This window comes from Tasmannia lanceolata, unplaced genomic scaffold (assembly GCF_043159265.1).
Source record: "Tasmannia lanceolata isolate RefF3 unplaced genomic scaffold, GAP_Taslan_0.1 ptg000037l, whole genome shotgun sequence".
NCBI lineage: Eukaryota > Viridiplantae > Streptophyta > Magnoliopsida > Canellales > Winteraceae > Tasmannia > Tasmannia lanceolata.
The window spans coordinates 15,713,992-15,840,694 of record NW_027518714.1 but is presented as its reverse complement, the minus strand read 5'-3'; the positions used below and the strand labels follow the sequence as shown (position 1 = coordinate 15,840,694).

The 126,703-nt window shown below is 38.8% G+C and overlaps 3 protein-coding genes and 1 long non-coding RNA gene across 6 annotated transcripts in view; 2 read left to right on the top strand and 2 right to left on the bottom strand.

The window, feature by feature from the left end:
• Positions 1-19,174: 19,174 nt before the first annotated feature.
• LOC143862076 (ethylene-insensitive protein 2.2-like) lies at positions 19,175-35,103 on the top strand. 3 transcript variants are annotated; one of them, XM_077373067.1, is made up of 8 exons: positions 19,175-19,288; positions 22,204-22,892; positions 23,467-23,553; positions 23,706-23,816; positions 23,902-24,114; positions 26,192-26,377; positions 30,844-33,135; positions 34,476-35,103. In XM_077373067.1, exons 2-8 carry the CDS (start codon positions 22,644-22,646, stop codon positions 34,845-34,847), a joined length of 3,510 nt encoding a protein of 1,169 aa, XP_077229182.1. In that variant the 5' UTR covers positions 19,175-19,288; positions 22,204-22,643; the 3' UTR covers positions 34,848-35,103. The 3 variants fall into 3 exon arrangements, with proteins under 3 accessions (XP_077229182.1, XP_077229184.1, XP_077229183.1); XM_077373068.1 differs by lacking the exon at positions 19,175-19,288 and adding an exon at positions 22,983-23,056 and having other exon boundaries at positions 22,769-22,892; XM_077373069.1 differs by lacking the exon at positions 22,204-22,892 and having other exon boundaries at positions 19,203-19,288.
• A 5,558-nt stretch (positions 35,104-40,661) lies between these two features.
• Positions 40,662-41,519, bottom strand: LOC143860170 (uncharacterized). Its single transcript, XR_013239623.1, has 4 exons — positions 41,468-41,519; positions 41,296-41,359; positions 41,147-41,194; positions 40,662-41,036 (listed from the first exon to the last, which is right to left on the bottom strand). It is a non-coding gene; the product is annotated as an uncharacterized LOC143860170 (long non-coding RNA).
• A 5,421-nt stretch (positions 41,520-46,940) lies between these two features.
• LOC143860127 (uncharacterized) lies at positions 46,941-116,338 on the bottom strand. The gene is made up of 22 exons (XM_077370661.1): positions 116,238-116,338; positions 112,196-112,760; positions 110,609-111,314; positions 108,670-108,751; positions 100,409-100,539; positions 100,192-100,255; positions 99,906-100,027; positions 99,128-99,321; positions 98,857-98,996; positions 98,466-98,729; positions 92,498-92,647; positions 80,907-81,161; positions 78,581-78,721; positions 78,174-78,494; positions 77,783-77,956; positions 75,438-76,482; positions 75,104-75,339; positions 53,717-53,821; positions 51,230-52,456; positions 49,201-49,764; positions 48,873-49,074; positions 46,941-48,022 (listed from the first exon to the last, which is right to left on the bottom strand). The coding sequence occupies exons 2-22, from the start codon at positions 112,749-112,751 to the stop codon at positions 47,217-47,219; spliced, it is 7,485 nt and encodes a 2,494-aa protein (XP_077226776.1). The 5' UTR covers positions 112,752-112,760; positions 116,238-116,338; the 3' UTR covers positions 46,941-47,216.
• Positions 116,339-125,360: 9,022 nt separating this feature from the next.
• Positions 125,361-126,703, top strand: part of LOC143860594 (adenosine kinase 2-like) — a 14,027-nt gene continuing 12,684 nt past the window's right edge. The window contains exon 1 of the mRNA XM_077371311.1: positions 125,361-125,519. Coding sequence (XP_077227426.1) covers positions 125,437-125,519 — 83 coding nt within the window. The 5' untranslated portion in view covers positions 125,361-125,436. The remainder of the gene's footprint in view (positions 125,520-126,703) is intronic.

The window sequence follows — 126,703 nt, the reverse complement described above, 5'->3', positions numbered from 1 at the left end:
TGAAATATTTTATAGTACATGCACATCGATGCTATTGTAATTTAAAAGGAAACAAATACGAGCTATGCACGTATATGGTTGAACAATCATAAAAAAAAAAAATTTACCTTGGGCCGTGCTGGGATTGCAAGAATTTTCTAGAAAAGTTTGGAGATGAAAAACATTTCTAAATTTTCCTACCTTTTTTTTTTTTTTTTTTACATAGAGGACCTTCAATTTATGATAATCTCCGTCTAAATTAACCATAATCGTATCATTTTCCTCTAAATCATGGGAAGAATAATTCTCCGTCAAAAAATATTTTATGTAAAAAAAATGATTTTCTTGGAATCCAAACAGGGCCTTAGTGAGTTAATTTTTTGTGAGCCGCAAATCGTGAACTTATGATTATATGCTTGCGTAGTGTGTGGGGGCTCAGTGCTATCTTTACTTATTTTCTTTGTTTTTTCTCCTTTTGTTTTGTTATTACAATTTTTATTTGTTGGGAGTAAGGCATGGGATAGTTAGGTATTTTCATTTTTCTTTTTATATAGCTATCATAAGGTGAAGCAATAAAAATTCCACTGTCAAGATTGAGGCGAGCAAAGAGGAGTACATAATCATCTCGATTGATGTTTTGTCATTAATGTTGATCGATGGTCCATAATCATCTGATGAGGGTTGGATTAAGAGGCAATAAAAATTAATACAATTATTTTAGGCCTAAGGAAATTGATGAGGTAAGTGCAAAGATCATTTCCTAATGACTGACCCCAGTAAACTCCTCCCTCAGTTCCTTGTATGCAAGAAAATAAAAGAAAAAATAGTTACCAATAAGAAATTAAAAACTATGTACTAATCCTCGAGCGCCTTAGTAACATGGGTCATGGGAGTCTGTAATGGTGATAGGCCACTAATCCCTAAGAGACAGCATGTGGACCGGTTATGATCACATCCAAATTTACGTCGTCCTGATTTTACCGCATGTAAAGAAACAGATACAAAAATTTAGGCAATGATTTTTTTTGCCCCCCTTAGGATAATGCACCCCCTTTTAAAGTGAATTGTGGATAGACTTTAAAGATTTTTGACGTCGAATCACATTTAAAAGGGTTGCATTATCATACAGGGGGCGAAAAATCATATCCCGAAATTTTACGGAAAAATTTGCCCATTTTACATTGTAAGAAACAGAGCTTAAAAATCTTACCCTCCTTCATTCAAAGAGATTTTCACATAATAATATATGAATTCCTTCTAATTGTTTGGTATGTGAGATGTTTAATGGATATAAAGAAATATACATTTTTAAGGTATTTGAATACATTTTATGCATTTAATTGCGTAAGATATTTAAAAGCAATAAATAAAGGGAAATGTTATCAGCACTACAGTATTTTGTATTTTTATGAGGGCACTCCTCACTTTATTAAAAATACGGTATGGCCCCCCACCATAGGATGATCCAAACCGTCCATTAGATAGGCCACAACCTAAATAGCTTGTGCCCTAAAAATCATTTTCATAGGTTGATCTAACCCTCCGATATATAGAGGGTTAGTATCAACTTTCTAACATTCAGATCGGAGGGTTTATGATCAACCTATGGAAATGATTTTTGGGGCACAACTTATTTAGGCTGTGGCCCATCTAATGGACGGTTTGAATCAACCTATGGAGCAGGCCATACAGTACTTCTAATAAAGTGAGGAGTGCCCTCGTCAAAATACAGTAGTGCTGATAACATTTCCCTAAATAAATTTCTCAAAGGTTTTAAATAGCCTTCGGGTTGTCTGTGGGCCATGGCAATATTGAAACAAATGGCAAAGCCTTGTATTTTTTGTGCGACTAACTCCATATGGCGATCAAAAAAATGGAGTATGTGTCTTCAATGATGTTAGATTATAAAAATCTTGACTTTTAATCAAACCTTAAGCCATAAGATGGTGACAATTTTGTAATATTTTTATAGCTTAGATGTTTTTGCTTAAACATTTGAAAGATGTGGTGGCATATTCTAGAATATAAGGAAGTTAAATATTACATATATTTCAATGGAGATATGAACTCCTCAGGTGAAAGCAGAATAAAATATGAATATCTCAAAATAATAATAAATAAATAAAAACCATTTCCATCTTAGTTGTTCCAACGGCATGTTTCCGCATTTTTTAGGAAGAAAACGTCTTCTCCGTAGTGGTTAAATTAACAACAACCGTGACGTTGTTATCTAAGCCATTATCTTGTTTTCCTTCACTGATAACTAAGGCCCTGTTTGGATTGCATGAATTTTCTAGGAAAAGTTTGGAAAGGAAAAATAGTTTGAGAATTCGCTACGTTTTTTCACACGCGGAAAAGATAATTTGAAGCAACCCTCTATTCAATTTTATTTAGAGGGACATTCAATTTATGATGATATCCCTCTAAATCAACATTGAATATATAATTTCCCTCTAATCATGGAAAGAAAAATAGGGGTTACTCTTTGGAGAGAGAGAGAGAGAGAGAAGACAAGGTTTACCCTTTGGAGGAGAATTTATATGGTGGACGGCCGTGCATGCACGGAAGGCCCAAAAAAAGTGGGGCTTACATTATCTGGGTGATCCAAAACATTCATTTGTTGGCCCGGACATAGATAGGATGTGCTTAGAAAATCTTTTCCATAGGATGAGCATATAATCCTTTGATCCATGGAGGATTCTATATTGTGCCGTTCAGTTTAAACCTCTGCAAATCAGTGAGTTAGGATCTTCCTATGAAGAGGATTCTCGGAGCACACCCTATCCATGTCAGGGCCCAAAAAATGATTGGTTTGGACCAACCAAATAATGTGGGCCTCATTTTCTTATAGGGCTGCATGTGCATGCACCGACCGTGAATTATCTTGGGAAAATTTTTCCTTCTGAAATTTTTTCTATGGATTTTTTTGAATTTTTTTCATTGAAATTTTCTTATTTGGAAAACCAATTTGTAAAATTTTCATTGATTGTGAACATTTTTTCTTTGAAAAAGTTTTTTTGTGAAAATATGTTTATTGAATATTTTTTATGGTATTTTTTCCTATGGATATTTTTTGTGAAATTTTTTCCATGGAAAATCTTTCCTTTGACTTTTGAAAATTTTATCTATGAGAAGTTTTTTTATTGAAACTATGTTGTTGAAATTTTTTCTTCAAAATTTTTTTTTCTATGGAAACTTTTTCTATGAAATTTTTTGAATATTTTTCTATGGAAATATTTCCTTTGAAAATCTTTCTATGCAAAACTTTTCATGGTATGGAAAATTTTCCATTGATTTTTTTTTTGGGATTTTTTTATTGTAACTTTCTATGTAGAAAAAAAAAATTCCATAGGAAAAATTTCTATGGAAAATTTTTCTATGGAGATTTTTTGGTTGAAACTTTTTCAATGGAATTTTTTTTCATGAATTTTTTTTCTTTGAAAAGTTTTCCCTCCAAATTTCAAGGGGAAATATTCCATCTGCTGTGAAATGCCTCTAGACATGCACACACTCCCCCTGCTGTACGCATTCACACCCCTCAGAACGCGAACAGTGGGCAACTTTAACGCTTTTTGACATCAAATCACATCAAAAGGGGAGCAGATGCGTACTGGGGGAGTGAAATTATCATTTTTTTAGACCCTGACTCAGGTCGAGTCGGATTCTGGGTTAATGCCTCGGGTACCGTGACCCGGCCCGACCCTAAGTTTTCTATTATAGAATTGAACCATCTATGTATGTTTCTTTTGCTAATGTTTTCTATTATCTTGGATTGGTGTTTCTTTAGATTATTATTATTAATTGTTTCTGTTGCCCGTCATGTTGTTGAATTCAAATTATCTTATTTTGTTCCCTTTCTCTATTTATTGATCATTTTGTTCTATATGATAAGTGGTTGCTTTATTTTTGGCACTCTTAACAAGTATTTGCACTAGGGTCAATTAGGGCCGGCCCTGCCCAATCAGGGCGGGCCAAGGCCAGCACTGAGCCCTGTAGGGCGGGCCATGGGTTGAGGTTTTTCTGCCTTGACTCAGGGTCAGGGCCGAGATAATGGGATCCAGGGTTGGGCTAGGGTTTTGAAAAACCCGACCCAACCCAACCCTGTTGCAGCCCTAAGTGCGATCATATATATTGACACCCATAAGTGGGCCTACCATCTCCACCCAAATCCGTGAATAGGGTGGGCCCCCACCATTTTACACCACGTTTTGATGGGGAGGGTCTCACCAACTCCTCCCAAACCCATGGTTCAGGTAGGGTCCACCATTTTACCTCATGTTTTCAAGGTGTGGATCCCACGATCTCCATGCAAGCCCATAAATAGGATGGGGCCCACAATTTCACACATCTTGGTTTTGATGGAGTGGGGCCATTATTTTACAGCCATGCAGCATGGGCCAAGAATTTCACAGTTCCTTGTACTTTCTTGATTGGTTTGGATAATTTTTTGGGAAGCGTAATGAAATCCCCTCATAGTATACAAACCTCTCTCACCAAAACGGTTTGTGGCCTAACAAATAATTTATTTAAATCCTTGAGCAAGGTAGGCCCCACCCATGTTTTTCAAAATGAACTGTACGGCCCACACCATAGGATGATCTAAACTGTCCATTTGATAGGCCACATCGTAAATATGTTGTGTCCTAAAAAAACTTGCGTTTTACTTGCAGATAGTAAAAACGCTGCTATAACCTTTATAGCAGCCCTCCCCAGCCCAGACCCCTCAATGGCGGGAGCCTCGTTCACCGGGGCCACCCATCATATGTTTCCTATCCTTGTTTGCATTAGCAAGGTGGTCAATCCCAGAGTTTTATTCTAGATAAAATTATCCAAACAGGGTAGCCAGTCCTAGGAAACAACTTATCCCAGGATTTCTATTCTCCTGGAGAACAACAAACCCCATAGAAATGCATCACATATGTTGGATTTAAATGTCAGCTAATTTGTTGTAGAATTGACTCAGAGTTTTTAAGCTGACTCGTCTTGTTTTAGTACCCCGATTATTTCTAACAAATGGAATTATATTTTGAGGAATGCTAAAATTAAGGGCACCCTTGCAAAAATCAACCTCGAGGGCGGGTGCCAGTATTGGATCCACGTCATCAAGGTGGATTCATAATAGGACTGAAAATGTAAGAATTAACGAATAATAAATGCAACTTGATCATGTGGATCTAATGGGTTCTCCCCTCCAAGGGCGCCCTTCAGTTTAGCATTCCTCTTGCTTTTTATTCTCTTGAACATTCCTCCGTATCCTAGGAAAGCTTTGTCCTTTTTGCTTTTTTTCTTGGCTGTTATGGAATGGGTAGAGAGAGAGAGTGAGAGAGAGAGCCGTGACCCTACATATTAATATTAGGTCACTTGATGGCGTCATTCCTTGCATGCTCACGTGACTTAGTCCACCGATGGAAATATGCCAGGTGACACTCATAGAAATCTCCTCAATGGTCCATTTATCGTTGGTGGCATTCTTCCATCACAATAATGGGCCTCATCCATCAAGACATTAATGATGGGCCCACTACCCTAGAGGTAAAATGGTGGCCCATCATACACGGTTTGAGTGGAGTTGGTGGAACATACCCTATCAATATATGTAAAATACCGGGCTTCAGTATATCCATGGATTTGGGTGGACATGGTGGGACCATCTGTGTGTAAAATTGTGGGTGCTACCGTATGCATGGGGTTAATTGGTGCAGTGTTATTATGTCAAGACATGAGGTGTAAATTGGTGAGCCCCACACATGCTGTGAAGTGGTGTAAAGTGATGAGCCTCATCTTACAAAAACATGTGTTGTAAACTGATGGGCCCACCAATGATATGCATGTGGGGTAAAAAATATCCACAATTGAAAAAATTAGAGTAATTTTTTCAATGGAAAAAGTCTTCCAGTAAAAAATTTGTATAGAAAAAGTTTTGGAATGATAATTTTCTAGAAAGAAAACAAATGACAAAGGAAAGAAACATGTTTAGCATATATTATAGGGGGTTTGCTAGCGTCCATCGCAAAAGGCATTTTGTGGATGGTCTGTTACATGTGAGAGCAGCCACCTCATGAATGAAGACAGAATCTGCTGAAAAGTGAGCCTTGGTGGCTGCTCTCACATGCAACAGACCATCCGTGAAATGCCTTCTTGGATGGACACTAGCAAATCCCCTATTATAAGAGGAATGCTAGACTCACAGGCGGCCATGCAAAAAAAGGGGCAAAGGGTGCCCTCCTTGTTCAAATTCCATTTAAGATGACACGGGAAATTACGATCTTAACTGTCTTTAATGGAATTTGACCAATAGGAGCGCCCTTTGCCCCTTTTTTGCAAAGGCTCCTGTGAACATTCCTCATATTACAGATATGGGAAGTGATATATTCACCCCTTTTTTCTCTCCTGGGGCAGCAACCTCCTCTAGTGTATTTATGACTACACTTTTACATTACAATCGGGTGCCCCGGGAAGGAAAATGAGAGAGTACATAATTTCCCTATAGATATTGTTGGGGTTCCACGCAAAAGCAAATAGTCCCACATCGGAGGAGTGAAATGGATGGGGACTGGTTATAAGGGAATGGACACCCTCCCTCTAATGGCTAGCTTTTAGAGGTGATACCTACCCGGTTAAATTCCCCACATATGGTATCAGAGCTCAAGGCATGGTAATCCCAGTTTGCCTTTGAGGGCGGATATCCTAAAATAATTGTGTAAATGAATAGAGCTCATCTCATGAGAAAAAACACAAGAAAACAAGTATGTATCGGGTATCTCGTGATTAAGCTACCATTTTCTCCTTATTCACATCTTGAATTTTTCGTAACACCCTCTAATCTTTTCTAAAAATGGGTTGGTGCTTAGGATATCCTAAGGCCCCGTTTGGATTGCAAGAAAAATAATTTTGACAATTTTTTTCTTGGAAAAATTTCTTTTCACGATTTAGAGGAAAATAATATAGTTATGGCTAATTTAAATGGATATAATCATAAATTGGAGGTCCGCTAATTAAAATTGAATACGTTGGTTCAAGTTATTTTTTCTCTCGGTGTAAAAAAAGTAGAAAATTTTAGAAATATTTTTCCTTTCCAAACTTTTTCATAAAATTCCTGCAATCCAAATAGAGCCCAACTGATACCCTAACCTTCGCAATGTAGCAAAATATCCTCCAAGAACAATGAAACTCTTTTCCCAAGTTTTTTTGTTCTTTTTGAAACATAATAAATTGAAAAATCAAAGGAAAACATATGCCACAGAGATTGTATGTTATAAAGCAAGTTCAAATGCTTGGATTTGAAGTTTTATAACTACGGCCAATCCATCAATATCAAGCTTATTTTCCTTATGAAAATAACAACACGAATAAAGAAACATCGCATTCTTTCAACTACATTATACAACAATCAAATGAGTCCTTTTCAGTCTACTTAAGAAATTAAAGAAGTCATTATGCATAATTCTATTATTCCATTTGCATAAAAGTAAACTATTATATATGATTGAATCCTTCCTTCTTGGTTCTGCCCCTGGGTGTAGTTGTGACCTCTCCACCCTTGAAGTGTTTCTTCTGCCTTAGAATTAGCATTTTGCACGGGTAGAGTACATTCAACGACGAAATCTGTACTTAGGCCTTTATTGCTGGCCTTGCCAAGTATCGGATATCGAACTCATTGAGTTCCATTGCCCACCTCACGAGTCGTCCTGAGGTATCCGTCTTGTGGAGGATTTGTCTGAGTGGTTGATCATTCATGACCTTGATCGTGTGTGCTCGATCGTGTCTAAGTAGCACTCTCTTCCCTCCTCTGAGGACTTTTTTCTTTCCTCGGAGGTTTGTCGTCCCTACGCTGCTTCGTAGGGTTTTTCTCTTCTTCTGAAGTTCCCCTCCGGGTTGAGTTCAGTGCGGCCAGTGTTTCTTCGACGGAGATGTACTCCTCAACACCAGCTATGAGATCTGCCAAGGAACGGGGATTTCGGCCGGTTACAGCTCGTCGAAATTCATTAGATTTGGCTCCTGCGAGGAGTGCATTTGTGGCGGCCGATGGATCTCGGTTCACGACTTGGAGAGCTTCCCTGTTGTATCGGCTCACAAACGACTTCAAAGGTTCATCATCTCCTTGTCTCATGGCCATCAACGAGGCCACAGTCTTCTGCGGTCTCTGGCTGCTCATGAAGTGCCGGACTAGGTCTTCCCCAAATTGCTTAAAGTTGTCTATAGAGTTCAACTTCAAACGTGAGCACTAGTTTCTGGCAGCCCCTGTTAGGGTAGTTGGAAAAGCTCTGCAAAGAAAACCATCTGCAGCGCAGTGGAGGAGCATCATAGTTCTGAACGTCTCTAAATGGTCCACGGGATCAGTGGTTCCATCGTATTGTGGAATTGGCGGCATTTTGAGCCCTTTAGGCACTGGTGCTTGTCACACACTATTCGTAAAGGGAGGTTTGCTTGAGAATGGCCTTAGAACGGGCCGGTTACGATCTTTTGCTAGTTCTTCAATTCGGTGATATATTTCTTCAAATCTCAGTAGCACTGGATCGGTTCTTTTCGCCGTCTGGCTAGCTGGCCTGTTCCTTCTTTCCATGGTGGGACTCGCTGCCAAGTCCGAATGTCTTTCTAGGCTTTTTCGATGGTTCTGAGATCTTGCCTGTTCTGCAAGATCCTCTCTAGCTCGGTGTCTATGCACTAAGCGAGATCGGGATCGGTGACGGTGATGAGGCTCTGTTCGTGCATGTCTTGTTCTGGAGTGATGGACCCACCTCAGAAAGGAGTGGTAGGTTTGATCATAGCGGAGAGGTACAGGCTCTTGCCTAGGGGGCTCAACCTTTCTTGTGCAGGTCGGGAGACTTCTGGAGGATGTTGCTCAGGCACTTGTTGGATCAGGTTCTTGTACTGATCGACAAGGGTTGTCATCCGTTGGAAAAGGATTTGGATTTGCTCAGGTGTAGGAGCTGAAGCAGAAGTTGGATGCTCTGAGCGGGCTGGACTTCGTTCTTCTGTTGTCGGGGGAACAACTACCTGCGAAGCGATCCGCCCGTTTTGAGCCATGCGACGTGATTCTGGCTGAACTGTTTGACCAGGGGGTACTCGATTACTCCTCCGTCCTGCCATTTGTAATGGGACTTGGAACAGCTTTTAGTTCGGGTCCCACGGATGGCGCCAATCTGTTACGCCCAAAATCGATAATAGATAAGGCAGTGACAAAAGAGCTGATCTAGCGAGTCCTAGTTGTCCAAACTGGTTAAGGAGCTGTGTCCTACACAAGGGAGCACAAGGTCAGAAGACCAACCCGGAGTCGTAGCTCCGGATGGTACCTTCGACACTCAAGTCAGTAATGAACACAAAAAAGGGGAAACCAAAGCTAGGAATGGTGATTTTTAGGGATTCGGTCCCTTACCTTTGAGCCTTAGGAGGCCTTTTATAGTGGCGTGTTGGGTATTGGATTACCCTTTTGCCCTTGGGCATAGGTGTCAGCCTATTAGTGGATCAAACTTTACCCTTTCATTCATGCCCTTGGACGGGTGCAAGATTATGGTTAGGCTGTGATGACCCTATTACCCCTTGTTGGGTAACGAGCATGTGCGCTTGCCTTGGTGCCACGGGTTGATCTATGAATGGGGGATCTTTTTGACCCCATCACGAATCAAACCTCCGTTCGTATCATCAATCGGGTTGTTTATATCAAACAACAATAACTACATCTATATCCCCTATATTATTACACTTTTCAAGTTCGAACATGCTACGCATTATTTAAGGCGTCGCCCGCCCGCCTCGGGTTCCTAGATAAATTCCGGGTTAAAAAAAAAAAGCTACCTATTATTGTCTTCCGATAACAAAAGCGATCGATCGATCAAAACAATCATTTGTAAGGAAATTTTGGAAATTTCAAAAATTAATTTGGAAATTTAAAAAATTAATAGAAAATTTTCTTTTTGCTCAACTTGAACAATTAGCAGGAAAAGAAATTAAAAAGAAGGGAATTGCTAGCGTCCATCGCAAAAGGCATTTCACGGCTGATTTGTCTTATTTCAGGGAGCCACCTCGTGAGGTGGCTGCTCTAACATGAAACAGACCAGGCACCAAAAGCCTTTTGCGATGGACCCTAGCAAATCCCTAAAAAGAAAAATAGAAAATAAGAGATAAGTATTGCCTAAAAAGGAAAAATATTAAAAAGATTATAAGAATCTGCACTAAGATAGGCGCTTGCCTCATGTGCCCCTAAAAAAAGTAAAAGACACCAAGAAAATCTATGAAATCTATGCATCCGCGTGAAGCAATCCATGTCGGAATTCATAAATAAGAGAGAGAGTGCGAGTGAGATAGAGACAACGAAGTTTTAAAGAAAGGCAAAAAAAGCTAGGCAATGATAAATTCGCACTCTTAGAAGGATAATACGCACCCTTTTAAGGTGAATTGAATTGACGTGAAAAAATCGGCCACATACCCTCCTTCTAAATGGTGCGAATTATCCTAAGGAGGTGCCAATTTATCATGGCCCAAAAGGCTGTGTTTTTTGCATGCTTTTTCTTCCCTTATATATTTTGACCATGTATAAATGTCCACTGCTTCTCTCCTGTCTCTTCAGTTTCAAGTTTCAACCTCTCTCTCTCTCTCTCTCTCTCTCTCAGATACCTGTTTCTACTTTCAGTAGAAACTACAGATAAAGGGTAGTTTTGAAGTAAAGGTGATTTTTCTTCTTCTTTTTTCCTGTCCTTTTGTTATATAACTCTATTTGGAATTGCGTGTGAAATCCATGCATGGAAAAAGAGGAAAATCTATTGACTTTCTGGTGTTTGATGATCCCTCTTACTCCTTTTTTATTTGTTTCGAGTAATCAGATCTTATGGAAATAGATATCCTTCATTTGTTTTCTGCTTTTTAGAGTGGTATTGATTTTTCGACATGTAATGCATTGTGGAGCTTTTCGTTTTCTGTTTTTTTAGGGTTTTTATTGTTTTTTTTTAGGAATTACGGTTTTATGATTTTGAATCTTTCCATTGGCATTTTGGATTGAGTGTATGGGAAGCTCTGATAGTGTGAATCTCTACATTTTTTTCTGGGTTTTACTGATATTGTTAGAATTCATTAGTTTTGTATTTTTTCAAATAATGATTCTATACTCTAAACTTTCTAAAGGATTCATTTCATAGAAAAGTGGCAAAGTTTACGGCCGGTTGCCAACCTGACGCCTACCCTCTTCCAGTCCTCCTTTATCCTGGCATGGGACAAGCTGTGAAAAACACATGCGGAGTTTTTCGCAGAGAACACGACATTGGATAGGATAGAATGGAAGAAAATGATCCATGTAGATGAACCCAACAAGTGTCGGGATTAGACTTAGTTAATTTGAGCCGGGTAGATCCTTTCACCTTCTTCATGAAAATTTTCTAAATGATTCATTAGCCGACCCCAACTAGTTTGGGACAAAGGCTTAGTTGAGTTCAGTAGATGGCAGTTAGTTACAAGTTCATGGTTAAGTGCATGGGATCTAGATTAGAATGTGAGTTCAGTTTTCACTTTTCACAGTGATGTCTTTTTTCAAGATTGTTGAATTTTTTTCATTGAAATTTTCTTATTTGGAAAACCAATTTGTAAAATTTTCATTGATTGTGAACATTTTTTCTTTGAAAAAGTTTTTTTGTGAAAATATGTTTATTGAAAATTTTTACTTTGAATATTTTTTATGGTATTTTTTCCTATGGATATTTTTTGTGAAATTTTTTCCATGGAAAATCTTTCCTTTGACTTTTGAAAATTTTATCTATGAGAAGTTTTTTTATTGAAACTATGTTGTTGAAATTTTTTCTTCAAATTTTTTTTTCTATGGAAACTTTTTCTATGAAATTTTTTGAATATTTTTCTATGGAAATATTTCCTTTGAAAATCTTTCTATGCAAAACTTTTCATGGTATGGAAAATTTTCCATTGATTTTTTTTTGGGATTTTTTTATTGTAACTTTCTATGTAAATTTCAAGAAAAAAAAAATTTCCATAGGGAAAATTTCTATGGAAATTTTTTCTATGGAGATTTTTTGGTTGAAACTTTTTCTATGGAATTTTTTTTCATGAATTTTTTCTATGGAAATTTTTTTCTTTGAAAAATTTTCCCTCCAAATTTCAAGGGGAAATATTCCATCTGCTGTGAAAAATGCCTCTAGACATGCACACACTCCCCCTGTTGTACGCATTCACACCCCTCGGGACGTGAACAGTGGGCAACTTTAACGCTTTTTGACATCAAATCACATCAAAAGGGGAGCAAATGCGTACTGGGGGGAGTGAAAATATCATTTTTTTAGACCCTGACTCAGGTCGGGTCAGATTCTGGGTTAATGCCTCGGGTACCCTGACCCGGCCCGACCCTAAGTTTTCTATTATAGAATTGAACCATCTATGTATGTTTCTTTTGCTAATGTTTTCTATTATCTTGGATTGGTGTTTCTTTAGATTATTATTATTAATTGTTTCTGTTGCCCGTCATGTTGTTGAACTCAAATTATCTTATTTTGTTCCCTTTCTCTATTTATTGATCATTTTGTTCTATATGATAAGTGGTTGCTTTATTTTTGGCACTCTTAACAAGTATTTGCACTAGGGTCAATTAGGGCCGGCCCTGCCCAATTAGGGCGGGCCAAGGCCAGCACTGAGCCCTGTAGGGCGGGCCATGGGTTGAGTTTTTTCGGCCTTGACTCAGGGTCAGGGCCGAGATAATGGGATCCAGGGTTGGGCTAGGGTTTTGAAAAACCCGACCCAACCCAACCCTGTTGCAGCCCTAAGTGCGATCATATTTACTGACACCCATAAGTGGGCCTACCATCTCCACCCAAATCTGTGAATAGGGTGGGCCCCCACCATTTTACACCACGTTTTGATGGGGAGGGTCTCACCAACTCCTCCCAAACCCATGCTTCAGGTAGGGTCCACCATTTTACCTCATGTTTTCATGGTGTGGATCCCACGATCTCCATGCAAGCCCATAAATAGGATGGGGCCCACAATTTCACACATCTTTGTTTTGATGGAGTGGGGCCCATTATTTTACACCCATGCAGCATGGGCCAAGAATTTCACAGTTCCTTGTACTTTCTTGATTGGTTTGGATAATTTTTTGGGAAGCATAATGAAATCCCCTCATAGTATACAAAATGGCCTAACAAATAATTTATTTAAATCCTTGAGCAAGGTAGGGCTCACCCATGTTTTTCAAAATGAACTGTACTGCCCACACCATAGGATGATCCAAACTGTCCAGTTGATAGGCCACATCGTAAATATGTTGTGTCCCAAAAAAATTTACGTTTTACTTGCAGAGAGAGAAAACGCTGCTATAACCTTTATAGCAGCCCTCCCCAGCCCAGACCCCTCAATGGCGGGAGCCTCGTTCACCGGGGCCACCCATCATATGTTTCCTATCCTTGTTTGCATTAGCAAGGTGGTCAATCCCAGAGTTTTATTCTAGATAAAATTATCCAAACAGGGTAGGCAGTCCTAGGAAACAACTTATCCCAGGATTTCTATTCTCCTGGAGAACAACAAACCCCATAGAAATGCATCACATATGTTGGATTTAAATGTCAGCTAATTTGTTGTAGAATTGACTAGAGTTTTTAAGCTGACTCGTCTTGTTTTAGTACCCCGATTATTTCTAACAAATGGAATTATATTTTGAGGAATGCTAAAATTAAGGGCACCCTTGCAAAAATCAACCTCGAGGGCGGGTGCCAGTATTGGATCCACGTCATCAAGGTGGATTCATAATAGGACTGAAAATGTAAGAATTAAGGAATAATAAATGCAACAATGGGTTCTCCCCTCCAAGGGCGCCCTTCAGTTTAGCATTCCTCTTGCTTTTTATTCTCTTGAACATTCCTCCAAATCCTAGGAAAGCTTTGTCCTTTTTGCTTTTTTTCTTGGCTGTTATGGAATGGGTAGAGAGAGAGAGAGAGCCGTGACCCTACATATTAATATTAGGTCACTTGATGGCGTCATTCCTTGCATGCTCACGTGACTTAGTCCACCGATGGAAATATGCCAGGTGGCACTCATAGAAATGTCCTCAATGGTCCATTCGTTGGTGGCATTCTTGGCCCATCACAATAATGGGCCTCATCCATCAAGACATTAATGATGGGCCCACTACCCTAGAGGTAAAATGGTGGCCCCATCCGATACACGGTTTGAGTGGAGTTGGTGGAACATACCCTATCAATATATGTAAAATACCGGGCTTCAGTATAGTATATGCATAGATTTGGGTGGACATGGTGGGACCATTTGTGCGTGTAAAATTGTGGGGGCTACCGTATGCATGGGGTTAATTGGTGCAGTGTTATTATGTCAAGACATGAGGTGTAAATTGATGAGCCCCACACATGCTGTGAAGTGGTGTAAAGTGATGAGCCTCATCTTACAAAAACATGTGTTGTAAACTGATGGGCCCACCAATGATATGCATGTGGGGTAAAAAATATCCACAATTGAAAATATTAGAGTAATTTTTTCTATGGAAAAAGTTTTCCAATAAAAAATTTGTATAGAAAAAATTTTGGAATGATAATTTTCTAGAAAGAAAACAAATGACAAAGGAAAGAAACATGTTTAGCATATATCATAGGGGGTTTGCTAGCGTCCATCGCAGAAGGCATTTCGTGCATGGTCTGTTACATGTGAGAGCAGCCACCTCATGAATGAAGACAGAATCTGCTGAAAAGTGAGCCTTGGTGGCTGCTCTCACATGCAACAGACCATCCGTGAAATGCCTTCTTGGATGGACACTAGCAAATCCCCTATTATAAGAAGAATGCTAGACTCACAGGCGGCCATGCAAAAAAAGGGGCAAAGGGCGCCCCCCTTGTTCAAATTCCATTTAAGATGACACGGAAAATTACGATCTTAACTGTCTTTAATGGAATTTGACCAATAGGAGTGCCCTTTGCCTCTTTTTTGCAAGGGCGCTTGTGAACATTCCTTATATTACAGATATGGGAAGTGATATATTCACCCCCTTTTTCTCTCCTGGGGCAGCAACCTCCTCTAGTGTATTTATGAGTACACTTTTACATTACAATCGGGTGCCCCAGGAAGGAAAATGAGAGAGTACATCATTTCCCTATAGATATTGTTGGGGTTTCACGCAAAAGCAAATAGTCCCACATCGGAGGAGTGAAATGGATGGGGATTGGTTATAAGGGAATGGGCACCCTCCCTCTAATGGCTAGCTTTTAGAGGTGAGTTCTACCCGGTTAAATTCCCCACATATGGTATCAAAGCTCAAGGCATGGTAATCCCAGTTTGCCTTCGAGGACGGATATCCTAAAATAATTGCGTAAATGAATAGAGCTCATCTCATGAGAAAAAACACAAGAAAAACAAGTATGTATCGGGTATCTCGTGATTAAGCTACCATTTTCTCCTTATCCACATCTTGAATTTTTCGTAACACCCTCTAATCTTTTCTAAAAATGGGTTGGTGCTTAGGATATCCTAAGGCCCCGTTTGGATTGCAAGAAAAATAATTTTGACAATTTTTTTCTTGGAAAAATTTCTTTTCACAATTTAGAGGAAAATAATATAGTTATGGCTAATTTAAATGGATATAATCATAAATTGGAGGTCACTAATTAAAATTGAATACGTTGGTTCAAGTTATTTTTTCTCTCGGTGTAAAAAAAGTAGAAAATTTTAGAAATATTTTTCCTTTCCAAACTTTTTTATAAAATTCCTGCAATACAAATAGAGCCCAACTGATACCCTAACCTTCGCGATGTAGCAAAATATCCTCCAAGAACAATGAAACTCTTTTCCCAAGTTTTTTTGTTCTTTTTGAAACATAATAAATTGAAAAATCAAAGGAAAACATATGCCCACAGAGATTGTATGTTATAAAGCAAGTTCAAATGCTTGGATTTGAAGTTTTATAACTACGGCCAATCCATCATTATCCAGCTTATTTTCCTTATGAAAATAACAACACGAATAAAGAAACATCGCATTCTATCAACTACATTATACAACAATCAAATGAGTCCTTTTCAGTCTACTTAAGAAATTAAAGAAGTCATTATGCATAATTCTATTATTCCATTTGCATAAAAGTAAACTATTATATATGATTGAATCCTTCCTTCTTGGTTCTGCCCCTGGGTGTAGTTGTGACCTCTCCACCCTTGAAGTGTTTCTTCTGCCTTAGAATTAGCATTTTGCACGGGTAGAGTACATTCAACGACGAAATCTGTACTTGGGCCTTTATTGCTGGCCTTGGCAAGTATCGGATATCAAACTCACTGAGTTCCATTGCCCACCACACGAGTCGTCCTGAGGTATCCGTCTTGTGGAGGATTTGTCTGAGTGGTTGATCAGTCATGACCTTGATCGTGTGTGCTCGATCGTGTCTGAGTAGCATTCTCTTCCCTCCTCTGAGGACTTTTTTCTTTCCTCGGAGGTTTGTCGTCCCTACGCTGCTTCGTAGGGTTTTTCTCTTCTTCTGAAGTTCCCCTCCGGTTTGAGTTCAGTGCGGCCAGTGTTTCTTCAACGGAGATGTACTCCTCAACACCAGCCATGAGATTTGCCAAGGAACGGGGATTTCGGCGGGTTACAGCTCGTCGAAATTCATTAGATTTGGCTCCTGCAAGGAGTGCATTTGTGGCGGCCAAGGGATCTCGGTTCACGACTTGGAAAGCTTCCCTGTTGTATCGGCTCACAAACGACTTCAAAGGTTCATCATCTCCTTGTCTCATGGCCATCAACGAGGCCGCAGTCTTCTGCGGTCTCTGGCTGCTCATGAAGTGCCGGACTAGGTCTTCCCCGAATTGCTCAAAGTTGTCTATAGAGTTCGACTTCAAAGGTGAGGACTAGTTTCTGGCAGCCCCTGTTAGGGTAGTTGGAAAAACTCTGCAAAGAAAACCATCTGAAGCGCAGTGGAGGAGCATCATAGTTCTGAACGTCTCTAAATGGTCCACGGGATCAGTGGTTCCATCGTATTGTGGAACTGGTGGCATTTTGAACCCTTTAGGCACTGGTGCTTGTCACACCCTATTCGTAAAGGGAGGTCTGCTTGAGAATGGCCTTAGAACGGGCCGGTTACGATCTTTTGCTAGTTCTTCAATTCGGTGATATATTTCTTCAAATCTCAGTAGCACTGGATCGGTTCTCTTCGCCGTCTGGCTAGCTGGCCTGTTCCTTCTTTCCACGGTGGGACTCGCTGCCGAGTTCGAATGGCTTTCTAGGCTTTTTCGATGGTGCTGAGATCTTGCCTGTTCTGCATGATCCTCTCTAGCTCGGTGTCTATGCACTGAGCGAGATCGGGATCGGTGACGGTGATGAGGCTCTGTTCGTGCATGTCTTGTTCTGGAGTGATGGACCCACCTCGAAAAAGGAGTGGTAGGTTTGATCATAGCGGAGAGGTACATGCTCTTGCCTAGGGGGCTCAACCTTTCTTGTGCAGGTCGGGAGACTTCTGGAGGATGTTGCTCAGGCACTTGTTGGATCAGGTTCTTTTACTGATTGACAAGGGTTGTCATCTGTTGGAAAAGGATTTGGATTTGCTCAGGTGTAAGAGCTGAAGCAGAAGTTGGATGCTTTGAGCGGGTTGGACTTCGTTCTTCTGTTGTTGGGGGGAACAACTACCTGCGAAGCGACCCGCCCGTTTTGAGCCATGCGACGTGATTCTGGCTGAACTGTTTGACCAGGGGGTACTCGATTACTCCTCCGTCCTGCCATTTGTAATGGGACTTGGAACAACTTTTAGTTCGGGTCCCACAGATGGCGCCAATCTATTACGCCCAAAATCGATAAAAGATAAGGCAGTGACAAAAGAGCTGATCTAGCGAGTCCTAATTGTCCAAACTGGTTAAGGAGCTGTGTCCTACACAAGGGAGCACAAGGTCAGAAGACCAACCCGGAGTCGTAGCTCCGGATGGTACCTTCGACACTCAAGTCAGTAATGAACACAAAAAAGGGGAAACCAAAGCTAGGAATGGTGATTTTTAGGGATTCGGTCCCTCACCTTTGAGCCTTAGGAGGCCTTTTATAGTGGCGTGTTGGGTATTGGATTACCCTTTTGCCCTTGGGCATAGGTGTCAGCCTATTAGTGGATCAAACTTTACCCTTTCATTCATGCCCTTGGACAGGTGCAAGATTGTGGTTGGGCAAGGTTTACACTTGATCTTTCATTTTTTAGGCTGTGATGACCCTATTATCCCTTGTTGGGTGATGAGCATGTGCGCTTGCCTTGGTGCCACGGGTTGATCTATGAATGGGGGATCTTTTTGACCCCATCACGAATCAAACCTCCGTTCGTATCATCAATCGGGTTGTTTATATCAAACAACAATAACTACATCTATATCCCCTATATTATTACACTTTTCAAGTTCGAACATGCTACGCATTATTTAAGGCGTCGCCCGCCCGCCTCGGGTTCCTAGATAAATTCCGGGTTAAAAAAAAAGCTACCTATTATTGTCTTCCGATAACAAAGCGATCGATCGATCAAAACAATCATTTGTAAGGAAATTTTGGAAATTTCAAAAATTAATTTGGAAATTTAAAAAATTAATAGAAAATTTTCTTTTTGCTCAACTTGAATAATTAGCAGGAAAAGAAATTAAAAAGAAGGGAATTGCTAGCGTCCATCGCAAAAGGCATTTCGCGGCTGATTTGTCTCATTTCAGGGCAGCCACCTCGTGAGGTGGCTGCTCTAACATGAAACAGACCAGGCACCAAAAAGCCTTTTGCGATGGACCCTAGCAAATCCCTAAAAAGAAAAATAGAAAATAAGAGATAAGTATTGCCTAAAAAGGGAAAATATTAAAAAGATTATAAGAATCTGCACTAAGATAGGCGCTTGCCTCATGTGCCCCTAAAAAAAGTAAAAGACACGAAGAAAATCTATGAAATCTATGCATCCGCGTGAAGCAATCCATGTCGGAATTCATAAATAAGAGAAAGAGAGTGTGAGTGAGATAGAGACAACGAAGTTTTAAAGAAAGGCAAAAAAAGCTAGGCAATGATAAATTCGCACTCTTAGAAGGATAATACGCACCCTTTTAAGGTGAATTGAATTGACGTGAAAAAATCGGCCACATACCCTCCTTCTAAATGGTGCGAATTATCCTAAGGGGGTGCCAATTTATCATGGCCCAAAAGGCTGTGTTTTTTGCATGCTTTTTCTTCCCTTATGTATTTTGACCATGTATAAATGTCCACTGCTTATCTCCTGTCTCTTCAGTTTCAAGTTTCAACCTCTCTCTCTCTCTCTCTCTCTCTCTCAGATACCTGTTTCTACTTTCAGTAGAAACTACAGATAAAGGGTAGTTTTGAAGTAAAGGTGATTTTTTTCTTCTTTTTTCCTGTCCTTTTGATATATAACTCTATTTGGAATTGCGTGTGAAATCCATGCATGGAAAAAGAGGAAAATCTATTGACTTTCTGGTGTTTGATGATCCCTCTTACTCCTTTTTTATTTGTTTCGAGTAATCAGATCTTATGGAAATAGATATCCTTCATTTGTTTTCTGCTTTTTAGTAGTGGTATTGATTTTTCGACATGTAATGCATTGTGGAGCTTTTGGTTTTCTGTTTTTTTAGGGTTTTTATTGTTTTTTTTTTAGGAATTACGGTTTTATGATTTTGAATCTTTCCATTGGCATTTTGGATTGAGTGTATGGGAAGCTCTGATAGTGTGAATCTCTACATTTTTTTCTGGGTTTTACTGATATTGTTAGAATTCATTAGTTTTGTATTTTTTCAAATAATGATTCTATACTCTAAACTTTCTAAAGGATTCATTTCATAGAAAAGTGGCAAAGTTTACGGCCAGTTGCCAACCTGACGCCTACCCTCTTCCAGTCCTCCTTTATCCTGGCATGGGACAAGCTGTGAAAAACACATGCGGAGTTTTTCACAGAGAACACGACATTGGATAGGATAGAATGGAAGAAAATGATCCATGTAGATGAACCCAACAAATGTCGGGATTAAACTTAGTTAATTTGAGCCGGGTAGATCCTTTCACCTTCTTCATGAAAATTTTCTAAATGATTCATTAGCCGACCCCAACTAGTTTGGGACAAAGGCTTAGTTGAGTTGAGTAGATGGCAGTTAGTTACAAGTTCATGGTTAAGTGCGTGGGATCTAGATTAGAATGTGAGTTCAGTTTTCACTTTTCACAGTGATGTCTTTTTTCAAGATTGTTGAAATTCTCACGAGATTGCAAACAATATATGAGAAATTAATGAATCATTCATGAAATTCGTGATTAAATCAGGCCATGCAAAATTGGAATTTTTAATGATTATTTCTATTCTTCAAAGATTTTTTAAACTATGTTTCTCGCGACAGTTTTCAGTTCAGCCTACCGAAGTTGTTTTAAGATTTGGAGAGATGTTACCAGCTTAATCTGTGGACAATTAGTGGACCCTTTGATTATGTGTGTGTGTGTGTGTGCGCGCGCGCGCATGTATATTGGTAAAGTGTTTCCGGTCGACCAATCAGATAACTTATCTGGTCCGTCACCAGATACAACCTCGTTTGGGGTATTCCGTGAAGAGGATGGTAGATCAAGCTGCGATGAGTGCGATTTGGGGCTTTTGTCTGCGATTTGGAGGCATTATTGACAAAAGGAATGCATGCTATTTGGCAGGGTCTCCTATTCACCTGTTTCTTTAACTAAACGAGGTCGTATCCGGCGACGGACTAGATAAATGCACCTGTTTATTTACCAGGAGTCTGGGATGGCCCCCTTCATGGTTTTATGACTGGGGAAAATATTCATAAAAGTACTGAAGGAGGCTGCCATATTTAAAATAGGGGGTGCATTTATCATCATCCTAATCAGAATCAGTGAACAGATTCTGACTTGTGGGTCCCCATTCTTAAGATGGATCTTAGTATTTGCTTCTAACAGTATATTTTGTAATTTTTAAGATCTTGCATATGATGCTTATTTTAAGTGAACATTGCTATCTTTCTCGTAAATGCATGGTACTGACTCTAACACCACTATTTAAGATGCATGTTTTTTCATTTCTAGCAATACCTTTCCAGTTCTCCATACAAAATTACCATTTTAGGTATAGAGGGATGGAATGCGTTTCTATAATTAACAACGACGCATTTTGCTTTCTTGTAAGTGAGGAAATTTAAATGTTTAGAATAAGCAAATGAATTTTGACAGTAATTTACTGTTTGCTTCTAGCACTACTTGTAAAATGGCCCGTACGATGCACAAACACATGGATGGCTGAATCCTCAATCTGGAATCACCCATCAGGTGGATCCCACTGGATTTTCAATTGCCTAAATTTGTTATGATCCGATGACACAATCCCTTTGAAATAGTTGCCTGAAATTGAATGATTAATACAGATCTCCTAAATTTAGTTGATAATTATTTCAGGAAGTCAGTACATTTTACAGGAGTTTGGTAGTTTTTCTGCATTAAAATCAAGAGTTTTAAAGGAGAGTTTACTTGATTAGTGTGTCGCATATAGATAATTATGTTTAGACTGTATGTTTAGTGGAAAGAGATTTTCGGGAGGGGTAGATTTTGTTGGTGATTTAGGTAATGTTACTATATATTTACACACAAATACATACATGTATTTCTTGATAGCTTTTAGGTAATTTTACTACATGCACACACACACAAATACATACATTTATTTCTTGATACCGTTTTTTCATAGCATATAGATAGATCTATTAATTAATAAGGCCGGTAGTCAGTGGTGTTTGGGATGCGTTTTTTCGCAAGTAGGGATTTTCAGTTGAGCATATGGAATAATATTTGTATTTTGGAGGTATGTTTCATTTGAACAGATTTATATGGTCTTCGAAAGTGTTTATGCATGGTCTGGTTCATGCAATTTTTGATAAAATCCAGATCGTTTGTCGTATGAATGCAACCATGGATGCCAAGTTGCCAACCATACCCATGTCATGAAAGCACTCCAGAAAGTTTGTATTATCATTTTATTTTTGAGGTATTTAGTTAAAACAAAAAGCATCGAGGTGCTTAATTATATCAATATCTTTGACAATTTCATTTTCACATATTTAATCAATTGAGTTGTTACCTCAGTAAATTTGGTAAATGAGTTGTTTCTTATACACATTCACCTGTGGCTTTTAAGATTCTATACTAGAAATATGTAAAGCCTGTTTCATTTGCATTTCTAGATTTTACGATTTCTTTCCATACGTGACATAATGCAATTTATTGTTAATCGAACTGGTTTTACAGGTGGGTGTAGGGGAAGGTTCACCTTACTGTAATTGTTCCAATTTTTTCCATGCTAGCGTGTTATCATGCAAGCAAATTTGTTTTAAGAGGAAGTTTCAAGTTCTGCAAGTGTAGTACACTGCTTTGAGATACTTTGCATATTGAGGTCTCTATGGTCTGCATTTCTTTCCATCTATTGTCCTTCAAGGAAAGTTGATTTGTCTCTGGCCTTACCGTGGACTCACTCAAGGATGGTTAAACATGGAGGTCTTAAATAACCAGATTGCATCCCTAGGGGACAGCATATATTGTCTGCACGGTCAGCATTATTACCTATAACCAATTGATTTGTTGGCCTTGATACTTGTTAGAGTCTTCAGCCAAAGGAGAGGTGTGTTTTCAAGAATCACAAGTTCACACTATAATAGCGATTCAACTTACATAAAGATTGACTTTAAGACATGGATACTAAGGCCTCCAGTGATATTAGAATGTCTAGTATAGTGCTCCGGCTATTATCATCTCTTGGACCTGCACTTCTGATTTCTGTGGGATACATCGACCCAGGGAAGTGGGCTGCAGTTGTAGATGGGGGGGCCCGTTTTGGATTTGGTCTTGGATCACTGGTACTCGCTTTTAATTGTGCTGCTATTCTGTGCCACAGTCTTGCAGCTCGTATTGGTGTGGTCACCAGAAAGAATCTTGCGCAGGTTTCATTTCCGTTTTTGTAGATTTTAAATGCTTTTCGGACTGCATGATGCTCCATAAAAAATGTTGATTGGCTTTGTTTCTTCACGTAGGGCCGTTTGCATACGCGGATTTTAGAATCGTAGATTTCCACAAAATCCTAGATGGGAGACGAGAGAAGGAGAATGTAAGTCGAGCAAGAGAGTAGGAGATCGTCCCGTGCTTCCAGGTTTTAGAAATCTCAGTATGGGGGATAGATTTCTAAAACCTGGATTTCTTACTTAAAATCCACGTTAATGGGTTGTGAAATCCAGAATTTTATACTGCTTTCAAACTAAAACCTGGATTCTAAAATCCATGTATCCAAACAGCCCCTTAATGTGCAAAACTTTTTCCACCCTCTTAACCTAATATCATCCCTTGAGGATGCAATTATTTTGAACTCCCGAAGTTTGTTATAATGTTCCTTTGCTTTTAGACACAATGCTAATTTTCTTTTCCATAACTTTTCTTTTTTGGGGCATTCAACTGCAATCCATTTTTCCTGTTCTGTCAGTTCTTATTAATCTGTCTTATTCTTTATGCTTGTGTTAAAAGATTTGCAGTGAGGAGTACAGTAGATCCACATGCATCCTATTGGGACTTCAAGCAGAGTTATCAGTGATTGCTTTGGAGTTAACTATGGTATTTTCAGCTCAAGCTTATTTATCTGTCATGTATTCATTTTCTCCAAAAAGGTTAAGTTTAAACTGGAAACATGAGCAAAGTCTCTGTATTATGGGGCTTACCACCATTGTTGGATCACCTCTAATCTACACTTGCATTGTCCTTGCCAGATACTGGGTATTGCACATGGGCTTAATCTTCTTTTTGGACTGGAGCTGTTCAGATGTGTCGTTTTGACTGCCATTGATATTTTTCTATTTCCGTTTCTCATCACCCTCCTGGTAAACTTGATCGTCTATGTTTTTCTCTATTGTCATTGCTTATAGGCTATCTCAGTGATGGGTGTTACTTGTGCTCATATTTCAGGATAAATGCAAGACAGAAATGTTTTTTATCATCATAACATGCTTTGGAATATTTTTGTATGTGCTTGGAGTACTTATAAGTCAACCAGAAATTCCAGTTACCATGAATGGAGTATTTCCAAGCTCGAGAGGGGAGACTGCATACTCAATCATGAGCTTACTTGGTGCAAATATCATGCCTTACAATTTTTACCTCCATTCTTCTATTGTACAGGTGTGCCCTTCATTTGCCCCCACTTTTTTTTTTTTAGTAATGTTACTTTTGGCTTTTCTTTGTGCATCATTCATTTGTCTAATTTTTCCATCTTTTTGCCCTTAGCATCCTTATTAGGATTACATTCTTAATAGGTTAGTACGAGAATTTTAACATTTCCAGTTTTCTTGTTTTTAACTTTGAAAACATTTTGGTACTGGATTCCAAGAATGCCCTTATTTCTGTCATTTTCTGCATGAGGTCATGGGGTCTCTATTCTCTAGTTTGTATGCTTGTAGATATTGATGCTATTCGAATTCAATATAATAATACATGTCTGGCTGGATTTCTTATCTTTACTTTGGTGATCAACCATACCCAATATGTTTCAAGCATGCCTTAAAAAACATTTTGATGCATGTTTAACCATACAATGTTGCAAATTTTCTCACCCTATATAGAGACAATACAGTTAAGTTTTTTAGCTTTTCAATTCTCATAAACCGAATGCAACTAATTCTTGTAGTTGTCAATTGATGTATCCCAGTCTTCCTCGTCCACAAGAAACATATGGGCAGACTCTGCCCACTCCTAATAGTCACTTCCATCAAAATTTACCATGGTAATCTGCAGCCCCGGGTTGTCATCGCCATGGTTAATCATGTGTGATGCACCAGTCACCACATCAAAGAAACAGGAGATTCACCAACAACACTACTATCATACTTATCATTCATTTACTGAAGTTAAAAGTATCAATTCATGCGAGGAAACCTATGGGACAGAGGAATAGGGATAAAAACCACATCGCAACACAACAAATCTTTTTTTATTTGAAAGACTTGCAACACAACCATCTTCCGCTCAAATAACAATCAATTTTCTTCAAATCTCATGTGTTTGATATTTTCTAGAAAAAACGATCATGAATTGGAAAAATACAGTGCCAACTATCCATCCCAACTCTGGGTGAAATCCCATGGATCCTTTCATATGGATAAATCCATATGGTTAGATTTGACCATTCAGTTGGCCGTACATACATATCTACATCAGCTAAATCCCTCCCTCCGATTGCAGTCCAACCCAGAAGAATGGAAGAAAAAAATCCAGAAAGTTTTGGTCGATTCGATGTCCTGATATCAAGTAGAGTTCAAATCTTTCTATGATCATATTGTTCATTGTTCCGCAACCTCGCTTCTAGCTAGAGTGTGGAACATTCTACTCCTTCCAGGGTTTGCGTGTTCGGATGGACCATCTTTCATGACAAAATCCTCAAAGTGGATCACTTGTGGAATTGCCACATGCTCATCATTGACCATTGTGCTCTTTGTGTGACTTCACAGTCAGGAGAATTAGTCGATAATATGTTCCTTCCTTGGAGGTCTTCATTGTAGGTTGGCCAGAGAAGTGTAGAACCAGAGAAAAGTGTAGAACCAGGTTCTCTGGAGATTTGGCTCGGCCAGTATACCTCTTGGTGTGTGTGAAACTACCAGTTACTCCAAAAGCTTAAGCTGTTGGAGACGGTGTTATTAAATCTTTTATACTTTAACACTCCCCCTCATGTGTGGCCCCTCTTTTTTAGGGTTGGCCTGCACGTGGAACATGTGGACTCTCTTTTGGGTTTTGCCATTGCATGTGGATTTTTACTGTCAAGGAGGTTTGAACTCTGGACCTTTGGCTCTGATACCATGTGAAACTACCAGTTGCTCCAAAAGCTTAAGCTGTTGGAGAAGGTGTTATTAAATCTTTTATACTTTAACAGAGTGTTTGTCCCTTGGCGGAAGAAAGGGATGATCCTCTTCTTCTATAATTGTAAACATATTTGTTGAGGTGCAACCTCATCTTTCTTGAATTGAGAATCTTCTGAAACCGCATTTGTCTTGAATTTGAATCTTCTGAACATTTCTCATGGCTTATGGCGCTGTACTCTGAAATTTTCCATTTTCATTTCAAGTTTGATGCTTACCTTTTGGGAACTTTTTTTTCCTTGAATGTTATTGCATTGTAGTTGTGCACTAGCATTTCACACGTACGTAATTTCTGAACAAAGAAATGTACGTTTATTTTCTAAAGCTTGGCTTATATCTCAATGCAGCATCAATGGAAATTACCTAGTGTTTCTTTGGCCGCCTTATGCCATGATCATTTTTTCGCTATCCTATTTACCTTTAGTGGAATTTTTCTGGCGAATAATGTGGTGATGCTCTCAGCAGCTATCGTCTTCCATAATGCAGGCCTTGTTGTGCTTACTTTTCAAGATTCACTTTTGCTAATAGACCAGGTTGGTTTCTTATCTTTGTGAAATTAATTTTTGTGGTTGTTTAAGAGTCCCTATACATGACATCGCTCAATAGTATATTTTAGTATTCTGAATTATAGTGCTGTAAATTGATGAATTCTCTCTTCTTTACATAATAAATCACATGAACCGTTTTTGCTTGTACAATCTATCGTTCTTACTTTCTTGAGAGAAACAACGTAGATAAATCTACTTTGATAATGTGTTGAAGCAAAAGGAAGTTCACTATATTTCCCAAAAAGTCTTACTATTATTATTTGAAGCATAATCACGTTCACAATATTTCCCAAAAATTCTTTATATTATTATTTGAAGCGAAAGGAAGTTCACAGTATTTCCCAAGTTGTCTAGGACACAGTTGCAAGTCGGTAGACTTTATTATATGAAGATATTGATGCAGAAGGCTTTAACATTGGGATGAAGGTGTAAAGGCGATGAATAAGTGTCCAAAAAATATATAAATTCCTGCAAGCAATGCCTCTTGTGAGGAGCTTTCTTGTTCACAAATCCCTCAAAATAACACAGGTGTGTATCACGATAAAATAGCAACCAAACTGAGATGTAAATTGAGAAACAGAAAGAAATTTTCACTAAACACTAGAAACTGCATACACTCTGGAAACACTAAATCTGCCAAACGAAGAGATAGATGCAGAACCAACATGGACGATGGAATAGATGAGCTATCACCAATAATGATTCAGGAAGAATAAGGACAAATGGAGGACATGTTTTTTTTTTTTTTTTAGAATGATACAAATGGAAGACATGTTACGTGAGTGATCTATAATTTGATGATAGTGCCTGTGTCTATGGACCACGAAGCTTCAGAGGCTGTAGCAAGAAATAGGTCACCTAATTGGTGTGCTAGGGTAGTAAGTGATGCTTTAAAGGGCTGAGGATCATATTGGTAGTATCAATCCATTGCAATATGGTTGTGGCCATAGTTACCAGAAACTTCCTAGTAGGATGGGAAGCTTGCTTCCCTGGAAACTCGATTCAGAAGCTAAGGTCTAATCGCTTCCCAAATTTATAGGAAGTGTGCTTTCCAAATGCTTCTCCCACGTTTCCTTCTAATTAAGAGTACACTTCCTATTTAGGTGATTATTTCCTACTAAAAGAATGTTTTCTCCTTTTGATAAAGATGAAGGATATATATTATTTAAAAAATGAGGATTTAGAACTTGAAAACTCATCTTAAATTTCAAATGAAAATTATGTGCAACTTTCAAAAAACGTAACGTTAGATAAATATGATTAAAACATGTGAAACTATGAATTCCTAAAACTATTAATTCTGATTAGTCATGAATTCTTCTTTTCTACTTCCTCCCTATTCTACTACTATCCTACTCATTCTAATGAGGCTTATTATATGCTTCATATTGACTTTCAATGACGCTTCCCATACATTTTCTCTTTATTTTCTATAAAAATTTTCGGTTCCTGTTTTTTCTCTTTTCTAAACTCCTCGCTTCCCGCTTTCGCTTTCCGCGTCGTTCCTCGCTCTCGCTTCCCACTCTGGCAAGTATGGTTGTGACAGCCGTAGATCTTACATGACAACAGTAGTAACCCAGAGCTAGTGGGGCAACATGATAAGCTGCCCGAGTACCTGAAGCACGTGCAATATCTTTGTCCTGATGCCATGTAAACAATCCATTGAATGTCATCGCAGTACAAAGATAGAGAAACGAAGAGAAAGAAAATATGAAGTTAGCATTCAAAAAAAAAAAGTGAAAAAAAAAGAAAAGAAAATATGAAGTCTTATTTTTATGGGAAAACTACTAAAAAACCCCTGGATGAAAACATATCTACTAGAATCCCCTAAAATTTTCTTATTTACCAATTATATTACACCGTTTTGTGTCTTAAATAACTTTTCATTTTTCCATTTACCTTTTTTTTTTGAAATGGCAATAATTATATAAAGCAAATTTAGGAGGCCGAGATGGACCACCCATATCTACAATAGGAAGCAAGAAAGAAACATGAACGAAGAAAAAACAAAATACAGAGAAAACCCCTTTTCAGGGAGGAAGGTGGTCGAACCACATAATAGAACCACCGGAGACACCACACTTAGCTAGCGCATCCGCCTTATCATTTGCCGATCTTCTAACATGTTGAAAGCCGATAGCGGACCCCGAATTTTTCCATTTACCTATTTTACCCTTCTTTATTTTATCTTAATTATAGATAATGTAGGATACCTAAAATCTCTCCCTTAATCAATTAAAGCAACATTAAATCGTTAAATCTCTCTCTCTCTCTCTCTCTCTCTCTAATAAAGGCACATTTCTCTCTCTCTAAATCGTTAAATATCTCTCTCTCTCTCTCTAATAAAGGCCACATCTCTATCTAATAAAGGCAACATTTCTTCCTCTCCTCCTCTCTTACGTGAATTCATCTCCCTCTCACCATGCCCATACGATCTCTCTCTCTCAAATTAAATTCATCTATCCTACCATGCCCCACAAGAATCTGCTCTTTTGAGGCATGATGGGAGGGAAATGGATACGAGAGAGAGAGAGAGAGAGAGAGAGAGAGAGAGAGAGAGAGATTTTCTAAGGATTTCATGATGTTGATTGAGAGAGATACCAAAAAAAGGAGGATTTTCTAATGATTTAATGTTGCCTTTATTGATTTTGATTAAGTGAGAGATTTTGGGTATCCTACATTATCTATAATTAAGGTAAAATAGAGAAGGGTAAAATAGGTAAATGGAAAAATGAAAAGCTATTTAAGACACAAAACGGTGCAATTGGTAAATAAGAAAATTTTGGGGGGATTCTAGTAGATATGTTTTCTTCCAGGGGTTTTTTTAGTAGTTTTCCCTATTTTTCTTCAAGCTTCATTACGAATGGGAGATATAGATTGGAATTTATCATAGTTGCCAGAGTAGAAAGCAAGTGCGAGGAGCGATGCGGAAAGCGAAAGCGGGAAGCGACGGATTTAGAGAAGTGAAAATGCAGGAAGCGAAAAGCTCTAAAGAAAGCAAAGAGAGAATGTGTTGGAAGCACCATTGAAAGTCAACATGAAACATATAATAAGCCTCAATGGAAGCGAAGTAGCGAACAAGAAGTACATAGAAACCCATCAAAAAAAGAAGTACAAAGAAAGAGTAGGATTGTAGTCAATTAGGGAGGGAGGGTTCGTATAGGTAAGGATTATAAGTAGAAAAGAAGACTTCGCGACTAATTAGAATTGCGAGTTTTAGTAATTTATAGTTTCACTTATTTTATTCGTGTATATTTAATGTTAAGCTTTTAAAAAATTATCCATATAATTTTTAATTAAAACTTAAGATGAGTTTTGAAGTTTTAAATGCACGCTTTTTGTAGCTATATTCTTTCAACATTATCAAAAGTGGAAAATATTCTTTTAGGAAGAAATAATCAACTAAATAGGAAGCTTACTCTTCATTAAGAGGAAACGCGTGGGAAGCGTATGGAAAGCGCAGTTCCCCTAAATTTGGGAAGCAAGAAGAACTTAGCTTCCGAAGCGAGTTTTCGAGGAAGCAAGCTTCCCATCCAACTAGGAAGTTTCTGATAACTATGGTATTTTTACATAAGATGGTCAAATGACCAAAATAATCCCAGAATACAATTTGATAACTTTAACAAAAAGTAGCGATGAAAAATAAGGAGTCATACTACTCTCCTAAGGATGTACAGAAAGGTACCAATTACCAGCTTGTGCTAAGAATGATCTGAAAACATATCTAATATATACCAAAAGCATGTTCATGAAACTGTACCAAATATGTTTAAGATTATATCAAGAAAATACTCTCAAAACTCTGTCAGGAACTATTGCCACGATTGCTTCTCACTGCATTTGATAATTGCTGTATAAATGTTGTAAAGGTTACTATAAATTCATGTTTTGCACAATCTGTCTTACATTGTTTCCTACATTTGTTTCTGAGTCTGGAAACTATGTCGAATTACCAATTGCAGCAATTATGTGACTAATCTCAAATTCGCCAACTGGGGTTGTGAACCTTACTCGATTCAGTTGGTCTGGATCAACTGTTAAGGTAATTCCTTGCCGGATCCTATACAGATTTGCTAAAGACGTGATTAATAAAACAGTTAATCTTACACCAGATGGGTCCTCATCTATAATGCTATTGTTTTGAGTTCTCCTCTCTATAATTTTCACAATACGTCTATTGTGAACCTAGACGTATTATATCTTGATTGATTTGGAGTGCCAAGAACCTTGGTTAAGTCCTAATACTTTTTCTTTAGTTTTTTATTTTTAAATGATCCTTGTCTTTAGGAAGTTTTTGTATGATATGATTCTCAAACCTTCACAGTAGAAGTGACTTGTCTCTTATGTGGATCCAATTCATTGAATTTTAGATTCACTAAATAAATAGGTTAATTGGCCCTATCTAGTAAATAACCCATTGCATCCATACTTTTGTTTTTTTGTTCTTGCAGATAATTCAGAGTCCTATATCGCCTTTTGTGTTATTTCTCAACCTATTCCTCTCAAGTCAGGTCACTGCAATAACATGGACTGTTGGCGGGAAAGTATTCTTGCATGAATTTTTTGGCATTGATGTACCTGTTTGGATTCACCGTGTGACAGTCAAAGCTCTTGCCATCATTCCGGCCCTCTACTGTGCGTGGAATTCAGGGGATGAAGGAATCTATCAACTACTTATTTACTGTCAAGTTATATCGGCTATGCTGCTTCCATCTTCTGTGATTCCCCTATTCCGTGTGGCATCGTCACAGTTGATTATGGGTGCCTTCAAAATCTCTGGGATTGTGGAAATCTTAACTATGTTTTCCTTTATTACGATACTATGTTTGAACTTAATCTTTATTTTAGAGATGTTATTTGGCTTTGGTGACTGGACGGGCTACCTGATGTGGAACACAGGGAGCAGAATCACAGGCTCATATGTTCTCGTTCTTCTAATGGGATTTACATCACTTGGATTGATGCTGTGGTTGGTTGTGACACCACTAAAGTCTGCTAGTGAAAACCCGGATATCCAGACATGGATCTCGTATTTACAAAAGGCAATTCCTCAGCCTTCTCAGGATAGAGATGAAAGTGAGTTAAATGAGACCAAAAGTGATGGAGATGGGGAGCCAGTGTCTGAAGTAGCCTTGGAGAAGTCCACGGTGAGTTGTTCAGATGGGTCACGTGTGAGTTCCCTTGATCTTCCCGAAACAATTATGGATTTTGATAATGAGTCTGAGTCTTATCAATATGCTGACGGGGATAGTTATTCTACATTTTATACCTCCCCTATGTCCCCTTTAGAAGAATCAACATCTGCTGTCAAACTGGCTCCGGTGGTGACTCCGGACGAGGTTTTTGGTGGTAGATTGTCTGATGCAAGTACTGTAGAGAGAGTTGAATCCAAGCAATCAATTGAAAAGACCGGGGGAATTGGTTGGGAACTTGAAGAGGCACCATTTGGAACTTTTGGGAAAATACCCATTTCAACATTTGATGGCCCAGGATCTTTTAAGAGTATTAGTGAGAAAGGCGATGGTGGTGGTAATGGTAATGGAAGTGGAAGCTTTTTGAGATTGACTGGATTGGGTCGTTCAGCAAGGAGACAGTTAGCTTCAATTCTGGATGAGTTTTGGGGGCAGCTATTTAATTTCCATGGGCAAGTAACTAAAGAAGCAAGAGCAAACAGAATTGATGTGATGCTGGGATTGGATTGGAAGCCCAGTGAAAGATGTTATTCTAGTTTGCGGCTGCCAACATATTCTGATGTACAAGAGTATCAGCCAGCGACAATTCACGGTTCTGAGACTGCCTCCTATCTAAGTAGGATTGCCGCTGATAGAAATACGAACTATTCGAGAATTCCATTGGATCCATCAACTCCTAAACATACTTATCTTGTCCTAAACTACGAAGACCCATTTACTTATAGTCTGGGGCAAAACAGGCTTGGTTCCTTAAGCACATCGAGTATGCAAAATCCAGAAGTTCCTGTAATTAGCAGGTTGCGGTTTGAAAGAAATTACTATGATTCTTCATCGGTTGGAACCAATGAGAATGTTGGGTTTTCAATAAACCCAAAAAGTTATCATAGCTTACCAGGCATTTCAGGGGTTGCAGTTTCTAAGAGGAATTTTTCTTTGGCTGATGGAAATGCTCAATGGAGTAGTCTTATTGCTCCCGGGCCACCATCATTGCATATGAACAGCACATCCAGGTCGGAGGGAGTTCCTTTGGCATTTGATGAACTTTCTCCTTCCAAGCGCTACGGAGATGCTTTCTCCCTTCCACTCAGTTCAAATATAGACACCAAGTCGCTCTGGATTAGGCAACCATTTGAGCAGCTATTTGGCAGTGAAGAAAAACCTCGGAGTGGCGCAGATGAGGTTCCTGGAGAAACCATGTCTTATATGGATGCAGAGTCCAAGTTACTCCAGTCCTTCAGATATTGTATCATGAAGCTCCTGAAATTGGAGGGTGGAAATTGGTTGTTCGAACAAAATGGTGGGTTTGATGAGGGGCTGATTGTTTTGGTGGCTGCAAGGGAGAGCTTCCTTTATGAAGCAGAAACTAGAGAGGTTACTCGGGTTCAAATGAGTGAGTCTTCGCTGCCTAAATGTGGGGAAGGGTGCATTTTGCAAGCGGCTCTGATAGTTAGCTTTGGTGTGTGGTGCATCCGCCTAATCTTGCATAGGTTGCTTATGGAGAGCCGGCCCGAGCTGTGGGGAAAATATACTTACGTTCTCAATCGGCTTCAGGTAAAAAACTTCTACATCTCATCTCTTTCGCAGTTCTGGCTTTACTTCTGAAATGATGATGAATTTCTGAGAATAAGATGGCACACTTATATTTCAGTGATTACCAAGTATATGCCTTTAATGTGATTGCCATGCCTTTAAATGTGATTGCTATTTTAATGCTGTAAAAAAAATGTAAATTTTCAAACTTCAAAAAAAAAAAAAGTAAATTTTCTTTGGTGTCATACTACTCATAAGCTATAATGCAAACAATATATCGAAGTATAAGAGATTACATAAAGGGCAGATACTGCCCCAAAGCTAAAACATCTCTCAAAGCCCTTCTTTAATGAGGGCTTTTTGGCAACATCATTGACCTCCCTAAGCATAGGGCCGAAATCAAAGCCCTTTCATCTACACATCAACAATCTCCTTGAGTATGTGGGCTAGCCTGCATGGAACTAGACTTTGATGAACTGCCCAACCACTCGCAATAAAATAGTCACCTTCAACTGTAACCTTCCTGTTAACTCCCTATGCAAGAGCGAGAGATACAAGCTAGTAAGGAGGGCCTGCGCCTGTGTTTGTTAGAAAGAACAAAGAATAGAGGGTGAGAAATGAAGAGAAGAGAGAAGGAGAAGAGAAAACTAAGAGAAGAGAGGGCAAGGAGGAAAGTTGTGAGTTACATGTTCAATCAAGCCTTACAACTTTTCTCTTACATGTGTGTAGGAGAAAATATTAAGAAAGAATAGAGAAGGTAGAGAGGAAGTGTAGAGAAGAAAAAAATAAAAAGTCAGGGAGAAGGGGATTCATGTGTGTATCCCACAATCCCTCTCGTGTATTGTAGAAGAGACCAAAAAAATCGATTAAAATGCCTTTAGGACCAATGAGCTTACTACAATGTATCATCTCAACAAAGAGCAGGATGTAATGATTATCGAGGATATAACTTGAGAGTCTGTCACCTCAATTTAAATACATCTTCCATGTACAAAACAAAAATCCTCTTCAAGACTAAAGTATCATCTGTTAAGAGTGAACCTGATGATTGACAATATCAAACCATTTTCTTCCTTCAAGCCAAATGTCTTATCAAATCTTTGCAAACAAGGTAAAGAAAAAAGGCAATAGAGGACACCTTTGACTTAGCCTCCGGTTTACATACATGATCAGTAGAGGATAGTTTATTAATGCTCTTTTTTTTTTCGTTGTCTACTGCTTTTCATTGATCACCAAATGAATTGCAGTCTACAGGATAATAACCATTACATTTTCTTTCCCAGATTCACTGTTTTGTATTTCCTTATATTTTTTACAATGATTATTATAATAGAGATTATTTCCTATGAATCATGCAACAGGGAATTATTAATCTGGCATTTTTCAAGTCCCGGCCTCGCTTATCCCCTTGCTCATGTCTCCAAGCACCAGGACCACCATGGAAAAAGTCTGGCCCTCTGCTATCAAATGGGCTCTCACTCGCTGTTAGAAACACAAGTGCAACCATGATCCTCGACATAATCAAGGATGTCGAGGCCGCAGTCTCCTGCCGCGGGGGCCGACCTGGCACTGGAGCTGGAGATATTGCCTTCCCCAAGGGGAAGGAGAATGTGGCATCTGTTCTCAATCGCTATAAGCGCCGCCTTTCGAACCAGCCTGTTGGACCCCATGATGGTTTGCCTCGCTCTCGCAATGTTCCTCTGCGCACATCCTCTTTCTCTGCCTATCATTGATCTCACTGCACTAAGTGAACATTTTGTTTGTTGGAAAACAATTTTCTCTTCTTCTTCTCTCTATATCTCTCTCCATATATAAAGCTTTGCTGCAAATTTCATTTCCTTGCATGTTATGTTGACATCCCATCAAATCATTGGAAATGTAATTGCAGCAGAAAGGAAATAAGAAAGTGTTAGAAACAGCTGTGTTATTTGTTCATTTACAATTACAGCAGAAATGAAAGAAAAAAGTGGTGGAGAGAGTTGTGTTCTTTACTCATTTCTGCTACCATGTAGCGGTTTGTAATGTCAGCACAGGGGGGGGGGGGGGGGGGGGGGGTTGGTTCAACGGGCTCAATATTGTTACCGTTAGCAAATCCCCATAAAGTTTAGTGCTATTTCATTTTCCTTCATTCTATCAACCCTCTATACTATATTTAGGGATTTGTTAGGGACCATCGCAGAAGGAATTTCTCGGACCAGCTGTTGCATGATAGAGCATCCACATAGGATGAATTAAATGAATAAGACAAAAAGTGAGCTTATGTGGCTGCTCTCTCATGCAACAGCTGGTCAGAGAAATGCCTTATGTGATGGTCCCTACAACTATTCTTATTTTTAAAACCTTGTAAATGTTTTCTTTAACTGTTAAACACCTAAAATGATATTCACCGCCTCTTTTTTCAACTTGGGACAGCCCCCCTAGTGTAAACTTAGTATTCATAAATTATAAATACGCTTGAAGGGGCTGTCCAAAGTTAAAAAAAGGGCCATATATATCACGTCCCTATACTATATGTCCAAATATATCACTTCCCTATACTCTATGTAATTGGAAAGCTTTGGTGGACCCCAACTATTAAATACCTTGTAAATGTAAATTTCTTTATGGCTATTAAATATCTTGTACGTGTAAATTTGTCATTTGCTATTTAGTAACTAGTAAGGCCCAAGAATTATTTTGGAAAACCTTGGAAAGGAATTTTTTCCAGAATTTCTTGCTTATCCATTGTTTCATTACATATAAAAAATAAAGGGGTTTTTGCAAAAGAAGTCTTTTACTTAGCTTTATGAGAAAAGTGTTCGTGAGCTCTATCTCAGATAAGCTTATCAGAGCTAGAGCTCAATGTAAACCTCTTTGGTTAATTTGAAGAAGAAAATACTATTAGAACTAACGGAGAGAGAGAGTTAAGCTATGAGAATATGTGAGACACACAAGAGAAATTGGGAATGTGAATGCACTGTTTAAAAAAAACGTGAAGCAACACTCTCAATTTCTCTTGTGTGTCTCACATATTCTCATAGCATATCTCTCTCTCTCTTGCTAGTTCTAATAGTATTTTCTTCTTCAAATTAACCAAAGAGGTTTACAAGTGGTATCAAAGCAAGGTGTTCGATTGGAATACCGGTTTGTTTTTTGATTTGTTTCGAGGGGATATCGAAGTGGGAATACCGGTTTGTTCTTTGGTTACTTCGAGGTGATATCGAGGTTGGAAGAAGAGAGGGCGGAAAGTGTTGGTTTGTTGGCGGGAATCAAATAGCTCAACAATACCAATTACATCTATTTGAAGTCGTGCTTGGAGTCGTATCTTCAAGGCCATGATCAATAGGAGGTAGTGAATGGCAACGACACCGAGGTACCAGAAGAGTGTCATTATTACGTTTCTGCAATTGTGAGGCTTCCACCGTTTTCCCGAGAGCTTCCATGCTTTAGTTGAAATTGTGTTTTCGGCAAAAGTGTTCATTCCGAAATTTTTATATTTAGTTTTTGCCAAGTAACTATTATTCTTTTTCTTCTTCCTTTCAATATCTAGTTCTTCAAAATACCAAAGAAAGGCTTACAATGGGCACCCTCCCTCTAACAGCTAGCTTTTAGGGGTGAGTTCTACCCGATTATATTCCCTACACTCAAAAACACATGTGGCCCCACATTTTTGGGTGATCCAAAGCATTCATTTAGAAGATCCTTCCATGGATAGGGTGTGTACCAAAAATCAGCCCTATAAGATCATCCTAACCCTGCCATTTGTGGAGGAAAAATGGGCAGAAATATGGACACACTGTCCATTTTCCCCTCCACCTTTGATTGGGTTAGGATGATCCTATTGATCTGATTTTTGGTACACATCCTATCCAAGGAAGGGCCTTCCAAATGAATGCTTTGGATGCCCCAAAAAAATATAGGGCCACATGTGTTCCTGAGCTAGAGCTCGGATAAGCGCTGGAACACTTTCCTCTAGCTTTATTTGCAATATTAGTCATTTGTTTGACAATTTACAAATAGAGCACATTTGAGTGAATTTTGCAAATCGATCATGCCTTTAATTTGTGACAAAAATACCCATGCTAGAATTTTTTGAATCATAAAAACACTGACAAATGTCCTGAAACGCTGAAAGACAAAAAATCTTGTGACGCTAAATGATATGTTTTGATAGGGCATGGAAATATATCTCTAAGTAAACCATAATCATATCACTTCCCTCTAAATTGCAGAAAGAAAAAAAAATTCTATGAGAATATTTTCCGTAAGAATTATTTTTCCTGCTATCCAAACAGGGCCTATAGAATTATAAATTTATTAACCTACATCTATAGTAATATCTGATGGGAAAACTTACGTGGCCCTCAGGTTGTTTAAAACCTTATAAATGTTATGTTTCCTTTAACTATTAAATAACTTATAAATATAAATTTATTTATAGCTATTAAAAATCTTATATATGCAAACTTCTCTATACCAGCTATCTGAGCAGCTGCTTCAAAAACTTATGCGGCCCCACATTTTTTGAGTGATCCAAAGCATTCATTTGGAAGGCCCTTTCATAGATAAGGTGTGTACCAAAAATGAGCCTTATAGGATTATCCTAACCCTGCTATTTGTGGAGAGAAAAAATGGTCAGAAACAGTGTCGGTCCATTTTCCCTTCCACCTTTGATTGGGTTAGGATGATCTTATAGGGCTGATTTTTTGTACAAACCCTATACATGGAAGGGCCTTTCAAATGAATGCTTTGGATCACCCCAAAAATGTGGTCAACATGAGTTTTTGAAGCAGCTGCTCAGATAAGCTATCGGAACAGATACGCAGGAACACTATTCTCTTAATATATGCCTTGTAGGTGTTGATATTTTTTAGCTATCAATACCTAACTTTTTTAACCTTAGGATCTATTTTTAATACCTTCTCTATACCTATTTATTACCTTATAGACGTAGATGTTTTTTAGCTATTAAATACCTTACATTCTCAACCTCATGCATACAATAAGGTCTGCACATTGTGCGTGCCTTTTTCTTGTATTAGTTAAGTATCTTTCTTATTTTCCAAATTTTAATTACGTCAATTTTATTGAGGATTATAGGATTTAAAGAGACTTTTTATGCCTATTCGAGCTACTTAAATCGAGGTTTTTCATCCATAGGAGAATCAATTTTCGGCCTTAGGCAACGTAGGCCCACCAAGTGAACGGTCCAGATTGATGATGGAGTTACACCAGCCAAATTCAAGGTACTGATGGTGTTGGGTTCGATTAATGTGCAGTCCATGTACAGATCTGAGGGTTAGGAACATCCTATGGAAATGATTTTCCGGTTACAACCTATTTAGGTCGTGGCCCAACAAATGAATGGCTTGGATCATCCCCTCACTCTTCTTTTTGTAAAATACCTGACTTTATGTCCCACACACCATATAAAATCTCGTATACATAATTTTTAATTGCTTGTATGAGCTTGAAGTTGTATTCGTGAGCCTGGTTGGGCCGTATTTATGTCTCACATGTGTGGCCCATTAGATGCTTTTCGCATGGGTCCGTGTTGGAGCATTTGGTCATGGCTGTTGTATGACGTGCTTGTTAAGGAACATGCGTTTGCCTAGATAATGGGCACCCCTTGTGCCAGAATCTTTTTGGTTCTTGGGACTTTTGTGGAATTTCTGCAGGAAACCCACGTTTGGTTGCTGGTTAAATAGTGGGCCCAAAAAAAAATCCCACCAACTAAAATAACACCGCACGAAACCCAAAGCTGGGAAAAAAATATCCAAGGAACCAAAATAATCCCGCAAGAAATCCAAGGAACCAAAATAACCAAAAGAAGAACTTTTTTCTTCCCAACGGTTCAAGCAACCAAACAAAGCGGGATTTTTATTTTACCGGGATTCTTTTTTCCCACCATAGTCTGGTCAACCAAACATGGGATTTTTATTTTACTAGGATACTTCCAGGGAGTTTTTTTTCCCACCAATCTCCCAGGAAGTTTTTTGTTCCACAAAATTCCCAAGAACCAAAAAACTTTTGGCATCCAAACCATCATATTCTGATTGTCAGATTCCAGCGCTTGAGTCGAAAAAAAAAAGAACAGAATCAAGCGGGGCCAAATTTTACCGTTGCATAAGGTCACCTTAGTAAAATGTGGGGTCAACTAGGTATAATGTAGAGTCTATTCGATCAAAAGTGGGGTCACCCCGGTAAAATGTAGGGGTGCAACTCGGGTTCGGGTTGAACCCGACCCCGATGGGATCAACCCAATTTTTGGGGGTGGGTTGAATTTTTTCAGGTTGGGTTGGGTTGCGGGTTGGGAATTTATAACCCGACTGAAAATTTGGGTTGGGTTGGGTTGGGTCGAGTTGGGGTGTTGGAACCCTACTCAAACTGTAACCCGACCATTTTCTGCTAAGTGTTTTTATTTAATTTTCAAATTTTAGTAATATTTACAGTTTTAGATTTTTAGTCTTTTACTTTGGATCCATTAGTATCTTAACTAGAAACTAGTGCATCACTATATCATTGACCTTTCATTTCTAACTTTCTACATTAGTGTCTTAATTAGATGAATTATATGACATCCATGCATATTTTCTGAGGAAAAAATACTGGCAGCAGAAGTACAAGTAGGGCCAACATATTTAGATGTTCTAAACACGATTCAATATGGAAATCGGGTTGAGAAAATTATTCCTTGGGTTGGGTCAGGTTGAACCCCGCCGGGTAGGAACTCGGGTTGGGATGGAAAAATGGGTTCCTCGGGTTGGGTCGGGTTGGCCTCAACCTGACCCAAGTTGCACCCCTAGTAAAATGTGGGGTCGGCTCATCCAAAAGTATGGTCATCTCGGTCAAATGTGGGGTCAACATGACCCCACTTTTTTTTAAATATAATTCCCCAGCTTTCTTTTTTTTTCCAACGCCTTTCATTTTTCTTGGCGTTGATTCTTCTTGTTTCCTTCTTCTTCGGATTCTTTTTAATTTTCAAGTGTCTTCCATTTCTTACAGCTTCGATTCTTCTTTTGTCCTTCTTCCTCTTCTTTTTTATTTTTCGGCACCAATTCTTCTTTTTACCTTCTCTTCCTCTTTTACATTTTTTCCAGCACCATATATTCTTTCTTTTTTTTTCTTTTCACCTCTTTTACATTTTTCCGGCATCTTCCATTTTTTTCGGCATAATTTTTCCTTTTCTTTCCTCCTATTTCCCTCTTTCGTGATCGTATTTGCAGCATAACTACTTAAGGGCAAAATGGTCTTTTTAATTGTATGGCACTGTAACGACCACCCTCCTTAAATCTATAAAATTAATTTTAAAAAAAAAATGTGTGAACTTTCTTTTTTTTTTAATCCAATTTTTACAGAAGGTCTTGCTATTAAATCGATCTAACATTCATAAAGCCTTTCAATATTAATAATTAAGAGAAGTAATTAAGGGCATTTGATGACTAAATTAAAAAGGCTAGTAACGTTAAAAAGAAAAAACGGTTAGAAATTATGAGGAAGGAAATCACGATCTCAAAATTTTAGAGAAGAATGGGCAAAAATGAAGATTTCTTTATGATCGTATTTATTTTGTGGTAACACCCATCATTGCTTAGAAAAACTTAAAAATCCCACCCAAATAAGTTACATACCTTATTGTTAAGATCAAAAATCAAGAGAAGAAGAGGGGAAAGAATACAGTGAGAGAGAGAGGAAGAAAAGAGAGGCTCTGACGGTTCTTGGACGGGAAACCCATCTTGATTCTTCGTCTTCCCCATTCACCGCCACCGAGAGGTATGTTGATTTTTAATTTCTTGAAATCCCATGGCAACTTCTTCTTTTTTTTTTTTGGAAACCATGGAATTTCACCCCCAAACCGTGTATGCTATGAACCCTCTCTGTTTATTCTTCAAAACCCACTTCGTTTCCACGATTTTGCCATGCCCAATATCAAGCTCCAAAACCTGCAGAAAACCAACATCTACGTTAAAACGAATTTAGGGTTTCTGCAACTAAGAAAGCAAGATGCAAAAAGAAAAAAATAAATAAATAAATACAATAATCTATACATTACCCATCTCATTTCCACGATTTCTTCATGCTCAATTTCATGTTTCAACACCTGCAAAAATCCAATATGTGTTAACAGAAATATATGGATTCTATAATCAAAGAAAACAAAATGCAAAAAGAGGAAAATAAATAAAGTGATCTATTCTTTACCCATTCAATTTTCGATTTCTCCATGCTAAATCTCACGATTTCATCACCTGCAAAACCCACATCTCTGTAAAAAAAAAAAATTAATGTTGCTGTAAACAAATGAAGCAAGGCAGAAAGGAGAAAATAATAACGTAATCTTCATATCTTCATATGCTTATGCCCCTTGTTTTACCTTGAGACACCCCCTTTTTGTTCATTCGTTTTTTTAAAAAGATATACGTCTGTTCCAGCATTTTTGTATTTTTGATCACAAATGAAACCTATATAAGGGACTTTTAATTTCCCAAAAAGAAAAGAATAGGGAGGCTGCTGATGTGGGCGTTCCCATGTTTAGCAGCAGTGTATTTTTATGCAGCAGATTTATCAATTTAATGTTTTGATAACCACACAAATATAGCTTGTCTTTTCTTAGGATAGTGTAGCAAGCGGCTGATTTTTAACACTCCAAAACTTTGTAAAAAAATTCACAGCCTCGGTCTGTTTTTCTTGATTGATGAACAGTTGCTGATTTTCAGCCCAGTAGCGTTTTGATAACTGCACAAATTAAGATCGTCTTGTCCTATTTTAATGCGAAAACCTTCACAAGCAAGGTAGTCACAATTGTGTTTTTATATATTTCACCTCACGAACAGACCTTCACTAGAGAAATAAATGCATTTAGGCATGTTCTCCACAAAAGGTCTATTCGTATACTAAACACTCTTAAAAGGACCAGTTTATAAAAGTAAGCCTTCACATAGCAATCTTAAGATAAAATGGTAAGCTTATGAGGAACTCAGAATAATGGTATGTGTATGGCCTTACTTCCAGGTTGATCACTCCCTAGTCTTGTTGGGACTTTTCGGTTTCTATCTTCACTCAGAATTTGAAAAGGCAGGTGACAGCTAGACCTTGCCTTGTAATAGTTTTCAATATAATTTGTCTATGCAATGTAGCTCTACTTATAAAATTTTGCCTTATTGATACCTGCTTAGTTAATTTATACTTGCTTGCCTGGAATAAAATGAATTGAAATGAAAAATAAATTGTTCTAAAATCTTATGCGAAGTAATCCAGGAAGAGAGACAAAGGTAATGTACTTTAATTTCCTAATTGCATATCATACATGGGGAAGAGTGAAGGGGAACTTAAGGGTGTGGTGGTATCATCCTGGGACCTAAGGTCCAAAGGCCAACGCGAGAAGCGTGTACAGCCTTTCGTTGGCAAACCATCCAAAAGGGATAGTATCCCCGAAACGGCTCGGCATTAAATGCGAGACCGAAATCCGAGTCCATAACGCCACTACCTTCAGACAGGGGTAGTGGGTAGTCGTGCGGCAAGGGCACCGGCAGAAAAATAAAAAAAATAAAAAAGAGAAAGTCAGAAAAGAACTGACAGAAAAATAAACTGGGGAAAAGCCGGATGTACCTGGGGAATGTGCTGTCTCAATTTATATAATTGTTGCATACATAGTATAAATTTGAATTATTGTAACTCCTTTTATTTATATTGCCATGGATTATATTGTATGCATTGTTTATATTGTCTCTCTTACTCTGCTCGGTCTCTGGAGGACCCTGCTCTGACATTGTTTCCTCCACCACAGGGGTTGAGGCGTTAGATGGTGGAGCGTTTGCAAATGAAGAAACCTTGGGATAAGGGACTGTGTGATCAGAGAGTTCGTTTCTGGGGTTTTTGCAATTTGACGTCTTGCGTCATTTATCATTTTTATTTCTATCAAGACTTTATTTAGTTTGGACTTTGGTAATTTAAAACTTTACTTTTCTTTTGAAGTATGAGTATTGAAATTGTTATGGTAAGACATATTTAATTTGGAATAAAATTTTATCGTGGTTGCTGATTATAAAAAAAAAAAATATTTCCAGGATTTTTGCGTTCTTTTGCTCGTAACGACTTGACGGAAATCGGGTCGTTACAGGCACCATCCAGTGTGAGAATTGTTGAAAGTAAAAGCCACCTGTCATTTAAGAAATAAAACTCAATGTCTGAGTCATTTCTTTAGGGTAATGATATTTCCCCCCTTTGACGGATAAAATCCCCGCCCCCTTAACGATTTCTGTGAGAATGGTTCACTACTTGAGGATAAATTCGCTCCCCTTAAACGTTTACCTTGGAAAGTTAATAGATAATTATAAGTGTTTTATGACTAATTTTAAAGAAAGGGATATTTGCTGATTAGTCCCTGCATGGCAAAATAATTGCTTATTAGTCCCTAAGAAAAGCATATTATCTTGTCAGTCCTACTTTTTGAAAATATTTGCTAAAAGGTCCCTAAAACTCAGCTACGTCAATTTTCTAGGTTAAAAATTCTAATATGGCAAATTTACCCCCAACCTATTTAACAGGTTGTAGTGTTTTTTTTAATTTCACTTCCATTATTTTCGGAAAAAGACTAGGAAATAAGCAAAATATTATCTCTTTGAATATTCTATTCGAAAATCCTTCAACAAAAAAATCATTTTAGGAATTAAATAAATTGAAAATCTCTCTAAAATATTAAATATAGAGTAAGAAATTTTAGGAAAAAAGTTTCGTTTGTAACTTTTCCAGAATTAAATAAATTGAAAATCTCTCTAAAATATTAAATAGGGTCGGAATAAAGTAAGAAATTTTAGGAGGAGAAGAAGGGAGAATGTCAAAGGAAAGTCAAAATGGGCTAAATCGTTAACAACTTTGAAAGATTTTTCAAGATTTTCAAAGAGAATATTGGAAGAGATAATATTTTGCTTATTTCCTAGTTTTTTCCCGAAAATAATGGAAGGGAGATAAAAAAAATGCAAAAACAAATTAAATGGGTTGGGGGGTAAATTTGCCATATTAGAATTTTTAATGGAGAAAATTGACGTAGGTGAGTTTTAGGGACCTTTTTAGCAAATATTTTTTAAAAGTATGACTAATAAGTTAATATACTTTTCTTAAGGACTAATAAGCAATTATTTTGCCATATAGGGACTAATCAACAAAAATCCCTTAGAGAAATGAATCAGACATTGAGTTTTATTTCTTAAATGACACGTGGCTTTTACTTTCAACAATTCTTATATTGGGATGGCGCCATTTGCCAGATGAATTAAATAAATGAGACCAAATCTGAGCCTATGTGGCTGCTCTCATGCAACAGCGGGTCATTGAAATGCCTTCCGGTTGGTCCCTTGAAAATCCATTAAACACCTATTTCTCATATGAATAATGTGTTGGGTATATAATATAACTCATATATGTTCTAATATAAGCCCAATAAGATAATGGACTGGTCGAGTGGGCTTACTTGGGCTAGAGTATGCCAATCAATAACCCTAGTGTATCTCTATATGCAAGGGCGGGAGGCAACAAACTTGGTATTCCAAACTAGATACCTAGGGTGTAATGCTTTAAGCAACCTTGCTTGACTCTAACATAATGTTTGCCTTTTCCTCTACATTTTAAATGTAAATTTCCAAAGCTATTAAATACTTGGAGTGCAACTCGGGTCATCGACCCAAATCCGACTTGACTCTCAACTTGATGAAGGCTAACCCGATCCAACTTGAAAAATTAATATCTCAACCCAAAACAATTAATATCTCAACCCGACCCGAGTTCCCAATTTGGGCTAGGTTATGTCGGTTTGACCCGGTTATGGTGATATCTTTCCCCTTTAAGTTTTTATGCTCTAAAAAAACAAAACAGAATAATGGTAATTATTTTTTTTTAAATGTCGAGTTTTAATGTAGGTCGGGTCAACCTAAACACAACCCGACCCAACTCGGGTTCTTCCTCAACCTGAACCCGACCGACTCAAACCCAACCCAACCCAACACAACCCAACCCGTTATTTTGTGTTGCCCCCCTAAATTGATAATATACAATTACGTTGAAGCAACCATGGAGGTAAGTATCACAATTTACTATTTTTAAAAGTTTCAGTCATCTTCTCTAAAAGCCATCGATTGATCCTTCCTTTCTCAGACCATCTTATTTATCATTGAGAACGTACAGAGGTTCTTTGGCATGACACAGTAAATGGCGTTTTCGTAATTAGATGAAAATTTTCTTCAGTTTATGATCCCACCGGTCAGATGATTTTAGGCATCGGCTGCAAATCTGTTGAGTAGATGGACACGTGTAAGGTATTGGAATCCACGTGGCACGGATGTTACATACCACCCCAGAAAATTCTAATTTGGTGTAGGAGCCACGTGTTACTGCGGGGACGAACAAATGAACGGCTTAGATCATCTAGATAGGTGGGCCCTACTTACCCTTTTAGTGGGATTGTAAGAAATGGTAGAATGTCCCAAAAAAACAAGTTTTCTAGTAACTATGGTCCCATCCCACCAAATTCTGCCATTTCCCCTCTTAGACCAAGGAAATGTATATTAAAACGAGCATCTCATATGTTTTTATTTTGTTTATTTATGGGTGGATGCAGGGGAAAGTGAGTGATTTATATATCTAGTAGTCATCTGTGAAGAAAGAAAGAAAGTAAACAAACATGTGTTGTGTGGTGGTGATTTCCCTGCCGATGATTCTATTTGCAATGATCTTAGCCGTTGCTTGTTACTTGTTTGGTAGACCCCAAGGTCGATCTGAAATACGAAGGGTTCCGCAGTATTATGGGCCTCCAGAGCCTCCTGTTCAAGCCCAGCCCAATGACAAACTACCACAAGTCTAGAGAAGATGTACATCGTAGCATTGCATTTATGTTCTAGGAAATTACATGGTGTTTTGTATATCAAAATATGCTATATTAAAATGATAATACACCGTACTTTTATATATATTACTCTCTCTCAACACACAAATGAAAAAAAGTAAAGGAGGATTGCAATGGATGTAGAGCTTTCTTCTTCTCTCTGAATGGTAGCACTTTTTTCTTCTTAAAACATTGAAAAAGAGAAGTGATGGTAGCACACAATGTAATAAGTATACATTCGCTTACTTTGATTCTGTTACTTACAGAGGTTCATTAATCTTTTGATGTTGACACCTTCTACCATGAAATGTAAAAAGTATATAGTATTATCATGGAAATCACTTCCTGTAGAAAACAATACAACATTACGTATATTCAGAAAATTTTTGGTGAATCAAATGTCCAAAAGTTTCAGAAAATGTTTGGCAAGAGTTCACGAAAAATCCAAAAAAAAAAAAAGATGTACCCATGACTATGAGACGCATGCATGTGTGTGTGTGGTTTTTTTTTTTTTTTTTTTTTTCAAGAGATGTGTTTGCTATATGTATAGTTATTTTCCTAGATGAGATACAACCAAGGTTTCGGGTATAATATCGGTCCTTTAAACTGAAATTTCGGTAGACGCACTCGAAATGTCGTTTTTTTGGGCCGAAATTCTGTAAAGAAATAAAAATAATAATATTTTATTGAAAATTTTGCTGAAATTTCCAAAATTTCAGTCCTGGCCGATTTTCGGCCGAAATTTAAAACCATGGATACAACAACTAGCATAAAGGTATTGTTAAGTGCATGGGGGAGCCCATAATCTTTGATATTGAATCTTCTTTTCCTCAGAGAACTGAAGAGCCGAGTTTCTTTCCCACCAAATCACGTCTTACTGTAATCAAAATCTGATCAACTGCGTCCACCAGTTTAAGATCAATGATATTAAAGACATCACAATGCAATTTGGGAATTTTTAAGATCAAGAAGCAAGAGAACTAAAACAGACTAAATAGGAGTAGGAAACTATTGCTATACAGTGATTCTGAGCTACTGATATGTATTTCAGCCATCGCAACCAAGCTTCATCTTGGCATATTCTGTACATAGCTTTCCTAGAAGTTCAGATAAAAAAATCACCGTGGACAATCTCTGGGCTCATCGACCATAAGGAGGAGAATTGTATGTGCAATATTACAAAATGTTACAGGAACCGGGTCGTGATTAGAACCTACCTCAGTGAAGAGATGCAAGCCAAAACTGATCAGTTGTCGTCATCCGACAAGCAAACAACCTCTGCCGATACACGAGCAATTCCAGCCATAGAAGGACCCCTGTTGTTAGTGTCTGGAACTAGGTCAGAGGGAACCCATGTGTCAATTGTCAAGCCCTGATCCCGTAGGTTTGTTCCAGAGTGACTATCCATGCCCATAAGTAGCTCAAGAGCGGACGGAGAGTAAGTGAGGGAAAATGGCAATGCAGTTCGAGTGCCTTGCAAATTCGTCCCACTAGGAGCTCCAAATGGGCTAGACATAGAGGCAAGATTAGGGAGAGATTGCTGATTAGGGATCACACTTGGCAGGGGTGGGTGATTGGGGGCCATTGTCCTATAGGACTGGAGGTGTGGGGCTGGGGCCCGTGGTTCAGGGCTAACATGGAGGTTTATGTGGGACGGGATAATCGGATTAAAATAGGGTGTAGCAGTAGGATGTGGGGCTGGGGCTGGGGCTCGTGGTTCAGGATGGCCAACTTGGATGTTTGTGTGGGGAGGGATGATTGGGTTAAAATGGGATGTGGGACTGCATGAGAACAGTGCAGAGGAATGGTGAACTACTTGAACGGGTTGGGTAGGGGCTGTGGGCGGAACAGGGGCCAGAACTGGGGCCATAATAGGGTACGGTGCAGAGGAGTGGTGAACTCCCTGAACAGGTTGGGTAGGGGCGGTGGCCAGAGCAGGGGCCAGAACTGGGGCCCTAACAGGGGATATGGCACGGGCAGGCCTCTGAACAGTTTGCAGCAAGGCCTGTTGCAAGGGCTGCTGAGAACACTGCGCAGAAGTAGATGGCAGTCCTGAAAGAAGAATAATGGTCAATGAAACTCTGCCTGAGAAATAAAGAGGTAACACAAGGAGCTCTCTTCTCAGTTTTCACCAATACTGGATAAAAAAATGGAAAGAAAAATACCGAATTGAACTAGGACAATCCATCTTCTTTCTAGCATTACTTAAATTCCGATATCTTATATTAATTATAAGCAACTGACTGACTCGCAGGTGGGAGTCGGTAGAGGTTGAAAAGTACACCAAGAAAGAGTACTTCCAGATGGGATCTTCCAGCCTCATAATCAATCACAGTTTTTTTTTCCTTTTTTTTCAAGACCCCATGATCTGACTCTCAATCAAAATATTTTATTGCTTTATTGGCCACGCAAATCAAATATAGTTTTCTGTTCTATTTTATTTTACAATCGCTTCTTGACAATCTGGGCAATGGCTGCAGCCCAAGTCCAGCCAGTAAGAGCCCTCCAGTCAGAACAGAGCATTAACAACCAAGAGTAGACAGACCCTCCCATCAGCCTAATAGTTCTTCACACAGCAGGAACACTTTGAAAATTAAATAAATTTTGAAAAGAAAGGAGAGCCCTTTGACCCTGTAAATAAGTAATTATTGGCAGTGTGCCAAAAGCTACTTGCAAACACCCAAAAATAAGACTAATGTGAGCACATATTAATAAAATTTCAAAAACATATATTTATCGGTGCTTATACTCAAGAGCTGTGCATGTGCTTATTGTGTGCCAAACATGCAGAAAGGAGAGGTTTTCATGACTGCTTCTCTAGCTTTTATGCAATGCAAAATGGATGAGGAAAATGAACAAAAGAAAATAAGAAAAAAATCCTAAGGGGCCTTATAGATTCTACCTTGCCTCGCTGCTGGTGTAGCATTGCAGAATTTATACTTGAAGGACTCTGCCAACATCCAATTCAATTGAAACTTTTCAAGGTTTGTGTCAATCATTTTGTGCCTCTGTACCAACATCACCTCTCTATCCTGAATCAAACCATTGTACTTCCGACGAACTTCTTCGATTTCTCTCTCACACTCTGACTTGAGGCGAATTTTCTGCGTATTGAACAGGAAATTGAAACAAATAAAACATCTAGACAACAGGGAAAGTTTCCATGACAGTAGAGAATTATAACAGCACCACAACAACATTTAATAAGTTAAGGGATCTCAAATACGAACCTCATCTTCATGCATTTTGGAAGTGATATCCTTTTCTTTATGAAGTTTTGCCATTTCGTTTTGAAATGGGTCAAGGTGAAACAGAGGAGTCCGCCGGGTAGTCGTGGGATATTGTGGAGGACGATTATAGGATTCTGGCAAAATTCCCCTGCTTCCTGGATCCGCAACAGGTGTTACTTCCACAGGCATGTTGGTATATGGAGGCATATGTGGCTGCATGATAGGTTGGGATGGAGAATGATTTGATTGCTCTACTTGTGAAGGGATATCTAAATTATTCGATTGCTCTACTTGTGAAGGGATATCTGAATTATTCGATTGCTCATCTTGTGAAGGCAGGGCCTCAACTGGTAGTTGTGCTGCAACCTCAGTTTGTTGGATAGAATTACGCTCCGAGACCAAATTGTTGTTACCATTGGACAGTTCATTTTGTGATGATGTGGCATCAATGGGCTGAGGAGTCAGAACCTCCATCTGTTGGAATCTCTGCCCTTCATAATTCGGCATGTGTTCGATTGCCGCTTCAGAATAAATAAGTGGTGGATGACATTCGATGGAGGGCACCTGGCATGTATGAAATTGATAAGAATATGCAATTAACAAGTTCTATCTCTAGTCTATATAAACATGCAAGAGTATGTTTGTACACACAGCCAACTTTCGCAGCATGGAAAAATCACACATCACACCATTAGGGATGACTAGCTAACATAATTTTCAGCCAGACCGCAGCCGTTAATAAAATCCTCAAGAACAAAATGCCAAAGTGCCGATAAACCAGTTAGGCTATTGAGTATTTTGTGGATGATAGTCATATCTTGTGATGGTTTTGGAACAAGAAATCTCAAAGTTATGAGGGCGTTCTTTTTTTTTTTGAATGGTAAAAGCATTTCATTAAAAGATATCAGAGGGGCAACCGAGATGTTCAATACATAAGGAAAAGAAACAATAAGATACAATAAACAATCTCAAAATCTCAGGGGGGAAGAAAGTCAAAAACCTCCAATTGGGGCCTACCAACCCCTAATCGAGCTAGCCTGTCCGCATCACTATTAGCGGATCTTCTCGCATGCTGGAAGTAAACGGGATAGTCCCCCACATGATCCTGTATTTCATCTACCAAATGATCAAATCTCCAAGGGTGAGGATGGCTCCAAAGCATCGAAGTTATGACGTTTACGGAGCCACCCTCCACCACCAAAGAAGGCAACACCCTCTCCTCCGTAAGTATAATGCCCTGAAGAACCGCCCATAGCTCTGCCTCATTACTCATCTACCCCTATAGGACCATCCACCTTAAAACACGAGGTCGTTATTCTATTTCCGCTGCACCATCTACGCACCATAAACTCAAATTCAACTGAAGCTCGACAGGTAATATGGGTCGTGCCAGGGTGGGGAGTGCATTTAGAAACAATAAAGCTGACATCTTGATTACCTTCTCTAGTCAGTTAGGTAGAAAGAATTCAAATGAAACCAAAGATAGGATATTATTGTGGTCTCTGCATTTTCCTCAGGGAAATTGGAGCAATTTATGGGTTGAGGGAAACTCATCTAATGTAATTGGCTGGCCTCAGTCAATGTGTGAGCCTGTGGAACCTCCGTCATAGTGTTCACGAAATACTGGATTTCTGTAGATTTACAAATGTTTCGTTTTCATGCATCATGAGGGAGACATACAAGTTACTTGATTCACTAGCTAGAGAAGTTGTACTCTCAATAAATTTCTTAGTTGTTGCTATATAGAAGAAAGAAATATTAGTGAGGCAGGCCATGAATATACTTCCATTTCAGTTAGAGAAATGCAATATTTTTTTTCTAACAAGGCAATTATAACAACAGGTGGGAATTAGCAGGACTGTATCAATTACTCCAAAAGTCATCCCCAAGTATACGATAGGTGAAGTACAACTCAGACTAGGTCATCATCAAGCTAAAACCAAGATTTTGAGCTTGATGCATAGAAATAACCATTTTGCAGATATAGCAATTGAATTTCTTGTTTGCAAATCAAAGTGAAAAGATGTACCTGATGAGGTGAATGAGAATCATTGTGTTCAAAACTCATTGGTGGCTGAGCTGAAGCCAAATCAATCTGACTCGGCTGTGTGGAGGATATCAAGTCTGCACCATGGGAATTCTCCTCACAAATGTGCCGATCAACTTCAGAATTTATTGTTCCTTCCAAGGCTACACTGTCCATCCTGTAATTTTCATTGCCAACTCCAACCATGTTAGGGTTTCTCATAGGCATGTCCTCCACTACCACATCATTCGACACTACATCCGGAACATTTGCTTGTATTACACCTGGTGAAGTTGATTCTGCCACTTCCAACACATCCGGCAGCCTTGAAGAAGGCTCCGGCATCTGCCTGGTATTCTCTGAAGCATCACATACTCCGCTTTGCTCACTGATCTTTATCCACTCCATCCTGAACCCTGATTGGGGCAAAGGATGCTTACGAATTGACTCAACCAGTCTCCCATTTTTCGCTTCTTCCAACCACCGAACTCCTAACCGCTTTTCCTCAGTCCTTGCGTCAAGCTGCATAGCCACAAGTTTTCTCTGGGAATTCACCATATGACTCTCAAGTTCCTTCATTTTTCTTCCAAAGTTCTCTTCGAGCTGTTTCAGCTTTTCTAACCTGTCCAAAAGAGTTCTATGCCTACTCTTTATGAGATTTGATTCCAGCCTGTGTGCTTCCTTCAGCTTCGCAATTTCCTTCTCTCTATATTCATGGAAAGCCCTGACCTCCTCTTGTTGCCGTAAAATGATCTTTTCTGTCCTTCTGGCACAAGCTTTCTCAACTCGTCTAGTACAACGGCTAATATATTCGATATTCTGGGACCCATTTCCATCAAAAAGGTGAGGCAATAGATGCACATCTGTATCCTGCGTGTTAACCGTGGCATTAGCTTCTTCATGGTCAGGTTCCCGCTCCACAAAAACTCGCTGTTGGGAGGAATTACAACTCTGAGAAGTCTCTCTTATCTCTCCTTCTTCCAGTTCTTGTTGTTCAGATCCCACATCTTTGTTTCTTGGTGCAGATGACTGGCCTTCCTGAGAATTTGGTTCAGTGGCATTTTTAGATGTGCCTGTTCGGCATGAAAATTTTCTCTTCAGCACCCTTAACATGGAATAAACAGACTTGGCCTCCTCATACTTGCATTCAAAACGCAATTGTTTTTTCGCGAGTTTAAGTGATTCTCTTCGATCCACCTTGTGATCCAAAAGGGAAGCTGCCACCCAACACTAAATATTGCAAAAAGGAACATTAAAATTGCCAAATATGCAAATAAGAAAAAAACTATCACAAGATCTCAGCTAAAAACAAAATGAAATAAAATTAACAAATTCGAATGGGGCTCGTACAAAATTACAAGACCTCAATGATTTTTTTTTTTAATTTTTTGAATGGTACAAGACCACAATGATAATAGCCAAAAATGCATAGAGTAACTATGGTACTTCTAGAAAACAAGTTGCCAATGAATACAAATTTTCAGGAATGATCGAATTGGCTCAGATTACATTAGAAGTCTTTCCAACAATACAAACACCAGTTCTGTATTCTTAATTGCAGTCCCATCCTATTTTCTTGATTGTAGTCCTAGTGAACTGAAAAACATGAATGTAATTAAAACAGAACTGATGGAAATTTTAATTACAAGATTAACTTTGGTACTTTTGATATTTAAAGTATTTCTCTATTCTTTCCCCAGCGAATGACATTATTTCAGGAAAAAAACAGGTAAATACTAGTTTTATTACAACGCATAAGCAAAAGTGGGAGGAATAAGATAGGAAACAAGGCTCCCCGTTGATTCCTCTGGAACAGGACACCAGTAAAAATGATTTTAGTATGCTTCTTTAATGACATTACATCACAAAAAATGGGTAATTACAAATTTTATTACAGGGTATAATTAAAAGTGGGAGAGAAATTGGAAACCAGGTTTTCTGACAATAGTGGTGCCTGTGAGATTCTTCTGGAATTGGACACAATCCCACTAATAAAAATGATTTATTTCACTTATTTTATGGAAAGAAAATATGATACTACAATTTCTGAATTAATCATCTGGTAAAGTGCATACACTCTTTACTTATAGGAAAAACTAAAAAAGCGAGCAATTCCAAGAATTTATTTTCATTAGGTGGTTTAATAAGAACATGTAATATTTTGTCATGTGCAAGAAATTTTCAAACCTAGTCTATCTAGATCATATGGAATTTGCTAGGCAATATCACAGCTGATTTTTGCATGATAGAAAAGCCACACAGGCTCACTTTACAGCAGATTTTCTCTTTTTTATTTAACTCATCCAAGGTGGCTTTTCTCTCGTGCAAAAGTCATCTGCGAAATGGATTTCTACAAAATGGCCTAGCAAACCCCAAATCATATATGACACTTTATTCCCTTTAATCAATCATTCGTTGGCCAGAAATACCAAAGATGTTTATAATGCAGCCAGATAATGGAAAAAGAGACAAGGAGACAAAAAGTCTAACCAGAGAAATCTGAAGAGCCTGTAATATAGTCTCTGGTTCCCTGCTGACACGATGATTATTCATCAAGTATTCTAGAAACTTTCCAGCCATGCGTTTGACATCCTCCTGTAAAATTCAAAAGCATCTATATCAGCCACACACATCTTACAGTCTGAGTGCATCACTCGGAATGGATAGAAGCCTTAGTTGTCAACTAATTCTAATTAAAAAAAACAAGTAATCATTGGTAGACCCCATTATCTTCAAATTCTCAGCATACAAAGATCTACAAATGAGTAATAAACATGCCCAAGAAATTAACAGATTCATAGTAAAGCATACGGTACGCGTACTATGAAGGAAACAAAAGATAGAAATAACAAATGCTCTTAAAAACAATTCACGATTTAAAAATAAAAAATAAAAAGTTCCAAAACAAAATATTGTGATAACCAATGCCATTAATGATGCTACGATCCACACTTCCAATCCTTTGATTTAATTTGAATCCCTTAGAAGATGATTCATAATTCAACTTCAATCCTATTTGACCATGAACACATAAAACTGTTAAAGTATAAAAGAATAAATAACGCCTTCTCCAACAGCTTAAGCTTTTGAAGTAACTGGTTGTTTCAAAAAACTACACACTTTTTCTCAAAAGATAGCATGATGGTGATTGCCAGAAGTAGTAAAGTTAGTTTTATCATATAATATTTTTGACTGAATAGTGATGTAATGGAATTGCAGTTACCATACTCTGACTAATTTCCCATGCCTATATAGTTTGCATGCTCTATATATTTCATTAATACATACAAATGCAAATGGGAGCAACAGCAAGAAGGCGGGAGTCACTAACAGGAAGTTGGTAGACTAGACCATCAAAGGGATCTGCAATTGGAATAGATATGGGAATAAACTCCTCCAGTCAGGAGAAGGAATCCAGTGAGGTGAATGGCAACGGAGCGTTGGCATTTCCAAGAATGTCTTGATGAAAAATAGTAGCATGGGACATCAGAGGGGTTGGATCTAGGGAGAAAACGAGGACATCTAAAAGATATAACTTGAATTAAAATCCCAATGCGATAATAATTCCAAAATCAAAGACCCAATGATTGATGACAACTATATCTCAGCTAATGAGTAAGAGTCATGATTGGGCTGCTCCTTCCAGCAATAAGGGCAGCAGGTAGAATCATTTTAATATGTAAAATAGGAAGGCTCACATCCCATGAGGTGTTTTGTGGGATTTTTTCAAGTTCTATCAGCCCATCTTCAGTAGATGATTAATCCCAAATAGTCCAAGAGCTTGAAGCATATGGTGACATGAATTGAATAGAATCAAAGCAAGATAGAATTATCTACGGTGTATGGTGATTGATGTCAATACCATCAGGTTGGCTCACGATGAGCATGATTATGCTCTCCGAGATATAGTAATTAATTTCAATACCACCGGATTCTCACACGACGAGTATGATTATGCTCCCAGCTATGCTATATCAGTATGGGTATGAGTGTCGGATTTGGCAAACCTCAAAAAGAATGATTTGTGGATTCACCAAAATATATTAATCAATTCACAAAATTGATTTTTTTTACATAATAATATGGTAATAACAAGCGTTATCAAAAAAATATGGTAATAACAAGGGATATATTAAAATATTTAATAGGTGAGTAAATATAATGTTATATTTTCATTTAAGAAACTTACTATTAGGATGGGTCAACCTCAAAACATGCAGTAATTGTAATTTGTAAAGTTGTTGTAGTAATATTTAGAAGAAACGAATAAAAGAGATCTAGAAGTGTCTCAGTCTCTCAGAGATACCTGAAGTATTAGAATCCCAGACGTGTCTAACACGGGTACATAACCTATTTAGAAGAATCCATGTAACATGGGCTCCTTGACATTATACAATCATATGACTTTATTGTACCATTGGGCTCTCTCACGACAAGTATGATTATGCTCTCAGAGATTATATAATCAAATGAGCTTATTGATCTTTTGTTGGAGTGCCAGATTCACATGATCAAACCAATGATAACCACTGACCAGGCGCACAAACCATGGTTTTTGTTAAATGTACTGACGCCTACTTAGGGGCACTTTTGTCTTCCATATATATATATATATATATATATATATATATATATATATATATATATATATATATATATATATATATATATATATAGGAGAAATTCAAATAATTCTCTCCTTTTCTCTTCTGCTATATAGTATATAGATATATTATGTATGGGGGGAGAAAGCTTAAGGCATTCACTATCTCCCACGTACGATTCTGTCCCTCGTTCCCCTCCTTTCTACTCTAAATCTTACATCTAACATGGTATCAGAGCCATGTAGATGAATCCTAGTTTCTTCACCTCCAAAACCCTAACCCTAATCTAACTCAACCCAAAGCAAGAATCGTACCACTAGACCCAAACCCTAACAACTAAATCCAAACCCAAACTCAACCTAAGCCTACTTGTATGCCGTACACCTCATACCGTCTTCTCCTCTTCCTGTAACCCCATCATACCACCATCTCTTGCTGTAGCCCCCTTTCAATGCCGTAATACTTCCCTTTCTTGCCGTAACCCCTCATTTAGTACCGTAATAACCCATAACCCCCTTCCGTAAGATTTAGTGCCATAATAACCCATATCTCCCCCTCCTTGCCGTAATAACCAACACTCCCCGAATTGTACACCTAACCCCTCCCTATTACGGATTTAGTGCCATAATAACTCCCCCCAAACCGTAATAACCTAACCCCTCCCTCTTGCCGTAATACCCAATCCCTAATACCCTTGCCGTATAAAGTATAAACCCAACCCCTTATACTCCTCAACCCCAACCGTACACCCCTCTCCTTGCTATATATCCCATTCTTTAACCCCTCTCCCTCCCACAACCCTGCCAATTTTTTAACCCTACCAATTCTCCCTCCCACAACCCTGCCAATTCTTTATTTTTAGGCTTCTCATGATTTAATTTGGACGAATTGTTGTTTCTTGGGCGTATGTCGTGGTATTCGTGGTTCTTGGTTGGTTGTTTCTTGGGCGTAGATCTTAGTGTTCGTGGTCCGTGCTGTTATCCATGATCTAAATCGGCACCTCAGTTGTTGTTGGTGGTGGTTTGATGCGATTGGATGGTACATTTGTTGCATGTATTGGTGGTGGTTGTATTGGCACAGTTGTGCTGATTCTATTGTGGATGGGTGGCTACGTGCGTTATAGCCTCTTTGTGGTTTCTTCGTCTTGGGGGTGCTGTGGTGGTTATTGTTGGTGCTAGTCTTCTTGTGTTGTTGGCTGTGTTGTTGCCTCGTGGTGTTTGTTGTTAGTGCTCTGTGGCATTGCAGTAGGTTGTTGAGTGCCTTGTGCAGTTTTTTTTATTGTTCGGTGGTGATTGGGGTATACTTGTTGGTTGTTCTGTTTGTCGACTATTGTTATGGATTCTGTGGAGCCCTCTGCTCAGTAACTTACTACTCTCAAGGTTGATGAAGGCCGGTCTTCATCGTATATTGCTCAGTCTAGCTATTCTCATATTGAGCCTCCCCTTCAGATGACTTCAATAAAACTAGATGGGACGAATTACCCCCAGTGGAAGATGGCGGTCTACACTTATCTACTTGGCCGTAGAAAAATCAGTTTTCTTTAGCGCTCTCCTCCAATTGGCACTGACTCGACATATGATCAGTGGCACGAAGATGTATGGCACCCCATATCGCTACGTCCATGATGTATCTGCAATCCTCAAAGGAAATATGGGAGTATGTGGTTACGATGCATTCGGGAGTGGATAATCTGACTCGTATCTGTGATAGTTTTTCTGATTGGTTTAGTCTTGAGCGAGGCGACAAACCTGTGGGATCTCACTACAGTGATTACCTTGCACTCTGTCAGGAGCTTGAATTATTGTTACCCTTTTACTGTTGATCCTGAGGTTCTCAAAAAGCGTCAGTAAGAGATGCGGGTAGTTCGATTTCTTGATTCTTTGGGCCCTGACTATCTCCAGCTCCGTCAGCAGCTGGTTAGTTGGTTCACTTCTCACCCTTGCAGAGGCCTTCTCTCGTGTCCAGTGTATGCGGGTACCTCAGTCTGATGAACCTCTAGTGGATGGATCTGCTCATATTTCATATGGAGGGGGTGATCGTGGTCGTGGTCGCTTTGGGCTCAGCCATGATGGTGGTTGGTGTGGTCGTGGTTGTGGTGGTGGTCGTGAGTCAGGGGGAGGCAGAGATGGTGGCGGTCGTGGCTGTGGGGGCCGTCATTGTACTCACTATCGTCTGGATGGCCATACTGTTGATTATTGCTACGATTTACATCCTGAGCTTTGTCCATACATGCCTGTGACTGCTTCTGTTGTTGCTTCTGATTGTATTCCTTCTTCAGTGGCTCCACCTACATTTGAGTCCCTTGTTATGCCTCGTGCGGAATATGAGGAACATCTTCGTATTCGGGACAAGGGAAAAGAGCCAGTTGCCACGTTTGCCCATAAAGGTAGTCCCTCTCTAGTACTTCTTCTGGGACATGGCTCATTGATTCAAGAGCATCTCGCCATATGTCTCTGGCATGGATGTAGTCTCCATCTCGACATCTCCATCTTGACGGGACTTCAATTGTTTTCTGTTTTTATGTTCCGCCATTTCATGTTAACTTGTTATCTATTCGCCAATTAACGAAATCATTGAACTGTATTGTTTCCTTTTTATTGTGTTTTTCAGGACATGAAGACTGGGATGAGGATTGGAGTGGGCCGAGAGATTGATGATCTTTACTACATTGACCAGGCAGGTGCTGGTGTAGTAGCTCTTCGTTCCTCTATGGATGCCTATCAATAGCATTGTCGTTTGGGACATCCACCTACGGATACCCCTAGGAAGTCTTCTTTTGTTTCGGAGCCTTTCCATCTTTTCATTGTGAGTCGTGTGAGTTAGGGAAACACCATTGTGTGTCCTTCCCATCTCGTATTATTAGTAGAGTGTCTCGTCCATTTGAGCTTAAATATTTCATTATATTTGTTGATGATTATTCGAGGGCCGCATGGTTGTTTTTACTTGAAGATAGATCTCAAGTGTTTAATGCATTTCGTCATTTCTACTTCGAAATAGTCAACCATTTTAAATGTTCTATTAATTGTTTACGTATTGATAATGCTAAGGAATATTTCTCGGTATCTAATGGGTTTCATGATTTTCTTTCCTCTTGTGGTATTATTCATCAGTCATCATGTGCTCACACATCATAACAGAATGGTGTGGCGGAAAGAAAGCTTCGTTATTTACTGATATGACTCGTACACTTATGTTTCAGATGAAGGTTCCTAAAATTCATTGAAGACACTTATGTCTTCCCTCTTCCACTTTATCTGGGAAAACACCTTTTTCGCTCTTGTATCCTCTTGGTGATCCATTTCCATTAGTGCCACGTGTCTTTGGATGTGCATGCTTTGTCCATAAGCTATCTCCAGGACTTGACAAGTTGGAACCAAGGGCAGAAAAGTGCCTCTTCTTAGGTTACTCTCTGCAGATGTCACGTTCTTTGAGGACCAGCCTTATTTGTCTGCCACAGGTTCTACAATACCTGCTGACATCACTAGCCTGTCTGTCCCTATTCTGGTGGCTCCTCCTCAGCCAGCCCCTATGGTTATTCCTAATCTTCCAACAGGTCCTCCTATGGCTTCTAAGGGGGCTTAGTCACGCTTGAATTGAGAGGAATCCATCGGACTTGATAAGTTCCGCGTTAGTGGAGCGAGATTTTCCGCCCCCACTCTAAAATGTCCACTTTAGTCGCGTGGAAAGGATTCTTGCCCTCAAAATTCTCACTCTTTACAAAAACACTCGGTTGAAAATTCCACTTAAAACGGTGGAACTAGAAAATGCTAGATGAGCCGTCGTTTTAACTCTTCGCCAAGCCCTACCTACTTCTTCTCCCTCCGCCAAACTACTCACGAAGAAGGTTCTCTCTAATCTGGTTCGTTTGTCACTGGTTTGATGTAGAGGGGTTTTTTCTCATCAATTGTTGCATGTTTTCCATGGAAAAGGCCTAGAAATAAGGAATCCATATCCATATTGAAGTTCTGCCATGATTTTTGGGGTTGTAGATGATAAAAAGGAGGGAAAAAACCTTGCTAGGGTTTTGAGAACAAGCAGAGTGATTTCTAGGGTCTCCATTTTCCTAGATTATTGGGTAGTTTTTGCTCTTTTTTCTGGTAAAGATGATGGCATGTTGCTGTTAATTCGAAGAAAGACAAATATTCGTTTCTGATGTATTTGTTTCATCGATATATTTTAATCTATGTTGCTGCTAGCATCCATGTTGCATTGATGTTTAATAATTTGAAAAAAGAAAACATTATATCAATCGTTGTTTGGGAAGCTGTAACCTTATCATTTTGTTGTTTTAGATTTGGAGATCAGTAGGGGAAGATACCCACTAGCTGTTTGATGAAATGTCTCATGGTATTTTGATTCCCAAATAGCCTAACCATCAAAACTTACAGTGAGCCACATTTAATATTCAGTTGCTATTCAGGCCAATAGTGAAGGTTATCTGTGCTAGGGGTGGATTGTCAGCTAGTGGGTGCATGCCAAAATTTTCATAATGATTCCTCAAGCTAAAATTTTATAGATCTTGGGCTGTTCAACATTGATCAAATTTTCCAGATAAAAAGCAGCCATTAACTTTTGAAATAAGATTGTGTATTACATTATAGCAGCTGCTACATGTAAGCACGATATTTATTTATTCGGCCTCCAATTGGGGCCCATATGGTAATGGTTCAAAATTTTAAATGTGAAATTTTTTTAGGACGTACAAATCCCCAGACTAACGTAAAACTTGAAAGCCTTGATCACTATGAAATCCTTGCTAAAGTCCCTGTTTGGGGAGTCCCAAGCATTCCCAGTGTGACAAACAATCCGTTGAACTTCACTACAACGACTCGTAATCCAGGCATTCCTAGAGTGACCAACAATCCCGTGTGACTAACCCCCCTTAAGAGTTCTGAACTGCAAACTTATACTCGGGGACCTCGCCAGGTTGTTCATTCTACAACTGAAGAAGTGCCATCTCCGCCCAGTGATCCTCTTCCGCAATCGGATTGTCAGCCTTCAGGTACTTGTTCTCTACTCATGATTCACCAATCCCATCCCGTACTCGATCTCGTAGTATTGCTCACCCTATATCTAATTTTGTTTCTTATGACCATCTCTCACCTTCCTTTCGTTCCTTTATTTCTAACATGTCTTCGATTAATTTTCCTAAGTCTGTTACAGATGCTTTGAATCAACAGGGATGGAGAGCTACTATGGATGCTGAGATAGGTGCCCTACACTCAAATAAAACGTAGCGGCTGGTTCCTCTTCCTTTTGGTGGATAGACTGTTGGGTGTCGTTGGGTCTTTGCCATTAAGTACCTTCCAGATGGGTCTATTGAGCGCCTCAAAGCCCGCCTTGTAGCTAAAGGGTACACTCAAACGTTCGGTGTTGATTATCAGGAAACGTTTTCGCCAGTTGCTAAGATTCCATCGATTTGTGTATTGATCTCTCTGGCAATTAATCATGGTTGGCCACTATATCAACTTGATGTCAAAAACGCCTTTCTTCACGGCGATCTGTCTAAGGAAGTTTATATGGAGCAACCTCTCTTGGGTATGTTACTTAGGGGGAGATGTGCTCATCAATATGCCGTCTTCATCAGGCGATTTATGGAGTCAAACAATCGCCCAGGGCATGGTTTGGATGATTTAGTGCTGCGATTTTGCGTTTTGGGTTGAAGCAGTGTGTTGTTGATCATTCTGTGTTCAGTCACAAATCTAGTTCTCGATATATTCTCTTAATAGTATATGTTGATGACATTGTAATTACAGAAGATGACAAGTCTGGCATACACAATCTGAAGTCCTCTCTCCAAGGTGAATTTTCTACTAAAGATCTGGGTCAGCTCAGATACTTTCTTGGTATTGAGATTGCTCGCTCTCCTCATGGTCTCATAGTCACAAAAGAAATATGTGTTGGATATTTTAGAGGAGACAGGCTCAATGGGGGTGAAACCTGCGGCTATCCCTATGGATCCAAATGTTAAACTTCCTGATCAAGGAGAGTTGCTGAATGATTCTGGTCGATATGGAAGATTGGTTGGTACACTAATCTATTTGACTGTCACCCGTCCAGACATATCATTGGCAGTTGATATGGTGAGTCGCTTTATGAGTGCTCCACGTACTTCCCATTGGGCCGCTGTCATCCAGATCATCAAATATTTAAAGGGTACGCCAGGTAAAGGTCTGTGCTTCAAAAAATATGGGCATGAAAAGGTAGAAGGATTCAGTGATGCGGATTGGGCAAGATCTTGCACATTTGTCGAAGGTAATCTGGTGTCGTGGAGAAGTAAAAAGCAAGATATTGTGTCCAAGTCAAGTGCAAAAGCCGAGTATCGAGCTATGTCATATACGAGTGGGGAGCTAATATGGCTTCACTCATTCTTATCAGAGATTGGGTTCACATCGACGTCTCCAGCACAGTTGTATTGTGAATACAGAGCGGCAATTCATATTGCAACGAATCCGGTGTTCCATGAACGAACCAAGCATATTGAAGTTGATTGTCACTTCATATGTCATCGAATTCAAAGTGGTGAGATTTGCACAGTGTTTACCCGATCTGCAGATCAACTTGCAGATATGTTTACCAAACCATTGGGTGTGCAAAATTGAAAGATTCTTGTAACAAGCTTGGAATGTACATTCCAGCTTGAGGGGGAGTGTTAAATGTACTGACGCCTACTTAGGGGCATTTTTTTCTTCCATATATATATATATATATATATATATATATATATATATATATATATATATATATATATTATGTATGGGGGGAGAATGCTTAAGGCATTCACTATCTCCCACATACGATTATGTGTCTTGTTACCATCTCCTTTCTCCTCTAAATCTCACATCTAACAGTTTTAAATTTCCACCAAAATTATACATAACGGGCAAAATGTTTCCGTTTCTATCCCTTCTGAAATGACACTGAAATTGAAACAAATACTGAAACTAAAATTGTAATTGCATTAGTGATATACTATATTCGTGTGTTACATAATTATATTTATATGATTGGCATGTGAAATACATGTGAAATGTGGCATGTACTAAATTAAACAACACCAGTCACTATGCATTTTATGTTATTAAACCATTATGGATGGTCGTGATGTCTGGTAGAGACCTATGAGAACAATATAAAAAAAAACAATTTCAAAAGAGAATGGATGGTTATCTTGCTTATGTGATGGTTTTTACTTGTATTTGTACTTATTATGGTATGTGTATTTGTACTTATTATGGCATTTCCTGGTGTTTCGTCTTAAAATTCTTTCATTTGCATATGTTTCTATGATTTAAAAAGATTTTCATCAAAAATTTCAACCGAAACCAAAATGTTTCCATTTCAATGACGACCAAAACCGAAATTCAAAACCTCCAAATGGACGTTACACGTGTGTGTACCATTTGCATATATGTTTCTATGATTGTATAGGATTTCCATAAAAAAATTCAACTGAAACATTTCCATTTCTGTGGCGACCGAAACCAAAACCAAAATTTAAAACCTTGACATGGACAATACGGGTGCCTGTACCATAAAAACAAAGATAAAAACTAAAGCCACATATAAGTAATTATCAGAAAGATTTTACTATTACTTAAAAAGAGAAATTTGCTTGGAAGACATGAGCCTAGCAACACTCAACCGCCAAGGTAACATGGCATATGGTCATGCCACGTGTACTATTATAAGTAGCAACCAGATGAGTAGCCAAATGAGTAGCTCCCCTTCCTAGCCTTAAATCCAAATTTAAAGTTTAATTAAGTTCAAATATTAAATATTCAGTGCCACGTATCCTTCTATTATAAGTAGCAACCAGATGAGTAGTCAAATGAGTAGCTCTCCTTCCTTGCCTTCAATCCAATTTTAAAGTTTAATTAAGTTCAAATATTAAATATTCAGCCAAGAGAATGAATTATCCTTGATGCTACAACTATTGGCTGGCCAACCATATATATCTTGTCAGAAGCAGTTAGGATATAGTCCACCACGAGCACTGGTTTTGTCTTTCATCTTTACTAATAAGGGAAAACCCTCCTTAACTCGAGTGGGTCCACCCACCTATAGATGCTCTCGTTTATAACTTAAATTATAAATGTGAGAGCTTTGCTGAGAATGTCTGCTAGTTGATCTTCAGAACGAACAAAAGGACCCGTAATGATTTTGGCCTCCACTTTTTCTCTGACAAAGTGACAATCAACTGTAATATGTTTGGTTCTCTCACGGAAAATAGGATCATAGGGAATATGTATCACCCTTTGGTTGTCACGGTAAAGTTTCATAGGTCTATCAACTATAACACCGATCTCTTTATGAAGATTTTTGAGCCACAAAAGCTCACTAGTAGCATGAACTATGGCCATGTACTCAACCTCAACACTAGACCTCAGAACCATGACCTGTTTCTTATTCATGTGACAAGAGTACTTCCAACGAAGGTGCAATAGCCACTAGTAGATCAACGATCCGTATGAGAACCTGCCCAATATGCATCAATATATCCATCTACTGTTAGGTAACCCCTTTTCGCACATAAAACACATTTTCTAGGTCTTCCCTTCAAATAACTCAGGATCCTATGAACTGTCCCCATATGAGTAGATCGAAGCGAGTGCATGAATTTGCTAACTACACTTACGACATAAGCAATATATGGGTGAGTTGTAGTTAGGTACATAAATTTTCCTACCAATATGGGTGGTTGTTAAGGACCTACGCCTTCTTTCCTCCCAAAAAATCTTACTCTCCTCTCTTCCTCTCCTCTTTTCCTCTATTCTTTTCTTCTTCTTCTTCTTTTTTGAACGGCAAGGGTTTAAAATAATAAGAGAAATGCCCAGCGACCTAGGTGATCAGTAGAAGATATCAACAAGTAAAAATAGTATAAAAAGCATATGAACATCTCAAGGAGACAGTTAATCTAACAACTATAGGCTTTCCTTGAGTACCCTTGGCCTAGCCATCCTATCTTTGTCACTATTTGCTGATCTTTTGACATGATGGAAGTAGATGAGCCAGCCAATTGGTCATGGATCTCATAAAAGTATAAAACCAATGAGCGAATCTCCAGGGGACAGAATAACTCCCCATTATCCACCAGACAATGTCAAGAGAGTCTCCCTCCACCATCATTTGATCATAAGGCTACCCTCTAAAGACAGTCTCCCTGCAGTATCACTTGATCCATAAGGCTACCCTCTAAAAATAGTAAGCCCTGAAGCGCTGCTCTAACCACCTAGCCATCCTATCTTTGTCACTATTTGCTGATCTTTTGACATGATGGAAGTAGATGAGCCAGCCAATTGGTCATGGATCTCATAAAAGTATAAAACCAATGAGCGAATCTCCAGGGGACAGAATAACTCCCCATTATCCACCAGACAATGTCAAGAGAGTCTCCCTCCACCATCATTTGATCATAAGGCTACCCTCTAAAGACAGTCTCCCTGCAGTATCACTTGATCCATAAGGCTACCCTCTAAAAATAGTAAGCCCTGAAGCGCTGCTCTAACCTTCCCAATATGGTCGAGAAAGCCCACAACGTTGACCTGTTTTTATCTCTAAGCAGTCCACCTACTGCTGGCCTAGGATTCACCATACTTTTTTTTGAAATGGTGAATTTTTTTATTTTATTTTTCTTGAAAAAGAGTGAGATGGTCCTCAGAGAAGATGGAGATACAATGACGAGCAAATACAGGGGAATAAGAGAACACTGACCAAAAAAGAAACAAAAGAGACTCAAGGAGGAAGTTAAAAACTTCCAGGCTTTCCTTAAGGCCCCTGCTCGGGCAAGACGATCAGCCTCTTCATTCGTGGACCTCCTAACATGATTGAACGAAATCAAAGACACCCCCACAATATCTTGGATCTCATCTAAAAGATGAGCGAATCTCCATGGGCAAGGAGACGAGCCTTTTAGCCATTTAAAAAAAAAGAATCTCCTTCCAACACCACCAAGTCCAGCCTTTCCTTGTCCAAAAGTTCAATTCCCATATGAGCCGCTCTCACCTCCACCTCACTAGCATCCGTAACGCCAATGGGGCCAGAGAATGACCAAATCACCACGCCCTCCTCATTTCTAAGGATGCCTCCAATGCCCGCAAACCCCAGATTGCCCATACTCGAACCATCAAAATTAAGCTTTAGGAAACCCCAACCCGGAGGAACCCAAACCTGAGCGATCACAACTCTGCTCTCGGCACTGAAACAAACTTCTCTCCACCCATTCCATAAGTCAAAAGCAGACACAAACTTGAATTGTGGCAATGGCTTGACCCATAAAATGGATAGAGCGATGACCTTTAAGAAAAGGAAAGATAGGGCCTTGCTCAGGCCATCAAAGATCCTCGCATTCCACTCCTTCCATATCACCCATATAGTGGCTAAGAAGCAAACATTCCATAAAACTTTCCCTCTCTTTTCCCCAGGGACGGATTGCCAACCCTCCAAAACCTCAATTACGGTCTGAGGAAATACCCATGATATCCCAAATCTGCTAAGGACCTGGCACCACACTTCCCTAGCAACCCTAAGGTGAATAAATATGTGATTCATTGATTCTCCTGCATCAATGCAAAGAGGGCAGTGATCGACAATCAACATTTTCTGCTTTCTAAGGAAGTCGACCATCTGAATCCTGTCACGGAGAGCCGCCCACCCAAAGATGCAAACCCTGGGTGGAGCGAGGATGGACCACACTTTAGCTACTCTGGATGACGCAGGGCAAGGCACAAGATGATAATATGATTTGACAGAGAAATCCCCGGATGAGACCCATCCAAACCCTCTTATCCTCCACCCCCCCCCAAACCCTCCCCTCTCATATAGCATCCTTCTAGCACTCCCAAGAACCTGAATATCACTCAAGCTCTCTATCAAAATTTCTTCTAAAAGCCAGCCTCCAAATAACCCGCATATCCTCCCTGTCACAACAACAGTCTTTCACCAAAGCTTCCTTTGCAACTGCAATTAAAAATAGAGCATGAAACATATCTTTGAGAGGAAGAGGGAAGCACCACTTATCGAGCCAAAAACGCACCCTATCACCTGAGTGCACCCTGAAAATGGTTCCTTCTGAGAATTTGTGTTTGTATCGCATAATATCTCTCCACAGCATGACACCTTGTTGCCTAAAGTGGTCACCGGACTCCCAATGCCCTGAAGCTGCTCCATATTTGCTTTCTATTACCTTAGCCAAAAGCTGAGCACTTCTCCAAACGTCAACAACCAATTGCTTAGAAGAGCTTCATTCATTTCCTTGATTCTCCTTACACCCAATCCACCAGCTTTAATCGGGTTACAAACCTTCTCCCAACAAACGAAAGGGATTCCTCGCTTCTAATTCGATCCCCCCCCCCCCCGTCCTACCAAAAAAAATAGAAGGAAATCTTCTTTTAATCTTCTCCAGCCTCTGAATAATGCTTATTGGGCATTTGAGCAACAATAGTTGATAAAGGGGTTTGTTAGCCAACACCGCCTTTATGAGGGTAAATCTGCCACCCCGAGACACCAGGTTTCGTTTCCATGTATCCAGCCTTAGCTCTACTCTGTCCACAATCGGGTCACAACAGAATTTTCTAGGTCTTCTTGATCCCAGCGGCTGCCTTAAGTAAGTTGACGGGAGAGACTCCACTGAGCATCCCAAAATTCCAGCCAAATCTGAGAGCACCTCAGAATCCATATGAATACCATATATTTTTGTTTTGTGAAAATTAGACCGCTGCCTAAACACCATCTCATAGCACCTTAGAATGGCTTTTAGATTTAAGAACTTCACCAAAGAAGGGGAGCAGAACATAAGGGTATCATCAGCAAATTGTAGGTGAGATGATGTAGGACATTGACCGACTTTAAGACATTCAACCAACCCCAACTCCTTTCCCTTTTCTATCAAACGGCTCAACATCTTTGCAACTATGACAAATAGAAAAGGAGAAAGAGGATCCCCCTGCCTTAATCCTAGAGACGATTTAAAGAAACCTTTTGGAGCGCCATTGATTATAGAGAACAACGCAGACGAGATGCAACTCCTCATCCAAGATCTCCATTTCCTCCAAAGCCCATTCACTCAAGAAGGTAATCCAAACAGTTCCATTCCCACCCTATCATACGCCTTTTCTATGCCTAGCTTGCATACTATACCACCTTCTCCCGCTTTCATATAGGAATCCACCACCTCATTTGCAATCAACGAGCAGTCCAGAATCTGTCTTTCAAGTACAAAAGCTCATTGACTAGGGAGATGATATTGGGAAGAACCCTTTTTATCGATCCTCCAATAACTTTGCAAGCATTTTGTACAGACACCCCACAAGACTTATGGGGTGGAAATCAGACAATTTTGTTGCACCTTTAATTTTGGGGATTAGAGTGATAAAAGTCGCACTAATACAACGGTCTAATCCCATCCCCTTATGGAATTCCACAAAGAATCTTGTTATATCTTCTTTCACATAACCCCAACAACTTTGAAAAAAAGCGAAACAAAATCCATCCGGCCCTGACACTCTATCCCTCCCTCAGGCAAAAACCCCTCTTTCGATCTCCTCTTCTATGAAAGGTGTCTTCGAGTTAGATTTTTCCTCCCCCAACCGATCAAACTCGATCTCCTCATAAATGAGACGAAGAATCCCCTCTGAAGAGTACAAGCCTTGATAGAACTCCACTATTTCTTTTATTATATCTTCTTTCTTATCTATGATTCTCCCATTAACTTCCACCCTTTCTATCCGATTGCCCCTCCTCCTTGCACTCGCAATTCCATGGAAATAAGACGTATTCTTATCCCCCTCTTTTAGCCATCTAACTCTTGATGTTTGATGCCAAGTAATTTCCTCATGAAGTAGCATTGATTTATGTTCTTCCTTTATCCTACCCAACTCCTCTTCCTCACTAGATCCGTCAAAGTCGAGCATTACGAAATCGAGGCCCAGTGGTTCCCCACTTTTGGGAATGCAATAACACATGCTCTGAACTAGCACAAATCTCCCTCCAACCACACCAAAGATCATGGGCTAAGACAAACCTAAAATTGGGCAAGATCCTTACCCAGGAAATGGTTAGAGCTATTACATTTCAAAAAATGAAATTAGGGCTTTTTATTAGACCTCTAAATACCTAGGTATTTCTTTCCTTTCATAATACTTAAATCACAAAAAACAATGTCACATTCCATATAATCTTTCCATTCTTATGCCATGGAACTCCAAGAGATCAATGAGCTTAGAGAGGACCCACGACATACCATATTTGTTGAATATTGTACTCCAAATGGAGTTGATTTCACATTGATCAAGTGGTTCTATAGGCCCTTTATGAATCAAGTTTCATTTCACGTTATACCAAGAAAAAGGACCATTGACAATCCTACATATGGGATGTCCGCTCGATATGTCCCATAGTTGCCATAGTGGGAATCAAGTGCGAGAAGCAAAAGTGGGAAGCGAGGGGTCTAGAAAAAAGAAAATGCGGGAAGCGAATAGCTCTAAAGAAAGTACAGAGAAAATATTTGGGAAGCGTCGTTAAAAGTCAACATGAAACACGTAATAAGTCTCATTGGAAGCGAACAAGAACTACATAAACAGACGATTATAGTAGGCTAGCGAGAAATGATTTATGTACGTAAGGATTACAAGTTGAACGGATTGCAAGTTTTAGAAATTTATAGTTTCACTAGTTTTATTCACTTATGTTTAATGTTAAGTTTTAAATGCACTCCTTTTGTAATAACGATCCTTCAGTCTTATCAAAAGGAGAAAAAAAATTCTTTTAGGAAGAAATAATCACCTAAATTTGATGTGTACTCTTTAGTCTTGATTAAAAGGAAATACGTGGGAAACGTCCAGGAAGCGTGCTTCCCCTAAATTTGGGGAGCGAGAAGAACTTAGCTTCCGAAGCGAGTTTCTGGAGAAGCGAGCTTCCCATCCAACAAGGAAGTTTCCAGTAACTAAGAGATGTGATCAAAAACTATTCGAGTAGCATCATGATGCTCTACACACATAACAATCTATGTGTCACCCTATACCTAAAGCAAAGGCCTTGTCACACATTGATTTAAATAATTTTTTAATAAGAATTTTGCAACCGTGTTTACACGATCAAATAGAAACAATATGTCCAAGCAAGTGGCGTTGCGGATGATCCTAAGCCCTTGATCAATCATGTCTCATTTTGGGTTCTGCTAAGAACAAGAACCAATGATTTCCATTGCCTTGGTCATAAGCACGGGATCTTTGTTCAAGTTGGGATCAAGACCATTTGAGTAGGCTCGTGACGCTCTACAAGATCAACGGCCATGGTCCCAGCTACGTGCCACCCTATATCCGAACAACGGCCTTGATCTCACATGTAGATTTTGATTTTTTAAATACAAAAAAAGATCATCCAAATGAAGTTAGTATCGCTTTGATCGAATGACCTTGAGCAAAACTCATTTGGGTTTTCAGGTAAGCTTTTAGTTCAGGTTAAGTCTTAAAAAAATAATTAAAATTTAATTAAAGATGCTAGGGTTTTAGGATTTTAATATAAAAGAAAATAATTATTTTCCTATGACCGACATCTTCGTCTACTCTTCATCTCCTCACGTGAACGACAAGTGGTGACAATAACCCACAGCGGCAGAAAGCTCATGCCAACAGAAGCCTCACAGCGATGGAAAACTTACAACAACGATAAGCTGACAGAGAAATCTGGAAAGAGAATGGATTGGAGAAGAAGAAAATGAAGATGGAGTTTACCTTAAAGCCCGGATTGGAGAAGAAGAAAATGAAGATGGAGTTTACCTTAAAGCCCTACTTCATACAAAGAAAATAGCGAATTTCAAGTAATAATCCTAACTTTTTTGCCTTCTTGCATTTACAGGTCATATATGTAATTATTGCTGGGTTTTTTTTTTTTGTGTGTGTGTGTGTGTTTTTTTTTTTTTTGCGGCGGGGGGGGGCAAAATTTACTGCTCTGAATCTCTGTTTTTTTTTTTCCAATTTATTTGTAAAAAATGACTTCTGCGAATAGAATTGCATTAGTTCAGCGATACAACTGATACTAGCCCTTTGTACTGTACTGACACAACTCCATGTGGATGTCATGTTCGTTGCAATCGAAACAGAAACTTTTCAGATGAAACCTTAAACCATTTTGAACTTTGAAGACTAAACCCATTTTTCGAAGGATCCACATTGATAGAGGCCACTCAAGATAATAATAGGTTTTTAATTTTCAAAAAAAAAAAAAACAGAGAGATAATAATAGCCTATTCAAGATCAAGTTTAAGGAGAATGCCCTCAGACCCATTCCTTCAAACATTTCAAAAAAAAAAAACAAAGACTAACACCTATTGAAAGTAAATCATCATAAAAAGGAAGAAGTAGAGGAAGAAGAAGAATTGTGTAGCCTATGAAGTCAGCAGTGATAAATAATGTACATTAAAAATATTGATAAATAAAATAGAGCTGAAAATTCAATTCACGATGAATTTGGGGAAAGTTTTGACACGGGTAGAACCATAGAAGAATATATACATATACTCAACTCAACAAAGCCTTTGTCCCAAACTAGTTGGGGTCAGCTAAATGAATCCTTTAGAAAAATTTCATGAAGAAGGTGAAAAAATAATCTACCCGGCTCTAATCATGGCTCTAGTTGGGTTCGTCTACGTGGATCATTTTCTTCCATTCTATCATATCCAATGTCATGTTCTCTGTTATGTTCCTAGCTATCAAGTCTTTCCTCACTGTTTCTACCCAAATTGTTTACGGTCTGCCCCTACTTCTTTTTACTCCATCAACTTGGCACGAGTCGCCTCTTCTCACTGGAGCATCCAAAGGCTTACGTTGGATATGTCCAAACCATTTTAAGCAGTGCTTTCTCATCTTCTCCTCAATTGGTGCCACCCCCTCCTTTTACGAATGTCTTCATTTTTAATTCTATCTAATCTTGTGTGGCCGCACATCCATCTAAGCATTCGCATCTCTGCTACACTCGTCTTATGCACATGCTGCTTCTTGGTGGCCCAACATTCTGAGCCGTACAGCATGGCTGGCCTCACAGTTGTCTTATAGAACTTTCCCTTCAACTTGGTAGGGATTTTAAGGTCGCACAGAACTCCTGAGGCAAGCTTCCACTTCAACCAACCAGCTCTTATTCTATGGTTAACATCCTCTTCAATCTCCCCTTCCTTATGTAGAATTGAACCAAGCTAGCGAAAGATATCCCTCTTAGGTACCTCATGTCCAGTCATATTTACTATATCCTCGTCTCGCCTCCTTACATTACTAAAGTTGCACTCCATATACTCTGTCGTAGTCCTACTCAGTCTAAAACCTTTGGATTCCAAAGTAGTTTTTCATAACTCTAACTTAGCATTTACTCCTGCTTTGGTTTCGTCGATTAATACTATGTCATCTGCAAATAACAAACGCCACGGCACCTCATCTTGGATACCCTCCGTAAGCTCATCCATAACTACTTAGAGCTGATCCTTGGTGCAGTCCTATTGTAATTGGAAACTCATTAGACGTGCCATCCGTGGTTCTGACACTAGTTATTGCTCCATCGTACATATCCTTGATCACATCAACATATTTAGTAGGCACTTTTTCCTTTCAAAGACCCACCACATAACACTCCTGGGACCTTATAATATGCTTTCTCCAAATCAATGAAAACCATATGAAAGTCCTTTTTGTTTTCTCTAAATCTCTCCATTAACCGCCTAATCAAGAAGATAGCTTCCATAGTCGATCGTCCGGGCATGAAGCCAAACTGATTCTCTGACACCTTAGTCTCTTTTCTTAGTCTATGCTCAATTACCCTCTCCCAAAGCTTCATGGTGTGACTCATTAGCTTAATTCCCCGGTAAATGGTGCAACTCTGAATATCCCCTTTATTCTTATAAATAGGTAATAATGTACTCTTCCTCCACTCATCAGGCATCTTCTTAGTCTTCAAAATATTGTTAAATAATCTAGTTAACCAAACCAAACCTACATCACCCAAGCATCTCCAAGTCTCAATAGAAATATCGTCAGTCCCCCTAGCCTTACCTAATTTCATATTTTCCATGCTTCATTGTGTGACTCATTAGCTTAATTTTTCATTAATTAGTGCAAGTTTGAATATCTCCTTTATTCTGAATATCTCCTTTATTCTTATAAATAGGTACTAATGTACTCTTCCTCCACTCATCAGGCATCTTCTCAGTCTTCAAAATATTGTTAAATAATCTAGTTAATCAAACCAAACCTAAATCACCCAAGCATCTCCAAGTTTCAATAGGAATATCGTTAGGCCCCCTAGCCTTACCTAATTTCATATTTTTCATAGCTACTCTTACCACTGATGTTCAGATTCTACGAACAAACCTCCGGTTTGTATCATCAAAAGCGTTATCAAGTTCTCCCAAATTCGCTATAAGTTCTCCATTAAATAACATATCGAAGTAACTTCTCCACCTCTCTTTAACCTCGTTTTCTTTTAATAACAATCTTTGATTCTCGTCTTTGATGCATTTTATGTGATTGAAGTCTCTGCACTTCCTTTCTCTCATCTTAGCAAGCTTGTAGACATCTTTTTCACCATCTTTCGTCCCTAACCTGTGGTACAAATCCTCATATGCCTTGCCTCTAATTTCCCTTACTACCTTCTTAGCTTCTTTTCTAGCCAATTTATACTTCTCAATGTTCTCCTCATTTCTACACTTACATAAACATTTATAACACTCCCTTTTAGACCTAATCGCGTTTTGGACCTCCTCGTTCCACCACCATGTGTCTTTAGACGGCGGCCCACTTCCTCTAGATTCTCCAAGTACCTCTCTAGCCACTTTCCTGATATAACCAGACATCCCATTCCACATAATATTAGTCTCCTCATCAATACTCCATGGTCCTTCTTTGAGCAGTCTATCCTTAAACTTTTTTAGTTTTTCCCCTTTGAGATCCCACCACCTAGTCCTCGGATAACATCTCTATCTTTTCTCCTCCAACGTTTGATGCATATATCCAACACCACCAGTCTATGTTGTGTGACTAAACACTCCCCGGGTATGACTTTACAATCTTTACAAGCAGCTCTGTCCTCTCTCCAAGTGAGGATAAAATCTATCTAGCTACAGTTCGTGCCACTACTAAAGATTATCAAGTGTGAATCTCTTTTCTTAAAAAAAGTATTTGTTAACATCAAATCATATGCCACTGCAAACCCTAAAATATCTTCTCCTGCCTCATTCATATTGCCAAAACTCAGTCCTCCATGAACCCTCTCAAGAATATATATATATATATATATATATATATATATATATATATATATATATATATATATATATATTCATATATATGATAAGAAATTGGCTTATTTGGAAAATTGGCACTGAAAAACTTGAGGGGATATCATAGACACTAGCGAAAAAATAAGACTACGAACTGAGTCCCCTCCATGATTTCAGAATACCTTGAGGAAGCAATTCCACCATTTTCTTAGTCCTTAATAGTGTTATTATATGCACTACTGTTGTATGGAGTGTGTGGGCTATGCTGATGATCAGAAATTAGTTCATTATAAATTGTACGAAAAACTCATTCCTATGTAAAAGAGACCCTTCATTCTGGTTAAAATCAGGTAAGTGTATATACTGGTTCTATTTTATTTTTTTTCTGTTTGGCATGTGAGCTAGGACTGAATCCACAATGGAGCCTCGTGCACTGGGCCGTCCTTTTTTTCATGTGAGCTAGGATTGAATCCACAAACTCATGGTTGCAAGAAAAAACAGCTGCAAATTACACTGTACCAATCCACTTTCTACTACGCACATGAACTCTAATTTTCTATATTCTTGAACTTAAAATTTAAGAGAAACAGTACCAAGCCAAGCTATACCAAGTCTAAATGTACACCATGGCATCCAATACCATTCAGAAAAAAGGAACAATATTTGCATCTTTAGGATACATCAGAAGAAAAGGATTGAAATCAGTTACAATATATGTGCATTCAGAGCTTCGGATAAAAAAAAAAATGCTTCGCTATTCAAAATAAAAACAGTACCAAGCCAAGCTATATTTTAAATAAAGGTAACCAAGTTTAAATGTACACCACGGCATCCAATACCATGCAGAAAAAAAAGAATAAAATTCGCATCATTAGGATACATCAGAAGAAAACGATCAGAATCAGTTGCAATATATGTGCATTCAGAGCTTCGGATAAAAAAAGATGCGTCGCTATTTAAAATAAAAATAAAAAGAGAAGTTTAAAACGTGACAAGCTGTGAGATGCGTACTGGTAATAGTAGAGTTTCACAAAGTGTTGATAGCAATGGCTTCAAAAAGAGATGCAGGTTCTTCTGTGCGTCACGTAGATTTCCTCTTCCCTCAGATTCATCTACAGGAACTGCATGTAGTCCTGAAGCATTGTGGGGCGTAGGAGGATTGTGTGTACCACGACTTAGATCTTTAATAATAGCCACTGAGCTTGGCACATGTTGTGATACATTATCAGCTAGTGTTCCAGATGCTCCTGCAAAAATAAAGACGCTGCCAATCTCAAAACAGAAACAAAGATTTGAGAACCAATAACATAGGAAATGAAAAGCAAAATGCAATCATATATAATACCTGGTTCCTTCACTTTACCAGAAAAAAATGGGTCTTTCCTTGGGGAAATATAAGATGGGTCATTAGAACGTATTTTAGCTTCTCTGTCTCTGTCAGCTGCTTTTCTTTTATCATCTAGCCAAGCTTTGAGAGAGGTTTGATCAACGGTGTCACTGACTCCCTTCTTGTGCTTCTTTCTAACCTGATCTTCTTCTGGTTTCTTTGGTTTTCTAACCTGATCATCTTCTTCTGGTTTCTTTGGTGAGTCACCTAAGTATTGAACTTTCTTTCGGGCCCTCTGAGAGGGCCCCGACAAATACCTCCAGCGAGGAAACCTTCCATCGAGTAATTTTTTCCAAAAAACATGAGGGGCGTCTTCATCCATCGATTGCATCTCTATCTCACCATGCAAAGAAACATTGCCAGAATAGGTTGCTCGGCTGCTATGAACTTTAGAAATCACAGAGCAGCTGCTTGTATTGTTGGTATCAGCCTCACAGGGTACTTGCATCAACAATTCCTGAACTGCCTCATTCAAGAGTGACTGCTCATGAGAAATTTTTGAACCAATGCTTAGGCTACTACTACCATGGAACTCATCAAGCTTATTAAATTGATAAGAGGCACCCCAAATGAGCAACATATGACTAGTATTAGGGTTTATATTCTGTATATTGGTATCAAGAGTCATGTCTTGCTTCGCAAAAATCAAAACTTTTTCTTCCACTGTACAAGATGAATATAAACGAAATAATTTTAGCTGTTCAAATGGCGAATCAATGTTGATCTTCTGCAAGGCTCTTAAATCATTCCATGGATTCCAATCGCTGTCAAATATGATAACAAAATCTACTCCTAAAAGTTTAATGCTTGGAAGACAAGCACGATTCTCAATCAGAAACACAAATCTCCCTCTTTCCCTACTATTAAACATGTTCATGGCAGCTTGCTTCTTTGATGCTACCAGTCCACTATCAACACGTTCATATGAATCAGCACCAAACCTTTGACGGAGAAAATCATCTAAAATATCCCCGATAGAATTCCGCCCAGACCCACCAATTGACTGTCATATCAAAAAACCTTTAATAAATAAGTCGCTTACATACCATGAGGAACTATGCTGCTACATGATCAGAACTACAAGAAACAACCAAATAGATACAAGGTTGAAGTAGTTTGCACTTTATACCTAAACAATGAGAGACAGGACCAAAAGCAACCAAATCCAAGAACAATCTACCAAATCCAAGAACTATCTAGGAACTAAATATAAAAGCAGCATTACATTGGCATTCGCTTTTACAACTCAAGAAACCAGAAAGGTTTCTGAATTATTACTAACTCAAGCATATCAACTTAGTGTGTTTGGATTGCCAGAATCAGGCGCTGGAATTGGCATTTTATTCAAATTCAGCACGATTCCGGCATTTGGTTCAAAAAAAGAACAGAATCAAGGGGTGGAATTACAATTTCAAAAAAATATATCAAGGGGCGGGATAGATACCGGAGCAGAATCAGAGGGGGGAAATTCCAGAATCTGTTTCCCACCACAAGAAGTGGTATTTCGACTCTGCCCCGTCGAAATGGAATTTTTATTGGAATTTTTCTGAATTAAAATTTTTATTTAATTTTTTTCTGATTCCGTTTAAGGGAGAATTGAAAAGGGAATAGGAATATGATGTCAATTCCGATTCCTGATTCTGGCAATCCAAAAGCAGCCTAAAGTTTTTGCAATAGCACTAAAAACGGAATTAGCATACTAACTTTTTTTCTTTAAAGTAGTAGTCTCCAAGGAAGATCTCTGCCACTAGTGGCCCGTCATATGACATTTTGGTGTTGGTCTCTACCATCTGCCTACAAGTTTTTTTTTTTTTTTAATGGAAAAGAATTTTATTAAAGAAGAAAAAAACTAACAAGAGGGAACACCCACTGACCGAGATGGGTGAAACAATAAACATGAAATAGATAGAATGAAATGAAAAATGAATACAAGCCTGTATGGAGGAAGAAAATCAAAGAACTCAAGGGTCTCCCCATCGACCCCAGCCCTTGCTAGCCTGTCGGCTTCCCTATTGACCTTATAACATTATAGGCCATCTCCTTGGTAATACCCATAAGCAAAACCTTGCTTTTTTAGAAAATGACCATGATATTCACTAAAGAGGGGTCTACGTTTACAGCGCTCAATGTTAAAATGATATAAAAGAAAACTGCAGTAAGTAGAAAATTGTGCAGAGAAACATGTCACCCAATCCATACATATCAACATATCCTACATTAGATACCAATCAAGCATATTTCCAAACACCAAAAACCTCATAGACATATAAAACACCATCAACTCAAAATCATAGCTAACATGCCTGAAAAAGGATCAGTACTCTTAGCCCTCGGTTTTTTATCTCGGGTAGAATCTTATCAAGAAGTTGTAGCTTGCCGCTTGCAGTTACTCCAACATCCAAATACTCGACCTCTGGAAGACCTTTGGTGAGTGTGCCTTGCAAAGACCCATCAACAAGATATGGATGGTCACAACACTGCCACGAAAAATTATATGAGCCAACTATGCAAAATCTAGGCACACACCAGACACATTAGCATCAGACCGTATAATAAGACGGTAAGGAAATGAAACCAAAATGAACACATCCAGCTAGCAATGAATACAATTTTTAGGTTTAAGAGTGGCTAAAATTCTCAAGCAAATATAAGAGAACTATGACCCTCATCTGACAGAAACAAGTAAGGTCCAACCTTCCGGGTAGAAATAAGAATATCACGAAGAGCTCCAACAGGATCATTCTTTGAATACGAGCGAAGAGATATAGAATTTGAAAGTAAAGTAGCACAATACTGCTCAAGCTGTACATAGGAAAGCTGGACAGGAACCCAGTACTCTAGAAACTTTGAAGAGTCAGACTTCCGTTCGTATGCAAGATACCGTGCTAATTTCTCCTTCAACAAGGCAAGTGTAACAATGCTATCATTAGAGTCATTCTTAAAACGATGGATGCCAATTCCTTCGCTTCCTGAGTCAAGGAAAGACAGGAGGTTGACGTACTCGGGTATGCTATCCTGGAAAAGCCCCAAGAAAAGTTAGCAAACAAGGCAGCGCATAAAACAATGGAACATCAACATAAGAAAAATGAAGAAATAAATACCTTTATTGGACCATTGACAAGAAGTAGTCTAAAACCACATGTAAATGTTTTGATTTGTTCAAAATGTTTAGGGGTTCTTGATCGATGGCATTCATCAACTATTACTGCTTCCCACCCTAGGAGGTCTAAAGCTTCAAAGTCCTGCCAAAGAATATGTTAAAGGCTAACGACACACAGAATCCTTAAAAATCTAACAGAAGCCAATACTACTGGGAGAGCCACAATCTATAGCCTTGGACTGGCTAAAATCTCAACATGAACTTGTAACTAACTGCCATCTACTCAACTCAACTAAGCCTTTGTCCCAAACTAGTTGGGGTCGGCTAATGAATCCTTTAGAAAATTTTCATGAAGAAGGTGAAAGAATCTACCTGACTCAAATTGACTAAGTCTAATCCTGACACTAGTTGTAACTAAGTGCCATGTATCTTATAATTTAATAGGGAGTGATACATTAATAAGGTAGCTCAAAATGCTCAAATATAGAAGAAAAATGATGGAGAGATTATCAATGTTAGGATTCTTTTCCGAACAGTCATCGTTCGGCCCTGCGTACACCACATGGATGCAATCAGGTCCGTTGATTTGGCAGGTGAACTCAAGTCCATCTCATTGCCATTGGCCCCACCTTTTTTTTAATGGTAAAGTATTGATTTTTCTAGTTATTAATCTATGATTTTCCCAACACTTTAAATTTACAGTTGACATGCATGCCGACAACACTTTGAATTCATGGCTGACCATGTGTGTCACAAATTTCCATATACCTTTCGACACGTGTAAATGCACTGCTATGAGTGTCAACTTGATATGGGTGTGTCGACACGTTTTTGTACCATGTCAAGAATGAAATACGTTTGCTATTATTAAATATTGATTTACATCTATTTTATTGTTAGTTCTTCTTTTATCTATTCGTTAATAAAATATAGCAGCATGAGATCCAAGTAATATTAATTCGAATGGTTAGTGGGTTACTTACAACAAGTATTTATTCTACTTCATTAGAGCTTAGATTGATGAATGCATTGTTATCCAAGTATCTCATCTTTCTTTTCGATTAGTATAGTTTGCAGACGTCTTGTATTCTGGCAGTGAATCAGAACCCTGGCAGACTAATGTGAGCGGGGCACACCCAGGTTGATATCGGTTTTAAATTTCGGTTTCGGCCACCACCAAAATCTAAATATTTCGGTTTCGGTGGAAATTTCGGCCGAAATCATGTAAAATTTGGTTAATAATTTTGGTATTTTTAAAATTTCGGTGGAAATTTCAGCAATTTTGGTAAAAAAAATTCGACAATTTGGGTGGAAATTTTGGTGAAAATCTTTAAATTCAGGTCAACATCTTTAAAATTTCGGTGGAAATATTTAAAATTTCAGTGGAAATCAAGTAAACAAGCATGAAAACGAAATTTCGGCCGAAATTTCAGTGAAATCCTGTAAAAAATAATTCATTGTGAATTTCATTTCGGTCTTGGCTGGAACCGAAATATTTCGGCCGAAATTTAAAACCATGGTTGATTTGAGCCGCTGCCATAGTTTCCAGGGCAGGGCCAAAGAAAGAAAATTCAATTTTTGAAATGCGCTATAAGGGTATTTCAGTAATTTCTTGATGTAGAGGATAAGATATAAGCCACATATTTGGGTTACGGAAAGTAAGGTTTTTTGTGCATTTCATGGCCAAGAGGAAAGGAGGAGAACTTTGTAAGCCTAATTGAAATACTGAAACTCTCTTCTTCCATATATGTAGGCACCCTACAGGACCACATAAATTTTGGGGTCTTGTTTTGTTTGTTTTGTGTTTCTTACATCTCATCTTGGAGTTTGTTGCACGTCATGTTTAATTTAATTTTGAAAGATTAGGGATCTCTGGGTTTTCAACACACTAGTCGCTTAATCCTAGGATTTCTTAGTTTGTTAAATGAATATAACATATATCTTCTTGGAAGTTAAGATTGGTAATCAGTAATTGTATGTGAATGTGAGTACTGGCAAGTCCCCATTTCTGGATTTTAGGGGGTTCTCGTGTTGGACACCACGTGTCTGTGTCGACCCTTGACACATGAAACTGCAACCAGGGATCATAGTTTTTTATCTTATGGATGGGGCGACTGTTCATCATGGACCCTCAACCATGTATGTCTCTCCATATATGTCTCTCCATAATGGTCCATCAGATCAATGGTTCCGGTTACAGTCACATTTCATATGTGGGGTCATTAGGATCCAAACCTAATGGTTATTGTCTTTGTAGACAAACTTTTATAGAAAACTATAAAGCCAAGCAAACTTATACACAGAAACAAAATCTAAGGGAAATCTACCTCAGCAATAGCATCATAGGCCGATAAGAGTACTTGAAACATTTCACAACCACCTTCCTCATAAAACTCCAGAGCTCGAATACTCTTCCGAACATCTCTATTCCCATTGTAAACTACAACATCGATAGATGGTGCCAACCGCATAAACTCAGCTTCCCATACTGGAAGTGCTGTGACAGTTGAGATAATGAGGAAAGGTCGGCATACATGAGACTCTAAAGATAAGAGAAACAGGATCACCGTCACAATCCGTTCCTGCAAACATGGGTAAACACGTTACATACATTATATAGGTATAAATACACACTACTAAACAATTTGAACGTCCAATCAATTAGTGAAGGAAAGCAAAAGCCAACAGGATTCAACATAAATCAGACTGCATCATGAAACTGCAAAATAAGAATGAGCAATTAATAATTTAAGGGGGCGAGGGACAACTAAAAGAATGAACGAGGGCTTTACAGCAATCTTCTCAGCCACAAACAAAACCCATCTTAAACAGAATAATACAGAACCCCTCTCAAATAAAAAATAGAAAATGTTAACACAAAGAAAAAGTCCAAAAGACAACCTCAGAGTAAAGGACGTTCAGATTGATCACAGGACCCACAAAATTCCAGTCCTGTGTTTTTTTGGAACGGAAATTCCAGTATGGAGTTATGAAGTTGCATATGCGATGGCGCCATACATACTACAAAGAAACATGCAGAAAAGGAAAAGGAAAAGATAAAAAACAAACAATCCAATGGCTCCAGTTTTTATATTTTTATTATTATTAGTATTATTATTCATATAGCCGACCCCAACTAGTTTGGGACAAAGGCTTTGTTGAGTTGAGTTGAGTTGAGTTGACTATTATTATTCATATAGTAATAATATTAATAATAATAACAACAACAGTAGTTAATCAGGGTAGGGCCTCCATAAATGCAAATAAGCTGTCCTAATCAGCAAACCATAATTCGCCTCATTATGCACATAGAAGGACTTAAGTACAATTAAGCCAGGCAGAAACACAAGGTTTCTAAGAAAGGGCAGCAAGGGTAAGATTAATATTGCAAATTTTTTTTTTTGAATGATAAAATCAATATTGCAATTGAACTGTTTAAAATGCAGCATATTAATGCTCAGCAGTTTTCAAACAAACATAATAGCAGATGTAGTGCTGGTCTCATTTAAAAATTTCATGAAAGAATAGATATGATTACAACTCTCAACTCAACTCAACAAAGCCTTTGTCCCAAACTAGTTGGGGTCAGCTAAATGAATCCTTTAGAAAAATTTCATGAAGATGGTGATGATTACACACTGGCAAATATTATTTTTGGCATTGGCATATACAACTGTTTAAAAACGCGGATGCGGGTCAAAATGAGGCCAAGAAAAATCCTTGTCAACTTAGCGTGGGCGCGGCTGACACCCGGTTGACGTGGTTATAACTTGGCTAATCTACTATGATTAGATTCATGATGTTTCACTCATTCTTAATTCACTAATCCCTTTTGAAAATCTCTTTCGAAAGACAACAAATGTTTTCTAAAACTCTTTGATAAACACTATATCAAATCAACTCGATGGTCATATTTTATAGGCCTACGCTCTGATCGAAACTGTAAATGACTTTCCTCCCTAAAGAAAATGGAGGATTCCTTGTTGGGCATCCCTATTGATCCCATGGGTTATCTTACAGCCCAACACTACTCGTAAGTAATCCCAAGACTGAGACCATTGTGAGATAGGCCAAGGCTACAAGGCGGGCACAAACCACGATAACCCCTCAAGTCGAAGGACATATAAAGGGTCGTAAATGACAAAATATCCTTCTCCATTTCCTTGTCCACAGGCTATTCTGGAAATGATCTGGTTCAGTGTGTGAACCATTCATCACACCCATGCTACCTGCTTAGGGTCCACTACCCCAGTGGCTGAGAGCCACCCCATGGCGTGTATGGAGGCAAGTCGGATGCTGGTTGTCTCCAGGAAGAGATGTCCAGACTTAACCCCAACCAGGAACATTCTAGGTCTGCAAAGAGCTGGAATTTCATATCTCCCCGCCCCTTAGGATCTGTGAATCCATGGGCATGACCATTCCTATGATGCTGCCGAAGGAAAACGTGTGTCAAATGGAAATGAGCACATCACACACTCCTGTATAACACCCAATAAATGTCATGAAACGAAATACTTTATTATTTAAAATCATTTCAATATTATAATTACTGGCTTGGCATACACTCACTTATCGGTATGCTCCTTTAAATGGAGAGTAAAGGAACCACTAATCATACATACTATCATCAAAATTCAACCTCTACTTTGAAAGGGGAGAAAAGAGTGAAGTTTCCAACAACAATGAAATCTATCTGGTATTCTGGTCATTGTCCAAGCCATCCCGAACAAATCTAATAGAATGGACCAAATCCTCGACCAGGTAGGCAATGAATGAGCCAATGGTCCATAATCCTATACAAGAATAAATATTTTCATTTAGCTAGCCGCACTTTCAACCCCACTTGTAAGCTTTAGCATAGCCACAACCGAAAGCCAGATGAGGTATTCTCAATCTCAGGAAAGCATATCTCCTTGCCCCACTAATTGGTAGGCTGAACCAGACCAGGCGTCACTTTTTTCAGAGCCCCTTGTATGGTAGGGCAAAGAAAGAATCACAGGGAACAACCAACTCAAATAGTAGAGTTGGTTGATGGGTTCCTCTTTCAGACCCTCCCCTACCTGGAACGCTAAAATAAAGTTTTTTAAAATGAAATTCTGTTTTGTTTTTGTTTTTTTTTAAATTGATTAAAGTGAAATTCTGTTAATCAAAGATAACCAATGTTGAAGCTAGCAAAGACACAATACAAGGAGAAAACGGGTAAGAAAATGAAAACAAAATTACAATTTAGCATCTCATGGCTAATCATCAAAACCAACCTAGAAACATCAAAACTAGGCAGAAATGTTTCCTTGTGAATATGAGAGAAAGAACACTCGACATCCTATAACATGTCAATATAATTGCCATAAAGTAGCATCTAAATCTCAGGAGGGGGGAAGGGGGGTGCCACACCGGGAGCTAGTGCTTCCGATCTGAGAATTGTTCCCCGGAGGGGAGGGACCAATTTGCTCTCTATAAAATGATTGGGCCTTGGACGAGTTTTTAATCCACAAACCTTGACACATTACGCATCTATTTGGGATTTTCCATTAGCACCCATAAGATGATCCATCACTAAGAGTTCATTGAGAGACAAAATCTATCAAAATTCATAACAAAGAAGGAAAAAACAAGATTGCTACGAACAACCATACCAAATACCATTTCAAAAATTTGGGCATCATTTCCAACTCCTCCAAATGCAAATATCCTCTATAATCTTTTCATATTCTTTTCATAATAAATATATGTGTGTGTTAGGGCAAAGAAGCTAACACATAACATTTCATTCTGAAATCTCTTTGTTAACATGGTATCAGAGCCCTAGGGAACTCCTCCGTCGCCGTCACCTCTCTTTGTGTCCCTCATCTGCCGCCCGCACTTCCGCCGACCCTTCATGAAACCCTAACCCCAGCCCCCTTCGACAAAGCAACAGGATTGCGCAGCCCAACGGAACGCGTTCCCCGTAGGAACTTTGATCTGCTCTTCCCCCTCCCCCAACACACAAAATCACTTTCTCGGGAAAAAATTTCTAGGCTTGTGTTCTGCCACCCACACTTCTTTTTTTCCTGCCCCCTAATCCCTGGGTTCCCAGGTAAGCCTCCACAGAATTTTTTTATTTTAGATTTCGGATTTGCTCACCCCCCCCCCCCCCCCGCAAGGGGATTTCTGTCCTTTCCTGTCGGCCCTCATAACTTCGATTTTGGGGTGATGAGTTGAGCTTTAACTCTATGTTTCGTTGTATTTCCACAAGTATGGGGCTTCGTGCTTGTTCTTTCGGTGTCCTTCCTCCGCTGGATGTTTGTGGTTGTTCCCTCTGGTTGTGTCTCCGTGGTGATTTGCTTGCCTATATTTGGCTGCCCTTTCTTTGGGTGTTTGTGATTGTTGTGGTGTGTGTTATTCGGTCTACTTCACCGACATCCTCTTTGAGTTTTTGTGTTTATTATGGCCTTGCCATCGCTTCTTCCACCGGTTCAGTTCCGTTCCCGATGACCTCTATGACATCCATTAAATTGGATGGTGCTAATTACTCTGCTTGGAGTCGTTCTGTTTCTCTCTATCTGCGAGGTCAGGGCAAGTTACGTTTCATCACTAAAAAATCTTCGGAATCCGAAAGGTGCTGGGTATGATAAGTGGAGTCAGGAGGATGCCCAGCTCCAGTCTCTTCTCTGTCAGAGTATGGAACCAAAGATTGCGAGCCACATGCTATGTCTAGATACATCACGAGCAGTCTGGTTGCGTGCTGAGACACTCTATTCCAGCAGCAACAATCTCACGCGAATTACTGATGTTTACAGTGAGTTCTTTCGTATCTCGCGTGGAGATAAGACAGTCGATGAGTACTACTCGAACTTTGTTGGCCTCTGTGAGCAGATTGATATTTAGCATCCACCGACCTTAAGGTCTAGGCTCAACAGAAGAATGAGCTCCGTACTACTCGTTTTTTGGATGGCTTAGGGCCTGAGTTTGTCCTTCTTCGGCAGTAGATCCTTGGCTTAGGCACGCTCCCATCGTTGGATGAGATCTTTTCTCGCGTTCATCGCGCTCTACGTATCGATCAGGCTATCTCCGTTGCTGGCGACCAGTCCGCCTTTGCTGCCCGGTCTGGTTCCTTTCGGGGCACTCGAGATCAGGGCCGTGGTCGCGGTCGTCGAGGACAGGGTCGTGGCTTTGGCCGAGATTCAGGGGGAAGCCGTATTTCTGGGGGTCAGCTCACGTTATTGCACTCATTGTGACGTAGAGGGTCACACTATTGATTTCTGTTACGATTTACATCCTGAGCTGCGTCCCACTCGAGCAGCCCACTTCGCTTCTGAGACACATGTTGCACCTACTCCTGCTACCTCAGACACCATAGTCGTCTCTCGAACTGAGTATGAATCACTTTTGCAACTATAGGAGAAAGGGAACAACCGGCTACTCAACTTGCCACAGAAGGTAGCAATCCATCTTGCTCCCTTAGGTGAGAAAGCTGGCCTCTACTACCTGGATGATGCTATCACTCCCACAGCGTTTAGTACCTCAGCAGATTCCTTTCTATGGCACTGCCGGCTCAGTCATCCTTCTTATGAGCGTCTGCAGCGTTCTTCAGTTGTTTCTGGTGTTCTTAGTCCTCTTCATTGTGAGTCCTGTCAGTATGGAAAACACCATCGTGTTTCCTACCTGTCTCGTTCTGTTAGTCGTGTCAGTAGTCCTTTTGAGTTAATACATTCTGATGTTTGGAGTCCATGTCGTACTCCTTCTATGTTTGGTGGGAAGTACTTTGTTATTTTTGTAGATGATTTTTCCAGGATGACCTAGCTTTATATAATAAAGGATCGTTCTGAGCTGTTTTCTACATTTTGTTTATTTAAAGCTAAAATTACACATTTATACTCATGTTCCCATAAATGTTTACGTACTAATAATGCCCGTGAGTATTTTTCTGATCGGTTTGGTTTTCAGGAGTTTCTTTCTAGTCGTGGAATTATTCATCAGTCGTCTTGTGCCCACACTTCACAACAGAATGGTGTTGCCGAGCGGAAAATACGGTATCTTGTAGATATGGCTCACTCCATTCTGTATCAGATGCATGTTCGCAAACATTTTTGGGCTGATGCTATGCTTACACCCTACTTTCTGGCTAATCATCTACCATCTTCAGTTCTTAGCAATCGATCCCCTTTTTCGGTGTTACACCCTTCTGGGGATCCATTTACATTACCTCCGAAGGTGTTTGGGTGTGTTTGTTTTGTTCAGGATCTCACCCCAGGACTTGATAAATTGGCCCCAAGGGCAATCAAGTGTGTTTTCCTGGGTTATTCACGAACCCAAAAGGGTTACCGATGCTACAGTCCCCAACTTCGCCGCACATTTATTAATGTTGATGTCCCCTTTTTTTAGGATACTCCTTATTTTCCTGCTTCCTCTTCTTTACCGGTATCTCCTCCTCCGTTGCCATTGCCGGTTCCGGTTCCGGTTCCAAGTTTGCCACCAGATCAGGTTCCGGTTCCACGTTTGCCATCGGATCAGGTTCAGCGTCCCGTACGGGTATATACTCGCAAGCATTCTACTACTTCAGTTGAGCCTTCATGCCCTGCCATCTTCTCTAAGCAAGCAGGTCCGTCCGTCTTTACCCTCATCCTCTGATGATGCTGCTCAGGTTGATGACTCTCCTGATGCCCCCATTGCGAGCCGTTCTCGTTCTCGTATCACTCATCACCCGATTTCTGATGCAGTCAGTTATGCTCAGTTATCTCCTTCGTATACCGCATTTATCTCATATTTGTCATCAATTTCTATTCCTCGCTCTGCTCGAGAGGTTATGCTTGATTCAGGATGGTGGGCAGCTATGGAGGCTGAGATGGATTCCTTGGCTAAAAATCAGACATGGCAGTTGGTTTCCCTTCCTCCTGGTGCTCCGGTAGTCAGATGTAAGTGGGTGTTCACCGTCAAATACCTACATGATAGCTCGGTTGAGAGGTTAAAAGCCTGTCTTGTTGCAAAGGGCTTTACTCAAACTTATGGGATTGATTATGTTGAGACATTCTCTCCAGTGGCAAAGATTCCGTCCATCCGTGTCATGATTTCTTTGGCCGTGAATCAGTCTTGGCCACTATATCTGTTGGATATCAAGAATGCGTTCCTCCATGGAGGATGAGGTGTATATGGAGCAACCACCAGGGTTTGTTGCTCAGGGGGAGTTGCAGCATACCGTCTGTAAGCTTAGAAAGGCGATTTATGGTCTAAAACAGTCTCCCCGTGCTTGGTTTGGGAGATTCAGTGAGGCCATCCTTCGATTTGGTATGAAACAATGTGTTGTAGACCATTCTGTGTTCAGCTCTCGAAGCAAGGATGGTCTGATTCTCCTGGTTGTATATGTTGATGACATTGTTATTACAAGGAATGACAAAGCAGGAATACAACGCCGCAAAGATTTCCTTCCGAATGAATTCAGCACAAAAGACCTTGGTGTTCTAAGATACTTCTTAGGCATTGAAGTGGCATATTCAAAAAAAGGGCCTATCTTTGTCCCAAAGGAAATATGCTCTTGATATTTTGGAAGAAACAGGTCTTCTGGGGGCAAAACCTGCACAGACTCCTATGAATCTGAATGCCAAGCTTTCACCTGATCAGGGGGAGCCACTAGAAGATCCTGGTCGATACAGACGGTTAGCAGGACGGTTGATCTATCTCACAATCACTCGTCCGGACATTGCATATGTTGTTGGTGTAGTTAGCAAGTATATGAGTGCGGCTCGGACATCACATTGGTCAGCAGTGATTCAAATAGTGAAGTATCTGAAGAAAGCTCCCGGGAAAGGTCTTCTCTTTTGGAAGCATAACCATTTGAGAATTGAGGGATACTCTGATGCAGACTGGGCCGGATCTCCTGCTGACCGGCGATCTACTAATGGCTATTATACCTTCATAGGTGGAAATCTAGTATCTTGGAAAAGTAAGAAATAGGAAGTTATATCATGATCCAGTGCAGAAGCAGAATACATGGCTATGGCTTACACAAGCTGTGAATTAACTTGGCTACGATCGTTTATGTCAGAGATTGGATTCTCATACTCCTCACCTGCGTCCCTCTACTGTGACAACAAATCAGCCATTCACATAGCTATGAATCTGGTATTTCACGAACGAACTACGCATATATAAGTGGATTGTCACTTTATTGATCACAGGATTCAAACAGGCCAAATTCAAACCGAGTTCACTCGAACGAATGATCAGATTGCAGACATGTTTACCAAGCCGTTGAATGGAGTTCGATTGAGTGACTTATGTAATAAGCTGAGCATGTATGACAATCATACTCCAGCTTGAGGGGGAGTGTTAGAATAAGCTTATGTAGCCTAAGGGCATTATAGTCTTTTCATAATAAATATATATGTGTGTATTAGGGCAAAGAAGCTAACACATAACATTTCATTCTGAAATCTCTTTGTTAACAGGTACGATGCCTAAGAACCCCTTGCTGTGATGCCTTGGGTTTAGGTTAGTGAGCTTCCGACCTTGCTATTTTTTTTCTAGTTTTTCCCATAAATGGTCTTCCCGGGAACCCGAAAATCTCTCTTGCATTATTTTCCGCTCATCTTCTCCACAGAACCCCTCAAATGTTCATTAAAAAATTCTCAACCGAGTAGCCCTATCACATGTCTCTCTCGTTTTGTCCCAAAACTCATTTTACAGCTTCCCGGCATCCTTCAAAAACCTCTCGGCATATGTTTGCAACACTCTAAACCTACCCTAAACCTAGTAGAAATATTTTTTTAATCTCATGACATTTTTTTTTTGAAAGATAATCTGATAACGTTTATGAACCAAAACCTAATTTTTACCAATCCTTTTCATTCCTAGCATCCCTTCTCTAGACCCACCCTGCATCAGATTTGGTATAGGAGAGAAATATCGGTTCAACCTGCGATCATCCTTCATCAATTTGGTATCAAAGCTTAGGGTGGAAACATGTTGTCTAGATGCATTGAAGATAGAGTAGCTGAGATATTGGAAAACTAAAACTCCAAATTTGATGGGTTGCTATGTCACTTGGATCGTACTCACCAAGATTTTATGCACCTCTTTTAGCCAAGACTCCACAGGTGCACAGATTCGGGAGTTTGTGCCTAAACAATTATTCCCAATGTCTTTTATGGAGAGCGTGCAATTAAAGCAACAGACTAGGGCAGTTATCGTCATACAAAGCTGGTTCCGACAGAAGTTAGTTCGTGAACATTATATGAGAATCAAGAGACCAACAAATGTCATACAACACGCCTGGAAGAGGAAAGTCGCTCGATATAGTCAGTAAGAGCTTCAGAATACACCAAGAAAGTCATCGATCGTAATGTTTGGACCCCTACCAAATTTTTACTACTTGCTCAAGGATACACAAGTACAAGCCTACAGACTTAAGGAAGCAGAAGAACCAAGTTTTTCTTTTCCCAAGCAGACACGTCATCGGGAATACATCGAAAGCGCACATGGTGATCACACTACTTCAAACCAACGGCATGACTGCCGAAAGCTACTAGTGCGTTGGAAGTACCTAGTTCGTTGGAAAGGAAAACTGTAAGCGACACGTGCGAGGATTCCAGCTGAAGAACTCATACTCATCACGCAAATCATTTTATTCGACATGGTCGAATCTTTTCAAGTCGGGGCAAATGATGGGGACCATCCTATGGCTATATTTTAATTTTTAAGTGTGTTTTAGGTGCCTTTTAGGCCCTTTAAGTTATATTAAGGGTATTAGAGTCTTTTTACATCAAAATAGTTTATGTTCTTTGAGTTATGTACGTTTTAAAGAGGTCCCACATGTCTATTACGGGATTTTTTAAGTAGGAAGCAAGTAAGAGGGTAGTTTGGTCCAAAGGTATTGGTTTTTTTTAGGGTTTGAAAAAGTTCAAGTTCTCTTCTTCGTTCTTATATATTGTAAGCCCTAGGGCACTTTTCAAAAAAGAATGCTATATTATGATGATGGATGGATGGATGGATGAATGAAAGATTTGTAAATTTTTCCTCTTTTGTGGATGTGATGTCTACTCTTGCAATGGTGTGATGCCTTGATCTTCCCTAAGGTGTGATGCCTAAGAACCCCTTGGTGTGATGCCTTGGGTTTTGGTTGGTGAGATTCCGACTTTGCTATTTATCTCTTTCATATTTCTTTTTCTAGTTTTTCTCATAAATGACCTTCCCGGGAACCCGAAAACCTCTCTTGCATTATTTTTCGCTCATCTTCTACACATAACCCCTAAAATATCCATTTAAAAAATTCGCAACCGAGTAGAAACAGCATTCAAATCCATCACAATCACATGTCTCTCTCGTTTTGTCTCAAAACTCATTCTACACCTTCCCGACATCCTTTGAAAGCTTCCCGGCATCCTTCGAAAACCTCCCGCATATGTTTGCGCCAATCTAAACCTACCCTAAACTGAGTAGAAATATTTTTTCAATCTCATAACATATTTTAGGAAACAAAACCTAATTTTTACTCATCTTTTTAACGCCTAGCGTCCCTTCTATAGACTCACCATGAATCAGATTTGGTATAGGAGAGAAATATCAGTTCAACATTCGATCGTCCTGCATCACTCTTTTTGTCTGTAAACTCGGATATTTGATAGTTCCACTTCAGTAAGCTTGGTACACCAACCAAAAGGTGAGAGTTTCCTCTTCCACCTTTATAATATATTTTTAAACCTTCCTGCCATTCCAACCAAATCCCATAAGATCGTAAAGGCTAGGGGATACACAATGAGAGCCCCATATATGAAAGTTGGCATAACATCCCATACAAATCTCAAATAAGAAGCAATTTTTCAATATTAAATCTTCACCCAATGTCAATATCTTGGAAAATCAACATCAATACAAGCTTCCAGTCTCCATATGATAACAGGATGAGAGATTCATCTTCCACAATTATTAGTTCTAAACCTCCACATGTACCACCAAATCACATAATGATTTTGACAGGGAAGCACGGCTACGAAAGCATGTCTTCTCAATCCCAGAAAATAGGCGATTGTTTTATGCAAGATCTTCTCAATTTCCATCCATTGGAGCTTTGTGAAGCAAGGCAAGCTTTTTCTTGCCTTTGAGACCTTATGTGATAATGAAAAATCAGCACATATGACCATAACTTTGTTTGACAATGAGATATTGGATCCGAATATAAGATTTTGGTGCCCTGGTGGGAAGCTTCATTAGACGCCACTATATGGACATAAGGCTATGTAACAATTACAGCCAAGTTAACTGGACTGGCAAACCCAAACAGAGTAAACTTACGGCAGGATTTCAAACTTATTACATCCATACGATGAGGTTAGGTACACAATTGGCACGTGTCTACTCACAAGAGAGTACACATTAGTTATACGGAACTCACAAGCATGTGAAGGGACAAGATGATAGCTACCTAGGCTAGTCCATCACATCTCTAAAAAATATATAGAAAGCATGCTTTCCTACAGCTTTAGAACTTAATAGTAAGAATGACATCCCCAGGGTGGCACTCCCTCTCTGACTACCAACTCCAAATCCTACTTCCACTAACAAACCTCCTATTCTTCCTACCAACTGACTTTACCCGTATGAACCCATTGAACCACCAGTTCAGTCAATTTTCTGGTTCTCAAAAAATTAGTGTCATTATATAACACAAACACTCCAAGTTGCACTCCTAAAATTGTTTTAGAACCTTCACTTGCACTCCAATCTTACAACTACAGCAACAATTTTATGTTTATTCACAATGTTACCAACTAAGGTTTGACATCACTAACATCAGTTACAAAAAAAAAATATTTCCATGTAACACAGGCCAGATCAATTATCAGACCAGGATGAAAACATGGCCAAGAAGCCATAAATAGATTAAATGAAAACTTAATAAAAATTGGACATAAGACAAAAGTAACCTCGCTTTAGATAGCACTACCTGGTCATCAACGACAAGAGCATTCTCAGACTTGTGCCAGTATTCACGAAGCTTGTTAACAGTACTTAAATAATCATTATCTAAACCAGGTGGAAGCCCTCCAGGCAACTTTGACAGCTTAGGAAGAGGACCTTGTCTTTCTTTCAGTACCTGCAAATTTATGATTATAGATTTAAAAGCTAACACAAAGTCGGCAACTTGAAACGATAAAATGTGAGAAAATTTACACTATTAAAGGGTGTGTACCATCAGGGGAAAAAAAAAACAAGTCCCTTTAGATGCTGGAAATAGGGCCCTTAAAACCTCATGACCAGATGAATAACACAAAAAGCCCGGTCATGATCCCCATCAAGGGCGTCTTCTATTTGTTCTACTAATGCATTAAGAGGATTGAACATCCAACGCTGATAATTCGATGATCAGTGACCCAGTTCACTACATTTCACACATTTGATCATGGTAATTTGTGGTTTGGGTTCTAAAAATCCACGGCCCACACTTGACACACCAATAGGTGGTCTAGTGGTTTTTCTCTTAGGTGGAAGAGTGAGAAGCGGTCGACTAACCACAGTCCGTCTACTGGATGAACTAGGTGGGACTTGATCCATGTCTCACCGCTGAGACCGCTGGGACGGCTTCTCGGCTTTCAAAGCCAATCGAAAGGCATTGTCCAGAGTGAGCAAAATATGAAGGGAGACAGACTTCTGGATCTAGAAAGGAAGCCCGTCAATAAATCGAGCAGTGGCTTGCTCATCGTCTTCAATTATGCCATTACGGACAGTCAAGAGGTGGGACTCTTCCGTGTAATCTCTCATGAATTTCACACCTCGTCGTAGGCCTAATAGGCTTTGATATTAATTGGCCTTGAAGTCAGTCGAAAGGTATTTGCTTTAATGTTGTCCTTCATCTTGGTCTGACTGTCGATCTTGGATTTACTTCTTTGACGTCCCCTGAACTGAGCTTGTTTCTACCAAAAGAGGGCAGCACCCTTCAGTTTCAGTGTCACAAACTAGAACCTTTTGTCCTCTGGGAGTTCTTCCCATTCAAAGAAATGATCAATGCTAGCAATCCACTCGAGGAATTCATCAGGGTCAAGGTGACCCTTAAAATCCTCAACATCAACCCTAGTGCCGCAGTTGTGTGATCTCTCTAAGGCTCTCACGAGCCCATCCTCAAACTGGGGTCCGAACCCATCGTAGATATGCCTTGGCCCCTTATAAAGCTCAAATTCATCTTTCGGGTCGGATCAGCCTTCAGAGGAGGCATCTACACCTAAATATCGGTTATCGGTCTCGGAACAGGTGGATGGGGAAGGAATGTCAGAATAGGTGGCACAGTGCGTCCAAGAGGTATTAAACCTAGGTGAACACTGATATGGGTCAGTGCGGTGCTAATATCGGCCAACATGTTGGAGTGCAGGGATTGAGCCTCCAGCTCAATAGCCAAGGCTTTGTTCTTCAACCTGGAGGCCGGAGGTTCAATCACAGCATACCTACCAAAAAAACATGTTGGAGTGCTGATCCAACGTAGCCTGTGTGTTCTGCTACCAGGCCCCTCTAGGCTAAGGTCAACCTAGGCCCCGATGTGTAGCATTGGCCTTGTTAGCCACGGCCAAAACGGACGGGTTCAAAGTGCAGGCTAAGACAACCTTAACTAAAGGCTAAAACAATCCTAGACAACAGAAACAACACCTAAATTGACCTGGACAGATCCTATGCCCCATAAACATTACCGGGAAAAGAAAAAAAAAAAAACTCAACTCCTACCTAAGACAGCGCTAATTGATGGAAATGAAGATAACCCTAAGTGAAAATCTAGTGAACGCCTCGACGGCATATAGTTCTGGAGATGACTAGGAATCAGAGCACTGGGCTCTCTGATACCAATTGGTGCAAAGTTAGGGTTTTTACATGTAAAATTGGTCTTAAAAATAAGAGGAGTTCTAAACTGAAGGGCGCCCTTGCAAAAAAGGGATGAAACGGAGCCCCCCATTGGTTGTAAATCACCAAAGTGCATTTGAAGTCCTTCTTTGGTGATTTACAACCAATGGGGGGCGCCCTTTCATCCCTTTTTTGCAAGGATGCCCTGCATTTTAGAATTTCTCTAAAAATAATCCATCATCAAGATTAATTCAACCTAAAATAAACATGCGAAATAGCTCGCATCCAAAGAAATCAGATCTATAAAATAGGGCAGCAAGTCACACAATCTGTCAATAGTCTAATAATAAATGGAATCATAAAATACTATGGCCCAAAAATCACCAAAGGTAAATAGTCTCAATATAAAATATGGGTAGGTGAGTCGCTGATCCAAAGGGTAAAGGTAGCAAAACCACATCTATAAAGTCAAGAAGATGAAGTAGGACAGATCTCACCCCAATGGTGCCTGCATCAACATCAAATCTGGCAATATAGAAGGCCCAAGAGGAGGTGGAGAAGTAGCAGAAGTCATGATCCGTCCAAGGACTACATCAGCCATCAATATCACGAGCCAAAGTCGGGAAACTATGATGGAAGTATGTGTGTGGGCAGCAGTGGCAGCAAGACAAGCAAAGTGGTGATTAATGGCTACACTAGAAGTTAAGATATCTCTATGAGAAATCAGTGGTACAGTACAGCCCCTATAAGCAGAAGGACAGTCCAAGAAGGGAAGGAGGTGAGATGACTAGAGAAGGGAGATGTGGAAGAAGAATGGAAAAGCTGCAACAGTGAGGTTACCAGCCATACGAAGGGAAAGAAGGGACAGGAAAATAAGGGCTGGCTGTTGGCTGAACAAAGGTACAGGAAGTTATGGACAACAGCCAAGAATAGGGTAGTTGTGGTTCAAGGAAGGGGAGGGGAGGTAAAGAATGACTGTTGACAATGGGCAGTCCCAATAACTGCAGGATGACAAGGGAAGGAGAAAGAGAAAAGTTGAAGAGAAAGGGAGAAAAGTTGAAGAGAAAGGGAGAAAAGGAAGAGAAAGGGAGAGGAGCAGGAGAAAGAGAGGAGAGAGGAGGAGAAAGGAGGTGGGAGAGAAGTGAAGAAGAATCACCAACCTTGCAGCTCCTCTTGTGTGTGTGTGAGCGCGCGCGCGTGTGTGTTGATCATGGCTGGATCACATCAAGAGTTAAACCAATGGATTCTCCAATGGAAGTTGTTAACTAACCAACTTCTCCAAAAGCTTAAGCTGTTGGAGAAAGGCGTTATTTATCTTTTATACTTTAACACTCCCCCGCACGTGTGGCCTACTTGGCAAACACGTGGCATATGTGGTCCCACTTTGGGCCGACCATCGCATGTGGATTTTTGCTATCCGGGAGTTTGAACTCGAGACCTTTGGCTCTGATACCATGTTAACTAACCAACTTCTCCAAAAGCTTAAGCTGTTGGAGAAAGGCGTTATTTATCTTTTATACTTTAACAGAAGTGAATCGTCATCTTCATGCAGATGAGAGGATTCTTTCCTGTAATGTTAGTTCCATCAACAGCTTATTAAAAGTTGATTTATTTAACTATCAAAAGGTGAAATTTTAAGTGCTAAGTCGAGGTTGTTTGCTATTTCGTGCATGTCTCCTAGAGATTGTTAGCTACTCAATCAAGGTTGTTAGCCTGCTGAGCTAGTTTACGCATGTCCATGGAAGTTGTTCATAAGATACATTGAAATCTTAAGGCAACATTTTATAATTTTCTAAGTATAGACAGCTATGTATTGGTTGTAATAGATATGTTGGAGGTAAATTCATTAGGGTATAAAGCAAGAAATAAATTATAGTTGCACATTCAAGTGCCGAAGCCAAATATCGTGTTATGGCTCACAACGCTTGCAACCTGATTTCTCTAAAGCATCTTGTAAATGAGCTTGGTTTTCTCATAGTTTTAAATTTTCTCCAAAACTGACACAAGACGAGCAAAATGTTTCCATTTCCATACAAACAAAACACATAGAAACCAAAACGTATAGTGAAACTAAAACCATCAAGTGTGTTAGCAGTATACTATACCAATCCCATTTAAAAAATTTATAAAAAATAAAAAATAAAAAAAGCAGTATACTATACCAATATGTGTTACATAATTATATTTATATAAATTGCAAGTGAAATGCCGTGTATGTATCATGTATAAATATTTATACGAATTACATGTGAAATGTGATATGTGTTGAACTATCATGTCCACAACAACACATGTCAATAGGTGTTCGATGTTGTTAAATCATTATGGGCATTTTTCATGTTTCTGTGATGGTTTTTTAGTGTGTAATTGAGATTATTCTAATGCTTTTTGAATTTCATCTTAAATGTCCATCATTTGCATATGTTTTCCATATGTTTGTGTTTGAGCAATTTTTCTTATTTTTTATTTTTTAGTTTTCCACGGAAATTTCAAACCGAACCCAGCATGTTTCTATTTCCATCACGACCAAGCGCATATTGAAACTGAAACATGAAAACTTGGGTTTTCTATATGAAGATGTGTAATGATAACCAAAGCTGCAATGCGCATCGCATCTAAATGAGCCAAGGCATATAAAGTTGGATAATCACTTTGTAAGAATGACTGTGATATCCAGGGAGAATGTACTCCACTTGTTAATCAGTCGAGGAGTTGGGGCATTTTCACAAAAGCCCTTGGTTACAATTGTTCGAAGACCATTGAGTCATTGACATGCTTGGAGTGTTATTAGTTATAAGCAATGTTAAGGGTAATTTTCCATTTCAGTGTTGTGATTTTGTGATTTTTTGTCATTAGCCTATGAATGTATTATCAATGACAATGAACAACATTAAAACAGTACACGCATATACTTTTATAAATTTTATGCATTCAATCGTTTTTACTTTTAAGCCTCAATGGCAAGAAAACTAATGCCATATACCTCAGAGTTGCGCTTAATGCAGCCCACCTATAATCTTACTTTGGAAATATAGATTAGAATACATGACAAGAGACCCAAATGGCCTCAAGTGCTTAATACATTATCTATCGTTACCAACAAGGAGAAGATAAAAACTTTTTGAAGGAGCGATTCTAGAAAAAGAGATTTTGTTTTCACATTATGGTCATATAACAGCCTCTGGTGGTCACAGGTTTTCACATTAAGTTATGTGCAACTAGTTGGACAAAGGCTTAGTTGAGTTGAGTTTTTATGTGCAATATGACCATAATGTGAAAAAAAAATCTCTTGTGGTCACGGGTTCGAGTCACGTAAACAGCCTCTCTGCAAGGCTGCGTACATCTACCCCTCCCCAGACCCCGCAATGGAGGGAGCCTCATGCACTGGGCCACTCTTTTTATTATGGTCATATTGTTAGTGAACAAATCTGCCAGTCAATGGTTAAAGCTTAATAACCAAGTGAAAATTGAAGTGCCAACTGCCAACCTCCCAAGTCCCAACGAAATGACAAGCAAGCTTAATAGATTTCAGCAGAAAGAACAGGCTAGGTGTCCCATCACTAACGAAAACTTTACTGGGACATAAGGAAGAAGTAAAATTAACACTGATCAAGAGAGTTTCATGGCTCAACAGTGACATTGGACTGCACGAATAAAGACCAACAGCAAGCAATAATCAAGAAAAGAATCACGGAGAGAAACTCCTCAAAATACAACGGAATAGAGATTTCCACTAATGCTACCCTCACACACACACACACACAGACATCCTGGCACACACACAAACGCGCAAATCCAGTAGCTTCGGGATACATGTAGATTGAAAATATAGATCTTTGCACGACTTCAACTTGCAAGAAAAAATAAACACAACAAATTATGCACGACAAAATGAAACACGAAAAGAGGAGATTCATCCCAAACTAACATCCAAGGCTTAAATAACAAGAAATAACAAAAAAATTAAGAAAAATTCTAAAAGTCAAAATCCAAAGGCCATATTAAGAAAAGATCAATATACTCATCAAATGTCAATGGCCTAGAGAACAAATAATAATTTATATTTGTAATTGTGTGTTGAGAAGCACCTTATCGGCTCTAGAGGGATCAGATCGTTTCTTTGCTTTCTTACGACGGCCTTCATAATCACTTATGAGTTTCGTAGCTTCAGGTGAACTTAAAAAGGATGCATTCTCCAACTCCCATGTAGCATGCTCATAACCAAGTCCATTCCATTTCACAAACCATTCATAACGGCAGTTTAGAAAATCACCGCAATGCTCTGGTGATATCAATAATCTTCTCTGCAAAAGACGTTTGGGCACAGTCCACTCCAATTTCCAAGTTATGGCCTGTAAAAAACTTGGAAGCGTAAGTATGATAAACATGAGAAGTTTCCACTTACAGCATGCAGGAAACATATAGTACAAGAACGGTAATTAATTGTCTGATGAAACTTAATATCAAGAGGTAAGCAACCTTTTCTCTCTGATGCCTCTTATTGAATTTGGCAACAAGCATAGGAGCTTCACGAAGAAGTTGATTCTCTGGAACCCAACAGTTATGCACGTGAGCAAGGCCCCTGTATTTAACCAAATATTGCTTCTCCGTCTGCACTCCTAACACCACATTACCAAGTCATCATCAGCGGGACCACCTCCAATATCAACATACCAGTTAACAGAAAAAGGTACAAGCCCAAGCCCAAGAGCCAATCCATATATGACATTAATTGCAGATGCATCCTTACCTTTGTCATCTGACACCTCTGCTTCTTTAACATCCCAAATGTATTCCACTCCTTCAGACACCGAATGTACACCAGACTCTATCTTCTTCTTAACACACCACAGACAGTACCAAATTCCAGGTGGAACATCTTTTAGAGGAGGATCAAGACAACTGATATGATAGCTACTCCTGCAGCCTTTGCCATCGCAGCACCTAACATAGACCAAAATTGTTATATTTTGTATGTTATAAGGCATCAAATGCAACAAAAAGCATATCAATAAAAGTTAAAAAATGGGGGGAAATCTAACGGCTAAAATGAAACTTTCCCAACTTATTTCCACCACTAATTTGCCCTCGAACACACAACACATTCTGGTAACAACCAAATTTAAAGCATTGCTAGTATTATATCATACAACTTTTAGAATATTAATTATAGGAATGAGTGGAAATTATACAAAATGCATTGGCAATAATTGACAATCTTCACTGAAGTTTTCAAAAAGAAATCCACTATTCCAAGATGGAAAACAAACTAAAATAGATTTTCTATTCTCCTTTTCATTGATAGGTACAATAGTCATGATGAAAGAAAGAAAGTTGCAATCAAGAAACAAGAAACCAAACAAAATTCAACAAAAATGATTGAAGAACTTGACAAAAAAAGGTGAACTTTTTTTTAGAAAAGCTAGTATAAATCAAGACGACAACTTCCAAACTTTCCCTTTGATGTCAACGCTAAAGAAATATGATGTGACTCAAGCAACCAACGGAACTGGAGTATGGTTACCCACAACAGCTTTCCACCAAGCTTGCATTTGACACATGCATTTTGGTCAGTATCCATTTGATTTTCCAAAGAGGGATCCTTCGGCTGCGCACCAATGCCGCACTCTTCTCCATGTCTGCCTCTATCCTAAATGCAAAGAATTAAAGAAAGGATGGCATTATCAATTTCAAAATATTATACTTAATCAAGATTAATAAAGCCAAAGGGAGAACCAAAAGAAATGGCAACAAAGCCACCAATCAACTGAGATTGCAGCAATGCTAAAACTCAAGCCAGTTACCAACTATTACCTCTTCCAAAGGATTGGGGATGTCTACTGTAGTATGTGAATCTGTTAGGCCATGCATCCGTAACCTACATAATTGTGAATATTAAAGAACATAAAATAAAAGAATTGCTCAAATAAGCAAAATGACTGTGTGAGTATTAGAGCTGTGAGGACAAAATTCCAAGCCAACAATATGAGAAATTCATTAGAAAAAGAAAGAGATAAGTAAATCACAGAACTGCTCGTCACCGGTAGATTGTTTTCTGGCATCAAGGTCTAGATTTTCTCCTGCCCCATCCTCGTGTAAGCAGTTGCTGACAATCTCATCTTTTTGAGGAGTGCCTAAGATGGCTGCTTGCTTGGAAACCTCCTAAAGTAAGGAGGCAAATTCAAAAATAGATTATCACAGGAATCGGATGAAAATAAAAGCATTAAACCATTGACAGTATAACTAACAAGATTATAACCAAAAGCCAGTCGAACAATTTCCCGGCAGCCAAACATAGTGATCCAAAATTAACAATACATAACTCGATCTTACGCTATATGGACGCTATGGCTATGGCTCCAAAACCCAATTAACATGTATGAGTGTATGACATAATCATATCAATGAGATGAATGATAAATAGAAGAATTGCCAAATAATAGTCTCAAACCTTGCACTACGATGAAGATATTGCAAAAGAACCCCATCATTGCAACTTATTAGGAAATAAATCTCTATCACTATGCATTACAGAGCTCACCCAATAACTTAAGACTCTCAAGAGGAATTCACCTTCCTTTCTCCCATTGAAAGAGAGAATAGGGCAAGTGAATGATTCAGGCGGAAACTTATTGGCACCAAGAATCAAACCACACGGGCAACAAGGATCATGAAGGTGATCACAACATTGCCATCTCAATACATCTGAAAAAGCTGGTGCAAAAAAAACATAGTGGATAGACTGAAATCAGTGTATAGGAGGAACTTATAGCATGTATTGGCACTATCTTTTGAATAACAGCATGTAACTTGATGTTTAATGTTGTTAAACTATTATGGATGGTTATGTTCGCACTGAACACTGATCCTCAGTTGGCTTCTAATTTAGCAAGTATCCTGGGTTGCAGGTTGGATCAACTTCACTCCACCTACGTTCGTCTTCCCCTGGGGGTGGGTCACCCTAAAAAGCTCTATTGGGATTCTGGTGTAGAGAGAATTGACAGTAGATTAGATAGATGGAAAAGAAATCTTGTATCGCACGGTGGAAGAGTTACACTAATTAAGGCGGTTCTTGCTAATATCCCCATCTACCACCTCTCCCTGTTTAAAAGTCCAATCTGTATTGTCAATCGCATGTGTGTGTTTTGTGTGTGGGGGGGGGGGGGGGGGGGGGGGAGGGGGGGGGGGAGGAGAAAGGGCATTCCTTTGGTGAAGTGGGAAAGGGTTTGTCAGTGGATCAAAGGATGGGGCCAAGGTATCAGAAGAATTAAAGAGGTAAATCATGCCCTTTTGGATAAGTGGCTGTGGAGATTCGGAGAGGAACAGTCCCAAATTTGGGCAAGAGTAATTGAGAACAAATATGGCTCTAAACTTGGCCATTGGGAATCACTTGATTTCTAAAGGAAACTAGGGGCTACGGTATGGTGTGACATAATGCGTATCACTCACAGATTCAATCAATGTACAAGATTCAAGGTTTATTCAGGAAATCGCATCTGATTTTCGTATGAGGCTTGGTACTCACCTGATCCGCTTAAAATTATTTTCAACCTTGTTCGAAGTTGCATCGCATAAAGAGGCTCTAGTAAAGATTGTTTTGAGAGAAGTGGGAACAGAGTTGTTTAGAAGCCAGGATTTAGAAGAAACTTCTTTGATCGGGAAATGGATCCAATCTTGAGGCTCTTGGACATGCTAGAAGGGAGCTATATTAGTTAGTCTAGGGTGGACAAAAGGGATGGATCTGGGACTCTTCTTGGTGCTTTCTGCCAAATCTTTCTATAATCAGCTTGTGCCTTGTTATGTGCGTTCCATTGCAGCTAAAGTGTGGAGGATCCAAGCTCCTCCTAGGGTTCGTGTTTTTGGATGGGCGACTGCCATGGTTGTATCCAAACAATTGATTTCCTTCAGAAACGGGGATGTGGCTAATAGATCATTGTCCTTTGTGCCTAGCGGCGGGGGAATCAATTGACCATATTTTCATTCATTGCAAGGTGGCTAGGGAGATTTGGTGTAGTATCCTTTCTAGGTTAGATATTGCTTGGGTATTTCCATCAACCCTTTCTGATCTTCTGGTGAGTTGGGGGGTGGTTCCTTGGAAGAAAAAAGGGAAGTTGCTCTGGAATATTTGCATGCTAGCTGCTCTATGGGTTATATGGAAAGAGAAGAATTGCCTAGGCGAGAGCCCTCCCTGCCTTTCGGTTCGTTTCGGCTTTCAATCTTTGGGAGGGTTGGAAAGAAGTATGTTATAGCGCGGAGGGGCGTCCTCATATCGTTCAAGAATGGAGGCCCTACATAGCGGGTTTATTAAGCTTAATTTTGAAGGCTCAAGCTTTGGGAACCCTGGTCCAGCACGTATAGGTGGTGTTCTTAGAGATTTCCTATGGCAATGTCATTTGGGCTTTTTCAGGTCCGATTGGGGTAGCCGATTCGAGCGAAGCGGAGGTAAGAGCCATCTCCCAGGGCATACAATGCTTAGATCCTGATTATTTGAATCAGGTCATTGTGGAAGGAGATTCCTAGAATGTCATTAGGTGGCTTTGCCGATTGATTGTCCCTCGGTGGAGATTCGCTCACTTCTTCGAGGAGATCTTTGACCGGGTGCACGGGACCCCTATTATTTTCAAACATGTTCGAAGATCCACAAACAGTGTAGCAGATGGCAAACAGACTTGCAAGGGAGGGTGAGGAGAAACTGGGTTTTGAGATATTTGATTTTCTTCCTCCTTGATTGTCCCTATATTCTCTGTATCTTCTCAAACCTGTTTATTCTTGATGTACTTTAAGGTGGACCACCTCTGTCTTCCTTTTTCTCTTTTAATGAATTTGCTACCAGCCTACCATTCAAAAAACATATGGATGGTTATGTGTGATAATTTCTAAAAGTGTGTTTGTGCTTATTCTAATATTTTTTAAGTCTCATCCTGAACTTTTATCATTTGCATATTTTTTCATACGTTTTTGCAACTTAACAGGATTTTATACTGAAATTTCCATCCGAAATCAAAATGCTTCGATTTCCGCGCTGAACGAAGCCAAAACTACAACTGAAATTTAAAACCTACTACTAAGAGCTAAGAAAGAGCAAAGTGTAATTAGCATACTGAATGTGACAAATCTGTCTCAGCATTGCCCACCTAAATTGATGTTGTTAAATAAAAAAACACAAGATGGGAGCAAAGAAGAAACCAGAAATTACATGGTCCGGTTGCACACCTACGTCCACGGGAATGGAATCTCACCCTTCTAATTGTTTTTCACTCACTTACATTCGTTACAATCCCTACTCTCTATATAACATCATACATTTGTTGATAAAGGAAAAGAAGGAAAACAGAATTGATTGTGATTCCTAAATTGAAGAGAGAGATTGGCGTAAATTCAATTCTCTCATTTAGGTTAATAGACATAAATGCCCAACTTGCATGTAAGAAAACTAAACAGATCTCGGCCAAGCGTTTTAGTGATGTATCAACTATTTGCTATTTAGAGGGGGTTGAGCAGTCCGAATCAGACCCGCTTGAAGCTATTAGCGAACAATATGACAATGCAACTCAATGTGTTCCGTTCACTCATGAAACACAAGATTGGCGGCAATGTGAATTTCAGCGTTATTATCACAATAGATGTCCATGGGCTGAGGAAGAGGAATGTTGATACCATAGAGAAGAGTCTTTAACCAAAGTATCAAACTAGCTCACATGTAGTGCTGACCATGAAGTGATATTCAGCTTCAGCAGGGGAGTGGGTGAGTGAATTGCTTTCTCACTCATCCATGAGATGGGGTTGTCACTGAGAAAAGTACAGTAACCTGAAATGGATCTTCAAGTAGTAGACTAGTAGGACAAGACGCCCAATCAAAGTCACAATAAGCCTTCGCATGAAGGGAGCTATTCTAAGACATTACTCTCCTAGAGAGGCCTTAAGATACTGGAGTACACAACGAACAACATCGAGATGAGGTTTCTTAGGTTTTGCATATATTAACTTAGAATTTGAACAAGGTATACAATGTTTGGCCTGGTGATAGTGAGGTATATGAGGCGTCTAACAAGGCGTCTATAATAGTCAGGGCTGCTGAGAAGTTCACCATCATCGGGAGTAAGCTTAAGGTTCTGTTCCACAGGAAAGTCAACGGGGGGCGTGCCAAGGTATAGGATTAGGTGAGACCCAGCCTGGTATGGGACAAGTTTAAAGGGCCTAGCCTAATGTGTTCCACCAGCATTGGAGCTTTTGGGATATAGGTTAGGTTAGGTAGCTAACATTTGGTATAAGAGCAGCCACCACATCAAGTGGTCAAGTCCCGAAAGGGGCGACCTATGGAAACTGGAAAGGGCTACCCAAAAAAATGACCGTAGTGGAAGCCACCACAGAGTGGGCCGCCGAGGACAATAGATGTGGAAGCATGGTGGGATGTTATGGTCCTAAGTTGAGGTGTACCAAGGTATAGGACTAGGTGGGACCCATCCAGGTAAGGGACGGGTTTAAAGCACCTAGCCTAAGGTCTTCCATTAGCTTTGGAGCTTTTGGCATATTGGTTAGGTCCGTAACATTTGCCTCCATCATAAATCCCTCGAAAATGCCCTCGGAGAGAGCCTTAACCATCATCTTACTTTTGGATTTATTCAAAATATCGAAGAGGAAAAGGGAGAGGATCACCCAAACGCAAACCCCTAGAAGTCTAGAAGAAACCTCTACAAGGCGATCCATTAATCAGGACTAAACACCCAACAAAAGAAACGCAACTTCAGATCCAATTACGCCATCTGCACTCAAACCCCATCTTACCCAATAGATAAACCAAGCAACTCCACTCCACCCTGTTGTAGGCTTTCTCCATATCCACCTTACGAATAACCAAACTAAGCTCATTTCTCTGACAGAAATCGGCACATTCACTGGTAATTAAGCCCCATCTAGAATTTGTCAATCATGAAGAAAGGCACTATGAGACTTCGGGATCGGCCCCCCAAAACCACCCTCTGTCATCAAGAACCTTCGCCAAAATCTTGTAAACCCTGCCCATCATGCTTATAGAGCGAAAGTCAAACAAGGATTCTACCTCGTCCCGTCCTTCTTAGGGATAAGCAAAATAAAGTTAGCTCCCATGCATCTATTGATGGAGACCATCCTTAGGTCCAAAGTTTAATTTTTAAGTGTTTTTTAAGTCCCATAAGATATAGATGGGGTACCATGGTATTTCTTACCAACATCACTTAGTTTCTTAAAGTTGTAGGTGTTTAAAGTGTGGCTGACAAGTGTGTTCCGAAAATCTAAGTGATATGGGCATTTAAGTCATTTGAAAATAATAACTTAAGTTGTGAAGTAACCACAAGAGCCCACATTGAAACATAAGGGAGTCCTTGTATTTGTGGGAGTTAAAGTGGGTTAATTTCCATGATGAGTCCTAGTTTACTTGTAGTGAGAAGAGTCCATGTAATAGTATATTTCAATGAGGAGTTGGTAGTTTAAGTATAATAGAAGTCCTAATTGAACTTGAAGTTTTGCAACAAGGATTGGGATTTCTTGTTTCAACTTTCGTATGGTTTGCATAGCCTATAAATATGAAAGACCTATCGGGCTTAAAAACAATTGAATATGAATAAAAATTGATGGTTTCTTATGCGATATATTTTCTGAAGTGTTACGCTCCATATCCTATAGTATGATGCCCTAGGAACCTTTTGGTGTGAGGCCTTGGGTTTTGATTGGTGTGAATCCAACCTTGCTATCTGCCTTTCTTGAGTAAGTTATCATCTTTGACTCCCATCTCCCATTCTCTCATCTCTAATCTACTACTTGTACACTTTATGTTTTCTCTTTGGTTTCTAATTATTGCACCTATTGATTTTCTCAGGCACCCATGCCCATTTGAATCAAATTATCTCATGATCTAACGGATCGATCAAGGTATGCGTTTGGGATTCTTTTAGGATCTGTTGTCGACAGATTATCAGTGTTTCAAAACACAGATGCGGTGGGTCAAAATGCAGCCAAAGGAAATCCTAATCGACTCCGCATGTCATGGTCGAGTACTCAGTTGATGTGGCTAAGTACTCGATTGATGCGGTCATAAATCAGGAGAGTGAAGGCGTTTTAATTGACTTTGCAGGGAAAATGAGGACTCGGACAAGAACGTGACCAAAGCAAAACAGAGTCGACTCGGGGGAGTTAACGATGACGCGAAGGAGCTTTGAAACTATGCATATTATAGTCAGCCCGATCTAACAAATAGAATTGGATCTACTGTTGGATCAAGTCTTGAGTTTGATTGAAACCTGCAGAATTTAAAAGTGTAAACATCATCTTTCAGAATAAAATTGTACCCATCATCCCATGATCTGATTGATCCCAAAAATTTATACTGTCTTTCAATAAAGGTTCCCTACCATACCACCAAATTTTGTAGACATCCAATGGTCAGATAGCCACTGATCCTTTAGATAAGTTCTTAAACTTAATAACTTTTTCCAAATCCGAAAAATTACTTTTGTGATCCATTGATCAACTTTACTTTCTTGTTGCTAATCTTGGTTTAGAATCCTAGAAATCCCCATCAATAGCCCTAAATCAACTATAAACCGCTTAGATCAGTTCCGCCTCCTTTGATCTTTCCTAAATCAAATAGGTATCAAAGCTACATATCCAACTGTCTTACCTTATCCATCCTGCATCATTTTGGTACCACAGCGAAGTATTAGTCGTTCCTTCATTGGCCCTACATCACTTTGGTATTAGAGTGAAGTATTAGTTCCGTCATTGGTCCTACATCATCTATCTAAGTAGATGCACTCGTAGTATTCTACAAGCATAGACATCGGATTCCCTTTGATTATCTCCAGCACTCGTGAATGAAATCCAAACGGTAACTATCGAGACCCGGAGCTCTATCTCCTTTCATAGAGAAAAAAGGCTTTCTTCACTTCCCCAGTCCTCATCACTAAATCAACTGTCTAAGTTGTCTATAGACTCTGAGTCAAGCTGCCTAAACTCAATCCCGTCCGGAATTGAAAGAGTTCTACGCTTAGATGTGTAAAGGTGTCCGTAAAATGTGATGATCTCGAAGGAGATAGAAGCTGAATCGTCACACTCACTCCATCAACCAACAAAGAGTGAATATTGTTCAATCTGGTGGCATTGGCAAAACTATGGAAGCATGCAATGTTCTCATCACTCTGGCAGAGAGATGACTGTTGTTAGCTCTCTCAAACATAAAGCGACACCAGAGACACTTTTATGTTTATATAGGATGTGGCCCATCATTAGTAAGTACATGAATGGCAGATTTATCTCAAAAAAAGGTATATGAATTTCATACTTTTGTTTGGAGCAAAAAAGTATATGAATGGCATGCATGTAGAAAGATTGATTTATTTTACCATAATAAATATAAAGGATGAAAGCTGTGGGGTTGGATTTCAAACCTAACGAATTCTTTCCCCTTTCTTGATCCCCATCTTCTTCTCTATTTGGCGGGTAACAATGTAATACTTAAAAATTTTCAAGGAAAAAAAAACATTGGACGACTTGTAGTATATAACAGATTTATTTTTTTTGTGGAATGGCTGTAGCATATAACAGATAATCATGTTAAAATCAGGCAATCAACAATTTGTTACATATCAAAACAATTAATAGACTACATAGACCTAATAGAATGAGCATCTTATTATTGATTTTTAGTTTTCCTTAATTTTTATGATTTTTCGATTGTTTTTTCATGGGGAACCTTTTGAGGTGTAACGATTCATAAAGCATGTTGTGTATAAGCAGGACCCAAATTCTGAGGTGTCAAATACACCACATATGCTCGAAGCAGCTTACTATGGGCAGCATGGACTTATAATGCTAGGTACCCATTTTCACCCCCTCTTTGGATCGAGGAGTCATAACCATGGTTTTGACTGTTATTAGAGATGGATTGAAACAGGAAACGGTACTCTTTGGCAGACAATCACTGATATCTACGAGATTAAGAAGTCAACAAAGTGCAGCATGAAACAAATTCTCAAACATCTAGCAGGACATGGAATCATAAAAAAAGGCAGGTCTCCATGTTTGATAGGAGATCAGTTCTGGTTGAGATTGTTTTCTCCCAAAAAGTCTCTCTCCCATTATTTTCTTATTTCCAATGTTCCACATTTCTACCGTGAAGAGAAAGTTGCATAAACATAACAAAGAAATTCATTCAGTTTTAGACTAAACAGATAAAACGTTACGCTCCTAAGCACCAAACTCTATCTCCAAAAAAGAAAAGAGAAAGCAAGACAAGCAAATAGAAAGCAAGAGGCAAACCTCAGATAAAGATATTTTACACAAATCATTGCTTGTTTTGGCATTGCAAGAACAGATCTGGTTTGGCGTATCACTACCCAACCTGCCAATAGTTGACAACATACATCGGTCAACAAGCTACCAACTACCTTTGTAGCCAAAGTATCTGACTAAATGAAGGTTTAATCATTCCCACATCACAATAATTTCATAAACCATGAACATAGAAATTATAGAATGTACGCATTCGAATGTAGAAAGCAAGTATTCTGCCACCTCAAATAAATATATAAACTAGCCATCAGGCCATCATAAGGTACCAAACCAGTACATAATAATCCACTCTAAGCAAGCCAATTTACTCATGGAATGGTTGAGACTCAAGATCCTCTAGATAGATATTAGCAATGATTACATAAAATGAGAGATAATAAAACACAACCATCAGAAGAGAGGGGGGGGAGGGAATGTGGGTGATAATGTCGCCTAAAGAGACTTTTTGTTGTTATTCATTAATAAAGAGGGCTTGTATTAGAATAAATATCAAATTGAAATCATGCTTCATAGCTTGATTCATGAGAAAAGCATGAGAACCTTGATGTTGTCAATCAGCAAGCCAACCCACATCATCAATAGACATATTGAGAGGGGTGGTGTGGGATCTTGAAGAATATGACACATAAATAGCTACACTTAATCCCCATTATGTGGAAAACACAACGGAGGGCATAGAGCATATATTTTCAGAAAGGAGGCTACCAACTTCATTATCTGAAAGCTTAAATGATATGATGAATATGAATTCCATAATACAGCAAAAAAATTGCAGAAATGTGAGTTGAACAAATCCTGTGCTTTATAGTCAGTTGTATAAGCAAGTTCTTGTGCATTTCTATCAAGAACTGGCTTACAGCACATTATGAAAGAAAGATTCATCACAAATTCATTGTGAATTGAGGACCTTGTGATGCATAGTGCATTAAAATGATCACCGGAGATGTAAGAAATGAGTAGCACAAACATCAACAGTGACAAAGGAGAAATACTTAAGAAATATGCAGTTATTTTGAGTTATACACCAGGGGTGATAAACTCTCAAAATTGACCTAAGAATCTTTGATTATAATATGCATGTATGCAGTTATATAGGTATATATGTATGCAGATACCATGCAATTAAGAATAGCATGTCATGAAGCACAATGTATCATAAGCATCAGATACCATATCATTATTATTGTATACGACATTTAATCTGTGAGGTTACAAAGGTATAAAAGTCCTAATTGCAAAATACTCTGTTAGATATGCTCCAACAAGTATCTACAAGAAATGCAATAAGCCTCCTTTTTTTAAAAGATAGACACATGCAACAAAACATAAAACAACATATATTGGCATACAAATTGCACAGAAAAATTGCACCCACAACCCAGTTAGATTGCATACCCAAACTAACCCTCAGCATTAGTAGTATAAAAAAACATTTGCATTTTTATTGGCTTCCAAAACATTAAATTATATATCTGTCCCTAAGTATATAAGAGCACCATGGTGCAACTTGTTTAAAACCCCAAAAGTATTAAAAAAAATGTAGACACGCAGAGTTGGTGCTTCGGGTGGGCAATCTAATGAGTTTGAAGGTCCAATCTGTTTTACAAATTGCACAGACTAATTGCACACACAACCTAATTAGATTGCATACCCAAACTAACCCTCAGCATTAGTAGCTTCCAATCATTGGTCATGAACAGATTAGCTAGTTAAAAACACATGATGATAGATGTGAAGTCATCCAGTCGCTACAAAACATTTTATATAAGAGAGGTGTTTCAAAATACTAACATGCTCCAGATGCAATAATCTAGCCAGACACTATACATTTACATAAATTTCATTACTGCAAAGAGGAAGCATTCATGTTTTCAGTAATAACTTAAAAAGTAATGGAAGGGAATACCGTGGCTTAGAACAGGAATCGCATGTCTCAATAAATTTACTCCTCTTGTGAGGGGGTGAAGAAGAAATTTCATCCGGTGAAGAAGTCTCCAGAGTGTGGGTCCCTTTACCCACACCCGTAACAGAAATATCAGAATCTGAACCAGGAGCATTCCTCTTCCTTTGAAAATCTCCTACTTTGCCAAAGTCAACAGCTAGTGATCTTCCTTCAGAAGAAATTGAGCCCTCCCTTGTCGAGCAACCAACTTGTGCCCTATCAGTATTATTCTCAGTTTCTTCTATGTATTCCCTTACCAAACAATCTCCTTCTGGCCTGTCGGCAAGGTCTATAGTTTCTTTTGCTATTAATTCATCAGGAGATAAATGATGTGAACCATCACTATATTTTGAACCTGGTGAGCAGTCTCCATATTTGGACTCGTGAACCTCCTCTTCATAACAAAGTTTCCTCTTTCTGCTAGAATGAGCTAATTCAATCTCCTCAATACCATTTCTCAAGTTCCTATCAGGATGCTTTTTCGAACCAGAACTAGATCCTTCCACAGCTTCTTCACCAGGTTGTCCAAGATGTTTTCCTCTCAACTCGTCACCTTTTTTACCACTGCACTCATCCACACCCTCTTTGAATTGCTTAGAACTACTAGTATCTGTATTGTCGCTATCTGGTTGAGATATATTATCCTTTATCATGTGCTTCTCACCAAGATCTACAAGAAGAACAAAGAAATAGAGAAAATTTTGAAACATGAAGAACAGCAGCCAGGCTGTCTTTGCTTTTGCAACAATGCAATTGAACAACTGCATAAAGAAATAGACAAGGGTACTATGTCACAAATATCTCCGATATTTTAAAAATATCACGTTTTTATCGCGATATTTTGATAAAATGAAAAAATCCCAAAATAATCCCGGGATTTTAAAAATATAGCGATATTTTTATTTTTAACATAAAATATTGCGATAATATCACGATATTATCCCGATATTTTTATTTTGAGAATTGCTAACGTCCATCGCAAAAGGCATTTCGCGGCTGGTCTGTCGCATTTCAGACCACCTACCTCATGAATGGAGACAAAAGTTGTTGTCTTCATTCACGAGGTGGCTGATCTGACATGCAACAGACCAGCCGCGAAATGCCTTTTGCGATAGACACTAGCAAAACCTTTTTATTTTATATTTTTTTCTTAAATTTTATATATTTATATATTTTTAAAATAATTTTATTTTTATCGTTTTTTTTCGATGTAAACCAAAATATATATATATATATATATATATATATATATATATATATATATATATATCTCAAGATTTCCCCTTGCCGAGAAATTCCCGAGAACAATATTTATGACATAGCAAGGGTAGCACACAATCCTCCCCACATATTCAAACAAGAATTGATATACATGGCATAAATGTGAGAAAGGAAATACTTACAGGGCAAAAGACAAGGATAAAAAGGTAAAATGATGGGGTTTGTAATACTGTATTCTTATATTTGCAACAAAGTATCCAACACCAGAATGCATCATATTTCCAACTGCCCAAGTAACAAACAAGAGGAAACAGGGAAACATTAATATACCTGACACCTTAACCTTCTTTGGATGGGGCTTGAGGTATGCCCTGTAACTACGAGCATCCAATCTCTTCTTCTTTTTTAATGTCAAAGAGACACTTTTCCGACCCCATTTCTCGCTTTTGCTCCGATCTCTCATATCCACTGCCACCACGTGCTTTCCACTGTTCTCTCTCTGCTCAGTTTTCCTCTTTGCTTCAAGAGAACAAGAAGCCTTTTCGGACGTTTTTGAACCTGAGGAGCTCGACGAACGGTGTTTATAGCCTCTCTCAGATCTTCCCAGGATCCTCTGCTTCTCAACGCGCACTAACTTAATCTTAACATGTGTCGATGGTGGCCGCTTCTCAAGTCTCTCAGACTTCCTTATGCTCGAAGGACTTGATGACGAACTCTGTTTCTTTGACGGTGTTTCTCTGGAAGACCTTCTCAAACCAGAAGTCTCTGTCTTTGCGGAGCCAGACGTAACTTTGGCATCCTTTCCTTTGCCAACAATGTTCTTCATCTTTGAGCTGTTCCTATCATCATCCTTCAATTTCTTACTTGACCGAGTAACATTTGCCATTTTTTCTTGCTGGAAAATTGCCAAGAAGCATAAATTTCAGCAATTTCTTGACAAGATGGTTATCAGAATTTTCTCATAGAATATTAACCAAACAAATCAAACAAACAAAATCATCCATTTCAATCCAATCAAGTAAGCCTTCATATAAACAATACTGGAAAGAATAGAGAAAATCACCCCTTCAATGCTGTCATTTTACATTTGAATTTATTTCAAAATTACATCACCAACCCATTAATTTGGTCTCTGACAAAATTGAGTCGATAATTACATTCGCTAATAGAAAAGATACTATGGAACCATAAAATTAAGTCATTTCAAATTCAAATTTTTACCATTGAAACATTGTCTAACAAATGAATAACCAGCTATTTCAAGCCAAACCAGCATCCTTTAGGTCTTTCTTCGCCAAAGTAGACCCCAAAACCGCAAAACACCATTTCAAAACAGACCAGGCAACTTTTTGCAATTTCTAGGAAAAATATAGCCCAAATACCCTGGATATTTTCCATTTACTGAAAGCAATCATATAACCATAGAAAAAAGTACCATAAAATCCTGAGCTGCAAATAGTAACAGAGAATCATATTCATTTTATAGATAAGTGTAATAAATTGATGAAGAATTAGAAACTCCTGCATGCAGTGTGTTACGAACTGGAATCAGTTCACAGCGTGATTGATCTTCTTAGAGGAAAGATCATCCTCCCAACACACTGCGAGTAAAGGGTCCTCTGTGGGCAAAAACACACTTTCCAGAATAAGTTCCTTCATTGATATGAAAAAAGACTACTTACATGTTAAATAGAAAACCCACTTTGCAGCCACTTACCACTTCCTTTAAAACCCCTACCTAAACAAATCTAGATATTGTAACCCTTATCTCTCAGACTCCTACCCATAACAGACAACTGGATAGCAAACTCACAAGCTATACAAATTTAACCTAATTTATTCTGCCCAAGTGGAGCCCATCTAAGCATATAAAATTACACTGGCCTTGAAATTAACCTTGTCCTCAAGGTTGAAGATTAAGCCGGTCGGTAAAAAATGAAATCTTCTTGTGTGGGACTTTCCGAAATTCTACTCTCCTCTTGTTCTTTTTCCTTCTTTCTTCATTTCTTCTTCTCTTCTTTTCTTTTTTGATGATAAATCCTCCCCAAAGGGAAAGGCTAACATATAAATAACTCTCTTAGTTGCCTTTCTTTAATTAGGTAAATTGATAGCTATGAAATATGTAATTTATAGAGGGTTGCCTTTTTGGTTTCCCTCCTTCAATTCAGTTTTATAAAATCAAATTTACTTTCCTAAAGTCATTTGTGTCATCGTTAGTTTACAAAAGTAAGAGAAGGAAAGTCAACTCATGGGAGATTTGCCATAAAGGCATATCCCATGATTGGCATACTTTTCCTTATGGGAAAATTTGCCGGACCCATGGGGAAAGTGAATATTTTTCAAGGAAAAGAGGTTTCGGGTAAAATCTATTACTTTCGAATTTTCAGGGATTAAAAGAGAGGCTAAAAAGGATTTAAAACACAAATCCTGTATTGGAACCATACCATAATGGTAAATGGGCCATGACTTCATCAAATCACGTCCAAATTGCGTGATCTTGGGCCCGTTGGATAGGGAATCGAAAAACCCATCCAATAAGGCCAAAATCAAGATTTGGCTACAAATAAAATATCGAAAATGCACTACAAGCCGTCGATTTGCATGCCATCCATAAATCACATAGTTAAGACATGATCAACTCTCGGATGGTACAATCTCGCATCCAAACAAGCCTGATTGAAGATTCAAGGAGCCCAATGGTTGATCCAAGGGTCCGAACGGCTCCAAATCAAGGATCTAGACCGTTGATCTTCGATCGGAAAATCTGTGGTAAAGATTAAGTCAAATTTTGCAAGCTCTACCGACCTTTGGAGGGGTTGGGTATTACACCTCGTCTTGCGATTAGTCATCATTTTATATGTTGTCGTCAAGGGTTGAGACGGCTCCATTTTCAAGCTGATCTCATTATGTCGTTCATCAAAGCTCCTTTTTATGGGTTTTTTGGAATGATTGGGATGTTGATGCACAGATGGTTGTGGATGATGATCTTCTCAATGGCATTGACTAGTCTGAGCAAAAATGTAGATTTTTCGGCAGTGACCTTATCGGAATTGACAACGCTGATACTCATCGCCCCCTTTCTTTTGTCGCTTTTTCTCTTTCTCTTCTATCTGATTTCTTTCGCTCTTCTTCTTTCTCCCATTTTTCGGTTTCTTTTCTTTTTTGTCATACAAGTCTTCTCAGCGGTGCTTTCATTGAACTTTTCATTCAGCTCCTTCAAACATGAGGGCTCTTCTATCTCCATGCCAAGCAATAGTGCCATCTTATTAGACTTGACATTTGTAGAGGCTAGATGCCTTTTTATCTCTCTCATTGTCTCATCCCACTGATACATTGTTTCTTAAATTTTCTTCATCATGAGGCTAGATCGACCTACTCAGATACCAAATGTTACGAACCCGAATGAGTTCGCAACGTGGTTGATCTTCTTAGAGGGAAGATCAGCCTCGTGACCCATTGTCCTCCACTGTGCGCAAAAACGCACTTTCTAGAATAAGTTTCTTAGTTGATTTGAAAAAAGACTACTTACATGTTAAATAAAAAAAACCCACCTTGCAGCCCTTACCACTTCCTTTAAAACTCCTATACAAGCCAATCTAGATATCATAACCCTTATCTCTAAGACTCCTACGCATATCAAAGTCAAACAACTAGATAATAAACTCACAAGCTACACAAATCTAAAGAAATTTATTCCACCCATGTGGGCCCCATTTAGGCATGTAACACAGTGATTTATCTCCAATTAGTAGAAATGATGCTTGACACTAAAAATAACTCAAAAAAGTCAGTCGATCTCTCCCCATAAACTCAAAACCCTAAGTTCCCAACAATCATCAAAATGCCCAGATTTAACTAGGAAAAAAACATTAAAAAACGACTAGATTCTAATGTGTGGCTGTCACATGTGGGGTGTAACAAGATTTCTGGTTATAATACAGGATAACACAGAGATCTGCATTCGTCTTCCATATAAACATAACCTTAGGCCTAAAGCATCTCAATCAGGGCAATGCCATAACCCTAGATCCCAATATTCACTCAATAATCGACAAGATTCCCCTCGAAGATGGAAAAAACGACAATAATGATCAGAAAATGCAGAAGAAAAACACTATAAAATCAGAAACATCGCATATTTTGACGATAAATTACTTGAAGAAAACCAAAGAGTAGAGAGACCATGAAAAAATCAAAACCCTAGGTTTCCAGAACCACGAAAATCTCTGGTTAGAGATCACGGCATCTACCTGAAAATATACGATTTAAAACGGAGAACGTAATGAAAAAACATGAAAAACAACAGACAGGTGGATTGTAATGAAATTTTAGCGTGAAAATCAAGAGAATAGGAGGTTTTAGAAGTTCTTACTCTAAAGCCAGTGCAAAAGTTTTTCTGAGGAGTCTTCTGTTTTTCTCCTTCTTTTTCCCACGTCCAGAAGTTACTCCGATGGAAAGCACTCAAAAAAAGAAAAGTAGTGGTCATTTGTCCAGCTATGTATGTATATATAATATAGTTTTATATCATACCCGAGCGTGCTCCCATTAATACTGGCTCATGCTACACACGCGCATATGGGAAGATATATGTGTCCGCGCGGACTATTCTTATTTCTTGTGAAATTATAGTTGGGCTAACTTTTTGATTATCTAATCTTTTTTTTTTAAAGAAAAGACTTTGCTGGAAAAGTTTTTCCCATCCAAAAAATGATTTTGCCTCTAATGTTGGTTGCCCCTTCTCAACTCAACTAAGCCTTTGTCCCATACTAGTTGGGTCGGCTAATGAAACCTTTAGAAAATTTTCATGAAGAAGGTGAAAGAATCTACCCGGCTCAAATTGAATAAGTCAATCGTGGCACTAGTTGGATTCGTCTAGATGGATAATTTTGGTAGCCCTGTACGAAATTAAATTTTAATTCGATTTGCCACCTTGGTTTCCCCAATTTCAGGCCGTTAATCCGCCTACTAATTGAATTGCCTATTCATTTGGGTTCTGATTGAATTGCCTTTTCATTTGGGTTTGCCACCTTGGTTTTCCCCAATTTCAAGCAGTTTTGCTAGCCTAATTATTGAATTTGCCTTTGAATTTGGGTTCGCCGCCTTCTGCATGCTAAGTTGGTTTTAATGTTACATTTATAGTCTAATTAAAGCTTTAGCACTACTCCTTAAACCTTCCTTTTTGTCCTCCATTACAGTCTCTTTAATATTTGTTTTTTCCTATTTTTGAGAAATCATTTCCATGGAAGAAATGTTACTGCATATACCCATGCCTTGGGGGAATAATATAACTAAAATTTATATGGCAGGATTTTGCAAAGTAACAACGAGTTCCTTCCGTAGTTATCGGTGCTCCAAGCATGTTGCTTTGATTGGACCATTTCTAAAATGGTTTCCAAATGCAACCTAATGTAGTTTCTTAGGAAAGATTTTGGAAAAAAAAAAAAAAAAAAAACATTCTCAATTTTAGTTAATATAATTTAGTCGCTCGCGCATTGTGTTTTCAAGCAAATCTACCTGTCCAATTTTTGAGGGAATGTGTTTTGACTGCAGCTTATTTAATTAATTGCACCCCATCTGTCATTCTTTCGGGACAAACTCCTTATGAAAAATGTTATAGGTAGTCAGGATTAATTATGCAGCTAGAACAGCATTTGGTAGCAATATTAAGTAATTAGCTTTTTGATATCGAGTAACGATAAAGAGCATTTAGATTAATCACCTGCTGAATGGTCCAAGCTTGGATTATAGTTAAACCCCTCCCTCTCCTGCTGAATGGTAGTCATTTAAAAGATGAATACAAATAGAATACAAATAAAACATAACGTGACTTTGCAAGGTGAGTGAAGGAGATCAAAATGGGAGGCGAAATTTGAAGAACAAAGAATGGGAAGTGGGAAGTTCAGAAGGTAGAGGATAAGAGTGATGGATGAAAATACAAGAAGACGTTGACAGATAATGGTTCCTAGTTGAGCTAAGATGGGAAGACGGTGTCATTTGAATTAGCATCCAAGCCCAAGGTTGGCCGGTGAGAAAACCACGTAACATTTTATCACACTAATGTTAAAAAAAAAAAAGAAAAAGAAACACATTTACAGGATATATAGATGAGGAGGTACTGGCAATTCTCATCCCTCGATGTAAGTGTTGGGATTGGTCTCTTGTTTTCACCCAAGTAGAGACACTCTCTCGTAGTTTCCTAATGGGAATAAGTGATTAAGAGAGCAAGAGATAAGGGGGGAGTTCTTAGCTGGTTTTGGAAATTTGCGGGATGTATCTTATAGTTTTCTACTCATAGATAAAGACTTATGTTTAGAAAACTGAAGTTATATAATGGTGTCGATATAACTTATGTAAAGAGAACAAAAATATGGGGATTTTTTACGCGAAGAAGAGAGACATGTTGCTCCTCCCGGGAATGTTCTTTCCGAGTCGTGAGCATGGAGCATTTAGGGCTTGTGTAAAGGGATTGATGATTATCTCCTTATGATCTCTTATGTTTGTTGCCCACAACGGATGATGGTTCTCTCATGTGGATGTAGGTAATCACGTCGAACCTTGTAAAATCATGTCTTTATTTTGTATCTTGTTGTTTATTCATTATTTCCACTTAGAGTATATAGTTTTATGCTAGTCAAATTATTACAGCGAAGTAGTCTCGGAGCCGTGGTTGGAGAAATTGTTGGGGAAGAAAAATCATGAATAGTGGAGTCTTGAAGGCACGACAGAGATTCTAATGGGAAGTGAAGGTTCATTGACTTCGTGAGGTAACATTTGTTTTAAATATCTCCATAGTTTAGTTTTTACTCCGAGGTAAGTGAATTGATTGAAGGAGGTCTCGGTTGATTGAAGGAGAAAATAAGTAAAATTTGCATGGAATTCTAAAGCATTTTGGCATACTCTACCTAGACGATCAGTGTATCGTACGACTGATCGGTTAGATGTTGCTCCAATCAAAGATGGTTAGCTAGGACATAGCTGACTGGTAATCACTGCTCTGATCAAATGATCAGGGTCAAAGTTGAATTGTTTGCTTTCAAAATTTGTGGAATTATTTGTGCTGATCTAAAATGGCAACAAGGGACTTGTCACCAAAATTTAAGTTCGAGAAATTTAATGAAAACGGTAGTTTCACTCCATGACAAAAGAAAGGTGAGAGAGATCATAGTTCAACATGGCCTTGCTAAGGCATTAGCATGAAATGATGGCAAGTTGAAAAAAGATGGAGCCAGACGAATAGGAAGACATTAAATCGAGAGACATGAGTACTATATGGCTGTGTGTTTCATCTATATTTCATTGTGGCTAATGTTAATTCTTCGACAAATAAAAGTATTATAATTATGCTCATCATATTTCATAGTGGAATGAATGATAGATAAATGTTCTTAATTTATTTAAGAGATAATGCCCACTATGAGATGAAAATCCATGCAACTACCGAATCAGAGTTGTCAGGATCAAATTCCCAAGCTGAATCACCACAACCTTTAGCTAAAACGAAGTATCTCTCACAGCGTAACTCATAACACTGTCTTTCAAGTGTTGCATGACTCTGCCCAGTACTTTCAATGCATAATTCTTGGATTACTTGTATACTTTCTCAACGTCCCTACTACAAAGGCAATTATTAAGTTCGAAAAATACAAGGAATGCATTAATCTACCAATCACACTCGAGTATTTTGTACAAATAGGTTGACCCATTATATGGATACGTTACCATTCATAATCATAACTTTTTTGTCCCTTTTTTATGCCATTGTTTGTGTTTGATTTAGTTTGTAGAGAAATTTGACAGTCTTGTAAACTTTCTTTTCTTGCCCGATCAGCATTTATCGCTCTAGTTGATTCGTACCAATTTCTTCATAATCATCAGCGTTTTCACATCCATCTAGTGATCTAGATAGATATTAGGGCAAACAACAACTCGACCCCAAGGATCATTGCAACTGCACAGATAGCTTAACTGTGCATGGCTACCACAAACCATGGGGGGGCACATTTTTTGAGGGATCTAAAGCATTCATTTGGAAGGCCCTTCCATGGATAAGGTGTGTACCAAAAATCAGCCCTATATGATCATCCTAACCCAATCAAAGTTGGAGGGGGAAATGGACAGACACTGTTTCTGCCCATTTTTTCCCTCCACAAATGGCAGGGTTAAGATGATCCTATAGGGCTGATTTTTGGTACACACCCTATCCATGGAAGGGCCTTCCAAATGAATGCTTTAGATCCCTCCAAAAATGTGGCCCCCCTGGTTTGTGGCAGCCATGCATGGATATGCTATCTGTGCAGCTGCACACAAACCATTTCCTCATATATATATATATATATATATATATATATATATATATATATATATATATAGTAGAAGAGAAAATAAGAGAATTTTTTGTAGAATTACACATGACTCTTTTTGACCTTTTTTAACAAAGGCACCCATTCAACACACATATTTTCAATCCTACCCCCTCCTTTATTCTTTTTAACAAAGGCACCCAGTAAAGCCAACTAATTTCAATCCTACCCCCCTCCTTTATGCTTTCTTAATAAAAAATCTATAGGATGATCTTAACCATCCGATTTAAGATGAACGACATATTATGGAAACCTCTATAGATTAGAGTGCTAGGATCAGCCTATGGAAATGATTTTTGGGGCACAACCTATTTATGTTGTGTTCCATCACATGGACGGTTTGGATCAACCCGTGATGTGGTCCGTACAGTTCTTTGTCGGCCCGTGCATCGCACGGGGTTTTTTACTAGTATATATATATACATACTAGTTGCAGTCCCGTGTGATGCAGAGGGTGGCTAAAAAATTAAATTAATAAAAAAAATTATTAAAAGCATATAGGAGTGCAAGACGAAAATGAACAAATTGCTTAATGAATACCATAATGAAACATGGAAACTTTGGAAAGCTAAGAGATGTTTCAGAATAAAACTATTGGATTATCCCTACATGAAGCGTTGCTTTATTGTATTGCTAAAAATAAGGCAGTCAATGGTGACCTTTCTTATTCTACTGAAACACTAACTATGAATTATGGGGCTTATGTGATTAGCACAAAGGAAAACGGGGAGGAGAAAGGAGAAACAAAAAAAGGGGATACATAGATGCGTGCAGATATATGCGTAGAATAGAGATTAATTAGGCGGGGAAAATGAAAAATTCGGTTTAGTTTTTTTTAGTAGGTACGTTTGGACCATATGAAATAACAAAAGAGAAATAAATAAATAAATAAATTACCTGGCAATAATTTGTTGTGGGAAGAGAGATTAGGGCAACGAAGTAGAAACGCTAATGAGTGAGAGAGATTTTAGGAATATTTGTGATACGTTTTGGATTTATTTCTATCTATATAAAGACTCTTTATTTACATTATAACCGTTGGAATAAAACGTTTGTGACGTTTTGGAATAAAACGTTTTGTATTCCTTTCTATATATATATAAAGACTCTTTATTTACATTCTAACCGTTGGAATAAAACGTTTGTGACGTTTTGGAACATTTGTAACATTTTGGAATAAAACGTTTTGGATTTGTGATATGTTTGTGACGTTTGAAATCAGTGACCGAATAAAACGGTTATTGGAAACTTGGTTGAATGTGTAAAAAAAAGGGCTGAATACGGTTTGCAGAGGGGCTGCCACGTGGCACACCCTTATATATACTAGTAAAAAACCCCGTGCGATGTACGGGCCGACAAAGAACTGTACGGACCACATCATAGGTTGATCCAAACCGTCCATGTGATAGAACACAACGTCAATAGGTTGTGCCCGTAAAATCATTTCCATAGGCTAATCCTAGCCCTCCAATCTATAGAGGTTTCCATAATGAAAAAAAGCATAAAGAAGGGGGGTAATATTGAAATTATGTGGCTTTAATGGGTGCATTTGTTAAAAAGCATAAAGGAGAGGGTAGGATTGAAAATATGTGGGTTGAATGGGTGCCATTGTTAAAAAAAAGTCAAAAAAAGTGATGTGTAATTCTCATAGAATTTTGGGAGAAATTCAAATAATTCTCTCATTTTCTCTTCTGCTATACTCTCTTCTGTTATATAGTATATAGATATAGATATATACACACATGTATATGTATATATACACATGTGGGGATGATATTGTCACCCCCTGCAGTACTTGCACACCCCCCTTATAATGTGATTTGACATTAAGTTGCCCACTCTTCACGTCAAATCAGGTTATAAGGGGGGTGTGTAAGTACTACCGGGGGGGTGAAAATATCATCACCCTAGATATATATATATATATATATATATATATATATATATATATACACACACACACACTAGTAAAAAACCTCGTGTGATGCACGGGCCGACAAAGAACTGTATGGACCACATCACAGGTTGATCCAAACCGTCCATGTGATGGAACACAACAGAAATAGGTTGTGCTTGTAAAATCATTTCCATAGGCTGATCATAGCCCTCCAATCTATAGAGGTTTCCACAATATGTTGTTCCTCTCAAGGTGCCTGGAATTCGTCAATATAGGGCTGCAACAGGGTCGAGTTGAGTTGGGTTTTTCGAAACCCTAGTCCAACCCTAGATCCCATTATCTTGGCCCTGACCCGCCTTGACCCTAGTAAGGGCCAAAGAAACTTCAACCCAATGCCCGCCCTGCAGGGCTCAGTAAAGCCCTGGCCCGCCCTGATTGGGCTGGGCTAGGCTAACTTTGATTGCCCCTAGTGCAAATACCTGTTAAGAGTGTCAAAAATAAAACAACCACATATCATATAGAACAAAATGATCAATAAACAGAGAAAGGGAACAAAATAAAACAATATGAATTCAACAACAACAGAGACAATAATAATAATCTAAAGAAACCTCAATCCAAGATAATAAAAAACATTAATAAAAGAAACATGGACAGATGGTTCTATTCTTTAATAAAAAACTTAGGCTTGGGCCAGGTCGGGCTGACCTGAAGTATCAACCCTAAACCCGACCCGACCTTGAGCCAGGGCCCAAAAAATGAACCCTGACCCGCCCTCAAGGTTGAAAAATCCAGCCCAGACACTGTTCGGGCTAGGGCGGGACAGGGATCACAGGGCCAAACTTGCACACCTACGTCAATATTTTGAAAGGCATCCTGAGTCCGTAGTATTATGTAATATGTTCACAAAAATCTATAGTATTATGTAACATATGTACCAAATCCATAATTTTGCAAAGAAAAAACGTCACTATGTTCACTTTGTCCACTTTTTTTTATTACAAAAGCATAAATGAGGGGGTAGGATTGAAATTATGTGGCTTTAATGGGTGCCTTTGTTAAAAAGCATAAATGAGGGGGTATGATTGAAAATCTGTGGGTTGAATGGGTGCCTTTGTTAAAAAAGACAAAAAAAGTGATGTGTAATTCTATTAGAATTTTCGGAGAAATTCAAATAATTCTCTCATTTTCTCTTATGCTATGTAGTATATATATATATATATATATATATTAAAAATGTGGCATATCAGAAAAAAAAACTTCTATACAAAATTTTACATAACCCTAATGTAATTCACCATCTAAACCAATGTTCATTATTTTACTCAGCAATCTTGTTTTGATGAGAAGTTGCGATCATTAGTACTCACGAAATATAATTCTCCTCACAGAATGAAAAAATCACTCGACATCTATTCACCACAATTAGACCTTATTCTCACAAAAATGTTTAGACTTCGTATTATAGGATCTAAATTTGGGATTTGGTAGGCAATTTTGAGGAAAGCCATTTCGCGGCTGACATATGCACGAGAAAAACCTCATCGAATGAATTAAATGAAAGGCTAGAGTGAAAGCCGTCGCAGAGTGGGCCCCCGATGACAGCGGATTCAGAAGAGTGGTGGTATGTTGCGGTCCTGAGTGGGGACCCGCCTAGGTATGGGATTGAGTGGGACCCATCATGGTATGGGACATGTTTAAGGGGCCTTGCTTAATGCGTTCCATCAGCTCTGAAGTTTTTGGCGTATTGGTAAGGTACCTAACAAAGGTGGTACGGAGAAGAGACGTTGGGGGTGACGTAAAAGATGGAGAGTCTGAGGAGTAAAATGGTGAATGAAAATCTATGATGAGAATGAGAGAGAGCTTTGGCCGCTGTTAAAGTATAAAAGATTACCTGTGAAACAACCAATTACTGTTTGTATAAGACTATCACAATTGATTGTGAGAGCTAAACCGATTATTAGACTCAAATTTAAACTTAATTTTGAGTCATATAATTTGTTATGCACTCACAAGCGACTGTCGTAATTGCAGCGCCCTAGAAGTCCCATAGATTTGGTCCTTTAGCCTTTTGCTTTTGAAACGATTTGAGGTCTTTACCAGAACCAAATCTGATAAGGATTGTAGAGTCACCACCTAGGAATTGGCCTAGGACCCTTAATTGACTTCGTTTAAAGGCTTAGATCTAACCAAAATAAAAAAGTTGTGCTAGTTTACGGGAATAAAAAGTGTTAGGCACCATTCACACCCAGCTCACGCCCAAGAAACCCTGGTCTTATGAATCAGATCTACAATTTTTAATAAGATTTATTGAAAGTTTAGAGAACTTGTTGTTATTTTGAACTTGTCACGAAATTTCGTACAAAACTACTATGTTTTATAATTCCGTACAAAACATATAGTATTTTCGTACAAATTTGAATTTGAGAAATTTCTTGGGAAATGGAATTTTCGTACGAATTTGAGGGGCGTGTTAAGATTTGTCGGATCAGGTATGGCAAAGTCTGACCGTTGGATCGTCTAGGATTAGATGAGAGGTAGTTTGGTTATATTAGTCTACTAGCTAGATTAGGCAAGTAGTTTAGATTTGGTTTATCTTTTCCTAATCTTATATCTCTTTTTTTATCTATAATTGCTTATTTAATCAACCATTACTCTTAGGCCCTGTTCGTTTAAGATTACGAAAACTGATTGTTAGTGCACAACTGATTATTGTACTAAAGAACTCCATTTAAATTTGATGCCATTAATCAGTTTAGCACTAACAATAGTTTGTCATGAGGGATTTGCTAGCATCCATCGCATAAGGCATTTCACGGATTTCACGGATGATCTGTTGCATGTTAGAGCAGCCACGCAGGCTCACTTTTTCCCTTTTTCGCAGATTTTGTTCTCATTAACGAGGTGGCTGCTCTGACATGCAAAAACCATCCGCGAAATGCCTTCCATGATGGACGCTTGCAAATCCTTGTCATAATCTTAAATAAACATGGCCTCAATGAAAAGAGTGACTTGCTAGCTTACATCGTGAAAGGCATTTCGCTGACAGTCTGTTGCATCTGACAGCAGCCACCTCATGAATAAAGACAAAATCTGCTGAAATATAAGCCTCTATGGCTGCTGTCAGATGCAACAGACCATCCGCGAAATGCCTTCTGTGATGGACGCTAGCAAATCCCACGAAAAGATCTAAGAAATGAGTGGAAAGTACAAAATAGGGTTGGTGAAGAAACCTTACAAATCCCGCGTATAAATATAGATATCCGGTATACTAAGATCTGTCTCTCCTCTCTCTCTCTCTCTCTCTCTCTACAATGGCTTCCGAGGGGATTCTTTTGGGGATGGGAAACCCCCTTCTCGACATTTCTGCCGTGGTAGACCATGAATTCCTGCAAAAGTTAGTCAGATCTCCCTCTTTTCTTCTAATTTACAATGTCATTAGATCATATCTGCTATAATCACAGATCTCTTATTTCTATCCGTGTTTTTATTACTGCAAATTAATAGGATTTCCTTCTATCTCTCATCATTTAGAATCGATCTGTTATCTGCTCTGCTATTTCATGGCTCCGAACTTACATTTTTTTTGTAATTCGATGCAAAACGGATTTTTTTTTTCTCATTTTCCTATGTTTTTCCTAAATTTAAACATATTTTCGTACTGATGATCCTTATAGGCAAGATAAATCTTAACAAAAAACGGACTTCTCGGTCTTTTATTCTTATCGTTTCAGAGATTTTACTTACATGTACAGATCTCGTCAAATCATCAGATGCTTGTGGTTCTGAAACTGATAATAGCTAGGTTATTTTATTTTCATGGCTATGATGCTTCATGTTCTTTGAGATCTTAGCTTTTAGGGATATGGATCTTGTTTTTTCATGTTATTCATGATATCGAGATCTTGTCTGATTAGGTTTTTGTTGGTATTCATGGTTTTGTCCTGCGTCTGGGGTGTATTTCTACGATCCTGTCATCTATACTCTAGATTTGATATTTCTTTTGATTTTATGTTTCTGGATCTGTAATTTTTTAAGTTCTTGGGCAAGGTTGAAGCTTGTAGAAATAATGATTAGGTTTTGTGATCGTTTTGTTTTTGGTGTTTTAATACCCCGGCTATATGTATCTAGGATTTTGATTACTGTTTTACTGTAGATTTGAATATATTGTAGGTATGTTATCCATTCTCATCGTTCTTAGATTGTATGTTATTGGAAGATGGCTGCTTATTATATTTTTGTTGTATCTGACGTTACTGTTTTTTACATAAAGAACCGACTACAGTTTTTTTTTTTTTGATATCTGTGGATGAGTCACAGATCTAGTTTTTACATTCATTGGTTTTTATTCAAGTATGGTATCCCCCTGCTCCTGGGTTTGTGAAATTGAACTTTGGTGGATTTAGCTTGGGGAATCCGGGTCCAGCTGCATGGACGGAGCCAAGGGAGGGCACGGGGGGGAGGGAGGTTGGAATTGCCCCCCTAAGATTTGGGATTTTCCTTTTTAGTTAGATTTTTTCCCTAAAATTGCCCCCTTAGGATTTTTCATATGCTAGTTTCTAAATCAATTCTCTCTTGTAA

What these genes read in the sequence shown, in the direction of transcription:
- LOC143862076 (XM_077373067.1), top strand. Translation starts at nt 22,644, where the DNA reads ATGGATACTAAGGCCTCCAGTGATATTAGAATGTCTAGTATAGTGCTC. An exon ending in CGTTTCTCATCACCCTCCTG is followed by an intron (nt 23,817 to 23,901) that starts GTAAACTTGATC and finishes CTCATATTTCAG; the next exon opens with GATAAATGCAAGACAGAAAT. An exon ending in CACTTTTGCTAATAGACCAG is followed by an intron (nt 26,378 to 30,843) that starts GTTGGTTTCTTA and finishes TTGTTCTTGCAG; the next exon opens with ATAATTCAGAGTCCTATATC.
- LOC143860127 (XM_077370661.1), bottom strand. Translation starts at nt 112,751, where the DNA reads ATGGCAAATGTTACTCGGTCAAGTAAGAAATTGAAGGATGATGATAGG. An exon ending in ATCCCTCTAGAGCCGATAAG is followed by an intron (nt 92,648 to 98,465) that starts GTGCTTCTCAAC and finishes ATAAATTTGCAG; the next exon opens with GTACTGAAAGAAAGACAAGG. An exon ending in TGGTAAAGTGAAGGAACCAG is followed by an intron (nt 75,340 to 75,437) that starts GTATTATATATG and finishes TTATTTTTGCAG; the next exon opens with GAGCATCTGGAACACTAGCT.